At 33.3% G+C, this 144,179-nt stretch overlaps 5 protein-coding genes across 12 annotated transcripts; 3 read left to right on the top strand and 2 right to left on the bottom strand.

Annotated features, from left to right (window-relative positions):
- Nucleotides 1–1,029: 1,029 nt before the first annotated feature.
- On the bottom strand, nucleotides 1,030–6,838 carry LOC134270655 (splicing factor 3A subunit 2-like). The gene is made up of 3 exons (XM_062752892.1): nucleotides 6,828–6,838; nucleotides 6,332–6,434; nucleotides 1,030–1,644 (listed from the first exon to the last, which is right to left on the bottom strand). The coding sequence occupies exons 1-3, from the start codon at nucleotides 6,836–6,838 to the stop codon at nucleotides 1,030–1,032; spliced, it is 729 nt and encodes a 242-aa protein (XP_062608876.1).
- Nucleotides 6,839–27,167: 20,329 nt separating this feature from the next.
- LOC134270643 (uncharacterized) lies at nucleotides 27,168–31,641 on the top strand. The gene is made up of 9 exons (XM_062752883.1): nucleotides 27,168–27,253; nucleotides 27,511–27,540; nucleotides 27,877–28,007; nucleotides 28,098–28,257; nucleotides 28,783–28,913; nucleotides 30,250–30,400; nucleotides 30,953–31,083; nucleotides 31,173–31,321; nucleotides 31,534–31,641. Exons 1-8 carry the CDS (start codon nucleotides 27,199–27,201, stop codon nucleotides 31,308–31,310), a joined length of 927 nt encoding a protein of 308 aa, XP_062608867.1. The 5' UTR covers nucleotides 27,168–27,198; the 3' UTR covers nucleotides 31,311–31,321; nucleotides 31,534–31,641.
- A 5,729-nt stretch (nucleotides 31,642–37,370) lies between these two features.
- Nucleotides 37,371–58,180, bottom strand: LOC134270667 (uncharacterized). The gene is given in 17 exon segments (XM_062752902.1): nucleotides 37,371–38,134; nucleotides 38,249–38,367; nucleotides 39,424–39,568; nucleotides 39,867–39,997; nucleotides 40,267–40,448; nucleotides 40,679–40,788; nucleotides 41,411–41,549; nucleotides 41,776–41,833; nucleotides 44,028–44,177; nucleotides 44,257–44,472; nucleotides 45,156–45,329; nucleotides 45,666–45,768; nucleotides 47,537–47,643; nucleotides 53,561–53,739; nucleotides 55,325–55,370; nucleotides 55,373–55,486; nucleotides 58,054–58,180. Coding segments are annotated over 17 exon segments (2,736 nt in total). The 5' UTR covers nucleotides 58,124–58,180; the 3' UTR covers nucleotides 37,371–37,441.
- Nucleotides 58,181–68,387: 10,207 nt separating this feature from the next.
- LOC134270668 (plasma membrane calcium-transporting ATPase 2-like) lies at nucleotides 68,388–122,104 on the top strand. 8 transcript variants are annotated; one of them, XM_062752904.1, is made up of 25 exons: nucleotides 68,388–68,514; nucleotides 77,436–77,508; nucleotides 82,952–82,973; nucleotides 89,048–89,261; nucleotides 92,043–92,222; nucleotides 94,570–94,815; nucleotides 97,322–97,447; nucleotides 98,165–98,335; nucleotides 101,419–101,454; nucleotides 104,651–104,680; nucleotides 105,233–105,424; nucleotides 105,668–105,882; nucleotides 106,598–106,733; nucleotides 107,071–107,177; nucleotides 107,468–107,703; nucleotides 108,633–108,781; nucleotides 108,944–109,068; nucleotides 109,773–109,952; nucleotides 110,431–110,625; nucleotides 111,079–111,270; nucleotides 111,663–111,876; nucleotides 112,146–112,357; nucleotides 112,542–112,649; nucleotides 113,089–113,256; nucleotides 119,235–122,104. In XM_062752904.1, exons 4-25 carry the CDS (start codon nucleotides 89,078–89,080, stop codon nucleotides 119,460–119,462), a joined length of 3,630 nt encoding a protein of 1,209 aa, XP_062608888.1. In that variant the 5' UTR covers nucleotides 68,388–68,514; nucleotides 77,436–77,508; nucleotides 82,952–82,973; nucleotides 89,048–89,077; the 3' UTR covers nucleotides 119,463–122,104. The 8 variants fall into 8 exon arrangements, with proteins under 8 accessions (XP_062608888.1, XP_062608894.1, XP_062608891.1 ...); XM_062752910.1 differs by lacking the exon at nucleotides 119,235–122,104 and adding an exon at nucleotides 115,967–117,473; XM_062752906.1 differs by lacking the exon at nucleotides 68,388–68,514 and adding an exon at nucleotides 69,087–69,110.
- Nucleotides 122,105–137,441: 15,337 nt separating this feature from the next.
- On the top strand, nucleotides 137,442–140,429 carry LOC134270642 (probable pyruvate dehydrogenase E1 component subunit alpha, mitochondrial). The gene is made up of 4 exons (XM_062752882.1): nucleotides 137,442–137,691; nucleotides 137,900–138,036; nucleotides 139,782–139,890; nucleotides 140,003–140,429. The coding sequence occupies exons 1-4, from the start codon at nucleotides 137,473–137,475 to the stop codon at nucleotides 140,123–140,125; spliced, it is 588 nt and encodes a 195-aa protein (XP_062608866.1). The 5' UTR covers nucleotides 137,442–137,472; the 3' UTR covers nucleotides 140,126–140,429.
- Nucleotides 140,430–144,179: the final 3,750 nt, after the last annotated feature.

Below are 144,179 nucleotides of genomic sequence, written 5' to 3'. Positions count from 1 at the left end.
TCAAGGACATCTGTCGCTGCACCAGGAGCATCAATGACATCTGGCACCACATCAGAAACATCAGGGACATCTGGCACCACATCAAGAACATCAGGGACATCTGGCACAACATCCGAAACATCAAGGACATCTGGCACCACATCCAAAACATCAAGGACATCTGGCACCACAAAAGGAACATCAATGACATCTGGCACCACATTAGGAACATATGGCACCACACCAGGAACATCTAGCACAACACCAGGAACATCTGCCACCACATCAGGAAAATCTGCCACCACACCAGGAGCATCAGGAGCATCTGCCACCACACCAGGAGCATCAGGGATATCTGGCACCACACCAAAAACATCTGCCTCCACACTAGGAACAACTGCCACTACACCTGGAGCATCTGCCACACACCAGGAACATCTGTCACACACCAGGAACATCTGCCACTCACACCAGGAACATCTGCCACACACCAGGAACATCTGCCATCAGGGACATCTGGCACCACACCAAGAGCATCATGGACATCTGCCACCACACCAGGAACATCTGCCACCACACCAGGAGCATCATGGACACCTGGCACCACAAAAGGAACATCTGCCACCACACCAGGAACATCTGCCACTACACCAGGAACATCTGCCACCACACTAGGAACATCTGCCACAACATCAGGAACATCTGCCATCACACCAGGAGCATCTGGCACCACACCAGGAGCATCAGGGACATCTGGCACCACACCAGGAACATCTGCCACTACACCAGGAACATCTGCCACTATACCAGGAACATCTGCCACCACACCAGGAGCATCTGGCACCACACCAGGAACATCTGGCACCACACCAGGAGTATCAGGGACATCTGGCACCACACCAGGAACATCTGCCACTAGACCAGGAACATCTGGCACCACACCAGGAACATCTGCCACTACACCAGGAGCATCATGGACACCTGGCACCACAAAAGGAACATCTGCCAACACATCAGAAACATCTGCCATCACACCAGGAACATCTGCCATCACACCAGGAGCATCAGGGACATCTGGCACCACACCAGGATAATCTGGCACCACACCAGGAGCATCTGACACCACACCAGGAGCATCAGGAACATCTGGCACCACACCAGGAACATCAGGAACATCTGGCACCACACCACCACACTAGGAACATCTGCCTCTACACCAGGAGCATCTGCCACCACATCAGGAATATCTGCCATCACACCAGGAGCATCTGGCACCACACCAGGAGCAATAGGGACATCTGGCACCACACCAGGAACATCACAGACATCTGCCACTACACCAGGAACATCTGCCACCACATCAGGAACATCTGCCATCACACCAGGAGCATCTGGCATCACAGGAGCATCAGGGACATGTGGCACCACACCAGAAACATCTGCCACCACACCAGGAACATCTGCCACCACACTAGGAACATCTGCCACTACATCCGGAACATCTGATACCACATCAGGAATATCTGCCACCACATCAGGAGCATCAGGGACATCTGCCACTACACCAGGTACATCAAGATCAGCAGGTAGGGAGGGAGTCGCACAGGACTGAGGCAAAACAGTCCTCACAGGATCCTGTACATCAAACGTAGGCATCTCCTCATACTGAAATAATATTTATAAAACAGGCTTATTCATATTTTACTCATTAAAGTACATTACATATACATTTGTCCAAATAAACAAAAATGCTCATCATGAACAAACACTACAACAGCAAAAAAAATTAATATTATAATCAAATGAGTTTAAATTTATGTTTATCAGGAATTAAAATTTTCATGCGTATGAGAATTTTTCATTTTGATCAATTCATTTTCAATAACTGAATACCTGTAATATTGCCACATTTCAAAATTATTAAATTTTAAAGCGAAGACAACAAAGATAATGGTAGCAACTGTTCCTTTGCCTGGGGCACTCAGGACTTGAATCTACACTATTTCACCTGCGGAAGCTTTCATGTATAAATATGACCAATTATGGCTTAGCTGTTTTTAAGAAAAAAGACTATAAAAGATTTTTTCCTATATATTCCTATGTAAAACTCCTATGATCATCCATTATAGCCCCACCCTTTTACTAGGGGTCATAAACTTGAATCTACACTACTGGAGTTTTATTAAGAAACTTTTGCAATTGACAACTGACTTGTACAATTTCAACAGAGACAAACTCCATTTACTAAAATGTAAAAGTCAGCTGTCGAATGTTAAAGTAAGTCTCTTCATAAAACTCCACTTGAAGATGTATCCATACAAGTTCCATCTTTCCTATACATTTGTTCCTTTATAGAAAATGATTTTTAAAATCTCCAAGTAATTTTTCACTAAATCATAATTATCTTCCCTTAAAAGAGAATGGAGCCATCAATTGAATTTCCATCACCCAAGGATACTTAGGGCAAGTCTGGTTAAAATTGGTTCTTGAGGAAAGCTCTTTTAAGTTAATTATAAGCCTTCAGCTCAGATGAGCTAAAATAATAAGAGGAATGTAATCAAACCTTAAAGATATATATGCCGTATTAGAGTTTTATTTTTAAAGAATTAAATATATGTGGTGTCTCATCAAGTTATAAAAGTTATATACTTTCTGCAAATAAGACAATTCTACTCAATCACTTTTAAAAGTTATTAAATATTATTTTGTAAAAATTATTTTCTCTCCGAGTCGGATATTAAACCGCCTCTTATTGAAATATTCATGATCACATGGTCTCGCATGCTCACAGCAAACAATCTGAGGTCCAATCTCGTGAATGAGCTGAAAAGCATGATGGTCTACTGCGCTTTTACTACAAACACGTGGGTTAGGGAAATTTAGGATAAAATTTCAAATGACGGCTGGAAAGTCACGTTTACAATTTTTTGAAACGTGTTTGAGAAAAATAAGAAGAATAGGTAATAAGTGAGAATTCCCATGCTCACACTGACAAACAAAATCTTTTCTCTTTTTAAAAAGTACTTTGAAATATCACTAACAATGTCTCCACAAGTAAATAATTTTTAAGACTCAGTTTTTAAACTCGATATCCGTTAATTCTCCATGTAACTGGTTGAATTAATTGTTGCTAAGCTATTACTACACGTAGAAATTTAAAGTTTATGCATTTATAAAACGTAGGTAATCAGAGATTAATTACAGAGCTCACCTCAACGAAAGTTGTCTTTAAATAAGGCAAAGTCACATGATTAACAAACAAAAAGTATACATTCCAAAAATGAAAATATTTCTAAAAGCAATTTTGATCTGATACTTTGAAATAGACCTACATAAAAAATTTAAACAACTTCTTCTTCATGAAAATGTCATGAAAATCCAGCATCTGAAGCTAATTTGAGAGTTTTCATCCCTTGATGCACCATTTGTGCAAGTTTGGTTTATACAATGTTATATAAGCCTTATAGTTTTTAGTAATAGACCTGCAACTATATTTTTTACCTTGTCTATTATCTGAAAAATGTATGTCCAATTCAGCATCCAAAGCAAGTCTATTAGTGTGCATCCTTAGATGTATCATCCATGCAAGTTTGCTCATTATAGGGCTCATAGTTTATTGGAAATGAAACATGCATCAAAACTAACATTTTTCACTCATCCACAAAAAGTAGGTCAGATTCAGCATCCGAAGCAAGCCTGGAAGTATGCATCCTTAGATGTATCATCTATGCAAAATTGGTCATAAAAGAACTCATAGTTCCTTGGAAATGAAACCTGCACTAAAAATTTTTAACTAATCACTCAACAGGAAAATGTAGGTCAGATTCAGCATCCGAAGCAAGCCTGGTAGTATGCATCCTTAGATGTATCATCCATGCAAGTTTGGTCAACACAGGGCTTAAAGTTACTTGCAAATGAAACCTGCACCAACAACATTAACATGTTCGCTCAACTGGAAAATGTAGGTCAGATTCAGCATCCAAAGCAAGCCCAGTAGTATGCATCCTTAGATGTATCATCCATGCAAGTTGGGTCAACACAGGGCTTATAGTTACTTGGAAATGAAACCTGCACCAAAATTGTAACCTGTTCACTCAACTGGAAAATGTAGGTCAGATTCAGCATCTGAAGCAAGCCTGGTAGTATGCATCCTTAGATGTATCATCCATGCAAGTTTGGTCAACATAGGGCTTAAAGTTACTTGGAAATGAAACCCTCACAAAAAACTTTAACCTGTTCACTCAACTGGAAAATGTAGGTCAGATTCAGCATCTGAAACAAGCTCGGTAGTATGCATCCTTAGATGTATCATCCATGTAAGTTTGGTCAACATAGGGCTTATAGTTACTTGCAAATGAAACTTACACCAAAAACTTTAACCTGTTCACTCAACCGGAAAATGAAGGTCAGATTTAGCATCGGAAGCAAGCACGGTAGTATACATCTTTAGATGTATCATCCATGCAAGTTTGGTCAACATAAGGCTTATAGTTACTTGGAAATGAAACCCACACCAAAAATGTTAACCTGCTCCAAAAACATTAACCTGGTAATTCCTTTGCTGAAACTGCAGCATCTGAAACTTTGTCTGGTACAATTAAACACACTAAAACCATTTTCCATGCTTGTCTAATCAGTATAGGACACAGAAGTAATTAAAAAGAAAACTGCTTCAAAAAACTTAACCTTAACCTGTGGGTTTAAAGCTCCAGGGGAGGACCCAAAACGTTTACCTGAGTTTCATATTTTTTTTTAAATACGCCGAGGGTATCACATAAGCTCCCCCCAACTTCGTTGAGGTGAGCTAAAAAGACTTAAGTTTCACATTTTTTTTTTAAATTACCTCTATATTAATTGTGCATGTGAAAAATGTGTATTTTAAAAAAAATATATGTTTCGAAGATTGTACACATTGTAAACATTGTCATTTAGTTAGCACACCTCAGAGTTGGTTATGCTTTTGTACCTCATAAACAAAAAATACAAAAAATAATTTCCTCAATCTGAAAATAATTCACAAAAATGCTTTTCCCGCACACATGGTGCAGAAAATCCAGCATATAAGTAGGTCCTTTATAAATATGCATGAGAATATGTTTTTTTCCCGAAATGTACTTTGTTAATACCCCCCCCCCCCAATACATCGGCAATTAACTTACTTGTTGAAGTATTTGCCAAATTTGCATAAAGCTAAAATTTCTTGATAATCACAGATACACAAATCTTAATTAATTTGTGTATTTGAAAATCAAACACAGGTGTCAATTTACAGGAGCGTAAAAATCTTTCCAAAGTCATTAGTCATGCCGCATGAAACTTTGTTTTCACAAGTGTAGCAATTAGGGCTTCTACTTGTAACTTGTGAATTTCTTTAGGTAGAGGAAACTATGATTTTTACATAATTTGTTGGTTTATGATTTTTTTCATCACAAATTAATGCAAGGGAAATAGTAATTTGTTTTAATTGCATTAATTTTTGATAGCTCATTTTAGCGAAATAAAAATTATATGTGACATTTTTACAGTGTGCAAAAATGACTGTTTAACAGGTGGCCGTTTATTCCATTTATTTTATCAACTGATTAATATGGCCGTTGATTTCAGCCGCTCAAGTTTCTCAGTATTTTCTCATGTGCATTGATCCTAGAACGTGTATACAGCATACTGTATGTTTCAAACTTGTACACATTGTAAACTTGTCAAGTAACCTGAACACCTCAGAGTTGGTTAATTTTGTAATTTAAACAGTGTCACAAAAAATAGTTTTATCTGATCTTTATTTCCCGCGCACATGCGCAAAAGTGCATATACGTAGGTCCTTTATAAATATGCATGAGAATATTGTGTTTTTTCCCGACCAGTACTTTGTTAATACCGAATAATATTTCATCCAATTTGCAGGAATGCTTCATTTTTGATAGCTCTGCCTCATCATGCTTCAAAAATTTTTGTTTGGTTTCAGCTGTGCAAAAATACTGTTTAACAGAGCATACATATCTTTAAGCTAATATGGACCAGGTCACAAGTTTCAATCAGCATTTGGGTAAGAAGGCTAGGGATCAACAAACTAACTTACTTTTTTTAGAAATGGTATCTTAAGCACTTTAAAATTTGATCATTTTTTTATATCTTTAAATGGAGCTCTTCTTTTAAAGGAGATCAATATAGTCTGAAAATGGCTCCCCCCAGCCTAGCAAATTAAACAATGAAGCCCTGCACTTGAACCAGAACCCTTGACTCAATGGTTAATTTCACAAAATCTCACCGTAGTGCTTTTGAATTTCACATAATTCATGAAAATATAAACTATTTTTGTACACAGGGCACGAGCTGTGTTACTATTCATGTTTACCTCTGTCTCCTCATCCATTAGCCGCAGCTCCTCCTTGACCGCTTGTCCATAAGCTCTGAGTGCCTCCACTTGCTCACAAAGCAAACGAAAACTCTCATCAAACCTACAATCACAAGTCAAGGATCAAACTCTGTCATTGTTTTATTTCTTTTGTTGCTTGTGGACAAATTTGAAATAAGGGAATTTAATTGATAAAGATTAGTTTTTTTCGTAGTATATTTCTGTATACCGAGAAATTTTTGCCCCTTTCACCTATTCCTCAAATATTGGTGCAGCATGGCATGTGATAAACATGTTTTAAAAATTATAAAAAGTTTCAATAGTGGAAGGGAAAAAATGGATTCCTCTACACTTCATATTTTAAGTTTAATATTTGAACCAGATATGAAAAAAGTTAAAGAAAGTTGGATGGACATGAACACCATAACATGATAACTGCCCAGTTCTCACACAGTAAAATCATTTTTTGTATAAAGACAGGTATAGAATTATGTACCTGATACTCATCTTTCTGCTAAAAATTAACACATTTATGCTGAATTTCCATAAACTTTCAAAATATAATTTTCTAAATCATTCAAATTCTCAAAAAAAAAAAAAAAATACAAAAATTAACAAAGAAAAAGAACCCCACCTAACTGAACACTGAAACTTTTTTGTTAAAAAATATGAATCTCTTTAAAAAAGAAAATCAAGATTGTTTTCAATGGAGTAGTTTCAGTAGTTTGTACTTTCAAATTTAATGTCCCTCCCTCATCAAACCTAATTAATTAGTTTGTACTTACATTTATGGCCCCTCCCTCATCAAACCTAATTAATTAGTTTGTACTTACATTTATGGCCCCTCCCTCATCAAACCTAATCAATTAGTTTGTACTTACAATGGCCCCACCCTCATTAAACTAATCAATTAATTTGTACTTACAATGGTCCCTCCCTTATCAAAACTAATCAATTAGTTTGTACTTACAAAGGCCCCTCCCTCGTCAAACATAATCAATTAATTTGTACTTACAATGGCCCCTCCCTCATCAAACCTAATCAATTAATTTGTACTTACAATGGCCCCTCCCTCATCAAACCTAATCAATTAGTTTGTACTTACAATGGCCCCACCCTCATTAAACTAATCAATTAGTTTGTACTTACAATGGTCCCTCCCTTATCAAACCTAATCAATTAATTTGTACTTACAATGGCCCCTCCCTCATCAAACCTAATCAATTAGTTTGTACTTACAATGGCCCCACAAACCTAATCTCTTACAATGGTCCCTCCCTCTCAGCATCATCCATGGGCCTCGCTGGAACACTGAAAATGAAATGCACTTGACATTCAGTATCTCAAACACCAATATCTCAAATACAATGGATAGTGATTTTTAAGTCCCAATGCCTACTCCATAAGTAGTTTACCCTGAATATCTATACATAAAATATACTTGAACCTCAGTATCTCGAACATCCATGTCTCAATATCTTGGATATCTCAAATTTTTTCTCAGTCCAGTTGGGTTCAAGATAGCGAAGTTTGAGCATGTTGAGTGTAAAAATATATTCCTTATAAATCACTTTTGAAATAAACCTTGAAAAATGATATCATTTCATGGAACAATTTTTAATTCATGCATCTTTTAAAAACTATGACTCATGTGAGTTTTTTTTATAAATGGTCCTGTAAACTGTAGACTTAAAATGAAGACATTAATTAATCATTTGAGGTTTATAATAAAACGAGGCCAAAGGTCACAATGCTCACCTGAGTAACATTGGTTTTACACTATCCAAGGATGCTTCCACACAAGTCTCAGCGTTTCAAGTCCAGTGGTAATATTTCTTAAGAAGGAGTTTTTATCATTTTTACTATATATTTCAATGAAAAAAATCTTGGGATTCCTCATAGTGGCCCATACCTACCCCTGGGGTGAGTTTCTGTCCTGGTAGTTCTTAAGATTTTTAAATGACCCCATCCTATTTTTGTCTTTCTTGATTATTCCCCCCTAGGGGTTGGCCATTTACTTCAATAATTTACACTCCCCTTCACCCAAAATTACCTCTTCACCAAAGGATCATCTCCTTACTTCACAACTCTAATTAAATCAGACGCTCTTACCACTGTGCCTCTTGGGCAACATATATTTGATCGTAAAAAAAAAAACATGAACATAAATAGTATATACATGTATATTACTTACTCGAATTCCTCCCTCCATACGCAGTCAATCAAGATCGTCGTATCCACGTCGTCCATGGATGTGTCAGCCTCCATCGTCTCTGAGGAACAGCTGAAAGGGGAGTAAGACATGTTGAATGAACAGCTGAAAGGGGAGTAATGAATATTGATTAAACTGCTGAAAATCAGTTACAGTAATTGAAAAATAATCCTAACCCCAATATATCTTACAGCAACATCATATCTCAAACACCAATATTTTCTCAAAATATAAATATCTTTATTGCACATCGACATGGGGCTAATCTTGTAACAAACATCAAAAGTAAAGTATGTTTTAATAAAAATTTTTATTTGCCTACTGTATATCAACAACCTTTTTATAAATGGTCCTGTTTCGTACAGTAGACTTAAAATCATTAATTAAAAGAACAGTAATGCACAATTAAATACGAAAATTATCCAAATTAACTTTTAATTTTTATGCCTTTTTCTGAAAATTCATAAAATCCCCCACATTGTTAATGGCGCCATTTTGAAATACCTTGCTTTCATACAAGATTTATATATTATTTGTAAATCCAGTGGTTTATTATTTATTTTTTGTATTTAATGTGGTAAAAGGAGTTAAAACAAAAAAAAAATTTTTGAATTGTAATTCAATCATAAATATTTTATTATATTTTTAATGAACAACTGGGCTTTTGTAACCCACTTGCCTGAATTCGTCTCAAGTGTTTGCACTGCTAATGTTAACACATTTTTATCAAATCCACCATCTCTAAATTTTTAATTGCTTTGAATCCATTCCCTATTCACTTAATTACCGTTAATTATGAGTCACCAAGTAATATTGGGTCGGCCAGTTCAATTTGGGACTTATAGCTCTTCACCATAAGGATACATTTCCGGACTGTACAAATTTTTTCTAATGATTTTGTTTAAAAAGTGCATGGGACTAAAATTTTGATTAAAAAAAAAAATGAACATTAAGTACTGTATATACATGTATATTACTTACTCGAATTCCTCCCTCCATACACAGTCAATCAAGATCGACGTATCCACGTCGTCCATGGATGTGTCAGCCTCCATCGTCTCTGAGGAATAGCTGAAAGGGAGTAAGAAATGTTGAATGCACAGCTGAAAGGGGAGTAATGAATGTTGATTAAACTGCTGAAAATATGTACAGTGTTGAACTTTCATAATCCTAACCCCAATATATCATGCAGCAACAACATATCTCATACATCAATATCTCATACAACATCATATCTCAAACATAGGTAATCAAAGATTACGAAGCTCACCTCGACGAATGTTATCAGTTTAAGTAATGCAAATCTCACATCATATTTTCTTATATTTAGTATTCATCCCAACAACAATATTCTTGAAAGTTGTGTTTAGCCCCTTACATGGCATATACACATTTCTAAGCCTGTAGCATGAAAAATATGTATATGTATAGTGTTTACAAACAAATATTCATAACTGTTAATAATGCAGATATCAAGGTCTTCAAGTTCATTCGGATTGATCTGTTCCCAAAACTTTAACCAAGTCTCTTGTATGGAAAATAAAGGTCAGATCCAGCATCCGAAGCAAGTCTGATAGTGTCCATCCTTAGATGCATCATCCATGCAAGTTTGGTTTAGCTAGGGCTTATAGTTACTTGGGAATGATAATGTAGGTCAGATCCAGCATCCGAAGCAAGTCTGGTAGTGTCCATCCCTAGATACATCATCCATGCAAGTTTAGTTTAGCTAGGGCTTATAGTTACTTGGGAATGAAAATGTAGGTCAGATCCAGCATCCGAAGCAAGTCTGGTAGTGTCCATCCCTAGATACATCATCCATGCAAGTTTGGTCCAAATAGGGCTTATAGTTACTTGGGAATGAAAATGTAGGTCAGTTCCAGCATCCGAAGCAAATCTGGTAGTGTACATCCCTAGATGCATCATCCATGCAAGTTTGGTCCAAATAGGGCTTATAGTTCCTGTGGAATGGACCTGCTCCAAAAACTTTAACCTGGTCACTCATCTGGAAAATGTAGGTCAGATCCAGCATCTGAAGCAAGTTTGGTAGTGTACATCCCTAGATGCATCATCCATGCAAGTTTGGTCCGAGTAGGGCTTATACTTCCTTGGGAATGGACCTGCTCCAAAAACTTTAACCTGGTCAATCATCTGGAAAATTTAGGTCAGATCCAGCATCCGAAGCAAGTCTGGTAGTGTACATCCCTAGATGCATCACCCATGCAAATTTGGTCCCGGTAGGGCTTATAGTTCCTTGGAAATGGACCTGCTCCAAAAACTTTAACCTGCTCCAAAAACTTTAACCAGGTCACTCATCTAGAAAATGTAAGTCAGATCCAGCATCCGAAGCAAGTCTGGTAGTGTACATCCCTAGATGCATCATCCTTGCAAGTTTGGTTCAGGTAGGGTTTATAGTTACTTGGGAATGGACTTGCTCCTAAAACTTTAACCTGGGACGCCGACGCTTTTTATAGCATAAGCTCATCTCGACTTCGTCGAGGTGAGCTAAAAACCAATATCTCATACAACATCATACCTCAAACACCAATATTATCTCATACAGGATAAACTGATTGCACATCGAACCCGGGGCTATTTATTATAAATATTTTTATTATATGATTGAATAATTTCCATCTCTCTGATTGGCTGAGATCCAACTATGTTAGAAAAATATTACCTTGTATTGACCTGCACGTGACGTTCCAGGTCAATACAAGGATTTATTTCCTATACATTGATCTAAAAAAAGATTGGAAAATACCAAATTGATACAAATGGTTTTAGAAAGCTATTTAAATGACTATGATTTTTATTTTCATGTGAACAAAACAAAGCAAATATATATTTTAGGTGAGGGTGGTAAGAGGGGATGCAGGGACCCACTCCAACACATTTATACTCAACAACATTTTTTTTTACTTTTTGGCAGTCAGTTTTTCCTGATAATATGCGAATATATGTACTCCTTCCTTTCAAAATCTATCCTTTAAAAAAGACTGACATTATATATTTCTTTCATGGCAACTAAAATTGATTTTAAAAAAGAACATTTCAAATTGATATGACTGGTAAAGTTTATTCATATTTTAATTCTGCTTCTCTCTTGTATTTGGCTAGGACTTAATTAATAAAATGCAAACAAGTAATGATCATTTTATCAGTGAATCATATAATAAAACAATTATTGCTGGGTTTTTTTTTTTATCAATACAATGATTTAACCATCTTCGAAGTACAATATTCACCTCGCCCTTCGGGCTCGGTGAATATTGTACTCCTCAGATGGCTAAATCATTGTATTGACCTCATAAACCAGCAATAATTGTATATTATATTCACCAACATTGACAACAGCATAGCACTGTTAAGCTTTAAACTTCGAAGAAATCAAACAAAAAATAGATGTGCACAAATAGATACCTTTTTTTAAATGCTTAAAATTTATTTTGTAAAGCTATTTTATTACCAGATGACTTTGATATTTATAGAAAGCTACAACATTGTATACCCAACTCTGTATTGAATCTTAAATTAAGATAGGTTGCCTCATTAATAAAGTCATGTGACTTTTCATTAATTGTGGTAACTAATATTTATTACATGTAGAACTTTGAGTACTGAGTGTCCTTTGTTTATTATAAAAGAGGTAGTTCAGAATTGAATGCTATCACTGCATCAACTTTTTGTAGAATGAAAACATTAAAAAAAAAAAACATAATAGAATACACATGTAGATAGATCAATCTATTTTGACTAGCTAATATAAAGATAAATAATCAGTTAAAGATAAATAATCAGCTTATTTTGTCGCCCGCGTGGTGCAGTGGTTAGAGCGTCTGCTCTAGAGTCGCTAGGTGAAGAGGTCAATCCTTACGTCGCGGGTTCAAATCCCACTGTGGGACGTGGAGACCAGTTCTTCGGATGAGACTGAGTGTATACCGTGTTGCAGTAGGTGCTGACATGAAAAAGATCCCTCCCTGCTCAATAGATCAAAGAGGAAAGGACAAAATTTGCTGTTCTCCAACGGCAAGTGGTGGCATCTCCATATGAGTGAAAAATTCTCGAGAGGGGCGTTAAACAATATACAATCAATCTACATATTTAAGTGGGTTCAAACTTTTTGAGGTTTGAGGAAAAATATTGGTTTGTTGGGACTTGATTTTGTGGTGGGAAAATGTTTAGTAGTAATGCATATGAAATTTTACATTTCCTTGTGATCATAAATGTGTGTGTCTCTCCATACCTTGGAAACAACTAAAATTGAAAACCAACGAAAAGAAGTGCTTTCACTGTATGTATCACATCCACTGAATACCAGTGTTTTTTTCCATATTTCTTATTTATGAAGACCATTGCCATTAATCAGTGCATTCACGACATTAAGCAAGCCACTATAAGGGCTGTCACAGGTACCCGAAATGACCTGGAGCTGCGGAACAATTAATTCAGATCGGGTTCTTTTTTTTCCTGAATCCAGATCGGTTTTGATTTGTACAATAGAGAAGGTTTTATTATAAAAATGGTGTCTAAAATGAAAGGTTCATTAGAATATTAAACCTGTCATTAATATGTTGCTGTTTCTTGAAATTATATAAAAAAAAAAAAAAAATTGTGGAATATAATACAAATCATGAGTTTTTATTCTATCATATACCCAAACCAAAAAACCCGAAACCAACCTAAAAAAGGATATTAAGTGCACTAAAGCTATGAGAGTTGGGTCCCAGTGTTTTGCACAAAAAAAATCCTGAATTTCATGAAATCAATGTTTCATAGGTAATAAACAATGTCTTAAGAGCAGGTTTTGGTATATAATATTACATGAAAGTACTAAATAATGCCAAGTGAGACTAGAATTTGAGACGGGGGTCAAACTTTTACAGTTTTAAGTCACATTTCTATTGTTATTCATAATCATATGCATGCCATTTTTCAACGACATTGTTTAAACTGAGCCCCAACTTGGCCATTGGTGTCATTTGCAAAGAATGTGACTATTTTAATCTAAACTTATATACATATCCAAACGACAATGTTTGCCATGTTGCGGCTCGTATCTAATTTTTTGAAAAAGTCTCCACACTAACTCCAAGTTAGCCACTAAATTGACAGGTCCCCGAGTGTAGACAATTGATATTATATTCACAAGGTGACATTGCACGGTTCGATAGGCCAACGCTTTCATTGAACATTTCATTGTGTTTGTCAAATGAAGTTTCTATTCAGACAGTATAATCTAACTTCTAACTTCAAACTATGATTTTTGCGCAAATCTTAATATGGATTGAAGTTGGTATGTGTCTTATTTTACTTTGTATTTTTTTGTTAGGAGTGTTTTGAAAGAATTCTTGTATTGGTTATAAGTGAGATTTGTAAATTATAAGCTCATGTCGCCTCAGTATTATGGTCTGCAGGGCGATACATCAACCCCATCCCTAAACACTACAATCATTTATTATTTGTTCACCATGAAACTACACAATCTCTCTCTCCACATGATTTAAATTCATAGTGTAGAATCTGATTGCGAAAAAATCATATGTGCTATTGTTTATTACATTCCACATCCATGCAATTTAAATGTCTCCGCCTATTTGCGGGTATCTTAAATTCGATAGTGGTCTGTTCAAATTTCCGGAATTTAAGGCTTATACAAGTCATGTTCTTTTCAATGGCATTGTATGTAATTATTGAAATATGTATGACAAAAATTCAAGGCATAAATATCAAAAGCATATGCTTGCAAAATAATCATATTTTAATTTTATGATATATTGTAATGTAAAGATTAAAATGGGTAACCAAAAAGGTTCCAAATGACGTACTTAAGTGCACTTATTCTTTAGAACATACCGACCTGAACCAAAAAACTCTGGAACTGTGACAGCCCTACAAGCTATGTGCAAAAATTTCTTGAACAATTAATGGTTGTTCCATTAGTTATGCATACAACATATTCATCTACAGAAGCAGTGATCTATAATACAATATTTTATACATATTAATGATATTTTCAATTTTTTTTTTTCATAAAGATATTAAGGTGGAAAATCCCTCTGACAATTTAAGAGAGATAACTCTTTTGATAAGAGAGATAACTCTCTGCAGTCATTTATTCATGAAAGTCAGTGAATTGTCATCGATGCCAGAGTTTACAAATTTTATTTATTTTAGGACCATTATTATAGTCAACTAACTCAATCAAACCTGTTCTGTTGTACAGATGTTGATTTCTATATTTTTTAATTATTTATAATAGTTTACCTAAAACATTTATACTCAGTTTCTTCAAACGGTGTAAATTGAGAAATTTCTATCTCTTAATGTATAAGTCATTTACTTGTACAGAAATTTCAGATGCAGAATTGTTTATAACCATTTAATTATAATATTTTGTTTCAATAAAAAAATATTTTCAAGGACAATAATGGAATGATAACTCTTAAATTGTTTATGGATCTTAAAAATCTAATTTACCATATCAAATTTTCTTCACATCATGATTTGACATTATTCATTTCTGGAAAAGTAAGCAACGCTTCCTACTTCAAACAATTTTCCATTTGACAATTTAATGGATAGTTGTTGCTGAAAATTAATCTTTAAAAATTAAAGTCATGAAATTTAGAGCAGAGGGATATTGCCCCTTAATATCATTTAATTTCTGTAAAATATGCTGGACTCTGATTGGATATAAAATTGTTTTGATAACTGCTTCAATAAAATCTAGAGTTCGCTTGACTAAGCAGTCGGAAGTACTCTCAAGGCTGTCTTCACATGTATATATTTCCCGCTTCTAGATTACTTTTTGAAGGAATAGTTAAATAGTTTTACTTTAAAAGATATTTTCCTGAATTTCGAAACCTGCATGTCCATAGTTTCACTTTAAAAGATATTTTCCTGAATTTCGAAACCTGTCCGTTACATTCCTGACTTATTTCCTACTTTTGTTTCTTTTTTGAATTATCCCCCTTTGGTAAACAAACCAAATCGTCTGCATGACAACTATACAGTTATGGTACAATCTGATGATTAAAATCAGCTGTTCTGATATGCTACCTCTTACGAACAGATGTTCGTAAGTGGTAGCATATCAGAACAGCTGATTTTAATCAGATTGAGTTATGGTAAAGAATGAAAGAAATCAGCATACTTATGTTAAATGAATGTCTTTGAGATAACTGGTATGAACACTAAAACTTTGAAGAAATGTTTTTATGCTACTAAAGCTGTGAAATGCCTTTAATTCTTTAGAAACGAATGATCGAGAAAAACGATACCACACGAATGAGGATGGAATTCGTAAGCTTAATTTGAAACAGTCGGCAAAAGACCCTTTCAGATTTTACAGCATTGACAGGTTGTGATACGTCTTTATATGTTCAGAAATTCAGATGAAAACGAGCGCAAATGAAATCCAAAAATGTGACCTAGAACTGTTAGGTTATTTAAGTAGCTTCCCTTTACATTTATGAACTTACCAGGGAAAATACACCCATTGGGATATAGCAAAATATAATAACACAACAGGTATTAGTTTTTTTGTGTTAAAGAACTGTTAATTATTGATGTACGGAAGACCGTTGGTGCCATGTATGAAAAATATTTTATCTGGCGGCCACCACTTACTATATGGTGGCCGCCACATATATATCTGGCAGTCGCCACATATTTTATACGGGGGCTGCCAAATTGATGACATTTGGTCTTCAATCAAAGGAAAAAATATAATTATTACATACATTTCTTAAATAAACAATAAAATGTCCTTCTTTGTTAGTATTGGAATTAACCGTCAAAAGTTATGGCCAAGCTTAAAGTTTATTTTACTAAGTGGGTCAAACTCTAAGGTCGAGGTTGAAAATATTTATACCAACTGAAAGATCTTGTCACAATGAATACACATGTGAAGTATGAAAGCCCTAGCACCAACTGTTCTAAAGTGCATGGCCAAGGTTAATTTTTTTTTTTGGTTTAAGTGGCCGAGTAAAATTCCATGGTCAAGAGGTCAAATTTGGTGGTACCCAAAGAAAGAATATACTTGTCACAAGGAATACAAAACATGTGAAATATGAAAACTATAGCCCCACCCAGTCAATAGTTGTGGACAAGGCAAACAAGACAAACAGATAAACAGACAGACATACAGGGCAAAATTATATATTCCCGTATCTTCGATTATGGGGAAATAAAAACAATAAACTGTCCAAACTAATCTTTTTTTTGACTCCCTCCTCCCGGGTAGGGGCAGCTTTTCTTCACACATCCATCTCCTGACCTCCAACCCCCTCCCCCCGTGGATATGCATAATAATTTAAGCATTACATTTAAATCTGAAATATGTTTACTAGTTATTTAACTAAACTTTGATAAATGTAGGGTAAAGGCATGCATTGGATCATTGACATGACCATGCTGGCCTCATTGTAACAGCCAAACAGGAATATATTCGAGCATTTCTATTTTCTTACCCAAATCTCCTCGTCCGGTGCTGTGCAAAAATGTCGTCGCAAACCATCCTCGAAGAAATCAAGGAATACGTAGGAAATGAAAAAGAAATCTCTGTCAACTCTGAATATCGTGCTTCTATATCGCCAAGTGTAATCTGGAATGGATGAGTACCAGTTCACGTGGTCAAAATCTCGAGCTGGCTGTGGTCACTGGGGCGTGAAAGTGTGAATAGCAAGGGAGACTGGAGAAAGGGTGGTGGAAGCTTGAATTTCTCATTTTAGGGGAGTGGGGAAAACACATTTAAATAAAGCTCTGATTTTTTTCCCGTAGATCTAAGCACATTTGACAACATTCTGTATATTGGTACATGTAGACCATGCGCGGATCTTAAGGGTAGGCCGGTGGGTTGATAAGAGGGGAGGGGGTTTTACCCGCCCCTGAATTTTTTAGTTATTTTAATAATTATGCTAAAGTATTTTTAGGTAAAGCAACATTAGACCCCTAGAAAACACGAACCGCTCCTTCAAAATACAGATACGATAATTATGTGAAATGAAAATGTGAAATGAAAATTCACTGCATGGTATAGCATGACACGGATGGAGCTCATAGGCGTAGTCACAGGTTGGGCAGCGGTGGCACTAGCCCCCCCCCCCACTTTCAGATCGGGGGGGGGGGCAAGCTAGGGTATGTCTGCCCCCCCCATTTTTTAATGAAGAACAAAATCACAGTTATTTTGAAATATTAATATTAAACCTCATTTTATGGCATTTTTTTATGTTCAACAAATGAGTAAGCATGAATCTCTTGAAGAGTTGTATAATATATTATTAATGTAATATAGTAATTAAATCGTTAAGACCTGCCCCCCACTTTTTCCCCCAACATTATCTTTACTATAGGAAATGTTCATTGAAGGGATAGTTGCCCCCCCCCCCCCCCCCCCCCCCCCCCCACTTTTTGACCATAGTATAGTGATCTTGAAGAATTGTGGGAAAAAATTGGAATTGAAAATAACGTGCCTTTGAAAAAGTTGCCCCCCCCCCGAAATAGGGTTTTCGAGTTTGGGGAACTTTCAATCTTTTTTTTTTTTTTTTTGTTTTTTGTTGCTTGTCAAAGAATTTCTGAAGTTGAGCCCCCCCCCCCCCCCACTTTTAAGTTTGTGACTACGCCTCTGGAGCTTTAATTTCAAAGTCAAAGCCTACATATTGTACAAAATGTACATGTATTATGACCATCGGAAGCCATACCCCCACACCACTCCTGCCCCTCCCACCCCCGGAAATAGGTTTTTCATGTTTGGAAAATGACTTTACCTTTTTTTTGCTTGTCAAGAAATTTCTGGGTTGGATTTTTTTTTAACTGCATGGGGTGGACCCCCAGTACCCCCCCCCCCCTCCCCCCCCCACCCACTTGGAAAAAAAAAATTCTGGATCCGCGCTTGGTAGACAAGCATGAATTACAAGTACAATTTGGTCCTTTACCATATGAAATGAAAAGTTAAATAGACTGAAGTCAATTTCATTTTATTTGGAATATCAAAAGTTCGATCAGGGCTTGCCTGGGGTCCAGTTTTGACCAGCTGTTGATCTTTTGTAATCCATATTTAGTTTGCTTCTTGGTGTAAGGGAGATAATTCAAATAAATCCAAACCTGTTTTGCCTAAAATGAACATCTAGAATTTTTAGCTCACCTGAGCCGAAGGCTCAAGTGAGCTGTTCTGATCAAAATTTGTCCGTTGTCTGTCGTTGTCGTCGTTGTTGTCGTAAACTTTTTACATGTTCATCTTCTTCTCAAGAACCACTGGGCCAATTTCAACCACACTTGCACAAAGTATCCTTGGGTGAAGGGGATTCAAGTTTGTTTAAACGAAGGACCAAGCCATCTTCCAAGAGGAGATACATATGCATTAGGCAAAAATTAATGGCATCTTTTAACAAGCTAATTCAGAGAATTTGTGTCCCCCGCATAGGGAAAAAGTAAATCATGCGCAGTTCGGTGGGAGGGGGATCGAGTCGGATCTCCTTGACTGAATATGTAGAATCATTAAATGTATACATGTATATACTAGCTGTAGATTCCTTATTTTGCGCGAGTACTTTTTATCGTGAACTGGGTCTTCAACGTCAAATCGCGAGAATAATAATTCGCGAATGGAAGATTGATTAACGGAATTTACATAGATTTTAGCACCATAAAAATAAAAGCGAGTAATATTTTTTCGCGAGTGACGCTTCTCGCGTAATTACGCGGAAATTAAATCCTCGCGTATAAATAGGAATCTACAGTACTTAAGCAAATAAGATATGCCAATATGGAAATTATTGCAGCCCGGAGGATACGTATAAGTTTAAGTGTTGGTGTATGGGGATTGGGGTGGGAGTAGTTATTTAGAACTAAAAGTTTTCTAAACATTGAATAGATTGTTATTCAGAGTGTTCTTTCTGTTTATAAATTACGAGATTCATAATATATTTACTTTCATAAAGTAAATGTGTAAAAATATAATTGTTTTTCATATTTAATGTATAAAGTAGCTTATCATTTACTATCGAAAAAACGACAGGTCTCTTTTTTAGAACATCGAATTTTACTTCTCGCATAAAAACGCACTCTGCACAGTTCGTGTTTTATATTCTAAAATTGAAATTGAATACATTTTTGAATATAGGTAATGCATGTGTCTAACTTTAATTTATATTTTATGCAGCCAACATTTGATTGAGGAATTGATCAAGTTGAAAATGGTATCGTTTTTGTTTGATTTTTATCCAACTTTAAGTTTTCCAAATATTCGTGAGTATCGTCTACATCAATTAGACGCATGCCTTTTCACCCATATCGAAGCGGTTTGATAATCAACACTTTTGCACTGTTTACTTTATACATTTCCCGGGCGACAGTTGAAGGGGGGGGGGGGGGTTGGAGTGGCCAACTTTTTCAAAGCCAACTGTCTTTCACTTCCAATTTTTTCCCTACATTTCCTTGATATCACTATACTATGGTAAAAAGTGGGGGGGGGGGGGGGCAACCATCCTTTCAATGAACAATTACTATAGTAAAGTTACTGTTGGGGAATAAAGTGGGGGACCAGCCCCCCCCCCCCCCCCCGTTGCTACGTCCCTGTAAAATGAAGGTAATTGCGGGAGTTTAGCATTTAAATGTGACGTTTTACCGTCAAATTCATTTGGGACATATAGCTACATGTAGTGCATATATGTGAAACAGCAATTATTATTAAAATTTAAGACACCGCAAGTTTAATTTCTGTTTCGAGATCTTTTCCTTAATAACATGGCAACATTTTGTAGAATTTAAAATAATTTTTAACATTATAGGATTCTTTTTATATGGAATACTTATCACTCTGTAATGATGATTTTATGAGTTTGTGGAAGCCAGACCTCAATTTTTTTTCTTTTCACATGCAGCACACTATCATTTAGTAAAAAAAAGTTATTTAAAAAAAAAATGAATCGTCCGGGATTCGAACCCAGCACCTCTCACATGTGATGCGAATGACATACCACTAAACAACGGAACTGCTTTACGTTTCTAAGTTTACATGCTAGAAATGAAGTCACATACATATATATATTCACGTTCGAAGTCACATACATGTACATATTCACGTTCGATATTGTCTTAAACAATAAAATGCTTTCTTTGTTTGTTATTACTGGAATTAACGGAAGCAACTGTTTCAGAAAAAATACATAACCCGCGTAAATGACAAACCTTTTGAAAAGTGATCTATTGTTCCTATACCTACGCTCATCAGCGTGTCTGATGTAAAATAAGCTATGAAGAAATAAAAGTAAAATATCCTTAATTTTAACTCAAAATGACCAGTATTGCTATCATTCAAGTGTTTTTGTTATGTAATGTTATGTAATAGTTAGATCATATTAAGTAAAATTTTAGTGGTTAACGACGACAGACCTAAAAACACTTGAATGATAGAAATACTGGTCATGGGGTAAAGGTGGGACCATGATGGGCAATCAAAATCTCTACATAGACATATATAAGAAAAATCTTTATAACTTTTTTTTCTCAAGTATGGCGAAATTATATATGTATGCATTATCGATATAGTGACATTCTCCAGTAATGAAAAATGCAAATCCCTCTCCCTCGACAAGTAATTTAAACTTTTCAATACTGATCTGATTTGTGTTTCTAACTAACCCATGTGCTCAGATGAGCGATGTGACCCATGGACCTCTTGTAATGTTCTGTATTGCGTTATGTTTATTTATATCTTGTCCTATGTGGGACCATGATGGAAAATAAATTATGCTGGTATCTATATTATGCCCCCCTCCCAACAAAGCAGAAGACACATTCTCAAAAATATTAAAATAGAAAGCCTGTATACAACTGGCACGTACTATGAAGGTAAAAACTACGAGCCTTTAGGATGTACTTTGAAATAAACAAGATGTGCTTGTGCAACACTATTCGCCCGGCGGCAACAAAATTCGAAAATTATATTTTTAGCATATAGGTACATGTAACAGTCAAGGTCACAAGGTCATTGACCCTGGCGTCATTTGAAAGAACTTAATTAGTGGAGTATACATATCAAATATAAATTCTCTATCTCTCAATGTATAAAAGTTATGGCGAAGGTTCAAAAAGCTATATTTAGCAAATATGTCACAGTAAGAGTCACAAGGTCATATACCTTGGTGTCATTTGAAAGAGCTTAATTAGTGGAGTACGCATACCAAATTTTAGATATAAAGCCTCTATCCTTCATGGTTCAAAAGTTATGGCGAAAATTTAAGTTTACAGAAAAAAAATTGGCATATAGGTCACCGTCAAGGTCACAATGTCATTCATCTTAGTGTCATTTGAAAAGGTTTTATTAGTGGAGTATGCATACCAAACATGAAGTCTCTATGGTATAATAGTTGTGGCGAAGGATCAAAAAGCTATAAGTATTTAGCATATGGGTTACAGTCAAGGTCACAAGGTCATTGACCTTGGTGCTATTTGATAGAACTTAACTAGTGGAGAATGTATACCAAATATGTAGTCTCTATCTTTCATGGTTAAAAAGTTATGGCGAAGGTTAAAGTTTGCAGACAAACAGACAAACAAGACGTCAAAAACAATATGCGCCCCTGATCTATCGATCCAGGCGCATAAAAATAGGTAGGATTGCAGCATGTATTTGAATTATAATGTGGCTTAATATGGGTTTTCAATTTTTATGCAAAAGGAGTTTAAAAGGCAATACAATTAGAAAGTTTGTAAATACGAGGGTTTTTCAAAGATTCGTAGACAATCGCAATATATTCAAACTCTTCAGGAATCGATCATGATCAATGATTTTTTTTTTCAGAATATTGTAACCGATATGTACAATATTAATAAAATATATAAAATCGTGAACATAAAAACCAAATAAAATATGGTTTTATTCAATGTCCTGACGCTTTGCGGCACAGTGAGTAAAATTACAATTTTTTAACATCTAGATAGTTAAATGATATAATTATATAGACTTCTTATAATGGCGCTAAATATACCAGGGGGTATTGCCATTTATATGTTACCCTCAACGACAAAATGGCGTCATCATGTCAAATTTTAAAGTCGTTCGGACACTTTGTTTTAAAGAAACAGGTGTTTGTGAATGCTACATGTTTATCCAAATGACTAAATGAAATATTGACATTTCAACACAACATTTGGAGCAATGAGCTGCATGCTAATAAAGTTTGATTCAAGCTTGGGAAGACACCACAAGAGACTATTCAGATAATGGACATATCTGGAGACGCCCTTCATATATCCCGATCCGAGCGACAGTTTACAAGTGGCATCAAAGTTTTAGACAAGGAAGAGAATCCATATTAGATGTTAAAAAGGCCCGGAAATCCTAAGGAATTTGACGTTACTATCACCGAGCAAAATTAACATTTTTGAATTAAAATAACTTTTTAATATATTTTATACTAAATTCGGACATTTATCTGTGAAATTCTTTTTCTGTTTTTAATATTTGCTTATTTGTAGTAAATTGTGTCTTATTTATCTCATTCCCTTTGAAATAGGATTAAGACATTCCAATTGACACTCTGTGACTCTGTCAAAATAATTGTTGCTGGTTAGGTGTTAATGCCTCGGGATTTGTTAATCCTTTACCAATAACTTTATTTGTACAATTTCTTTATAATCTATTTCATGTCCATTTTATCTAAGAAACACACTTGTCCATCAATTAACTCAACTAGTGTCAAAAGTCAACTATTGTTTACTCTTGATCTTACAAATATCTATGTCCATTATAATATCTTCAGTCTGGAGGCCCGATTCTCTACCGGCCACATCCAACTCGATTAAGTCTCCTAAGATATTGTTAAAATTCATGTTTTGTTATTCACCATCGTCTTCAATAAATTTGGAAATATGATTTACCAGTTCTTGGACTTTATATTGGAAGACCATAAGGAATACGGCACCTTTACCCTTTACGTTTTATTACGGCCCCACAGCGCCACTACTTCGTTATACCCGCCAACATTCCTTCTCCCCCGTTTACCCTCTGAAACAGATTTAGTCCAGGAATCAGTTTTCATAACTAATAGCCAAAACTAACTGGTTATATTACCATTATCACCCCTACTAATGTTATTGTGATTTAAATTCAAGACACGTGGTTTAGGTTGACCCATTCAAAGGTTATAGGATGGAACTGGTTTTATAAATAAAATTGGCAGTAAACAGGAAATTGGTATAGTCTGTTTGAATACCGTATGTTTCTTTTGAAAAGATGAAGTGAAAAATGTTTTTTCAGACCTTTCTGAAAGACTTTCATGATTTTCAACAGAAATTGTTTGCTAAAAAGTTTATGGGAAAATAAAATATATCTTAACATAATTTACCATGCGAAAATTAGTTGCACACATGTTGACCGAATGTGTAATATCATCAACACTGACAAACCTTTGTTTGCCTTATATGGCTATTGTTATTAATATGCGCAATAAGCCTTAATAAGATTACCACGAGCAGCTGACCAATCGTTGAATTGCAACGTTTACGCCACATACATGTTTACATTTTCGAACACGTGGTTCAGGTCAATCTATGATCATGTCAGTGGAGTGCAAAATTAAAAAAAATGTTCTTATGAACAAAATACAAAGATTAGAAAGTAAGAAAGATGTCACGGGCGTTTTTAATCTTTTGTTAATTAGACAAAAAAAATATGTTTAATAAAATGTAAAATGTGTCAAGTTCAGAACACCAGCGCTTCAACAATGGTAAGGAAAACGAGCAGCATCTCTTATGCATTTAAATGGACAAAACAGTTTTTACATAACTATACTCGTGATCACGTGTTTTGGCCAGGGAATCCACCTGACAATTGTATTCACCGATAGTACAACAAAAGAATTAATCGCTTTCAATTGCAGCATGGCTTTGAGAAACCTAGACTTCCACTGTTTATTTAACAAATGAATTGTTTGTCATTGTGAACATGAAAATAATACAATTTTAAAACAAATGCTTTTCATTTACGCAATGGACGGAAAAACGGTCTTTGTGCCTTTCCGATTGCCATAAGATTTTCCTTTTTTCAAGCGTAAAATTCCTATAGTATTCGTAGTAACCCATAATGCAATTCTCATTCACCTGATTTGTCAGTTAAAGTCATATTGGTGTGCCTCATTTTCTAATCTGACGCCAAAAAATATAGTCCCGGTTCCCATGCAAGAATATTTGACCTAAAAGAAATTTTAATTCATGAATGCAGAAATTGTATCATAGCGAATACTTATTTAAGTTTGAATGAATTCAAAAGAGATCGATTGAAGTACATTTCTACAGATACTAGTATTATAGGGTGGTGAAAACTGAAACGCAACATAACTTTTCTGTTTACCATGTCTCCACGTGCAAGTCATTTCCTAGCCACATTTCCGTGAATAATTGTGTATCTCGCGGTAGTCTCGCTAACTCTCGCCAGAGCCACCGCCAGTGCTACTCTGAACTCATCGGGTTTTATAATGTGCAGCACACCGAAAAATAAAAGGTTCCGAACACATTAGTAGGGGTGATTATTGACGTCATATGCGACGCATTGAATGAAAATAGACAAATAACAATAAAGGACATATCAAAGCTAGTTTAATGCTCAAGTTCAACTGTTCATTCAGTTATTACAACGGATATTAAATTTTATCAGCAGACGCAATGAAGAAAAGAGTACCTGCATCTCAAATGTTTTTACGAAGATGGAAGATGGAAGGAGAATAATTTTTAAACTGGATCATTACGGTCAGTGAGACCTGGCTACATGTGTATTATTTTGACCCAGAAACAAAACAGCAGTTAAGTGTTGAAAAGGAAAGGATCCCCCCTTAAAAAACCCAAAGTTTCTAAATCAGCAATGAAACACATCTTTATTATGTTCATGGATGTTAAAGGCTTAATTCTTCGTCATGCAGTTCCAATTGGACAGACTGTGAATTCTGATTATTAATTATTATTATGAAATTCTTCATACGTAGAGCATGCTCTTGCATATCGAATTAACTGAGAAATATAAACCCCGCCTGCAGGTGATGAAAGTATATTGCTGCACAAGTAATCGAAGTTGAAGATTGAAAATTTAAAGACAGCACGTTTGTCATAAAGCCTGGTAGTTAGATTTCTATAAACGTCTTTTCCTTCTTAAATATATATCCAGGTATGAAACAGATGTGTCGGACTCTGTGGTACATGTAATCTTATAATTCAAGCTCACCGAGACATATCAATTATCATATCGACATAAGAATGGAAATATACTTTGATAATTGACAATACGTCGTCTGTATATCTAATTGTAGAGTTGAAAGCCACAACGAGTGTTTTCTTCTTTTTCACATTGAAGATTTTGGACAAAATCTACTTCATATAAATACAAAAATAAGTCTGCTAATAATGGGGTTCAATTTGTATCTATGGGAATTCCAATAGATTGTTGAAAGCCTTGGTCTACAAAAACCACATATTAATTGTCAATCAGAAACTCAAACATCTTTTTAATGTCAACTTCAGAGTACTTGAGTGTAAAGTCTTGTTTATAAAATTGAAAAGTAGTAAAATTATTTTATTGATTTTCGTAATATTTTGTGCTTTCAAATTTTCAATAGTTCTTTTGATATAATTAAGTATCAAAATCTGATTTACATCACGACTCCAATATATTGTTCAACAGAACTCCTAAAATGTCTCCTTTACTGCTGTAGAGAAAGAAACATGGTAGAACAGTAACTGGAACCCGTAATGTATCTTTATTTGTAAGAATATTTGATATGAAGTTTTTGAATCCAATATAGATTTGGTAATTTATATTCATGTATGTTTTTCGAAATAATAAGAATATTCTAAACTGATTTAGAATTTTGAACAAGTTAGGGAGCTATGGGAATAAGTATGAAAAACACTGGTAGAATAAAATCCCAATTTTAAAAAATGGAATAAAATAAGACAAAATGTGTAAATATCTACTTAGAAATTCATAATTATGAAAAAAGTTGCTTTTTTTTTGTTTTAATAAAAACATTTATTATTTGAATACAATTGATAGAAATTAATTACCAAGTGTCAAGCTATCAAAGTGAATAGTCAAATGTAATTTAATAGCGAACTTAATTTTTAACAATTTGATGTCATTGTAACTGTGACGTTTTGTATTCAATTTTGACAGCAATCGAGAGTATTGTGACTCGTCTGAAACAACGCTGTATGAAAAGGTATGCGCAAAACAATAAGATTTGGTGTCGTCAAAAAGAGATGAAATAAAGCTGTATCCGATTGTGTTTCGTACTTCCTTACACTTTGACTTGTACTACGATAGACAAAACAGTGTAAATATCCAAATCAATATCCTAATTAATTATATCATTTGTTTGAAAATAAATAATTTGTTTACCTTGTCTACAATCGCCAAACTAAATGGATTGTCATTTATTAAATGATGAAGTGTCAAACATAAGCATGATCAAAACATTATTTTTTTTTAAAAAGTATCCCTTAAGACATTTTTGAAATGCCACATATGTTACTCGGGTCATGATTCCTGTCGCATTCAAAGTCATTCGAATTCGATCGGCTGATTTTTGCTTTGGGCATTTCATGGGATGTTATAAAAACATCTAACGGACAAAGGAAAGGCACTGCAAACCTGAATTTGAAGATGGGCTGCCGTGTAACTTTCCTCATAATAATTTTGGTGTTCCTTTTCAAGAACTGTAAGTTTGAGTTTTTATTATTTTTTTTCGCTTTTGAAAATGAATATTTGTAAACCCCATAAAAGGATTTTTATTACATGGACACATACCTATTTTTGGAAACTCCTACAGTTTATAATTGGATGGGATGGATTGAAATATAGCATGTATATGTGTTGTATGAAATACCAGACCTGCACTTAAATTAAAACAAAAAAAAAATATCGAATGTAGATATCAATGAATTAAATATAACGAAAGATTTACTTTAATTTCAGCATGCATTACTGGTTCTAAAAGTGTATCAGGTTTGGAATAATATTTCAAATATTTAATGAAATAATGTTCTTAAAACCATTTTGAGCGTATTTTTGATCCTTTATTAGTTTTATCACAATATATGATATGTTCTTTTAGAAATACGTATTATAAATGATTAATTATTAAAGCACACTTCATTTTCTCTTTAAATTGGGACATATACAGTTGTGTAAATGTCTTGAAAGTAGATTTACCTTATTACTATGCACAAATTAGTTTTTTACAATCAAAGCAAGCGTCACAATTGTATGAATGAAACTCGAAGACACCTGTAAATAGCTAGACAAAAAAACACGCAGAAAATTATTTGTTTTTTCTCTTAGAATATATGGGTTGTTTCCAAGACCAGCAAGACCGTACTCTAACCGGAAAGTATACAACGACGACATCCATGACCATTGAAACCTGCAAGAATATTTGTACAAAAGAAAACAATCAGTTTTACGGTGTTCAGGTTCATCAATATATTCAGTTACTGTACTGATTTCTTAAGAATGTGATTGAATATGTTTTGCATATTTTAATCTTACATGCATTGTTTTAGTATTCCCACCAGTGTTTCTGTGGAGATTTTCTTTCAACTAATATCCCAAAGCCAGAGAGAGAATGCAACATGAAATGCAGTGGAAATAAGAACCAAATGTGCGGTGGACATTATAGAATGAACATCTACAGGAACCTAAACTATAATCAAGAGCATTTAAGTATGTACTCTTATTTAGGTGTCAAGAAAATTCAATTGTCCTAGTATCCACCGACAGACAATTTATTTTGTTGGATCAGAATTTATGACATCTAGTCAGATGGTCTTATTGCTAAGCTGGAAGACAGTCATATGCCCAGCAACAAGTATTCTCTGGAAATACATAACCCTATTTTTGGAATTACAATGTCTTATTTCTTACCATTTAACAAATTTGGTTATTCAGAAGCATTATAAATAAGGACGAGGAGAGTCGGATCAGAAATATTTCTTTACTTGCATATATTTGTACGGATGCGTTTCTCAAGTCAGTAGAAAAATTACTGTAGTAAAGTCAGTAGAAAAATCACACAAGTTTAAACGAATTTGCCCCTTTCTTCGGGTCTCAGGGGTTATAGTTTTGCTCGTTGAGCTACGAGGCATTATTTTCTGTTGCGGCATATAGTCATTATTTCATATTTAATAAACATATTTCCTTTTGATGTTTAAGTCATTTAAAAGAACGTGCATTTCTTTCTCATTTTAGTACACTTGGGATGCTACCAAGACCAGCCTACCCGAACCTTAGCCGGAAAGAAAACAAAATCGAAATCAATGACCATTGAAACCTGCAAGAATATTTGTACAAAGGAAAACACCAAATTCTACGGTGTCGAGGTTCGTCAATTTTTAAACGTTATAATATAGAGAATAATACATACCCTTTTCCAATTTGATCCTGTATCAGTCCGAATTTTTACCAGAGGGCCGAAGGCCCAGTGAATGTTTTGTGGAGGGCTGATACAGGATGTGATGTGGGAAGGGGGATGTTTTATTATATTTATTACATACTTAGTTATAAAATACAGCATGCATTAAGCTGAGAAGAAAATAAGTAAATAACCATGCATGGACCTCTTATATACATGTACATGGTCTATTGTCTCATACGATTTGGGTTTGTTTCTACTTCTATTTCAATGCACTCGATCCGTAATTTGAAAATAATCTATTACAATTACATGTATTTGTAAATTAAGATTAACCTTATTTTCAAAGAGTTAAAATTAAGAGAATATGAACCCACCAAAAATTATGTATGATCACAAGTACTGTTTTTGTGGTTTAATTTACTAAGGGTGTGATGTTGGCGTCACAATAGCCGTATTAGCCCTGCAGGGCTGATATATTTGCAGGGCTGATATAGGTTATCAGCCCCGCAAATCCATATCAGCCCTGCAGGGCTGATACAGCTATTGTGACGTCAGCCATATCGCATATGCAAAAAAACTGTATTTATTACTAAGTGTGTAATAAATAGAGAATAATACATACCCTTTTCCATATCACATCCTGTATCAAAAAAGTTGCTTTAGAGAGGACACCAATATCAGCCAGAGGGCCCAAGGCCCGAGGGCTGATATTGGTCGAAGGCTGATACAGGATGTGATGTGGAAAGGGGTATGTTTTATTATATTTATTACATACTTAGTTATAAAATACAGCATGCATTAAGCTGAGAAGAAAATAAGTAAATAACCATGCATGGACCTCTTATATACATGTACATGGTCTATTGTCTCATACGATTTGGGTTTGTTTCTACTTCTATTTCAATGCACTCGATCCGTAATTTGAAAATAATCTATTACAATTACATGTATTTGTAAATTAAGATTAACCTTATTTTCAAAGAGTTAAAATTAAGAGAATATGAACCCACCAAAAATTATGTATGATCACAAGTACTGTTTTTGTGGTTTAATTTACTAAGGGTGTGATGTTGGCGTCACAATAGCCGTATCAGCCCTGCAGGGCTGATATAGATTTGCAGGGCTGATATAGGTTATCAGCCCCGCAAATCCATATCAGCCCTGCAGGGCTGATACGGCTATTGTGACGTCAGCCATATCGCATATGCAAAAAACCTGTATTTATTACTAAGTGTGTAATAAACTAATTTATTAAGAAAATCATCGAATTTGACCTATAATTTTTACCTCATTTCTTGAAGTTTTCCAGTGAATGTTTCTGTGGAAGCATGCTTACAACAAATATTCTAAGACCAGACAGGGAATGCAACATGAAGTGTAATGGGAATAAGCAGCAAACATGTGGTGGAATTTATAGAATGAACATCTACCTTAACCCCGATTACAATAAAGGTTTGTATATGTATTAATTATACTCGGTCTCTATTTTTTCTCGGGCTTCGGGGAGCCACCCTGTTCTCTATTTTAAGGATTTATAGTTTGATTTACCTGACAGCAAAAAATGTTACAGTTTGGTTTATTGAACTGCAATATATTCAATTGACTATACAATGCGAAATAATATTTCTTACCATTCATCAGATTCTCCTAATAAAGTAGCACGCAATAGCGAATAATGCTATAAATGCAGAAATATTTCTTTATTTACGATATATCAATTTGAGTAAGATACCAAAAAAGTTGCGTTAGTCAGTAGGACAAAACTATCGAAACGATCACAAATTTCACCCAATCCCTAACAGTCAGGAAGTAGTTGTGCTCGTTGTTTTCTTCTTTTGCAGCAATGATAATCAATATCCAGTGCTTATTGGTTATGTTTTCCTTTAATTCAAATTTCTAAGAAACATTTTCATCGTCTTTAAAGAGGATTAACTTCCGATATGAAATAAAACTAGATGTGAATTGTATATAAACAACTCCAGCTGAATTATTCTCCTTTTTCAGCATATTTGGGTTGCTTCCAAGACCAGCCTAGGCGAACCCTAGCCGGAAAGTATGTAAAATCGACTTCTATGACCATTGAAGTCTGCAAGAATATCTGTACAAAGGAAAACAGCAAGTTCTATGGAGTCGAGGTCAATATTTCCTTTTTTTATTTAAAATTGTGTTGATTTGTTTAGAAAGTATTTGAATCTGACCTCTAATTATAGCTTATTTCTTGAAGTATTCCTATGAATGTTTCTGTGGAGATTCTCTCACAACAAATATTCGAAAGCCAGAAAGTGAATGCAACATGAAATGTAATGGAAACGGGAAGCAAATCTGTGGTGGAGTTTATAGAATGAACATCTATAGAACCTAGAATACATTAAGGTAAACAGCAAGAACACTGAAGAAGGTAATGCTTTCAGGGTGTTTTTTTTTTAGAAGAACGCGTATATATTTGTTTTTGGGTATATGCCTAAATTTCCCGTAAACGGAAAACAGACAAGTTTTCCGTAAATCTGGAATACACCTTAAATAATACCTCTGCGGATGTATTTTAAGGAAAAAAAATTAAATTGTTTTTGTTCTTTTACTTGCAGGTTCCAGCTTGACGTTTAAATAAGTTTGCGGATCATTTCAGTTATTTTCTTTCAGTGACATTATTTATACGACTTTTTACAAATAAAATGCATCAATAAAACAAGAAACTTTTATAATTGTCCACCTTTTATATATATATTTAAATAATTGATTTCAACATTCATTGGTAATATAATTAAAATCAGATTTTTCAAAAATATATCTATTTTATCAAAATAATGAAATGGATTACTATATTGCTTGTTTACGGGCGATAATTAGTTCGTTCTGCATTCTATTATGTAAATTGCGCTTTTTCATTATATTTGAATTCTAATTAATAAATTAAGAAAAACAAACAGGGAAATGCGTATTTTACAAATAACTTTCCGATAAAATCTTACAAAACGAAATTTACACGATTCTAAACGCACGATCTCGCACGATTAAAACCGCACACGATTGAGTCTGATACACGAACGATCTTGCACGTTACAAACGATCACTCACGATACACGAACGATTCTACACGATTGGTTTGTCAACAATAACGTAGCCACTGTATCAATTGTATAACTGTAACATAATATTAAAATAAATATAATGAACTTTTTTTTTTAAAAAGTATATATGATAAAGATCAGGCAAGTTTGTAGCGAATCTGGAATACATCTGAAATATCTTAGTGGTTATGTTTTAAGATAAAAAGTTTATTCTAATTGTGTTCTTGTTCTTTTACTTGAAGGTTTCGGCAAGAAGTTTGGATAAATTTGCGGATCATTTTAGTCGTCTCCTTTCAGTGACTTTATTTATATGATTTTGTACAAATTAAAGGCATGAATGAAAGAATAGCGAGGTGGAAAACTTAAACTTATACAGGGTGTCCCAAAACATATGTTACACTTTTAAACCGTTATAAAAATCTAATGCCTCAAGTTACATTAATGAAATTTAGAATGTATACCGGTATTAGAATTATTATAAATTTTTGGTCAAGCATACATTTTTTACAGTTACCTTATTAATCATCAATATTTTTCATAAGAATAACATAGGTCATTTTACAGCATGTTCCAAATTACGTCCCTTGGAATTAACATTGTTTGAACAAGATTTCTGAAGTTTTTTTTACCAAGTTTTTAATGTAACATTCTAACAGGTTAGCGGTTTTTTAACATTGAAATTGGGTTTCACCAATCACTAGAATTTAAGATTCTCTTTAACTACATTGTTTAAAAGGAAGTTGTGCTTCATCGTAAAACGATGCATCTGTTAAATTTTCAGAGTTTCTGATTAAAATCCAATGGTCCAACTCTAAATAACTTCTAATTTCTGTCTCTTTCAAATGCTTATCTTATGAGTAATCAGTTTTAAATCGAATTCGAGTATTGTATGAATGCTAGATTTACCAAAGGTGCTATCTTGTTCATGTAGGACACGTCTAAGGGATTTTTAAAAAAATAAAGTTTCAGTAGAGTAATAACTCAATTAATGGTATTAATGTTCTCTTTGGTACGGGCATTCCTTGGTCTTCCAGGACCAGAATTAAGTCATGTGTCAATTATGGTGCCTTTAACTTCAAACTTCCTCACAAATCTGTAAATTAGCATTCTGTTGGGCACTTTTAGGATGTTGTTTTCTCATGAATTTTAAGTAGCAGATTTACACCCATATAAAAAGTTTGACAATTTATATCAGCTGTTCACATGAAGGTTCCATATTAAAAATATGACGACGTCATTTGGACATCATAATTACCCGAAGTTATAACAGAATTTCATGAAAGTTTAGCAGATAAAATGTATGCTAATACACTGGATGTTGACGAAATATCTCTGTGAATGCTTGTGGTTTGATAAAGTTATAGATGATCAAAAGTGTAACATATGTTTTGGGACACCCTGTACGTGTACTTGTGCATAAACTTTGACGTACACGTACACGTTTTTTTTGTTTTTGTTTTTTTTTGTAATTTGTCTGCTTCCACGTTATATAATCAGAAATAATGGAACGCTCACTTTTAATGTTATTTTAATGTAAAAATGCATCTATTCAAATTAATGAAGTGGATTGAACAGCAGGCATAAATGCTAATCGTCGTTCATCCGTAGGGCAAGGCTAAGGCCAATTACAGGTACATTAAACATTCAGTAACATGTATAAGGAGTAGATTATCAATTGGTTCATATTAAGAATAAATTTTAGAATGAATTTTAAAAATGGCCGTATGTTGGAAAGGCTTCTCAAGTTTCGAAAAAAAATAAAAAGAAAAAGATGAACAAGATATTCATTCTGATTCATTTGATGACCAATCTGTATAACTTACAGAAATAGATGCATTGTCTAAATAGTCTTCACAGATGAAAACATGCTAACCATATAGAATCTGAAACAAATTTTGTACGGACCTCTTTACATGTAGTTGCATATTGCTTTAAATTTCGATTTTTTTTACAGAGTATGAATCTTAGGTTTTAAAAGGGGATGCTTAATCTTCGTAGGCACCTGATCTCAACCCTGGAATTTCAAGTGTTCAGTGTTTTATGCTTATTTTACAAAATTGTTTATGTGGATTTTTGAGATCGATCTCTGTCTGTTATCTTCTTCTCTTCATTTGACAAAAAAAATACACATACACAGAGTTCTTGTGTATGTATAATTTTATATGCCCATCTTGTTTTCAACGCTATACACAAGTATTTCAGTACACAAGGGACGTACTTTAACTCTGATTTCATTGTTGTTTTTTTAGACAGTTGCTTCTTCATAACCGTTTTTCATTAAAGAAACATATGGAGATAACGAACAGTATTCAAGATCAAAAATCCATAGAACAATACAAAATAGGAGCACAGCAAACACCGACCTCCAGCATATTAGAGGTGGGATCAGGTACTATAGGGGAGTAAGTATTCCCTGCCGACCGGTCACACCTGCCGTGTGCTCCTTGTCATGATCGGGAAATAAAGTGAAAATCCGTCGTCAATTCAGTATAACTGTATATAATGGACTAACAATTAGATAAAAACGTTGCATTTGATTGATATTTTTGTATGCTTACCAGGTCATTTTATCGACCATAGAACTTACGAAATGATGACTTTAAACGAGACTGTTGATCTTTTTGTTTCATCATTCTGTTTGCCAATAATTTACATTAGAAATTGTTCATACCAAGAGCATGCACTTGCGTACCGAATCAACTGAGATATACCGTACAAGTAAAAATTTTAGCGAGGATTTAATTTTGGCATTATTAGCGAGGGTTCTGAGATCGCTAAAATTAGATATCGCTAAAAATAAACTTTATTTAAATTGCAATAGCTTCTTTAGTGAGCATTTTAAAATCGCTAAAATTACTTCTCGCTAAAAAATTAACACCATATTTTCAGGAGAAATCGCTAAATTTGCGTCTCGCTAAAATTTCCACTTATACGGTATAAACTCTTATGCAGATGATGAAGGTATATTGCTGCATAAGTATAATCATTTTGAAAATAAAATAGGAGAAGCTAAAAATACAATATTTTACGTCCATTTTATTCATGAATACAAATAATATAAAGCTATATATGTTTCTTCTGCATATTAAAGACTTAAAAATAAACAAAAACAGTTTGTATTGGTATATTTAGTTAAGAAAAGTGTTAAATATTTCGGCAAATAAGGAAATTAATTATATTTATTCAGAAGAAAAAAAGAACAATTGATACAATTGCTTCATAATGAATAGAACGAGCTTTACTGTATTCAGTGTTTGATAATTGTTCGCTGATAAAGTAACCGAGGAAATTGTTTTTAAAAAATGTAACAAGGATTAATCACTTGTAAGTTGTTAACGAAAAAAATTCGCTCGGACACAGACGACAATTTGCTAGTAAAGGACATCAAATTTAGACAATTACCCGGTACTCAGGCCATTAAGCATCCAGGGTTTTTTAACATTCAAAGGCCAACCTCGACAGGAAGCCTTATATTTTAAGGGCCCCTACCTTTTACGCCTAGTACCAGGCACATAGCAATGGTACAGTTAATACTTCTGTTTACGCCTTGGTGTCATGTAAATTTTGTGTTTACAGCCAACCAGAAAATTCAAAACTTTTGAATAACAGAATCATACTTTAAAATATATATATTTTCTGTAATTAACCAGGAGTTTTGCATTTACTGTCACCCTGTAAATTCAAAATGAACAACATGATTGTATGTTTGACGTAGTGCATAGATCGAGAATCAAACCTCGATGCCCAATCACGAAGCAAAAGTCATACCATTCGGCCATCCTGACATGTATATAGATTTGAAGTGACGAAACAAATAAACACAGGATTAAAGAGTATGAGCAAGACAGTTTTTTTGGTTCCCTTGAATACTATTGATAGAAAATAGTAATTTTTAAGTTTTCTTTGATCTTGTAATAGATTTGTGTTTAATTTTCTTCGCATATCTCAGTTGTCGGTGGACGTGCATTAAGTTAGCCATATTGGACAGATCTCTACTTTACTTTGTGGCACTGTATGACCATGTTTCAGTAAATTCTAAAGTACTTTAAATCTTCTGTTCAGTCTGATACAATATTATATCGGTATCAGTTTAAACAGATACATATATAATGGCAAGGATTCATCGATTACAATGAATAACAACACCCAACCACAGTTATTCCGCATGTCCCAAAAACTTTGACTTTTACGACAACATTCCTTATTCCCAAAATCATTATGTTTTGACCATACTTGTAGTTTTAAGATAAAAATACATTGCGTGTTTTCGTTTATGTCAAATAAACTTTACTCTGATTAATTCTCTCTCTTTTTTTTTTTTTTTTGCTAAATATTATGTGGGAATAGGTGGAATTTTTGTGTAAACAAATAATTAACTATGTTCTTAAATTAAGGTTTTAAGTTGCTTTTTCTTGTAAGACCTTTTCATTATTTCAAAAATCCGAAATAAATCATATTTTCTCATAGATGTATTCATTATTTTCTGTCTTAAAATGTACAAAATACAGGTAAATCTAAACATCTATTGTTATTTGCAAGTGGGAATAGGTGGAATTGAGATTTTTAAAGAGTGGGAATAGCTGGAAGACACCGAGTAAACATGGATCTCAAAAACATTAGATCAGGTGTTATAAAGGAGTGATTATTTCCTGCAGACCAGTCACACTAGTCGTGTGCATATTGTCATGATCAAAGTATAATTTGAAAAGCTGGCGGCAATCGAGTAAATCTTTGCCTAGCAATTAGTATAAATACATCAATCACTATTTAAGGACCCTCTCTACAAGTGCAAATTTTTTTGGGACATTGAGAAAAATATGTCGTATAAAGGAGTTAATATTGAGCTTATTTATCCAATTTTCACTGTATGTTGCGTGGCATTTACCTCCGGGCAAACTGTTCAAAGACAACACAGTATCAGTGAAAAGAAATCACTATTAATTACTTCAGTAGAGAAAATACATGTAAATAACATGTTTAGTTAATTTATCTTTGCCTTTTAAAAGTTAAGAATACTTGAATTAATTACAAATTGAGTAATATATTGTAAATTTCTATTTTTTTTTACAATTTAGATCTAGGGGCAGATCACTCTAACTGCAGAAAAATACCTTAGAATCAGAACTCTTTAGTGTGCAGTGTAGAGAGGGTTCTTAAATTAATGATGGATTGTATTTTCTGACAAGCCTAATGTTTTGACCATAGAACTGGCGAAATGTTGACTATAAACGAGACTGTTGGTATTCCTGCTTCATCAACTTGTTTTTCAATAATTTACCTTGTTTTTGAAATTGTTTCATACATAGAGCATGCTTCTGCATGTTGAAAAAAATTGAAAAAATATAAACCCCATATTCATGTAAAAAAGATATATTTTTGCATAAGAAGAACAGACAACATAGACAATGCAAACACATTTCGTAATCTAAATGATCAACCCTTGAATCCAGTCATAAAATTTCCCAACATTTGTGTAATATCCGTAATGTTTTGGTCTGTCACATCCTACACCCCACGAGACCACGCCCACAAGAACCCACGGATGACTGTCAGACAAGTGCATACTTAAAGACCCACCACTGTCTCCGTAGCAAGCATCGCCAAAGAGCGCGCGGTCGTATCCCGCGCAAAACATGGAGTCAGTAAAGTTTCCGTTACCAATGTTTGCGTCCTCGCACTTTTCACGTTTGATCGTCGGAACGTACACATCATGGATTTGCTCTGGAGTTTCCTTAATGTTTTCATAGATCTGACCACACCCAATGACCCGGCCAACCCTTCTCCCAACTCGCTGAGTAAGAAAAATATCCTCAATGATATCTCTAGGTTTGAGACAAAGTGATTGTATTTTATCCGTGAAATTGACTGGATCATCCATTTCAACCAATGCAATGTCGTTGTCATATATTGCTCTCTGGGCAAAGTCAGGATGAGTTATAAATTGTTTGATGCTTCTCTTTGTTCCCCCTTCACCGTTACATTTGTTTGTTCCTATTATGAGATCTATATTAGCCTTTTCCAGAGGACGTTTGAATTCATTGGTGTAATGTGCAAAGCAGTGGGCAGCGGTTACCACCCACTTATTCGAGATGAGTGTTCCTCCACAAAAGGTTTTATCCTGCAAATTTAAATCGCTGACACGTTAAATATGTAATTCGTATAGAAAGTTTAAATAAAGATATTTGATTTTCTGTTTAACTAGCAAAGATATATAAAGAAAATCTTCAACTACCTCTACATTTTCTCTCAGAATGACATGCCATGCTGTTGTTTCTGTGGTGACGGCACTTCCGCTACTAATTCTAGTAGACATCTGTGGAACCGAAAAGGGCGCTGCTGGTGCTCCGCATTCTTATAAAGTCATATTGTATGTTAATTTGATATGGTAATAATGTTGAACTCCTTACATGTCTGAAAATCATTGCGTTATCGCGGAAGTGTACATCTCTAATTAGGTGCAAATATTTCTCAAATATTCTCAAAATTATCCATTTCTAAAAAACAATTTTCATCAGAAACAAAGCCCTATTATTGACATGGAGTAATATAAGGTTTTTGTTTAACGTCCCTCTCGAGATTTACTTTCTTTCATGAGGAGACGCCAACTCTTGCAAATTTTGATCTACTCTCGGCAGTCAGAGTCACTGAGCAGTGAGGCATCTTTTTCGTGGCAGCACCTTTTACGACAAGGGACCTCGATTTAAACGGTCTTATCCGAAGAATTGGTCTCCACGATCCACAGCTGGATTCGAACTCACCAGGTAAGGATCATCTCCTTAGATGGATTTCAGACGCTCATACCACTGCGCCACAAAGGCGACGGTTATATAGGGTTAATACATATCTATAGTTAATGTACAAGAACCAAGGACATTCTATATGATATATTGATCTATAAACATGGTTCATTAGGAATTTAAGTACATAAAATCGTCAATTATATGTGACTGACATGAATGAAAACACGGGCAATTGACACGTAATGGGCAAGTAAAGCAAAACTGAAGCCGATTTACATGATAAGACCATTAGCATCACGTGATAGAACGATGAAGAGGCTTCTTGGGATTCTTTGAATGGCATGAACTCAGCATTAAGTCTGTGTTTAATTCTTCTTGCAACTATATTAATCATGGTCATTGAAACCACATTTCTCAATAATCATTGTTGCACGAACAGTATTCTTGCAAATCATCCCGAGTCTTTGACATTAAGTTATTGGAAATAATTTGTCAAGGAAACTTTTATCTTCATCGTAATTAAATCATTGTGTGATTTACATTTTTGTATATTGCAAAGAAATTAAACGTAATCCTTTATAAAGAATATAATTCGTTTTTTTTTTTTTTTTTTTTTTTTTTTTTGGCTGTTGTAAAAGAAATCTTTTCATGGCTTGGAAATCTATACCTTCATGCCTATTTTCTGTATCCACTATAATTTTTGCATGTCTCTGAGCCGTACAGCCGCTTTCTCCTTCCGCCAAACAAGAATAATTCCCTGAATCGTCTGGTTTTACCGAGTCAATTTTCAGGTAAAATCCACCCGCTAACACCTTTGAAAATATATGGTATAGAGCATTATTGTTTGTTCCAAATTTAGATGTCAGTTTTCTTTTATATTCCCTCCAAAAATAAAAAGCTTAAAGCATTTTAAGTAACTCAATAAATTAAATTTGCTTTAGATAGAATAGTTTTCTTTTTTTGCTTGAAAATATGGCAAAATGCTGAAATTTAATTAAGAAGCGGCTAAAAAAGAAGATACGTGCATAAATAAAAAAAATGACAGAATTAAACATATATATTCACTCAGTTTTTTTTATTCTAATGCCCTTTACATAATACAATATTTACCGAGTAATGCGGGGCGGTAATTTGTCTGTTGTTCTTCATCCAGGTTATTTGCTTCGCAGCGGGAACGAAGCAGGAAAGTAGAGCCGTACTTCCGGTTTCAACAACGGTGTCTATTGGACCTGCCTCGACAGCTTATAATAAAGATTTTAAATTTTACCTAAATATTTTGTGATTTTAAAAATAAAACAAAAAGAAACAGAAAAAGAAAATACATAATTATAACAAAATCAAAAAATGAACGCGAATTACTCACGAAATTCAATGTTTCAAAACAATTAAACTTTCTAAAATCACTAATTTCAAGAAACATTGTAACCAGTATTTCAAAAGATTGAGCATTCATATTTTCAATGTCCTTCGAGGACCATTCTAATTATGTGAATGTAGTAAAAATCGTTACCAAGATAACACGATTCTTTAAGAGTCAATCGAAATTCCACTTCTACAAAGTCTGTGGCGGTGTTAACAATACACTTGTATGCCCCCTCCAGCTCCTCACTGAAGTTCTGAAGGTCCAGAATTCCCCCCGGAAGTAGAGTGACGTGATCATTATCTGACTGTAGAAGGAGACCCTCATAAAGCCTGCAAAACCAAATCAAAGGGGGAAAATCTTAATAATTGGTCCCGCTTCTTTAATATTTTTAATGGTGTATTCTGACTGTAAAGCACAGCAAAAGCACTCATAAGTAATGGTTAACAACGCCTTCAGACAAAAATAACTTTGTGATAAATGTAAATAAAAATGAAAGTATTCATTTCCCATTTTTAATAACTGAGGAAAGTCAAAAACATGTTGAAATAATACTATATACCATATATACTGTGCGTTGGGATCGCTCGATTTGCATTCAATGATTTCACGATTGCCACGAAACACTTCGTGATCTTTTGGAGACTTCAGCATAGTCAAACCAGTAGAATTCTGAAGGAGAAAAATATGTCAATATACATTTTTTAAACAAAGAATTAAAGTTTCTTCTTTGTTTTTCTTCCAGATCACGAGGTTTCTGTATTTGAACTATAATGATTGGAATCTTTTCAATTTTCTAATTAAAGTTTATTTCAAACTTTTATATAAAAAGAAACACATGGAGATATCGAACAATATTCAAGATAAAAAGTCCACAAAACAATACAGAATAGGAGCAGAGAAAACATGGACATCCAAAACATCAGAGGTGGGATCAGGTGCCAGGAGGAGTGAGCATTCCCTGCTGATCGCACACACCAGCTGTGTGCTCCTTGTCATGATCGGGTAATAAGGGAAAAATCCGTCGTCAATTCAGTGTATAATTAATGAAATAACAATTAGTATGAAAAACGTCAGTCAACATTTGACTCAATGATAAATTGGCTTTGCTGACAAGGTCATTTTATCGACCATAGAACTTACCAAATTATGACTTTAAAACGAATCTGCTGATATTCTTGTTTCGTCAACTTGTTTATCAATAAGTTACCTCGTTTTAGAAATTGTTCATACGTAAAGCTTGCTCTCACGTGTAAAAATGTTGATGCAATTCAGCATATATTTTATTTCTCACCTTGTTTATATCAACTTTAGTCCTACAAAACGGTCCATCGTAACCTTGGTGACAGAAACATTTGAAAGCTTCTTGGTTGTTTTGTACACAGTCTCCATGGTAACAAATATCTATGGAGCATTTCAACCCCACTGTGCATCTGTTTAAGAAAATTTCTGATTAGGTATACGTGTATTTTATACAAATCAAGTTCATCCCTTTGGTATTTAAATTTCCATTTCAATTTTGCATAATATTGGCTTAATATTTTACTCATCTTTTTAAAAATACCAAAAACCTTATCTATATATTATTTGAAAATACAGAATTTATATTAAAACAATAAATGGTATTGTCAGACCAATGGAAATGCTGGGATGATTTACATTTGTGTTCCAGCCTTGTTGACACATACGGTTCCAGAAGGACAAGGAGGGTAGCACACTACAAGAAAATCAAAGCTGGCATTTTATCATAGAAAGCTTTCTTCCGAAATGAATAAAATCAATATCTTGAGGAACTACATGTAAAAATCAAAGTACAATTATAATTTCGATACTTAAGCACTTAAACAATGATATATTTAAAAAATAAAATATGTTTCATACACTTAACCATGTCTTTTTTAAGTAAACAATACTTTTATATTATATTAAAGCATTTTATAGTGGAAAAGGATTGCCCTGTCTGAGAAATTTTCAAAAAGTTCATTAATTAAGCAGTAGTTAATTAACAAAGATTGCATTGAAGTATCCTTGGATGGGGAAAAGCGTTTTTTCAAAATAAAAATTCAAATAATTTGAATATCAATAAATTGTGGTGGAAAGATGCAGTGAAATATTAAAAACTGTGCCAGAATGATAATTGAAAACAATTCTTTTACCAGCTAGATTTTTTTTAATTGATTTTTTTTTATTAATTAAAAAAATGGCCGATAAGTTTTACATCAAAATATATAGGTCATGAATTAGGACACATCGCACTAAACATACTTATAGCAATAAATGGGAAGTATGCCTAAATAAACTGAGTATTCAATGCTTAAAATCATGACCCCCTGGGGTAGGGTGGAGCCAAAATGGCCGACCAAAGTTTTACATAGAAATATATAGGAAAATTCTTTTAACATCTTCTTCTCAAGAATGACAAAGCCATAATTCATCATGTTTATATGGAAGCATGCTCAAGTAGTGCAGATTCAAATTTGTTCAAATCATGACCCCCAGGGGTAGGGCGGGGGCAAAATGGCCGACCAAAGTCTTTAAAGATATATATAGGAAAATTCTTTAAAAATCATTTTCTATAAAATAGCAAATCTATGACTGGTCCTGGGACTACTTTTGGATTTAAACTTTACAATAAAAAGCCATTTTCTACTTTTTCCTACCCATAGTGCTCAGGTGAGCGATGTGGCCCATGGGCCTCTTGTATTTAGTGGAATCACTTGTCAGATAGTCAATTTAAAATATATTCAGTCATGTACATTTATATAGGATATAATTTTAGCGTGTTTTTTTTGTCAGAAAAAAAAACGCTACAAATTATATACCCATCACATATAAATAAGTGCATTACGAAAAGTACCATCCATTTCTTTCATATAAATGTCAAATTTCCATTATCCAAAATTGTTGTATAATGCATATATCGCATTACAAAGCCTGAATAGCGACCGTTATTGAGTAGTAGTCGTATAATAGAAAGGCATATGTGGGCTAAAATTACGCTCAATATTGCCTAGAATAGTTGACAAGTTGTGTTAATTGTATGTATACAAAATCCTCTGACGACCATCAACCTCAAAATAATATCATGAAAAATTATGCCCTCCAAGCTTCCATCTTTGGTCATATACATCTCATCTTTCGGAAAGGATAAGATACTATTAAACCTCTGTCTTCGTTTTGCATGTATGAAGAATTTATAATATTACCCAATCAATTTACATTCATACATGAAATACAGTTTCCAGAAGGAATGAGAGAATCTGATTTTTTTTAATTTACATATATATTAATCTTGATTACCGAATAAATCAAATTCTTTAACATTCAAAAGGTAAGGAAATTATAACGCTTCGGATGAGAATATAGGAACCGAGGTTCCTTGCCGCAGTAGATACTGGCACCAAAAAGATCTCTCATTGCTCAACGGTCGTAATTGCCGAGTACTGTAAAGGACAAAATTTGTTGCCCTCCGCCGGAAAATAGCGGCATTTCCATATAAGTGAAAAATTCTCGCGAAGGACGTTAAACAAGAAACAAACAAAAGAACACAAAACTTCGAGCAACAAATTATGTCTGCAGTGGACTTTTTCTTTTTAAGAAAAAAAAATCATTGCCTTATATTTTTGATGTCATTGAGATATTCATGCTCATCCATTCTACATGTAGTTCATGTGGATTTCCATTTATATTATACGTCTTTCAAAAAGTAAATAATATATGTATTCTAAAAAATAAACATGATTGGTAATTTTAAAGTAAGGTGAAATAAAATACTATTTGGCAATACATAATATGAAATGCAACTGTAAAAATTAACTACCGTAAAAGATATTGTTAGTCGTGTAGGTGAGCAAGAACCCAGAGATTATATGTATGCATTTCTACAACATAACCGACTCTACAGTTCATACCTCGTTTTGGAAGTAGGTCAAATGTCGCCTCGTATCCTCTCCAGCGTATCATAGAGTCAGATCGAAACTCTATTCGAATACTTCCCGTCGCTGATTCAAACGCATGTTTCTGTTCAGAAAACCCACACAGTTTTCCAATTTGCGTCGAATCTAAAATATTTGAAAGGAAATATCTTTTAATATTGTTTTTTATCCTTATTGAAATAGGAAGAGAGAGTGCTTCTGTTACCTGCATGTTCAGTCGCATATATTGTCAGTGAATCAAAGGAACAATTCTCAGATGCTTCCATCTCAAGAAAATTTACTGATACTCTAATCACGTGGTTAATGATAGGTGCCCGGATGATTGTTACACAGTGAGCATTATTTGGATAATCCTCTGGGTAGCCCGGACTTGACAGGGTACCATTTATCTCCGTTTCTATGGTTCTGTTGCAACTGTTGTCTATAAAATATAGAAAAATTACACTAAGAAGATTTTTTTCATTGGAAAGTTGAACTTATTTATTTCTTTCTTTGACTTATTTCTTTCCCATTGTTGTAGCTTAGAACTTAATTTTTTTAATTCATTTTTTATCGATTATGTATGACATTCAGTCATTACACAAAATATTTGTACAAGTGAAATAACCAGAAGTCTCTGTTGAGAATGTAGCTCTACTGGTCTGTACGTATAACAAAGGAAAACTAGCACTTGGATTTGAAACTTTGCAACAGGCTGCAATAAATAGAATTATGTAGAGAGTATCTAAGTGTTGTCTACATGTACTTATGTGTCAAGTTATATTGAAATCAGACCAAAACTGTAGGAGGAGTAGCGTTATAAAGGAATTTCACAGAAATTTCTACTTTTAGTAACCATGGAAACACAGTTCGTCGAAATGAATAATCCGATGCACTAAATTATGTATCTTTGTGTAGTCTACTTGTGATCCAAGTTATATTGAAATCAAACCAAAACTGTAGAAGGAGTAGCGTTTTGAAAAATTGTTTACAGACGGACAGCTAGACAGTGGGACGGACGACGGACACCTTACTATCGCATATTATTATTGATCTCTGACCAGTAGAGCTAAAAATGACATTCGAACTTGATGGTTAGGAATGTTTATAGATTAATTTTATTACCATTCAGAATTGGCTGATAGGGAAGATTCTTATCACGTGACTTGATATATATCTTGAAGCCCCGCCCCTCTTGATAGTAGTCTGAGGTGAAGACCAGGAGCAGCCAGTTGGACTCACTAAAGAAGGATGTGTTGTTCTTCTGTTTTCCACAAAGAGTTGTCATGGATTTATCATCTGATGAATGCAAGATTATTTTCTATTTTTTAAAATTAGTTGCTGGAATAAGAGATAATTCTTTTCAACGTGACAAGATGGCCACTTTAAAACTGTTTCATTTGTTTTAAAAATATGCATGCTAAAACAAAGCACTTTGGAACTTGAAAGACTGATTCTTTTTCTTATCAATAAGAAATACAATACAGCTTTTTCTGATCCAAATTTGGCTGGCATCTGTTGTCATATTCATTGGTATTTAACTTTTTAAATACTTTAGCCGAAAGTCTTTACGTAACATTTGAGAAATTTTAGACACTGATTGCTGATTTTGTACATGTTGAAAACAGAACTTGCGTGATGTTCTTCCCTCATAAACATCAAGTCGGTCAAACAGACAGGTTTCATCTGTCACATCAAGAAAAGACAACTCTATGTCAATCTTCGTGTCAGCTGGAAACTAGATTAAATGATTAAAACTATCTTATTAATTGTTTGAATCTTTCTTGCTTGTCTAACATTTAGAATAAGAACAGGATTCTATATATTGTTCTTAATCTGTATAATACGTCGTTAAATGATTTTTTTTTTAATGAAAATTAAAATAAGTAAGTCATCTAAAAAGTTAGTGTACTTATTTTAATTTTCAAATAAAAATCCATAAACGACAAATATATCACTTATATAGACAATTAACATTAAGGAAAATATACCAATAATTATCTAATTTTGTGGATATACATTATTATTTGAATAAAAAATTTTATTCTTTTTTTCAAAACACTTTTGAATGATATTTTTATGCAAGTTAACAGTTACATTTATTATACTTCTACTTTATTACACTTTATTAAATTAATACCATAAAACTATCTATTTCTCCGAGAAGGGACTATTTCCCCTTTCTAACATTCAGATAACTAAATAAATTGATTATCATTTTCAAGTTTCATTAAGGACTACTCCCTGAAAATCAGAGGTACTCCCTGGGACTACTCTCTCATGAATATCTTTTAATATTATCTTCTCTTAAGATTTTACAGTTTCCATTATGAGATTCCCATTGTATGTAGTTTATTTGAACAAGGAAATAAATGTAAAATTAAGCTTTCGAGTTCATATAAGATGTTTGAGACATACGTTCAATCGAAAAGTTATAACATTAATTCTTTAATAATTTTTACGGGTGTTGAATAATAACCTCCCTAAGTTATAATTCTGGTTATTTTAAATAAAACTGGACTTTATAGAGAGATTATGGGGTTTTTATTAGCTATTATGCGTTCTTAATGTTATATATCTTATCTATTTTTTCAACATACTTCTCATTTTCTTTTTTTTTTTAATTAAAATCCTTTAAGAGTTTCCTGTAAATTCATTGAATGATATTTGAATAGAACAAGCTAATTTTTCGTCGTACCTGTTACAAATTTATTTTTAAAAAGTTGTTGAAATCTGAATGCAAATATTTCCGTATAAAAATGAAGTCTTATTTTGGTGTCATATTACAAAAATTTCCTCTCTTTCGTCAACTAACTAGAAGAGCTTTAACGCGTGGTAGTTTCAATTTTTCTGTAACTTTAAAGATTTCACATTGATCAAAACCCATACCATAATCTTGTTTGAATCAAATAAAGACACAACAATGTTTGCTTTGATTTCAAACTTTTGCATTAGGATAAGACCTTTGTCAAATCGAAAGGATGGGGTTATCTTATTTCAACAAATAGAGGTATTAATTTACCATGTAAGTAAATAAATAGGACCACGAGTTATCCACCTATTAGAATAAAAGTTTAACCTTTTGATATCAATGGATAAACTGAAAGTAATACAACGTTGTTTATTTTGTGAATTTTGTATCTGTATATAATTTGCTTGTTGACGCAATGTCTTCAAGAATTCAGACGTTAAAATAAAGGTAAAAGATCACAAAAGATTTCAATAGTCTCGGTAAGGGTTAATTCTCCTGTGTCTCAGTTTGTCAATACAGTAAAGTAAAAATCCTGCTATACAGTTTTCTTTTTTTTTTGTAGTAAATGCTTTCAATGACAATCAATGAGAATGGTGAACAAATGATCCCTGACTCTGGCTTTCATTTCATTGTTTCTGGAGTGAACAATACGATGTGCATTGCTCCTTCAAGAATCAAAGGAATGTGCTTATATTTTAGTTTTATCAACATAACTTGACAAACAATAGCGCATGCTCCTTCAGTTATAACTGACCTTGACCCAGTAGAGACAGATTTGATTGGCTGGGTACGCGGAAGGATATCCCGGGGAAGTGATGTATCCATCATGTGTGATGATAGAATTACACTTGCTTGGGCTATCTAATAAAAGAAAGTATTTGTAACAAAATACATGGTTAACTAAAGAAAAATAAACTTTTTAAAAATAATCATGTTATAGAATACTTAGCTGCAGAATTATACCTCTTCAGTTGAGAAAATTCAGAGACAAACCAAATGCAATACAGATTTAAGCTTTGTAAAAACAAAATCTTCGATTTACAGGGACGATTTTTTTAAGCATTCTTCGAGTACTATATGCCTTTTCATCTAAAAACATGGCATCCGTTAACTAACCATACATTTTACTCATACACTAGATGCTCTATAAACTTGACTAACTCTCAACCGTCCCAAACAACAGGGCTCAACATGGACGTTTGAATGCATGTTTTTTTTTCCTTTGACGGTTGAAAAGTATAAATAAAGCAGTGGCGTAGCTAGCAAAATATCTACTGTATTCAAAAAGGCAAGGGGTCTGGGGGCCGCCTTGAGGCCCCCAGCGGGTCCAGGGCAAGGCCCTGGTGGGGATGGATTTTTAGGGTTTTATACATCAGAAAATTACCTTAAAAAGTTTAATTTTTACAATCATAGCTTTACCAAATATTTACAAAAAATTGCCAAGTTTTGATGATACACTTACAACTCCAAAATTCTTTTTTTTTTAAAAGCATTTCGTGTTATCCTGAAATAAGACAAAGCATTTTCAACAGTGGAAATCTTGCAATAAGTGTGTTTTCCGAAATCACAAACCTTGAATTTGTGAGGAGGATAAAATTGATATTTTCACAATTTTTTTTCCTAATGTATGCAGTGTGAAAGTAACAATCAGAATGCAAAGTACCACATGAAAGAACATCTCTGCTTTAATTTGATCAATTCTGAATGATAATTTTCATACTGAACATTCAAGACACACTGTTCTCACATTTTGTACCATAATAAGTGTTCTGTTATTTTCAAACATTTTTTTCCTTCTTGTAGCAACTTTACAATTACATTATCGCAAAACTGTTTTGAAATTTTCTGACGAAAGAGAAAGGCAGGAAGACCTTTATAGGCAGAAAATTCAATGTTCTACTTACATGTAGTAGTTGCTATAAAATTTGTTTTACAAGTTAAGATATCTTTAAATCATATTTACTATGAATTATATGAATTTATCTGAATTCTATATACCGCTTTATCCACAAACCAAAAAATATTCTCCATTTGTAACATGTTAAAAATTTAATTGGTTTGAAATAATAGTACACGTTTGCAGTTAATTATAAGGGGAATAAGAAAATAAAACGTATTAAATTATTTGGCTTATTTGCATTTACTTTGAATTGACACAACTTAACAATTAGCCCTTGAAATTCTAAAATGAATTTTTAAAACGATATGTACTCTGTATCAAAGATAGAAGCTTAATATATTACCGGTATTTTAATATATCTAGTACGTAGAGGTAAACAAATCGATGTTTTTTTTTTTATATAACCTATTTTAATTGAGTCTTGTATTGGACTTCTGACATGTTTTTCTTTTTTATTATTATTTCTTGTTAATTTTTTTTTTTTTGGTAAAAAATCTGTGTATTCATTTGCGTTTTTGCGTAAAGGGCGCTACGCCACTGTAAAGTCACAAGATTAGGAGGAAAATTTGGTAAACTGGTATGGATAAATAACGGATACCCATGTTTTTTTTATTTTTTGTTTTTTTGTTTTTTGTTTTTTTTTTTTTTTTTTTTTTTTTTTTTTTTTTTTTTTTGTTTTTTGTTTTTTTTTTTTGGCGGGGACGCATACAGTAAGAATACCCAAAGCGTACGGCAAATAAACGTCACCCTCAATTAAAGGATTTTACAATGCTTGAATCTGTACTTCTCATGTTTGTCTATCCGAATTTCCTCCCCAAGAGAGATCAAGTTCTGCAAATTCATGTAGGAAAGGACTAGAAAATATCATTGACTTTTTTGATAATTATACAATAAGGGCCGTTTTTCAAAACAACTTATGACTAAGACCAAAATCTCATTCTGCTAATACCTTTCTTATTTACCGGGGGTATATTAACTGAATAATTGTTTTTATCTTTTTGAAAGCTATATAGAAAGATATTTTATGCTTGCAATTTTTAACAGAATCCTTAATTTTGCATAAGTTTACAATCAACTGAAGTTTTTGGTCTTTGTCGTAAGTTCATTTATAAAACGTGTCTTAGGTTTCCTTCATCTTGATGAGCATATGTAAATATAAAATAAAATAAAATAAATTCAGTAATTAAGTAATGTGTATAGTTTATTTTTTTTCATGATCCCTATAAAACACTCAATGATTTTGTCAATCTTTTGTTTCGTTACATTTTTTTCACTGATCCTATACTTGCTTATTTGCTGTCTTTGAAGAATACATTAATTTTGTAGTTCAATGATCAATTCATATATGATCTTTGGTTTATGCAAAGGAATAATTACACATGTAAAACTAGTAAGTTACAGAAGTATTGACTTGTAGAAGAAAAAGCTTTGATAGGAATTTCTTGTTTAGACAAACTTTTCAATCGATGCTTTTAAGACGTACAATTTTTTCCGTTTTAGTGTTGTTGCTTAACTGGTTTCTGTGATCGTTATGAAATTACAAACAAGAAGGGTACTAATTAACTTCTGTAATCCTGAACTTTTAATTGAAATGAAGTAACGGCGATAACGAGTCGTATTCAAGCTTATAAGCTTAAAAGTTCATTTATACATTACACATTATGGGACAGAGCAAACAGGGACCTCTAAAATCATTGAAGGTTGGGATTAGGTGCCATAGAGAAAGAGTAAGCATTCCCTGTAGATGGTCATCCTTTGCATGATCAGAGAAGCTGTAGACAATTCATTGTGTAATTAATGGCTACACAATTGGTAAAAAAAATTCAGTCAGCATTTGTCCTAATGATGAACTGTATTTTCTGACAAGGATATATTGTATCAGAAATAGAACTTGCAAAATGAAGAGATAAAACGAGACTGTTGATGTTCTTGTTTCATCAACTTGTTTTATCAAAATTGATCGTACATGTACATAAAGAATGCTCTTGTGTATCGTCAACTAATTATAACAAACATAAACCCCATATGTATGCAATATGGATATATTGTTACATAAATAAAGAAAGTTGATTGAAAAGTTGAAACCATCAAGTTTGTGATAAAGCTTAATTTGTTTTTAGGTTACAATTAACGTCTTTTCCAAGTAAAATATCTAAATATGAAATAAATATGTCAGTCACTTTTGTATCATTTATTTCAAGTTCTTCTGGAAATATCGAGTCGAAATATGATTGGAAGTAACCACTTGTATTGTTAATTGACTCTATCAATCAATATATCTAAATGTTGAGTTGAAGGACAAGTGTTTCCTCCTTCTCGTGTAGAAAATTTCGAATAATTATGTAACTGCTTAAAATTGAAATGAGCTTGTTTAATTTAAATATAATCATATTTTTTCTTATTTTTCAACTGGCATTTATGTGAATGAGTCTTACATTTTGATTTCAATTTTTTTAAATTTAATTTTCAATTCCATAAATTTTAAAATATATTCAATTTTATGTCATAAATTGCTTATATCAATCACTTTCAATGGAGAATTCTACAACAGTTCTTCACAACTAAATCCTGAATGAACTCAAATAAAAAAAAATCCTGTAGTAAACTCCGCGTGATTAAAGATGTCATTCTTCGTCTATGTACAGAAGTAATAAGTTTTCTCCTGATGTCCGCCAAGGCTTCTGTTACATTAAATCGTGGTCCGATTCCTTATTTCTGTCAGTCAAAGAATCTTAGGATAAAAAATGCTTTTGTTTATTGCAACCACTGACGGGGTTCAACAGAAATATACCAGCAGGATTGAATTGGTTTGGACGCATTTGAATGACATGAAGTCCTACAAATTAGTTATACGAGTAAATGACTTCCAATATCGAAATTCAACAGCATTGAACAGATATAGAAATTTACCATGGTACACAATTCAATGCTATAATAGAGCCATGTTTCTGTAACCTGAAGTTCCTAATAAGAAGTGATTTTTATGCCACACCGTAATTAAGAGAATCGGGGGTATATAGTTTTTGGCTTGTCCGTCTGCCTAGCTTTTTGTCTGTTTCAGGTAATCTGTTTGTCCACGGGTCGTAAAACAACATACAACCAAACAATCAAATTCTTTTCGACCTGTAGAGTATACATAATCTATGCGAAATAGCGTTTTCTACTGTAAAGTGGAATTCTCTTTAGCTTCAAATGCATAATTGCTTGGACCCTGAGGTTAAACCGGATGCCATATTTTCCAAAAACAGAGTTTAAGACAACAATTCGCCTTATTCGAACTAGAATATGCTATTCGAATTAGAATATGCTATTCACTGGCTTTTCTCGCTTTAAAGTTTGCATATCGTATTTTTTATATTCATTGGATTCATTGGCGGATCCGAATTTCTCTCTTATATATATAGATTTATATATACAAATTAAACATTGATTCTATGGCACAAACATTTTAAAAAGTAGAAAGAACGTACAGTATATAATAGATAACTTAACAACTTGAATTAAAAGCTTCATTCAACGACTATAGTTCTAGCTTTTAAAAGACACAAGTCTTCAGTGGCATTAGTTTTGTGCACCAAGGCTCGCAAAATATTTTGATATACATGTACGACAATCCAAATACAGCTTGATAAAGGCCTATAGTAATGTTTTTTGTATGTGGGGGAGGGGGGCACGAACCTTACTACAGACTATTCACTAAACCTACAAATTTTCTCTAGAACATATGAATTTGCAGCCGTTATGGGTTACATGTATCAAAATAGCCCGATTTTTAAAAATTACATAATAATAGTCCAATCGTAAAATTGCATGAAAGCCTAGGTCACGAAAGTCATTAATTGTAGAAAATGTGAGACCATCACTATTCACTAAACCTAGAAATTTTCTCTCACTGAATTTCGGTAAGAAACACATGCAAATGGTCCACGTATTGCAGTCTTTTTTTAAGGACAGCAACTTGTTAAAAAGTATTAAATTTAATCATTATTGTTACATGTACATAGGGCCCATGACGGGTGTAAAACGGCCAACAGGGGATGTTGGAGAATTTTTTTACTCCTGTAGAGAGGTCACCATATACCGTAAAGGGCTTCAAATCTAATCTTTACTAGGCACTTTTTATCCACTTAACTTCATTGTCGAGATATAAAATTGTACTCAGACTATATTTATAGTACGATATTTGAATTACAAAGCATTTATTTCCCAACATGAGCTTTTTCTGCTATCTCTACAGACATATTTAAATTTAATTGGTTTTCTTCTATTGTATCCGTGCCTAAAATTAAAGAAATTAAGTTCGAGAATGACGCAAGTCCAATTCTCATATATAGAAATAATGTTCGGCATAAAGAGTGCATTGTATGTAGGGATTTTGTATATAAATTCTTAGGGGTAAAAAGAAAAGAAAAGTGTAAGATATTTTTGAACGGCAGTGTGGGAGACTGGCTTCCTCGATTTGAAATCATAATGGCTTTATTAAATTAAAAAATAACTACATGTATATTTTGATGAATTTGAAAAACTGAGTTTAAAAAGTCCTCAGAGTTTTTTGGGTGTGTGTCTAAGAGTAATGTTGAGTCGTTCTTTGTATCTCTTTTTATATATTGGAATATAATAAAAATCATAGATTGGATATCTGAGTTTTAATTTCTAGACCCGTTTGAAACATGTTTGAGTCCGCATTGTATTTCATGAAAGCTTGTTTTAATCGGACTTTTTAATCATTATATTTATAAGTCGTCAGATATTACATTTGAATTTCCATACGGTATATAATAATGGTTGACAGGTGAATAAGAAAATAAAGGTACATATAATTTTTGTCTAACAACTTATTTCAATTAATAGAATTTATCCACTTTATATGATTATTACCTGTAGGGACAGTTTTGAAAGACAACTGGAATCCCCAGTCCTGGAAGAATCCATCGGAAACAAAATATAGGAAAACCCTATTCGACTCAGTAATCAGTCTGAAAGGTTTATAACCACAAAACTTGCCAACAGAAGCAGAAATGTTCTCAGAACCGTCACGAATTTCCAGGTAGTCCCAGCTGAAAAAAAACAAAGTGTACTATAATTGGAAAAAAAAAATAAAAAACATGAAATAGGCCAATTTGAATCATTAGCATCTCATGCTCTTTTCGAGGATGCTCTATGAAATCATGATAATGTGTCATGGATAGGACAATATGACTGTCTACTATATGAATCGCTTGGGATTTCCAAAGAAGAAATGCAATTGATTATAGTCAACTTAAGATGTCAGATAACGTATAGATTTTGTAATAATTATAGCTTTTTTTTTTATTTCTTCCATTTATTTACTTGAATTGTCTCAAAAAATTGTAGCAAATTTATTGAATATGAGGATGATAACATGCAAAAAGCAAAAATAGGAAACTGAAACGAAATGTAGATATATCTTCAACATATACAAAGGGCCAAAAGCGCGACCATTTTTTTAATATGGACATGTAATTGAATAGAATTCACACTTCTAACCCCCAGAAATCCAGTTGGTCTCAGTGCCATTTTAGAAGAGGATAAGTTTTATGTTCCTATTCAAAATCAAATGTCCATAAAACAATACACAATAAAAAAATAAGAGCAGAGCAAACAAGGACCTTGAAACATCCGCGATGGGATCAGGTGCCATGGAAGAGTGAGCATCCTCTGCCGACCGGTTACACCCACCGTGTGCTCCTTGTCATGATATGAAAATAACAAAAAATCCGTCGTCAATTCAGGGTATAAATAATGGACTAACAGTTGGTATGAAAAACGTCAGTCAGCATTTGACTCAATGATAAATTGTATTTTCTGACAAGGTCATTGTATCGACCATAGAACTTACGAAATGATGACTTTCAACGAGACTGCTGATATTCTTGTTTCATCAACTTGCTTGTCTATAATTTACCTCGTTTAAGAAATTGTTCATACGTAGAGCATGCTCTTGCGTACCATATCAACTGAGATATATATACTCCGTATGCAGTTGATGAAGGTATATTGCTGCATAAGTAAGGGAAGTTGACGATAGTAAAGTTATCACGTTTATCATATAGCTTAGTTGTTAGATTACCATTAGTGTCTTTTTCAAGTAAAATATCCAAGTATGAAACAGAAGTGTCGGACTCTGTGGTATCTTTTATCTCAAGCTCATATATATGATATATCCTCTGATTATCAGGTATCTCCGAATCGAGAGTAAGTTTTATGTTCCTCGATCACAAAGTTATGGTCTGGTATTTATTTTTTTTTAACAAATTCAATGAAACTATTTTTTTTTTCAAATGCAAGAGCACCAATGTCTTAGTTTGATCATTATGGCTACAGGCAAATTGCTTCAAGGTCGGTGTGAAAATTTCTAGTGAAACGTTACTTCTGTACCAATTATGAATGTCAGATAATCCTAATCAAGTTTCATTACAGATTCTTCTCAAAAATACATATACAGTAAACCCGTTCTAATCGGGAAACCACTGGTTTAAAGATCGTATTAGACATCATTCCGGGATAGAAAATATTTAAAACATTAGAATTTATTGAAAGGGACTTAACATCGCAGTAGACGACATTTCGGAGTATACAACATGTGTACAATCCCACTGTATTTATTTCTTTATAACTCACGTGCAACCAATTTTGCAAGTCACCCATTCAGTGACAAGGTAAGTTCTTTAGCCGTTATTTCCCAGCGGCAATTTAAGAATGGCGCGTACAGCGTCCCGCTCTGTGGTGGCACCCTGATAATGCCTGTCGTTTCCTCCTCAAATATACCTCCACAAAAATCATCTAAAATAAAGCAAATTTGAAAAATTAATGTTGATTTGCTGTGGAATATAATATTTCGGGTTTTGAATGGGAGATTTTTATAATATTGTTATCCGTACTTTTGAGCACCCTGCTGGATTTGGTTTACCTGAACCTTTTCAGGTTATCTATTAGACCTCTCTAATTACCCAGATCGAGTGATTTATGTGGATTTTAATTATTTCAATTTATATTTTTTCAATCTTCAATATAGATTGATCTTTTTCCTAAATTTCTTCCCCCTTTTTTTAAATTATAAAATATGTTTATAGTTACATAATCAATTATATATCTTAGGTACGTTTTACAAAAAAAAATGTCTATAAGAAAGTTCTTGATATTTACTTCTCAGTCATTACTTCCTGTATTTTTATGCCCCCACGCCGTAATCGAATGTTCGTGGGTATACATGTATACTGAAAGGATTAAGAAACGCATATTAAACTTTTGAGATAAATTAAAACAATTATTTCAAATATGTTTTTCAGCATTTTTATCATACATTTTAATTCATCTTTAATCAACAAGTTACCAAAATTCTGTGCGAATTTGAGGGATAGTTTCTGAGATATTGATATCAATATGGTGACACCCCCCAAAAATAAAACTAAAAATTCTCATAATCTCCTTTTCGCATCAGTAACAAACTTGATTTTCCTGTGCATTGAGTTCACCAGAGCATTTATTTTTTCATAGCATTATTAGTCAACCCTTCCTATGATAGTCTTAATGGCTGAAATTAGCTGTATTATTCCAAAGTCAATAAATCCCCCCGCTCAATCGAATCTACAATATACAGAACCCAGCAGGTTTGATACTTGTGAATGTTTAAAAGAGTATCGACAAATATTAGCTACATTTTTTCAGTGTAAACATGCTAAAAAACATTGCGAAAACGACGCGTACGTGCGCGCTTGAAATAAAATCGATAAGCTGGCCAAGCTCGCGGCCCAAATTAGAGCGGAGAGTTTTAATAGTTTAGGGTGAAAAAAGTGATTGTTTGTCTGCTGTATAAATATCAGTTTCGGTGATAATGCCTTGACAATAACCGAGGTGGCGTGATGAAAAGCCCTATCTTGTTGTGACGTTGGTACGCGCCAACGTCACCGTCATGGTTGGTTGGAAACATTTTAAGTTCACTCTCTGACAACCAAAAAAAAAAAAACTTTTATTTTGTTGAAAAGTTGAAAACAATCTGTACATCAGCATGTTTTTGCCTTTTTATTCACTTATGCAATATTTAATTCAATTACTAAACCCACAGTAGATTGCGTAAGCCATACCACGATTGCAAGAAATTTATACTGACTGCAAATATGCAAAAACGATGACTATAGTTCTAATGCATAGTATGGTACTACAAAATTTTATTACAAAATTATCATCATTAACATGCACGTGTTTTTGATTTTTTATCATTTCCCCTACGTGATACCATACATTTCACGGTTGAGTAGTTTTGATTAGTGATTTTAGTGCAAATTAAGTAACCAAAATAAACATCTGACCAATTTTCATAATTCTCGGTCACATAGTCAGAAAATTTTCCAATATCATGTTCTTGTGCGTTTCTTTTTCCTTTCAGTATACTTTGTAGTTTTTGCCTTCATTATTTCTTTTTTTCTTTTGCAAGTGTTATAGATCAAAGTAGGCCTATTTATTTAAGTTTTCCCTAATAAATATTTTTCCACATTCGCTGTGATCATGAAGACGTGGACTTTTATATTTATTTATGTCGTTCGACGAAATCATGTACTTGTACTTTAGAAATTAAAAAATATCGAGATATAAATGAATTGCAGCTCTATTCATCATGTTTTTTTTTCTTTTTCTTAATATGTAAATTACATGAAGTACATGTATATATGTACAAGTGTTATATATACATTGTATGTGCAAATACACAGCCACGTGACATTTTTCAAATTCCATCTTAAAGTAAGGACTCTTCACATCACAGCTCTCAACTTTTTTTCATCCCCTAAGAAAACATATTATTATGAACTGCACCTTTCTCTTTATTGCTTTGATGCCATAAAGAAACTGTTTTAATTCAGGTGAATTAAAAAGAATAATTTTAGAATATCTATTTGTATCGCTTAGCTGTGTGTTTAATATGAGTCAAAATTTAAAAAAAAAGTGAAAAATAATAAAATGAAACACGATACAGCTCGGGCTTAAAAAGAAATGCTTTAGGTTTATACTTAATCTGCACTTCTTCTCATACTCAAAACCCTGCGACTTAAGACCAAATTCAATCCTTCATATAACTTTTTAATTTACATTATATCAAAAATTATTTTAAACTCTTAAAAAAGAATGTTGCAAGATATTATTACACAAAAAAATTAAAATAAAATTATTCATTTTGCTAAATTTTAGAATCATCTGAAGTTATTGGTTATAGTCGTAAGTTCTTTTGTAAAACGGGACCCTTATATATCCAGTTAACTTTTCGTTCTTTCCCGTGCCCTTTCGTAGCCTTAAATGACTCCATGCTTTTTACCTCTCTTTCCACATTAAATGCGGTAAGTAAGTGTTTACAATACCTTTAACTGTCACAGAATCCCCTGTTTTTGAGACAACCAGTATGAATAGTGTCCATATATAAGGGAACATATTTCTGACATATAAAGTTGTGCTCTATATGCAAAAGTACAAGTCAGACAGCGGAAACACTCCACAAGAGTGTGTAGAGTAACTGAACTTTGACATAAGTACTCACATTCTTTTAACTGGTGTAAGGTCCGTACAAAGAAAATTGGGGTGCTGGGGTGTTTGCTGAAAAACCATTGACAAACAGAACAAGTCATTACATATTGTAACTAAGAGGGCATAATTATATTATACTGAAAGCTATAAAGGAGAACCATCAGAAGAAAGATTATGTATAATTTTTGCTCTAAAGATGAAGTAGAAGACGAGTACCACTTTACATGTATATTACATTTGCCATAGCATTGTGTCATGTTGTAAATTTTGAATTTACCGGTGGCAGTAAATACAACAATTTTATAATTTAATGAAAGCATTCCTTGGAATTGTAACTTTCGTTTTAATTTTTCCTGGGCAGACCTAAAAAAAGATATATATCATATACAAGTATATAATGCATGCACATTCAATTTAAAAAAAAAGAAAAAAAACTTTGCGATGGGCCCGGAGTTTTGATATTTAATAATGTATTACATATATCTTTATAATAAATGATTTATTTTCTTTAATACATATTATATGCATGTACTTGCAAAATCATATAAATTGTCCTATGCAATCCCGTTAGAGAATCAGGGTGAAAATCGGTCATAATGCTTGAAATTCATTAAAATAAAATAAAACCGACTTCGTCTAATTATACAACTCATCACAGGGAAAAGGATGAAAAAGATGATTTCAAACCTTAAAATTATTTATCCGATGACTTGGCACAAAACATGCATTTCATTCAGTTAATTATAATTCATTTCATAATTCATGTTTTATCTTTACATGTACATCATTGTTCACCCTAGTCGATCATTAGACAACTTTTTTCTCTGCATGCAAAGAATATATTTTTAAAAAATGAAAATGTAAATATTTTGGCTTTCATAAAGTCTTGGAAAATATTATTACAATCAAAGATATTATAAGAGGAGGATCTAACTCTATCACAAACTATGAAGTGGTTTATCTCTGTCTGTCTCTCTCAAAGAAACATTTTGAAAAAAAATTGAAATGGATAAAGACGAACAACATATCAGATATCAGAATCTATACTATGCATATATATGTATTATTGAAGTTAATATAAATACATTGTACAAACAAAAAAATTGATCTGTGATGAATCGGAGCCAGAGGTCGGTGTTTGTTGTCCACATACTAAAAGCAACTTGTCAAAAACGATAAATGTGAATATAAACAAAACAATATTATTCGCCTTATGATTCAATCTTATTCTAATAAAATTTGTAACTTTTATTAATCAAATAAGTTGTATAGGGTCGGGTTCAATTCTAAATTTGGCGGGAAATAATTGACGTCAAAGTATCTACGGAGATTACGACCAAGTGATTTTAACCAATGAAATGTCTGTTTACAAACGTGTTCATGAGACTAGAGGAGGATACATCGTAATTTCGTTCCAGTGTAAGTGTTATCACCTGTAAAATTTCGGATAATTGCAATATTTTACGGTATGTTATAAAGGACTCTACCCGTTGGGAATTCACTGGTTGTATATGTTGCACCATCACTGTCATGTTGTGCATGAATGAAATATCTGAGCCGGGATTTCGTTCAAAATGGCGATGGCTGAAACTCCGCTTATGGGATTTGTAAATGATATGCGAGGAGCATTTGCTAGAGTGGGCTTTTTGCGTTTTTAAATTATGTGTTATTTAAGGACACAGAGAATCATTGAATATTTGAATAGAAATTAGCTGTAAGAAGGTAAATGTCAAGTGGACACTGTTAAAATTAGATCTGGTTACCGGTTGTCGCTCCTATCCGGTGATCTGTGAAGTATCCGGACGTCAAATATCGTAAACAATGTTTACGTCGACAGTCTATTTATTCTTTAAAATTTAGGGGGTGTGACATTACTTATATATTTTTATTTGTAACGACAGTTGAACAAAGACGGCTGATAAGATATTCCTTGATGATATTGGATAAAAAATATCTTTATTTAAAAAATTGGATAGGTACTTGATCATAGGAGTTTGTTTTCGCATCAGGTGTGTGGGATATAATAGTCTGTTTGGGATATAATATCCCAAATGGGCTATAAATTTACAGTGCAAAAAATGAAAAATTTAATTTTGGCTATAGATATCATTAATCCGCATTAGGACACTTAAAACAGAATAACTGTTGGTTGACAAGTTTTTCTGCAACCCTACAGCATGATCCCCAAGAAGTTATGTGAAATGCAATGGGCATACAAAAAACTTGTACACTTATTCCGTGTTATGTGTCCTTATGCGGGTTTATGATATTTATAGCCAAAATAAAAATTTTCATTTTCTGCAGTTTTTTATTATATCCATATAAGGACTGAATTTATAACAACTTGTTCAGTATATATCTGCTAAAACTTCTTTTTTTAATGTTCTTTTGCATGGTGTGAAATGAATGCATAGAAATATGAATATATGCATGCAATGGCAGTTTATCATGCTCACCTAAGTACTTTATTTATAATGACTTGTTCAGAAATAAAGATTTAATTCTTGAAAAGAAGTTGCATTTTGGAAATTTAAATTTATTTCAAGCAGAAAAAAATTGTAAGTTCACTGGAATTTGAATGTCAATGAGTTAATATTAAACATTGATATTCCAATATCTTTAAAGAATAAAGATCAATCTTTTTAAATCCTAATATGCAAGGAATCATTGTAATCTGGTATTACGTAACAGTGCAATTGATTGCATTGAAACACCTCATTTAACATGCCAAGTATTTTTTTATGCTTAATTTGTCATGTACATTATTTATGTGCTAGCCAAGAGGTGATCTTTCTTACACTTTTTTTCTGGTTTGTAATGAAGTCTTGGCTGTCTTGTTTTATCTTGCTGTAGGGGATAAGGAAAACACAGATTAGACTTGTTCATGTGGTTAAAAAGAGACTGAATTGTCTGATGTCAGAGAAAAATAATTGAGGTCTTCATTAATATGATATCTGTCAATATTGGATGTAGAACGTATAGATATCTATTCATTGGTCATTTAGTCTGTTGTATTTAGCATGTGTGAATAGGCAGAAATTGTCTTGAATGAATGTATTAATCCTATACATATGGTAAGAATCAGTAATTTTATAGATCAGAAGATATATTGGAAGTTAATTGAAAGATGATGTGCAAACAATATTAGCAACCAGCAAGCCTGAATATCAGTTTACAGGATGGTATTTAGTCCTTGTGTATATAGAAGTTTACAAAGGCCATTTTGATAACGAATTATTTGGTTCTATCGGTGTTTTCTTGTGGATTAATTAATATATTATTACAATCACAAAGGAAGAATCATTTTGATAGAGATTGGAGTCTACAACATGCCTTGAAACATGCTTTGTAATGCATAATTTGTAAATTGTTGATCTGTGATTTGAAGGATGAACAAAAATGAACATCCTAAGTTATATGAAGTGTTTGCCTATATATAACTACATGGTAAATATGTAACAATAGGGGGTATTCTCCAAACATTCTGCATGTCTAATTGAGCATACATGATCATGCATTGATACAGGAACTTGTATACTAGCAGTAGCTGACCTACATAAGATATTGTACATGTATTTTGCAGATTTATCAAGTTGGATACTTTAAATAGTAGATGTTTGTACTTTTTCATGAATTTGATCTATTCATTTTCAGGTTTTAAAGTTATCATTGGACATTCTTGTAACATAACAAGGTACGTAAAACGTATTACAAGTGTCCTAGTTAATTAATCTTAAATAGTTATTTTTAGAAGAAAATAAAGAAAAAGGGGCCATTTATTTAATTTATTAACCAGAAATATATTTGATGATATGTTGTATTTTCAACAAAACCCACCCAAAACATGTACTATGCATTAACCATGTTAACTGAACCTTATTTATTAATACTATCCAATCACACAATTTAGTTTACACATGTTGAATCATATGATCTGGCCCTATGTATTAATAGCACAACTATTCAGTCAAAAATAGCAATCATTCAGTGTTTCAGTAGCGATGTATTTAAATTCATTGAAGCGTGTGCCTCCCTCACTATAGACCTTGGACTAGAATGTAGATTATGTTTGTACAATCGGTCCGCGACTTTGTAAAGGGGTGGAGCTTTACCTCAGTTACCTGAAGCAGGTTATTTATGAAGGCGAATTTTAATATCTGTTTAAATAATTGTTTCTTTTATTATAATATTCTAGATCTCATTGTGAAAACTGAGAAGTTAGAATTTGATGTAATAACATCTTATTTTTTTAAATGCAATAAAAAACAGAAGAAGAAATCTTCAGAAACATTTACTGTCTAATATAGTCTGAAAAGGTATTTAAAGAATTTTTCTACTGGTGTCAGTGACCTACTTTTTAACTAAAACAGTATCCTTAAAAAGAGTATCCTCTAAAAAGTCGTATTACATATGAGCAATAAATAGCTGCGTGTACCCTTATCAATCTATTTTTGGTGTTAGGTGAATGACTGGAAAATTCCAGTGACAGGAAATTAAATATTTTGGCCCCTATTCTATGAGGTTCATCGATTATTTGACGATACTATTCATCGGCGGCTAGGGTATTTTTTAACACCCTGTCTCTCACTATTTGTAATCAAGCACTAATGAAACCTAGCTAGTGAAGAATATGGTGGAAACCAATATAGCTTTTGTTGGCATCCGTGGACAATATTCACAGTATGGTATAAATATATGACATACTTGGGTCTGATCGAGAGGGGAAAAAAAATAGTGATCAATACGTATATATTGCTGTTTGCCTTGAATAACACTTGCTGCGTCAGCTTTATTTCAACATTGTTGTCTCCTATTGCAAAATGTTTAATGACCGAAAAAAGGAAATTTAAGAATAGGACTGTTAGCACTTGCACAGTGAGTAAGTTGGACAGTAAAATGAAATAGATATGCAGGGACTGGGCAGATATATTTGTGAAGTTTGAAGTAAAAAATTGAATTAGTGGATCGTTCCCGTACATGCTAAGACCACCTGTTACAGTGAATGACTAAGAGTTTTTGCGGTAAGCTTAAGTTGTTCAGTTTTGTTCCCAAGTTGTTCAGTTTTTTCTAATTTGTTCAGTTTGTTAGGTTCAGAGGTTTGCCTTATTTCTTGGATAAACTTTTGCAGCAGTGATGTACAAATCCATATATATCAAAGACAACATTGCTCACCCCTCATATATGCAACATCTGGCAGTATATCTTTTTCTTTATTGAAAACATTGAAAATAATCAGAAGTAGGGCTGTCACGGTTCCGAAATTTTTCGGGTCGGGTCGGTTCTGATTTTTTGAGGTTCGGTTTCCGGTTTCTCGGGTCGGGTAGGTAATGGAAGAAAAGCTCATTATTTGTATTATTTTCAACAATAAAAAGAATATTCTCATTTAATTTTGGAAATAGCAACATTATAAGTAGTTTAAAGTAGCCTCCTGACTAGACAACAACTGTACCAAATTATTTAAATCACCTTTCAGGGTTTCAGATTGAAATAAGTAACTATAGGACATCTGGCATATTTACCAGAAAAGTTATAGGCCATTCTGTCCTAAACTTCCTAAAATTATAGGCCAATAGAAAAGTTAAACTAACTCAGATTTCTGTCAGACCGTTTACAAAATAGTCATTTTATTACATAAAATATTCAAACATGTATATTAATTTTCCTTTGAATAAGGTGGAAATATTATTTTGTTTCTTTTAAACAAAATTATTTATTGAAACAAAATGGTAATTGTTTTTTTTTTTTAATTCCATTCAATGGGTATTTAACTTATATTAGTCCCACCCTTCATTACATGTAAATGTTTTTATTTCTTGGGATTATAATTTTTAAAAATAGTGATCCAAAAATTAGACTTGTATCTCTGATGATATTTAATGTATAATTACGTTTAAAGATTACCTAGACTAGTTTTTTCCCTTAGTAAAACCTTGCAACATTGTCCGTTTCCTGATATTAGTCCGACCCAATATTCAATCATGGCGGCAAAAACAACAACATGACATGGATTCCTTCGATGTTTTAAACATTCATCACTACTTTATGCTTCTTGCAGTTGGGTTTGGAAATAAAATTATAGAGTATTTTGTCAAGATCTATTTATACCAAAATGTCATTGGCTGATTGAATCGGCAGTTGCACAATGGGATCTGAATGGAGGAAAAATTATACGACTGGCCTTTACATACAGAAGATTATCGGCCATTGTGTCTGTTCATAAACTTTCATTGGCAAATGGCCGACGCCAATCTGAAACCCTGCCTTTTTAATGACAATTTACTAACAAAACTCTCGACGCCATTTTATAGTAAAATCTTCTATTATACAAATTATTTTTCGGGTACCCGTGACAGCCCTAATCAGAAGAGATGGTTTATGTAACCAGATATAACTTTGTTTGATTCATAAAGGTTACTCTGGATATAGACAAAGAACAATTAGATTTTCAACCTCTAATCACCAAGGTTTGTGCAACTGAGCAAAACGTTGCTTCAGTAATGAGATACATTATCTTCTGTGTACGTACTACAGGCCACAGCAATGAGTTTGTGTTATGTTGTCATTTGAAGTACAGAATAATAGGCTCTTTGGTTTGTTTCAACATGCCTTTATTGATTTCCCATCAGTTGATTTCGTTATTGCTTTTTTTTTTTATTTTGATGTACAGTTGCCATAGTAAATTAAATGAGAATATATCCAATTTCTCTTCTCCAAGAAAATAGAAATGGCAGCCAGACATGGTTGTGGAATTGATTGAGAGGTTGAATGTAATTGAGGACCCTGGTTGGTTGGAGATTTGTTTGATGGTGGTATAGTTAATGAGTTAATCATCATCATCATGTGCAATGATTGCCCTTATAAGCTCATAAAATAGGGGGAAAAAAAGGAAAAGGGGAAGCATATACATATTTCTATTGGTTTAATATTCATGATGAAGATAAAAGAGTTGGTTTACCATATAACACGCAGATGAATGATGAATAGGTATAAATGTTGAATAGGTATTTTTAGTATGATGGATATAAAAGAGTTGGTTTACCATGTAACATAAATGAATGATGAATAGGTATAAATGTTGAATGGATATTTTGAGGTATAGATTACACACGTTGCAGTAAAAAGTTCTTTATATACTTTCTTGCAAGCTCAAAATAAGATTTAGGTCTTGGGATATTGTCAATGAATGTATTTAAAATAATTGTGTTTGCAGATGACATTGAGGAGCTTAAATCCAAATTATTTGAAATACTTTAATTATTTTTTTTAAGTTTGTGTGGTACAGCTAAAAGTATATCACTGTGTATGGCCTTTTGAAACGGGTAAAATGATGTGGATTAAGTATGCAGTGTACAGCACATTTTGAGACTGAAATCATGATTTGGATTCTTGTACATGTATAGCTCTTGCTGCACGGGGCTAACATTGTTGTGAGTCGTAAATGCTCACTGCTTTAGAAGTGTATACTTGGATCCCACAGTAGAATGTCTTTGCTTTGTACTTGTAAATAAATTTATTGCTGTATAATCAGGAGAGGTCAGATCTTCAAGATGGGTTGGGGGTAAGGTGCAGACTTTATTCTGAGAAAGATTCAGGAGAAGAAATAAACTTGGGAGAATGAATATAAACTCTTGAATGGACTAGAGGCCTCAATATAGAGCTGGTCTATGAAAAAAACTTTAATGTTTTTCTCATATTAGATTGATTTTTTGTGTGTGGGTGGAGATATGAGATAGGATAGCATTGGAGTTATTAAATTATCTGAAGATGCAATGATGAAATTGCATGATCACAAATGTATACATTTACACTCAATCACCATAAATAAAAGGAAGCCTGCATTATCTTGACCTATGACTTCTGTTATTGAATATAAAATCTATGTGTGCTAATGTATCTCTTATATGATCTGCATACTAGATGTATCATGTATATGTGGTATGAGGAAATGAGAAAGTGAAGTCTATTTGCAGTTCAGCAAAGATTATGTCCAACAAGCTCTCCTCCTCATCATGTGTTTGTAAAATCTATTTCAGTGCAAGGGACTTATTTCAATACAAGCGAACTAATTTCTCCATTTTTGTCCCTCCAGTTTGTGTCGATCAAATCTTTGGAAAATGCATTTCTACAGGACATGATCAGGCAATATAGAACAAGTTTCACACCAGTTGATATCCAAATCAGGCAGTAAGGGATTATTTACAAAAAGCCACTAACTAATGGAGCGCAATTCTAATTCCCTAATGTCCCAATCAAATTGCCTATCTCCAACAAAAATTTGCAAAAAGAGAAGTGTGCAAAACGCAGAATAAAAGTGTATTTGACTTAAAACAGGTCCCTAGGGACCGACGGAATAGCCTGCAGTAATTCTCTGGTGGTCCCATGCATGAACTCCGCAGAAGATTCCAAGTAGACAATGGCCTATCTGACATTATGAAAAACTGTGATGCAATCTAGCCCTGATGGAGTATCATTAATTTACTTAAAATCTAATCAATAGAATGGAAATGAGGCCAGTAACCTTGTTATTAGAATGTGCCCACATTGAAAAAAAGTTAATCAGACAGGGAAAGGCTGAAAGTTTAGACCGTGCCTATCATGTCTTTGGGTTGGTTCTATCTATTAGATTATTAGTGCATGCATGTATACTTACATACAACATGTACATGTATGCAATTTTGTTTTTGAAGAAACTGATTTTGAGGTCCACGTCTCTCACTGTATTGACCTAATACTGAATTTCAATTGGTCTGAGTACTTAAGAACCATGCAGTTGAGATTTACATGTATTTTCCTGTTTTTCCTTGCATTTCTTCATGCCTAAGATAGATCAGATATATATGTATACCATATCATATGTGTATCTCCTTGATCTTTGTTAGCGCTTCTTTCCAATGACCACTTTCCTATTGTGTACTCTAAAAGTTCGTGTGTTTGGTTCGGTGTATAGTAAATTGTTTATAGTTAGAACTCCAAGATGCATGTTTTGCTCATAACCTCCCTGTTAGAGTCTGAAGATGATGGCTATAACAAATTCTAGTAGAAAGTCCAGCGGAAACCCAAAAACTGCCGCAGATGACCTAGAAAAAAGGGGAAAAAAGTCTGGGTTTGCTTGGAATGCAATTAATATGTATATTGTGTAATATTCAAGTTGCATGAAATCATGTACATGTAGCCAAATATTGTTAATTCATGAAGTCAATCTCATTAAGCTTAAAAAACAATTGATTGAGATGTTAAAGGATTCAAGATTGAATGCCAGTTGGTTAAGTGCTTGTTCTGTGATCAGGTCATGGGTTCGAAACTGGGCCAAAACTGACCTATTGGCCAAATAGATAAAAATAGGTAGAAACTTCTTCACCAAAAGCTTTGAAGTGGAAGATCTTAAAAACCGAGGCCCCATGTCATGGTAGGCATTGCCAGAATAAAGAAACTTCACTGACCCTGAGTGACAAGTAAAGGTGTAACTTTTAAGCCCTTCCTGTATGTGTTGACACAATGAATAATATGAATAAAAATTTTCTAACAGGACATAAACCAACATACAAATAATCAATCAAAATGTTAAGTTCAAATATACATGAAGGAAGTAGATAGGACTTTGAATTCACTGCGACAGTCACATGTCTGTGGAATTCAACATGTTTTTCAGATACCAGTAAAAACTTTGCTTGTCTGTTTAACTGTACAGTTATATACATATTATATTACAATACTTTAATATAGGATAAGAAATGCTTCTATTTAGGTATTTGCATTATGTTTGTCTATGTGATTTACCATATGTTTTTAGTTTATTTTGAGCCATATGTGTTTAGAGTAAATAGGATTTACAGCCAGCCAAAACTCCAGTAAAAATCAACATATGGATTCTTGGTGGAGTTGAATGTACTATTGCGTCACCATCAATCCCCCTTATGTCTTTTCATTATTTGCCTCATTATTTTCGTTAAGACTATATATTTCCACCCACTGGTCATCATAATAATTGTCATGTGTTAAATTTGTTAGTTGTGTCAGTTTGTGAATCATATTGAATGTGTAATCATCTACTTGAAAGTCGTAACGTACTTATGGCCATGATGACAGTGCATTTAAAAAATGCAGTGGTAGCTAATATATCTTCTTATTTGCTGAACAAGTTAAAATTTTGTTTTTTGGTGGTCTTTTTCAGATTCCTGCAAATTCAGCCTTGTTGTCAACTTTGATTGAAAAAGCCAAGACAATAAAATCAAAGAATTGTTTAGATTGTATAGCAACACTGCCACAACTAGAAACATCAGATTTATTTATTACATGGGGTAAGTAACATAAATCATGAATATGCAAGAAATAATTAAATTAACATGATTAAAGAAAGAAAAATGGTACCTGCCTGGAAAAGTTAGTGATATACGTCTGCATGGAAAGTTGGACGTACGTCACTGTTAGATGATCTGTACAAGTGATTGGCAGTGCTTTCTTTTTATACTTACGTCTATAGTCTATATTAATAAGGACATGAATGAACGAAAGTCAGGAAGTAAATGAGATAGTTTGAGGTTCACTGTTAGTAGACAACTCTGGTTAACCAGCGCACTAACAGCTCTGACAAGCCATATACGTCTGAGAAAGTGAATTCATCCAGAAAAAAAAAAAGTTGTAAGTTGACAGTACGTTCCCCATATAAGGATTTTCTGTTTTTACGGCAAAAAAGGTCTGAAATAGTCATAGGGAATTAAAGGCTGCCTGCAACTCCCACCTCTCCCCCAGGGATTTGGCCATTCTTGGAGATTTTGGATGGATTTTTGACGTTTTAATTATCAGTTTATATCTCTTTGTGCAAGGTTGTGGATTGTTGGTGGTGATTTTTTTTTTTTGCTGTATGGGTGGAAAGTCTTGAGAGGCAACATATTGAGTAAGTCATTTTATTGTGAATGTTATTTTTTGTTACAATGCTTCTTTTTTTTTTCAGTTGAGGCAATTGATCAAGGAGGAGTTGACACAATTTTGATATATTTTTAAAATGTGCACTTGAATAGGCTGGATCAATTAAGTACTAAATATATATGAATTAATATAAATTTAAAATAGTGTTAATGATTTTTTTGTAACAAGAGCAGTTTCCAGTGTATGCTAGAATGCATAATTAGCAAAGCTTCAATTTACATCACATGTTAAAAGAAAACAAATGTGGGCATATTTATAATTCAGAATGCCACTGACTTAATTTGAAGTATTTTAAATGCTTATAATTTTGGTGACAACCAGAACATGGACTTGAACATAACCTTGTTTTTCAAGGGGAAGATTCTCAATGAGGACTTTATAAGTGTTAAATTACCCTCTATTGATTTTAACAATATATAGTCTCGCAAATACAGCAGAATTCTTCACAGTTCAAAAGAGAAATTATTTCACCTTAACCTTTGGTGGCAGTCGATAAAAATCAATAGAGCCCTTGACAAGGTATTTAGTTAGGCCTAATTATTCATATTCAGTGTGTATACAAATCTAAAAACATCTACGGTCCCTTGTGTACTTCATAAATCTAAAACGGCATTGTACGACTCATTTGTCAAGCTTTTATATAATTATTTGCAAAACCTCAAAGGTCTATGCTAAATAAATAGAGGGGAGATGAGCTTTCTTGCTGACGTAAGCAAGGTTAAACAGAAATTTGTTTTTGAAACTTGTTTCCGTTTTAGATGACTTAACCACAACTAAATAACTGTTGGTTTATTTAAATCTTTTGCTTGTTTAAGTAATGATTAATGCACATATCATTAGAGCAAATCTGTGTTTCTGCAATTATCTTGTACATCTTGCAGCACAAGGTGTCTCAATAAGCTGGTATAACGGTATATAGAGAGTGTAATATTGTGGCTGTTGTCTGCAATTGGGAAATCTTACAACAGCTAGAGTTGGTCTTCAAAGGCATTCAAGGATGTTTCATGAATTAAAAAAAAATTCCTTCCCTGGTAGTGTAGATTCTAAAATAGTCAACTCATGGTCTATAGAATGGATTTCTTTCAGTTCAAACAGATAAAGGCATTACTGAAAGTCAATTCTGTTGGACTGTTAGTTTTCAAATCTTGAAAGTATTGGGGTTGTTGTTTGAATAGAGTGGTATAATTGCAATTGCTAGAAAGAGTACCAAAGTGTTCCATATATCTGAGTGTTACAATTTGTCTTAGCTAGATCTGTGAGTGAAATCCATGAAAGTCTTGGGGGGGGGTGCATTCATTAATTGTCATTTTACAATAACATGTTCCCTGAAATTATCTATAAACATATGCAACACTTTTAGAGAATACGATAAAAGATTGCCAGAAGACTCTGTTCATAGATTGGAGTAACATTATCATGGCTTTCTCTATAATTTATGATCTCTCCACATGCACCAAATAATGTCCTAGCTGCAGGGTAGCTCTCCCCTAAAAATTAGAGACCATCCATCTCCCTAGCTAATTCTATTGGGCAGTCTTGCCAGAGGGTTTCCGATTCAGTAGTGAGTACAAATTAGAATGGACACGTTACTGTGTAAACTATTAGTTATTGATTGGCCGTCTCCACTGAGAGTGGCTAGAACCGCCATGTCTGACTGAGCCAGGGAAAATGTCAGAGGTGGAGAAGAGGGGACTCCGGTTTTTTTTTAATGTCGAGTCCCGATATTTACGGACCGCCCAATCAATACGCTGGCTTTTGTTGGTAATAACCGGTGGTGGTCGCAAATCTTAATTCAAGTCTCGTTTTTTTTTTTTCTTTGTGACCGTGTCTCGTTAGCATTAGAAAAGAAAAAGAGAAGTGTTTGAGGGATCTGTCTAGAATCATTATGTCGTGAAATGTTAAGACTGTGTGCAGTATAGATTTTTCTCTAGAGTTTCTCTTGTTTTCTGGTATGACAGATTAATTTATGTAAAGATGGTGATATGCAACCTCGGTGATTTATTTCCTGATTGTGACCAAATTGATTGGTGTTTTTGCAATATACACTGAGGGAGAGAGATAGGGAAGAGAGAGAGAGTCTATGGAGAAGAAATCAATTTACTGTGAGTTATTAGAGATAGCCCTGATAAATTTCCATATGACCTTTTCTCTCCTCTTCTAGGTCTTCCGACCCTTGTCAGAGGACAGTCAGGAATAAATATCAGAAAGTGTTTTCTATGTATGGCTTTTATTTATGATAGGTGTGATTATCAGATATGAAGGCTGGGCATTTTGATGTCCTTTCACCAAACAGTGATAATTTAAACATCATAAATCTTACTAATAAGAAACACTTAAATAGGTTCTGTCATAAAAATTTTATTTCTTTTATAGAGTTTTTAAATTGGAAACATTTTTGAATTCAGGGTACGTTGATTTTGAGTCTGTGATCGAAGATTTTTTTAACTTTTGTCTACTATTGGTTTTTAATTAAAAGAATTATATTTGCCTCCTAAGACAGTTGAAACATTGACATGAAAGTTGAAAACAAATGTCTGGTGTAGATAAAGTGTGCACTATCTAGAGTCTTGAAGGTGTAGGTATGATAGGTTGGTCATAACAAGTGTGCATATATCTAGCCTAGCTAAAGTCAGCTACTCTAGCTTCTACCATCCTAAATGTATTCAAAATTTTTATTGTTTCATTGTCCTGAGATATTTTTACTTATTGAAGGAAGATAAATCTTGTGTCCTCCTTCTTGCCATATAACTAATTAAGGCTTTCAACGGAGGGTATATTTGAGTTCAGAGAAGTATTCTTTGTATATTTTATTACCTTTTTGGTTGTTTTAATGTTGTTTCCTCATTTTTTCATGTAGATCAATTTGCGTAAGCAATGGAATTCTGGAGTTAAACAATTATTTAAAGTTATAAAACTTCATTAATGCCACCACTGAGTCTGTATTTGTTGCATTTCTTTGTCATGATCAGGACGATTAATTAGTCACCATCAAAGCCTTTTACTTCATCTTTAGTGTTACAGCATCACACCACTCGAAGTATCTTCCACATAATGGAACTCGGCTATTAAATTGATGAACGGTACAATTCACTCGGGTTGATAGTTCTTTTGATTTGGTTGACTGTTTTTTAGTGCCACAGATTAATAACTTATGAATAGGAAGAGGGGGTCTTAAATTGGAAGAGTTTGCGGGAATTTTGATTTAATGTGGCTACAAATGGATTTCTCAATTAAGTTCACTAGATCTCTATATAGTTTTTAATACACAGTTTGCGTTTTTCTGACTCGGGGAATATTGATGCTCCAGGCCCAGGATGAAGGTTGGAGGTGGAGAATATGGTGTAGGGATTTGAATCATTATTTTGCCATTTCTGAAATAAGAGGGGATTTACGTGCATTATTGAGTAGTCAGCTGCGCAAAAAGAAATGTAAAATTGCAAAAGAAATTAATTTCTGAAACGTAATATTATGGAAATTTTTTGCTTTAATTTGTTGGAAAATCAGAGAAAATTTTCTTGTAATTTTTTTGGATTATTTACCATGTTTACACTTTACACTAAATTAATTGAAACAAATTTTGTTTGAATATTAAATTTGATCGTGATAACGTGCACACAAGTTTAATAATTCATATTGTTGTGGCTTTATATCTTGATCAATTCGGTAGCTTTAAAGATCAGCATCATGATCAGTGAAAATATGTACAAACAATTTTTAGAAAAACTAATGATATACAGTTAATTTATGGTCATTTTCTGAATGTTAAATATGATTAAATGACAAGGCATTCCTGTCAATTGGCATTAAAGTTGATTGAAAATAAATTGATTTAGAAGAATAAAAGATGAATTAATGATGTTTTGTGAAATTTGTAATTTAGACGTTGTCTGATTAGTTTGTTATTTTAGAAAAGTAAGTAGTGGCTGTGTATATTGATTATATTCTGGTTAACCCCTTTCTTACGTATTACATGCACTAAAATGTGGTAGATATTTGGGTTTGGAGTTAACATGTATTTTGCATTGGGTTTCACAGCTTCACATACTGGTACTCAGTGTGTGTTTGTAAAGTACACGAGGATTAACATGGTTTTTCATCATTGAAGATTAGAAACCTTTATAGATAGATGGTATTGGGTCAAAGTCATAATTAAAAGCCATATGGATCAAAACACAGTTTTCCAAAGCAAGAAATTTTTATGGTCAGTTCTAAACCTATTTATTACACTTGAAACAAATGAAGTGGATTAGCACCCCACCCCCCTCCTTTTCCAAGAGCCAAAAATTATTTGGTGAAAATTATTGTGTACAATTTAAAAGTGGACTCTTAGTATACTGAGACATATTATAAAAGTTTCATCCTAACTGCATCACACTGAACTATGTAACAGTGACGTATGACGCACGTGTGACACATTAGAGCAAGTGTTAACATGGGAGAGATTAGTCACACTATAGTTGATGTATTAATTTATTCTCTGTAATCAATAGTCAATACCAGGATTACATCATATCATTGCCATTCCTCAGTGGCACCAGAAAGTCAAAAGTATGTCAATCTTGTGAGGTCATTTTAAATAGAGGTCAAGTTTCATTTTCTAGGTCAAAGGTCAAGGGGATGCATTGCTAACAAAGATGGCTATATAGTATGTCACATAGTTTTATCAATTTATACAATTGTCTTTTAAAAAGTTAATAAGTATTTATTATTTTGCATATGATTTTTCACGGCACTGTGAATCGGATAAGATCATACTGTATACAGGGTTATTTTCGCCCCGCTTTGTTTTCGCCCTTTCACATTTGCAAACAATTTTGCCCCGTTTTAAATTCGCCCATTCACAGTTTTGTTTAAGAAATTATACTGTATACTTTGAATTCGCCCCTTTTTAAATTCGCCCAATTGAGGCTAGGGCGAAAGGGGCGAAAATAAAACGGGGGTGAAAATTTCCCTGTATACAGTATTAAGATATATGAAAGCCTTGTACACGATAAACAGTGCCCTAGCTTCCATCCCCCTACCCCTCCATCCAACCCCCAAAAATGCTTGATAATAAAAATTATGTTTTTCAAGGATAAATCGGAATACCTTTCTTCCTGATAAGTTAATTAAAAATCTATACCTGACATTAAGCAGCATTTGTGCAATACCAGTTAAAACCAGAGAAAACGAGATTTATAATGAGAGAAAAGTCTTTATCCTGTTATTAATGGGGAAAGTTTCTGTGAAACGTAAATAAATCATCTTGAAAAAATGACCATAAATTATATTTATGTATACTTTCATTTTATTGTACAAGCATTATCATGATTATTTTGGCATGTCATTTGAGTGAAATAGGTTTACTTGTCATATTCCTTGCTCATATAAAATTGGTTTTAATGTCATTTCTCCTTGCACATAAGAAAATTGTTTTCTTACTCCTCTTTGCACAAAGCAATACTCATAATCTCAACTCTGATAGCACATGAAAATTATTGAGAGATATATTGTTTATACATAAAGTGAAGTTTATCTGGCCAATTGCTTGGGAGATCTATTAAAAGCATTGATTATTTGGCTGAGGGTTATTTTCATTCCGCCTTCCAATGGAGCCATTATTTGTATCAATTCCGAGTCGAGAAATCAATGTAAAGGAGAGAGGAGGCAGTATAGTTACAAATTAGTCATGTTTGATTGAGACATTTTACACAGAAGAAAAAAAATTGATAGAGGGCTTGCTTTAGTGAGTCACTATTTGATTTGCTGTGACGTAAAAACATTTTAAATACTGTCAGATTTTTCTTCATTTATGTATAGTCTCTCTTGAGTTTTTATGATTGAATTGCTTTTAGTCAGAACCACGGGATTAAACACATTAATTTCTATTGACTTTTAAAATCTTGTGAGTTTTGACACCATCTTTAAAGTAGCTAGATGAAAGAAATTGGGAGAAAAATGGTCCATATATATTTAAATGAAACCTGGATTCTGAGATAATTCTATGATCTTTATAGTTTGTATATATAGTTGAGATGTAACATAATTACTAAGTAAGTACTCAGTATTACATTCAATGAAGAATGCTAAATTGGACCATAAAACACACATGTATGAAAAACATTGAAACTCAATTTATAGCTTAATTCGTTAGGACCCTCCTGGTCCAGGTCCCAGAATTTAAAGTGTGAGAGCCCAGAGTCTGAGTACAATCCATCTTATTGCTAAGTAATACAGGTATGTAAAGTTTATAGCTATATAGCTATCACCTGTTCTTACAGTCTTGCATTGTAGCATTAGCTTTATGATGTAAAAAATAAAGCCTAGATTTCTAAATATTCCAATATAATATATACACCAGCGATAATGTCAATATTCAGGCTTATTTCACTATATCAGATATGAATTCTTTTTTTTCCCACAGCTGTGTGGACAGTTAATATACATACAGATGATAAATGAACAAAAAATACAAGATCTAACAAAAAGAGAGAAAAAATAACCAACGGTAACAGACATGAAAAAAGCATATTGTGTTGTCATGGTGATGGAGGATAAGTTTCGTACCTTTTCACCATTATGATATTAATGAGCGATTCTGTTGGTTTATTTATATAAAATGGGGGTTGGCTGCCAGATTCACGTAGGAATTAGCATGTGTGCTTGTTCTGGAAGTCTCATTACACATGTTACACACACACACACATACACATTTCTTTTGTAGTGCCAAGGATTCTCATGTGTACATATATGCCATCATTTAGGAGGTTTTCTTTTCTTTTTATTTTCATGCTTGTTCAGCAGGCACAGGGATGTTTTTTTCTTTTATTCCCACACGGAATTTAAAGCTGCATAGGATTTCTGTCTTATGAGGAAGTGAAAATGGATTATTAAATGATAGATTATTAAAGGTAAGGGAAACAGTGTCTTAAATTAGCCATTGAAGTTTTATACGCCTACTGACAGAAGGAAGCATAATAATTTATGTAGTATGATTATTTTAAGTAGTGTTAAATTATTATTAGAAATGTGTACTATATTACCCCTACTCCTCATCCCCAATTTCAAATGATTACCATCCCATTCATATATAATGGTCCATTTTCAATCTTTAAAAAAATAGTGAAATCACATATTGAATCAGATGTATTCTTGTCTACTTGCATGATGGAGAAATGCATGATTTTCAAATTTGAAACTGCTTGTAGTAAATGATATACTGTACATCAATTTCAGATGAATCCAACAGGTTGTGTGAATACTCAATCTCCTGTCCTATGATTGTATAGTAATTTAAAGTTTACCTTTGTATCAATTTTAAACTCAAGTTACTAGTAAATGTACACATTTTGTAGCAAAAGTATATTGACAAAAAGTTAATTTCACTGATGGATATTGAGCCTGCTATGTGAAGTTTTCTTTCAAATGTCCACACCTAAGTTTTCTTTCAATGTCCACTCCTAAGTTTTCTTTCAATATCCACTCCTCCTCTGTCCTTTGGATCCACCCCTACCTCTTTGCTTACTTGTCCAAAGTTAAACTGAGATGCAGACTACAGAGTGTAATGGTATAGAGGATGTAGAATGTGGTAATAAGAGAGTTCCTTCATTGATTATGTTGCATAATTGATGCTTATTCCTGGCGGGTCCCCGGAGCCTCTGTTTGGATTAACTTAGGTAAAAATCCCACACCTCATGGAATACCTGATTGTCTGTGTCAAGTCCTTTGTAAGAGATTCACCAAAAAGACTTGTTTTTTTGCATCCATCAGCGTTCATCATTGGGACTGCTTCACGGTTGATAGAATTGTATTGACTGATCACGGGGATGTTATATATAGAGGCGGTATAGAGGAGAGTGTGTGTGTGATTTTGTACAGATCGACTTTGTGTCTGGTGATTACGTTTTAATGATATGGTGATTATTCTTTGATGTGGGAGAATTTCTGACACGTGTCTGGTTATAGTTTGGAATTTGTGTGTCGGGACCTGGATACATTGCCAAAACCAAAAAAAAGATCAGTGGCAGTCTTGTGCATCTGCTGGGCAAGTCAAACGACCGCCAATACATCGGTTACAGATTGATTAAAATTGACACTAGTTTATTGATCAGGCCACCATATTACTGTGGAATACACAGTTTTACGCTAACGGAGAGAGAAAAGAAAGGGAGAGAAAATGTACAGTGGGCCTCAGTGGCAAAAGCTAAAGTGTGTGTATTGATTGAGAGGGGAGGGAGGAGAGAGAAGGACACTGCTTCAAGGTTACAATGTGTGCAGGCATTTCTCCGTGACCAATCTGTGCTTCTATTTATAGATAATGGTGGCCCCATGTGATGGATAGTGGATGCTGAGCGATAGAGAAAATCACAACAGATTTATTTATTTAGGTGAGTTGCTTTTATTTTTTATCCCCATTGATATTTCGGGGTTGATGTATTTAACATCCCCATGGTGAATCAGTTTTCCTCCGATATATTTTAAAAAAGAATTTACTTGGCCAGGAAACGGTAGCCTTGTGTGAAACAGGGGCTTTATAATGTTATTTCAGGCACTGGTAGGGGGTTCCTTTGATGAGGTTGGATGCTGAAAATGTCAGATTGTTTGATAAAAACTCCCCTGTTTTCTGTTGGAGAGCAGGATTGTAATTATATATTGTTCAGTAGTGAGGGGATTCTGCTATGGACTTAGCTTATATGCAGTGTTGCAAAACAAATGTTTTGAGCAGAGCCCACAGGTTTTGAAGGAACTGTGTATATATAAATATATACTTGCCTATAAGTCAGATTTTTGGGAGTTAATTAAATTTTGATCCAAAACTCTTTGTCCAGCGTATTGTGTGTTTGTTTCTGAAAGAGACAATAGTAATTTTGTAATAACATTGATGATAATGATAAACATTTTTAAACTTAATTGAAATGCAGGAAATAAAGACCTAAAGCTACCTACCACATGTGCTTACAGACTGAGATAATAAATGTGTATTTTTCAATTGTTAATTAAAGATCAAAGATTTTTGGAAAAAACACCCATTTTATAAGTGGAAAATGGCACCATTCTCCAAAAGAATCTGAAAAAATACAACTGATAAGAGAATTGACTTACAGGCTAGTATATATAGGTTATTTAAGGTTAGTGCCAGTTGATAGCCCGTTCAGTTAATCCGAATGTTTAATTAATGATAATCTCCTATGTAGTATATGTATGCATTTACCTGACATCCTTAAAAAATTTCGCTTGCACCAAGTAAAACAGATTATTTTTTTTAAGCGCAGTTCCTGTGTTTATATTCTTTTTCCCCTGGAGTCAAAGTTTATTATTGTGATAAAGTCAATAGTCATCATTACTGTTTGGTAAATATTTTCCATATCTAATTGAAATTTAGTCTGAGGACACATTAATTCAGTTCACATATTGGAAAACAGTTGGGAGTTGGGAAATTGATTTGACAAAACTTCGGGTTATTTATGTTTTCATCAGCATATTGGATAAAATTGGATAGTTTAGCTGCAAGGAGTATGGCAATTTATTGATTTCAATAAATCTCAATTTGTGCTGGTATTTTGTAAAGGACTTGTGTAACAGAGCACAGTTTTCTGCCCATCAATGTCTTGTGTTTCCCCAATAAAGCTGACAACTAGCAGCAACATTAAACATGGCTTATTCCACTATAAGACTCCAAACTACCTCTTTAGATGCAGAAAGCCTGAGAGGAACCAGAGGGCCCCTGTTAGAAATTTGTTGTGTAATGTTTATTCCCACTAAAAATTCTCATCTCGGGCTGGAAATTGGTTTTGACAAGAACACTGAAGTAAGCATGGCACCCCGGAAATCTTGTACACCTAGGGGGAAACTAAATAAACAAGGCCCTTTTCTAAACATTCCAGTATTAAAAAGCTCTTAGAGTTCAAGATTTCCTAAGAACATGAAAACATGGAGGCAGGAAGAAGCGGGGATTTCTTTACACCTGTTAGAATCTAATGTGAGATAGGAATTGTGCTCAATTGGATGATAAACACCTAATAAACACACATGTATGTGGGTCTATTTGCCCTGTTAAGTGCTGATGACCCAAGAAGCAGTTGCCTACCCCTGTTATCATTTGAATCTGAAAAGGTTAAGTTAAGCTTCCTCTTCAATTTGATTTTAACATTGACCAAGTGTTAGGTGCCAAAATGTAAATTTGTTAAATTATCGGTGAATATAATGTGAAACTGAAGTCTGGCAATTGACCTCCATGAAAGGTCGGTGGTAGATCAGTAAGACCCTCCCCCCTTCAAACACATACGCACACAATTTTTGCATTTTAAGTGCCTGCTACTGAGAAAATTCAACATGGAATTTGTTTTTAATGTTAATTTATTATCAAAATCTAATTTATTTGAAAATGTGTACCTTTGCCATAGACAAAGATATCAACATTTGAGGAATATATATGAGTCACATAAGTACAATCTTGACAATTAGGGTGATTTATATTCCACCTGTATTGGTAATCAATTGTGGACTGATGCGTTTAAACATCGAATTAACAATGGGTAATTAAAGTCAGGTATTGTGAATAACAAATTATTTATGTTGTTTAAGATAACAATGGTTATATATTTTGTTTTAATGAGGTGAATAAAAATTCCTTTGACCCTGTCTCCCCCGCAGATATTTCACCATGAATCATCTGGTCATAAATTTTATTTTATTGGGTTGAAATACCAGTTTTCAAATCTGAAAAAAAGTTGCTTGCCCTAATTGCAAATTTGCTGAATAAGTCTGTCAGCCAAGCTGAAGAAATGTTCATTTATTGTTTGGTCATATTTTTGTATACACTAAAACTTTTGTGTGCTTGAGGGAAAGAATATCCTTTTGTCTCCAATAATTTACTTTGAGAAGTATGATTGTGTCCTGTCTTCTAATATGATCTCCTAAAAATTAAATAAGAGCTAGGGAGGGAAAGTTAAAGCTGTGTGTATATAGGACCCTCACCTCACAATTAAAAGCTTATAACATGTATATGTATAATGAAATCCCCAAAATGGTTTCTTAAAGCTTTGAGAGGCCATACTAGCATATTGTAGTCCTAAAACAACTTACAAGCTAGATGTTACAAACACCAATAGTTATGGGCAAAGAAGAACTTGATGTGCTTACTATAGCATTGTGCTGATGGAACTGAAGGGAATCCAGTAGCTCTACATAGAACAGTAGATAGGCTTCTGTCAAAGCTAATGGGGATTCTGAGTGGGCCCGATGCCAAATCTACTATTAACTTGCACTGCTGCACCAGTGGAATTGACCTCATTGCCAACCAGAACTACAACTAATACTGAAAGATAGCACACAATGCTGGTTAACCCTAGTCATTGAGGACATTGTGCGAAGGAATGCAATGTACTCGGCAGATATGGGAGTGTTGGGGGGGGGGGGGCGGGTTGAGAAGGAAATGCAGAAAAGCAATAAATGAGGCCCAAAAAAAGTTGAAAAAAGTATGTCAAGCATGGTTGAAATTTTTTAGCTGACATGAAGATTTTGGCAAAGGTTGTATAAGTCCATCAGAGAAATGAAGTGTTTTGGTTATGTATGGAAATTTTTAAGAGGACAGGTGAATGTTTATCCATTATAAGTATCAATTTCAAAATTGTAGTGTGGAGACAGTGAGTCATCAGAGAGGTCAATATTGAAGATGTCAGAAGTCGATTGAGATGCAGAATCAGGGACTTGTGTAAATGACAAACCCTTGGCTTTAAATTGGGTCCTCATTTGAAATGAGACCCCATGTAGGCTGTTTTATTAGTCGGGAAAGGCCAAAGAAATATATAATTTTCAAGATGCACCTTGCAAGCCATTAAATCTGATTGCGCAATCTTATTACTGCTGGGCTGCATGCAGCTAACAAAATGTCAAGGTGTGCAAATAACTGCAAATAAAAAAAATCAGGAATTAAATGCAAGATATGATGATTATGTTCTTGACATTCTAGAATATTCTTGCCACAGTAAATCTGGTATTGTTAATGAACTAAGACAAGGTTTGAGCAGTGTTGTGTTGCCTCTGTGAATTCCTCCAGCGAGCAGAAGCCATCAGTATGTAATGTACTTGTTGTATCTGCTGTCCTCTGCCAAGTGTTTAGGATGCTTGAGTGAACTGGGGGCTCTCATCTGCTATCATTAAGTCATTCTTTCCCTATTTTTTTTGCCTCACTAAGAAGCTAATACACTGACTTCTAAAGGAAGATTTGGCAAAGGACAGATCAGAACCATGACAGTCAAATTCACTTTTTGTTTGTGATACTTCTTTCTTTTTGCCTCACACTAGGAAGATTTGGCAGAGGAAGGGTTTGAACCATGACAGAGGGATTCACTTGTGAAGTAATACAAAAAAGGCCTAGAAAAGAGTTACCTTGTCAGGTTGGATAAAAAATTTTGCTGCTGAAGACATTGTAATGGCTTATGCAGTGTCACAATATAGTAAATGTGTGTGAGGCAAAGTTATTGCTCAATTTTTTGTTCATTGGTTGTGGGATGGGAAAGTAAGGAGTATTACTGTTTAATCTTGTAGTATTTTTCTAGCTTTCAACATGTTCAAAATTAGACTTTAATCAATTCCCCATGGACCTTCTAAAAGTGTTGCATTGAAAGTTTGATATAGTCATGAAGGCTTGATAATCAGACATTGAAAATCAGCAGTTGATTGCATTTGTTATTGAATTGGGATAAAAAAAAAAATGTTAGATCAAATCATTAGACATTGGACACAAATTTATGGGGAGAGAGAATAGTTTTGCTCAAGAGATTGGTATATGTAGTTATTGCCCCTTAGTATTTTGAACTTGCTAACATTAAATTGATTTTATATTATTGTTGTTGTCTGACTTTGATGATATTCATTCTTTTTCATAAAATATGCATCATGGTGTATGTGTTTGAAATAAAATCATTGTAAATGGTACAGTAGGACAGAGACTCATTGTTTTAAGGTTCAACGGCCCCCCTGTTAAGAGAGATAACTCTAACAATGATAAATGACTAAATTTGTCAAGTTAAAGACTTTCTGTATCAGATTTTTCCTTCAAGGTTAGCTAAAATTGTTTGTATTTTGATTTAATGTAGATTTGAAAAATCATCAGCAAGCCTTAGAGCAAATTTTTTTTTTCGAGTGACAGAGGGACCACGAACCTTGAAATTGCTTTTGAATTATGATCTGCACAGAGCATGAAGATTCAGAACCAATAAATACACATTAAAACTAACTTATTAGGAAGACACTGTCAGAGACCTTGAACCCCACCCCCCCCAACCAGAGATTTTTAATCAGTAAAAGAAACTGGATTCTTAAAAAGAAATTCTCATTAATAAAAATTCCTAAAACAAAATTTCATACAACTAAGTTTTGCTGAAAGTTCTTATGCTAAAACAAGTGTGATATTAAACTATGAAAAATTTCAAGTTGCAGACAATTTTCTCGCTTATGTTATTATTTGCCAACAAAATTTAATTGCCAGAAACTGTCAAAAATTAAGTTTAGCTGAGAAGCTTTTAGGCATTAACACTTGTTCATAAGCTATGTGGCTGGAAAAAAAAATGGATCTCACACACCGTCCATGATAAATTGGTGTGACTAATTAACAAAAAAGCTGGGAAATATGAAACACTTGTTTATGGATGCTACAGTGGTGTAGTTCTGCAGGGAATCTTAAGCCTGAGGCCGTTGAGTTCAGCAACATGTAAAAAATTATTCTAGATAAGACTTAATGAATGTTCTTTGATCTCTGGAAGAATATTTGATTAGAAACAAATTGTTGTGAAGTATTAATGTGTTTCTCTTTTTCTTCTTTTACAGGTAATTGATGGATAGAGCACAGGTAGGCTATCTTTTGTTCAGGAATGCCAAGAACTCTTATTGATGTTTTCATGCTCTTTAAAACTATTGCCACCATCAGCAACTTACAAAATTTATCGAAGGAAAAATGATTACTCATTTATATAAGAAATCTAATTTATGGGGGGAAAAAGAGAGAATGACTTTGCTATAAATCTTAACTTTATCTGCATTGGTTGGAGTGTCCATTGTCTGAGAGTCTGGGTGTGATCTGTGCTCCTTCCTTGGTTTTCTTCTGACTAAAATATTAAATGTTGGTATTGCTTTGTAAGAAATAAATTTGAAAAGGTGCTGATGTGAAGAAGAAAATTGCTGCTGTCCATGAAAGTGCAAAGAAATTCAAGTACCGTATGGACAATACAATAGAATATTGCACTAATGTCATAGACTTACAGTTGCATACAACATCACAACAGAACATTCAAATGGTTGGTTAATTCTAACAAAAACTTTTATTTTCACATGTTTGTAATTTGTACATTACGTGACATATGATAACTCAGAAAACTCCAAACAAATTCATATTGGGAAATGCATTAAGCAGATCTTTGCACTTGCATGCAACCGTGTAGCATGGAGAGGGAAAAAATGAGGAATTCTCTGATTTATGCACGCTGGCAGCTACTTCAGATAATGCCAGACTTATGGCTTTTTCTTTTGACAACAATAATCTTGTAATTTAAACCCATGTTCAATAGAGAGAAATGTTTTTGTTTTTTTTTATTTTTTCCATGGAGGGAAGTGTCAAGGTCACAGATTCTGCTTGAAGAGATTGTAAACTTGGTTAAGAGTTGTATGTTGTTTGTCAACCTCTCTGCAATTGCTCTGCAAAAAGTTTGCATAATAATGTTACATTTTTAGGGTATACACTAAAAAACAGAGACACCGACATGTTTAGGTGTTTGAAAAAAGGTCTTGACAGGGGGTTTTCCTGGCTTGTTTTGGCCGGGTCTGTTTACCGGCCATGGAAAAAGGATGATCAAGCATTCAAGGACATTTTGGATTCTCAAGGCTTTTTTTTCACTTTAATACACATTGCTGAGATCAAGTGGATTGTATTTTATGGAGAGGAAGTAAATTTGAGTTCATTGTACATGACATTATTTAATAAGCTTGGCTATAGATCAAGATGTTTTTTGATTACACATTACTTTGGTGAGACACATGTTAGAATTGCAAGTTCAAGGTGTAAAATTTTTATGTACCCTCTGTACATGTGGTATAGGGAAATGAACTAAGTTTATTACTAAGACCTTCATGTCTAACTTGGTTTTTGGGAGTTTTTTATAGTTTGCGTCAACTTATAAATGGAATTTAATGGATGATAAGAATCAGTGTTAAAAGTACATGAAGGGGAGGGGAACACATTGAAAACAGATTGAGATCTGCTTATTGTTTCAGTGAAATTTTTGTGTAGGAGGGCTGGTGATCTGACACAGGATTGCTGAAGCTGCTGTGACTAATGTTAACTCCTTGATGAAGTTCTGATTATAAAGCAGGAAAGATTGGTGAAGGAGAAATGTTTACCTGTTGCTTGTGTGCATAATCAGGACCAACATCTACTGATCCAATATGATCAAAGGGAGGGAGCTTTTGTTATCTAGCAGTTAATTTAGGGTTCTTGTTGAAAGAGAGAATTGATATTGTGCAAGAATTTGTATATAATTAGATTTTTTTATCCCTATTGTAACAGTGTTCTGATGGAAGATTCTACTTGTCTGTCTCTTTCTAGTACAGGGAGGTCAAGCTAGCTCAAATGCCTTATATAACGGTATTTAGAGCTCTAAGGGGGACATCGCAGTGCCAATCCAATATATTTTTCCCAGAATAACTTGGGGCATTGATTTTCAAGTGATGTTTTATTACGTAAAGAAAAACTTTTTTGACATTTACTTAGTATTTGGTCGTTAGAGCATTTTTCTGGCATTAATAACCCTTCTATATTTGGATTCTGGACTCGGAGGCTTCATTTGCTGGGCCTTTTTTCTCATATTGATTTGTTCACTTAAGCAATCATATTTCTCATGGAAATGTATCCATAACATGCATTACAGTAAAAGATGGATAGACAAAACCCCCCCAGAAATTTTTGAACTTATAGGAAGGGCAGTAGTGTGGGGGCATATAGATAAGTAGAGAAGAATTCGGCGGGATAATATGCAGGTAACAATTGACATATATTTACATCATGAACTGGTAAATAAATGTTGTTATCATGCTTCTTCGTGTACTTCAAAAATAAGGATGATTTTAGGGTATACACATTCAAATGATAGGTAATTATTTTTCAGCGTTTTCTTCACAGTGTTATAAGATGCAATTATCTAAAATCATAGAAGTTTTAAATGTAGCTGAGTTTATGATTTCAGACCAAAATTATAGCTGTCAAAATCCAAACTTGAAATTATAGAAGGCTTACAAATCAAAACAAACATGAAGAAACAGCTAGGGTATGTTTGGTCAGTAGATGTATGTATTATTAATGCATCAAGATCTATATTTTGCTACAAGGGTTTTGAACTTGTTTGGACACTGAATTACCGTGATTGAATGACCTCTGTCACATTATAATAAGATGGTTGATTTTATGTCTGCATGTAACAGGCAGGCTGGAGTGTTAGATGATATGTATTTTCATCATTTATGTGGTTTCATCGGAGACATAAATAGGATTGTGTATTGATATTTGTGCTTTTTTTATTGCCTGGTGATTGTTGACTAGGATTCAAGACGATAAAACGGCTATCTTTCAATTGTCATTCTTCTCAAGGGTCATATCTGTGTGTATACATAGATTCATCATAATAGAGAGAGAGAGGTATGTAATATATAGGGTCCCTAAGATCAATGGGATACATACATGTAATGTGTATGTATGGTAGGTGTCTTACATGGTCATGTATTAGTGATTTCACTAGGGAATGTATATAGTGATGGATTAATTAACTCATTTGTGATGACAGATTGTAAGTTATTTTTCACAAGGTTGTGGTAAAAATTCTAGATAATGTAGTCGTGTCTTAATAACATTAATTAGCATTTCTTAAAAACTCTATGACTTGTTTCTTTTTAAAAAACTTGCCATGGATTGAGGGCTTGAGACACCTTTCATTGATTTACATTATGCTGTTTTTTCCACACTAAGGCGTCAAACTCGCTTGTTAAGCAATACAAGCTTATTGTTATGCAGAAAGAAAGGGAGAGAAAATTATATACAGTATAATTATACAATACATACATTTTTTAAGATACATAATTTACATATTTTCAGTAATATTTTTGCTCCACTTATTGTAGGACTTAAAAATTATGGTACACAAATGACCAACTATAAAATGAAAATAGTAAATACATGTAAAATAAAATATTTTATAAATGTTATATATAGTATAATTGATGATTAAGTCAAATGCTTACTGACATTTTTTCATACTTATTATTAGGCCATATTGTTACACACGGGTTATGACTGGTTGACAGGGGATGCTCAGTCCTCCATGGCACCTAATCCCCTATGTAATGTTTTAGAGATCTGTGTTTGCTGGACTCCTGACTTGTTGTGTTTAATTGACTTTTGAGCTTGTGTGAATACTGTTTTTATCTCAGAGTCCATGTATTACATTATGTTTAAATATAGGTATTTAAAAAGTTCATATACACGTGTAGTGATTTCCTACACAGAAATCTTTACATTTCCTGAGTATAGGGAGAGGTTTTGCTGGCTGATATGTAGGGATGTATGTTAGCTGTAGGTCTGTTTTACAGGGCAGTGGTTAATTGTATACAGGCACCTGTTGAGGAATTTTACACCAGTTGAACAGATTAAACAAAGATTTATGTAAATAAAGTTATATTTTTTGACATTTTTCAAGAAAATCATGACTGTCTGTGGGGCTAAACAGTAATTTTTCACAAATTATTTTTGAAGATCAATGGCTTTAGAATATTAAAAGACAAAGAGAAAAATCCTTTGCAGGTTAGGTGGAAAAATTTGGAAATGGTTTGTTGACGTCAGGTGAATTTCAGTTTTTTTAATGCCAGTTCATGATTTAAAATGCATCTGTGTACTTTTGTGTTAAATTTATTCTCGGAAACATTTACTGTAAATATACTTACATTAATTTTTTTCCCCTCCCCATTATGACGTGTGATGTAATATTGTTTTACTTTTTCCGCCCTATCTTCCATTTACAGTGACGTAAAATTGGCAAGGCAAAAAAAAAAAAGTGCATGCACTGTGAAAAAGATGTATATCTAATGTTCATTTTGAGCTGGTACAATTAAAATGTTTCTTATCGGAACATGTACATGTATTCTCATCTGGATGATGGACCCTGATTAATTGCTGCAATTAGTAGATACACATTAGTTTTTAAATTAGTGTGTGGTTGAATTTGCTATTTTGTCTACAGCAGTTGTGCATAATTTGTAATGGAGATCAGGAAACTTGCATTAATATTTACAAGTTAAGATGTTGATTCGTTGAACCTATCAAACAAGCAAAATGAATCAAATCAAGTGTAAAAAAATATTGTAAAATCGTACTGTACATTTGTATGGGAGCCAGAAACTGAAAAGAGTTTTTTAACAGGGACTGATGCACACTGAGTAACATATGAGTTATTTGGTAGCTAGAATAAGAAGCATATGTTTGTACAGTGTCGGGTTCTGAGTCTTGTTGTGTATTAGCATTCCTTTCCACTTTGTGACAAAAGGTATTGTAATATAAACTGTATGTTGGACAACAAACACTTACACAGACATAAAACGTTAGATATTCCTGTAAGGTGGGGACTTTCTGTATTATATGTTTCTACTTGAGAGGCTGTTGACCTAGTGTTAACTTTATTGTACTGAGAGAATTCTGTGTTTTGGGTTACATCTTCACTCTTCCTTATTATCTTGAAGTATTTGTGTTTGTATGGATTCCTGTGGTTTCTGAGGTAACAGGAGAGAGTTCCTATAGGTTTGGTCCATTTCAGCTTTAACAGTAATGATTATATAGTAAAGAGGTTCCATGTCATGGAATTCTGTATCAGATAGCCCCTTTCCACATTCCCTTCCTCCGATGCAGATGTAGTGTACTGCATGTCTGCATGGTCAGACTCCAAGGACCCAGTGTAGGAAAGGATCGAACATCTAGTAAGGGAAGATGGAGGGGGTCTGAAAATTTTCCAAGAATGATTGATACTGAATTTTGAAATTTAAGTGGGGTGGGGATGGTGATTAGCTTAAATCCACCACTGTAATGCAAAAATTTTGAGGAGCTAGCTTACTTGAAAGGGTGCACTCATGAAGCTGATGACGGAACTCTTGTCAGTTCATGTGTCGTTAGTCAGGTGAAATAGATATATAAGTTATTGTAAGTTCATCAATTCTCAAAAGATTGTGACATGTTTATACTTGCTCCTCATAGAATGATCTATAACTGTACACTGATGAATGCATCAGAGCGAGATGTAACATTGGAAAAGTGTTTAATGTCACCAAGTTTAATATTAGTGCTTACAGTGCATTAGTTAGACTGGCGTCACAAAGTTGTTTATGATCTATCTATGGGGAGAAATCAATTGATGAACTTGACTTCTGTATTGATGAATGGTGTAGGAGACAGTATTTTGAAGTTTTGACTTTTAAAACTTTTTGATCTATATTTGTTAAGTTCCACCAGTTGATCACTTCATCCAAGATTGAATCTCTGCATCTTCAAATAAATGGAAATTTGTGGGAATTGTGTTTCTATCTATTCATTACTCAGAAACTTGGAGATTTAAAAATAACACAGTGTACTGTAATGCTTAGTCTTACAATTTGTCCCTCACGTTCATGTTTCATTTAGTCCAATAAATGACAACTACGGTAGATTGATAATTGCTTTCTCTAATGCGAGTGATATTTTTTACAATGCATTATTACTTTAAGGTAATTAATTATGGATGAAAAATATTCGGTTTTATGATGTAACAAGTGCATTGATTGAGTATATATTGTCGCAGAAGAAGCCCAAATATCTGAGAGAAACCAATAGATTTAACAATGCATCCTTGTGTTTTTTAGGACGTGGGCACAGTGGGATAATTGACAATCATGTCGGAGGACCAGGTGGACGGATTGGGCATGTCCCGGCCCAGGGACGCCAACTATGGGCTGGACGTGATGGATCTCCGTAAAATCATGGAGCACCACAAACATGAAGGCTACGAGTACATACAGGAGAAGTACGGCGGAGTGTTGGAGCTATGTAAACAACTATACACCTCACCTAACGAAGGTAAAAGGATCAAAATGTGTCTGTCATTATGCAGTTACTGTATACAGGGAAATTTTTGCTCTCGTTTTGTTTCTGGTCCTTTTGCCCTCTTCATGATTGATAAATTTAAAACAGGGTAAATTCAAAAAAGACATCATAATTTTTCAAACAGAGCTATGACTGGGCAAATTTAAGGGGGCAAAAATTGTTTGCAAGTGCGAAAGGACTAAAATAACGCAAGGTGAAAATAACCGTTTATACAATATTGCCAGTCTCATATCAAGAGGTGAAATGCTGAGCATATCGTAATTCCCCCAAAGTCAGTGTTTCGATATGGAAATAACCTAAACCTTTGAAAAATCTTTCCATAATTTGAAATTTGGTAAATTAGTTGGTGTAAACATTGTTCTCGTCGATTATAAGGTCATGCTCACATGCTCACATCATCTTGCTGTTTGTCATAGACATAGCACAACCTAGTGGTAGAAATGATCAAGGAGTACATTATGTATACATTGGATATTAATTTACAAACCAGGATGGCCAAGCAAGTTCTCTGGAGGTTTTTCTGCTGGTATAAGGAATTTTCTCTTGTGTGTTAGTGATTTTGAAGCCTGTAGTACAAAGTACAAAACAATAACTCAAAACCAAAATTTTCTCAGTGTGTTTGGAAGCTAGCCTTAGTAGCAAAAATTTTTGAAAACAATACATAAAAAATTATAATTATAGTGTTGGTTGAATGCATTGGATCCCTGCCTTCTTTTCCATGCTTTGATATATTGATTGACCTCCACTTTGTGTATAGACATATGGCATGTTGGTTGTACAGCAAAACTCCTCAACGGCAAAATGTGTTGAAAAAACTAGACACTTTCTGGCAGGGCTCTGATGGGTTTAGTGTATCAAGGATGTAGAAATAAAATAATGTAGGAATATTTTCTCATCAAACATCTAGTAAAACCAAATTGTTTAGGTACCTATTGAGATGATAACCCCCCTGTCAGAAATGTGATGGACTGGAATTCCAAGATGCAGGAAGTTTCTCATGCATTGCCTTCCAAGTTAATGTACGTAATTTTTCTGAATTCCCCATTATAACCATACATGTAATATGACTGATATATTGTCAGCCTCTATTTTTTCTTCCAAGTCAAGGTAGTGATACAAACTAGTTCACTTCCTGGGATCCAAAGGAGTTTTCTTTGGCCATAGTCTATTCATGCTATATGATTTATTTCCCATGTGGGAATTCATAAGTTTTGATTATGAACCCAGAAAACCTGCAGAGAAAAAGAAAACTGGAAAATCAGAAGAAAAAAAAAATGACACCCTTTATAATCTCATGGTCACAGATTTAGTAAATCAGTTGAACAAAATATTTTATCCTAGTAAATGTTTTATACAATTAAGGCTCAATTGAGTTTAGCAGTCTTATATTTCAATTGATTTGTTAGTGATCTTTACTGTTTGTGTAAAACGTTCAAGTTTACTGGTAAAAATCAATTAAAATGGTTATTGCATTTAATATCAGAATTTGGCTTTCAATTTGATGCAGTCAAAATTTTGTTCCTTTCTATTAATTACAAAAACAAAAAGATGATGTACAAGTTTTAAACATTGCATTTAAATTAGATATTTGATATATGAAGAAGTGTCTTCCAGTATAAAATATTGATATTCTTTTCATTATCTAATGTCGTTTTATGGGAGTTTAGTCATAAAGAATCTAGCTATTAAAATGATGCAACCAGGCAAAAAACCCTAACTATCAATTTGTCACTCTAATGATTTGATGTTCACACCGATTGGAGAGAAAAAAGGAACGCTCTCCATCGGAATAATAAATCCCTGCTGGCTTGTGATGTATAAGTGAGTTGAGGAGTTTTTCTGGGGGATAGAGAGAGGTGCTCTGGTCAGGAAGTGTTTGGGGGGCTAGTGTCCTAATGATTGTTCAAGGTTCGTTATTAGCCATCGACTCTTCTTGCAAACCCAATTGTTCCTACCAAAGCTTGTCACAGTCGCTGCATTAATGAAACTTCCCTACCAGCCAAACACGCATTGATTATTTTTAATGAAAATTTTTTTGGGTCTGGATCAATGGCGTTCTTTTTTTCGTCATTACTTAATATACTTTTAATAAACACCTCAATCTGGTTTATTGGAAGGTGAGATGCAGAAAAGACTATATAGAACGATGATTAATATAAGGAGCTAGTAGGAGATTGGCACAGGTTGAAAAGAAATGTCTGCTCATTTACTTCCCTAATTCAGACAGCCAGGCAAGGGTTTACAGAAGTCCAGTGCTTTTAAATTTGATTGCGTCTTCTGTATGTGAAAGAATCTGTCAATCCATCAAGCCTATAATTAGAGCTCTAACCACTGAGAATCAGTATGCTGGTCACAACCAGAGAACTTGTTGTAGCCTAAGTAGAGAAGAGACTGGTAAAATTCTAATGAGTATCAGAGATTGTTTGATATAGAACGGCATTTATTTGGTTGAGACAAGGTCTTTGAGAAGCAGAACTGGTAAAATTCTTATGAGTATCACATTTCTTGATATAGAACATCAGTGTGTGTTTTAAAGACAATGTCCTTGAGAAGTAAAGGATGAAACATTTGAATCTATAAATTTTGATACAGATATTTCATTCACAATATAAATATATTAAGCCAAATAGAATGAAAGTCACTTCACTGCTATCATCAATTCATTATTTGCATGTTTAAATTACTGTGTGTTTCATTGCAAACCATTTGTGAAACTTTGAATATGAATAATATCTGTTAACTTTTTGCTTGTAGGTATTTCTGGATCCCCAGTAGACCTTGAGGACCGGCGGAAAACATTTGGGTCCAATGTGATTCCTCCCAAACCCCCCAAAACCTTCCTCCAACTGGTGTGGGAGGCCATCCAGGACGTCACCCTTATTGTTCTTATTGTAGCTGCTCTTATCTCATTAGGATTATCATTTTACCCCAGATGTGAGTGCATAATGAATCCTCTGATCAATTGATTGATTGATTGGCAGTGGCATTTCAGCTATAGATCAAAGTTGATACCAAAAAATTGAAAGGTTTGGTCTGCAAGAAGCGAATTTTGTTCATTATTGTTTGGGATTTGATCCTGGATATTGGCCAGGGTAGGTTAGTCGTTAGGACACCTGACTAGTGATAGAAGGGGTCCTGGGTTTGATTCCTTGTCTAGCCTTGAATTTTCTTCTTGCCTGTCACATATATCTGATGGTTCTAGTCCAATAGAACAAGTTATGATAGACCGTAAAACTAGTTACAAGGAAATCTGTGACCTTCAATGGGCCTTGAAAATGATTACCCTTTTTCAATTTTGTTTATCATAGGCTATTATAAATGAACTAGAAAAATTTATGATAGATAGCGGCACCAACAAAACACCAGAAGGAAGTTTTTTGGTTATTTTTCCCCAATATACTTCCAATGTATCGTTCATAGTCTTACTTTTAAAGTGTATAGGCATGTTTTGACAGAAAATATTTATTATGTATTGTAATCAGTCATAAATTTTTAAGGACACTTTTAGCCCCATGATAAACTAGTGGCAAAAACTGAAATCCATCACTAAGCTAGTTACTGAAGTATGACAAACAAAGTTATATACCATGTTAGGTCCAATCCTTGCATCTTGTCTTGTACTTAAGTTTACCATGTTTACAAGCATATAGAGTGCTGCAGTCAATAACTAAACTAATTTACCTAAACAGACAGAATTACGGCGGAAAAGATGTACGGCATTTGTTTTTTTTCCTGTTTATTGATTCGACGTAACAATCTCGTCAAATGAACTGAACCTGTGGATGCCACAGCAACAAGGACTTTAATAAGTCGGCAAAAGAGGAAGTGTTTTTTCTAATAACACGCAACACAGAAAACACTGAACCCAAAGTCCAATAAGTTTCCTATACTTTACGATTTATACCCACATTGATTTATTGCTGTTATATTCGTGTAGGATATTGCTGCTGGAAGTCTAAAATCTCATATTAACTTGCCCTTCAAGAAATAGGTATATAGAGGCAAATTAAGGTTTGCGTGATAGCTGATCTGAAACACAATCTTCTTGATTTTCTATAGAAATGTTTCTGTATTTAGCAACCACCTATATATATATATATATATATATGACTGGAGATTATATGCCAGTTAATTTTCTTGATAGAATAAATCTGAATTTATCACGTTCACTCTTCAAAGAGTCGATATAGCTTTTAGGATATGGTTTTCATATCCACAGTTGTGATGACAATTGTTTTTTGCCTGAATTTGATCAAGTCAAATGTAGATTTACATATTGTGAAATTACGTAAAATATGAAATAGCTTTTTCAAATGAGTTTAAAAGAATCTGGCCATGTTTTATGATTTGATTTGATTTTTTAAAGCCAAAAATTGAACTTGTGTGTGTTTTATCCCCTTGCCAAGTGAAGGCTCAGAAATAAAATTGTCTCGTTGGATAAGAATTCATATCTATCCACAATCCATGGAAGATCCTTTATGCACAGAGAAAGAGATGAAATTCATATCCCCCCCTATATATATCATATATATGAGCAATCCTGTCCATTCATCTTTAACCTTTTTAGTCTGTAATTTTATTCCAGTCTACATGGTATAGTTGCAAATCACAGGATCACAGTTTGTGACTATGAGTATTGATAAAGAGATATAAATTGCATCATGTTATTCCAGATGGGCATATCATATATCCCCAGTGATGCACTTCACTGTGATATATAGTCATAAATGTTGGTTTTTGCCACTTTATTTGGAAATGTGATTATTCAGTTCCATATTTACTGCCTCTAATTATTATATCTCTAAATTCAGTGAATTGCTGCTAAGTTGAATACAATTAAATATCTCAGATCATAATCATTTTAAAGTGGCATATTAAGAATTTTACCCAATAGGTCAAGTTAATGTAGCTATCTCCAGAAAGATAACATATGATGGAGTTTTAACAATTCTCAAGACAAATCATCTGTAGAAATTCAGAAGCTACTTGAATCTTGCATATTGTATAGGTTTACAAAAACAAAACTGCAATGCATTCGAAATTAATTTTTACTATTTGCAAGTAAATTTTGAAAGTATTTATATGTTTATTTATCAATTAAAATGTATTTCATATGTATTCTTACAATTTTTTTTAACAAAAGCAAAAGAAAATGCAGTGACATGTAAGGTGATATAATTATGAGGCTAACCTGGAATATAAATTTTTTGGGTTCTATTTTTAGCAGAGCAAGGTTGTGGCAATTCCTCGTGTGTAATTTTTTTTTGTGTTCTATTTTTAGCGGAGGGGGAGGGTAGTGATTCGTCGGAATCGGAGGCCGGATGGATCGAGGGTGTGGCCATTCTAGGAGCAGTGGTAGTGGTGGTCTTAGTGACAGCTTTTAACGATTATCAAAAAGAAAAACAATTCCGCGGACTTCAGAGTAAAATCGAGCACGAACATCAATTTTCTGTCATCCGAGGGGGACAGGACAAAAATATTCCAGTCGGAGAAATTGTGGTGGGAGATATAGCTCAAGTTAAATATGGTAAGCTATCACAAGGAAAGGCGGGCATATAATGCAAAGTATTTTTAGGCCCTGCCATGAAAATGGCAAGGGCATATAGTGTTTATCATGCCCGTCTATTATCCTTCCATCATTCCATTGTCCTTTCCATCATACAGTGTTTCTCTTATTGTCAAAAAACTGTTCAAAGAAATTTCTATAGAACCATATTAGTAAGAGCTATTCAACAGACAAATAGAAGTGAGGGAAGTCTTTCTGGATATTACGTGGAGTTGTTTGAGATTTACTCAAGAAATATTTTGTTTTGGTGGAACATTAATAAATATTTGTTTTGATTTCATTAGTGTACTGGGATCATAATGTTTCATCTCTTTTGTCCTCATATTTTTCTAAAGGATGTATTTGAATCAATTTGAAGAAACACTTCTGTACTGTGCATATTAGTGGGTATCCTGAAATTTAGCATTTTTTCTATAAACCTGAATTTTCTAAGCCAAAATGATGGATGCCAATACACAATTGCTTTAGAAAAGCTCAGGTTAACCAAAGAATTGAATTGAGAGTACTTAATAATTGCTGCACTTAATGCAATGAGGGGTTGTTGTGTCAGAATTAAAAGAAGCGAAGAGGAAGGTGTGACCCAGACTTAGTACATTTTAAGATGCGGGTAATTTTGGTTTTTACTAAAAGACTTGTAAAAGAGCTAAGGGGAAAGATGTTTTTTTTTTTTTAACTGAAGCATTTTTTTGGTTCATTTAAAGTTGTTCAATTAACTTCTTCAAAAACCTTTGAAAATAGACATTACAAAATCAAAAACTACAATTTTTTTATAAGAACTATTCATGAAAAAGGTTTTCTGAAATTATGCATATATAAACAGATTAAGTCATATAGGATCTATTCATACGTGTAATATTATTGGTGTAATGGAAGTTCTGCTATGCATACACATGCGGGACGTGTCATAGTCCTAATTTCAAAGCGTAACGAGAATGTCTTTGTGGACTTGAGTGAAGATGGTGATATTCAGTGTCGCTGTCAAATCAAGAAAGCTCTGCAAGCTGTCCAAGGCATTGCTCTTCATTCCGAAGTAATGGAACACACTTAAATCGTTGACTGCAATATAAACAGAGGCATTAGTCGGAAGTTCACTCTAAGTATAACACGAGGCATTACTAACAGGCTGAATGGGAATTTATTGATCCCGAAATCCCGCTCAATCCGAATTTGATTTTCCGTCCCATGGGATTAACTGTTGAAAACTACAACAGACTAATAAATAGACAAAGATGGCTTCTGTCACTTTTATGTAGGGTTTATCTACCAAAGAAGAAGGTTGGGGATTGATTTTAATGAATCAAACCTCGCTTTACATTCGCATTATTTGAGTCGAGTGCTTCTTAAAGAAAGCCTCTTTTTATTGTCTGCTGTAGTCTTTGTGTGGAAATGTCTATACAGCGTTATGTATCGATATTATGGCTGCATATTTTGTAAACGATATTCAAATCTGAGAATTTTGTCTTTCCAACTTGTAGGTATAATGTTTTTTATGCACTGAACACATGTACAGGGATTTAAATTCTGATTATTACACGATGAGAACATATAGGGACAATGACTAATAAGGTTGTTTTAAAAAGACAAACTGATAAAAAAAGAGAGAGGTCCATAGAGTTAGCTACATGGCTATATGAATATAACCTAAGGTTCTTTTTTTTGGCAGAATAAGCATGATAAGTGTATGCAATGAATAAATCATTTTCATATTTTCATGTAGGTAATTTTTTTTCCACATTTGATTAATTTATTGTATGTACTTATTCAAAAATATTTAACAGAAATTTTTCACAGCAATTTTAAAATTCAATATATATATATATAGACATATTCAAAAGCATTTCAAGAAATCTACACATTTTCTTTCCTCAGATTGAATAGATATAGTGATTCCAGATGTATGACCCTGTGGAAAAAGTACATTAACAGTTATGAACGAGAAACCTTGGAAATTTGCAAGACAGTTAATCATCTGTCATGCAGTTGAGAAATGATGCTGGATAATGGCAATAAATAATATAAAAAAATTTCCCTGAAGTTATTTCATTTAGATATCAATACAATATCTTATTTTTATCCATTCTAAACAGAAATGAATTGTTTTCCAAAGGTGACAAATTATGACAACCTGGAATTTATTTTCCACCAAAATGCATCGTAAGAACTGACAAATACTTGGAAATTAAAGTAATAGATGCATTATGTTGTGTGAGAAAATCCATATTTGTAATGCAATTTATTTGTCAGTGAGCGAAGCACTACCAAGTCCCATGTGATGTCTCCAGAAACTGCCTTATTTTATTACAAAAATTGCAAAATGACGGGTTTTAATTCCACACGTGGGCCGACAGCAGCCTTTTTGAATTGCTCATTGCGATGTTTATTGTTAATACTATTGCAGTGTTACGATCTTGTTTGATATTTTTCATTACTTCTGTTAAAATTTTTTTGTTTCTTTTTCTCTCTTCAGGTGATTTGTTGCCAGCTGATGGATTATTAATTCAGAGTAACGATTTGAAGGTCGACGAGAGTTCGTTAACGGGAGAGTCAGACCACGTGAAGAAAGGGGTCAAAACTGACCCCATGATGTTCTCAGGTGAATTGAATCTACGGAGAAAATAACATCAAAGATGAAATCTTGTGTGTTTCATCTATTGAAAAACAGTCATTTACCAAAAAATTTCTCTAGATTGAAAATAGAAATGATTTATCTAAATTTGTGCTAGAAGTTCATAGATTTTATTTTAGCTCACCTGAACAAAGGACTCGTGTGATCTTTTCTTCTGATCAATATGTGTTGTCTGTCTGTTATCTTTTTACATTTCGGATTTTTCTTCAAATCCAAGACCAATTTAATCTATATTGGCACAAAACATCTTATGGTTTTTCAAATGAACATGATGAAGAGCTACTTGTAGTTGCCCTTTTGATTGAAACATTGAAAAGAAACGGGGTGGATGTCTTTAAAAAAATTTTCTCAACTGAAACAAATGGTCCATCAAGGATGAAACAGAGATTGCATATTATTATAAACAAAGCCTTGATTGTTAATATCATGCCCTCCCTGGAGGTGGGTGGTGCCACAATAGGAGATCAAAGATTAACATAGGAATGAATATATATAAACCTCAAAAATATTCTCTTCAATTAATTTTTTTTAATGAAAAAAATAGGTAGGACGTACATTAAGGTATTGATGTTTAAGATGACTATATGTTACAACTGTGTAGGAAAAACAAAGCTATGCTATATGGAATGTTGACCCAAAACTTTTGGAGACATTTTTATGCATATATTTTACTCAATGTTACAGGTACTCATGTAATGGAAGGAAGTGGGAAGATGTTGGTGACGGCGGTTGGGGTCAACTCACAAACTGGAATCATTTTTGCCCTCCTTGGCGCCTCAAGTGAGGAAGGAGATAAAGACAAAAAGAAGGAGAAAAAAGATAAAAACAGGTTAAAAGGCGAAGAAGGAAACGGAGGTAGGTACCAAGACATTAAAACACATGGGTTTGCATTTTACTATGAATATTGTCCCATGTTGAATAATTTTTTTAAATCAATTTTTTGCAAGATTTCCGTAGTGTTATATTCCCCAATCTGTATATGTAGTGCTAGCATTAACAAATTCCAGTAGTTTTTGTGTGTGTTTGTGTCTGTTCTTGTGGAAGTCTGAATGTAATTGTCAAGCCAGTGTCTTAGTTTGTGTAGATGTGGTGCTTGAAGGTTTTTCAACCTAGCATTTAAGGTGGCTGACCCCATGTTGTATAAAAATTGTAAACTACAGAAATGTCTCGGGTAATTAATATGATTCAAAAAAGATATTAAATTAGGATTTATAATTTGTCATTAGTTCACTTTCTCCTTGGCAACACTACTATAAATCACGTTTATCTTGTTAATCTTGGTTATTTTCATCTGGAGTCATTATTGATGAGATATTTAAAGTAGGAGAAAGACATCTCTTGATTAGATGGCACGATTTGAAACATTTCTGTGTAGAAATTGAATTTCTTAGTGATTTTGTAGGTTAGATGACATTGCATTTTTTTCCCAAGTTATAAAACAAAATAATTCATCCTAGATTAAAAAAAAAATGTCAGTTTCAGCAGATAAAGGAACATAAACCTATGAGCACCAAAAGTTGTGTTAAAATGATGTCATATCACCTTAAATTCTAGGCTGCATGTGATTAGATCAGTGTATAGAAATATATATATGTAAAGCCCGGGAAGCAAATTGAGAGAGAGAAGGATTGCAAACCTTTTGTCTTATAATTAGTATGTTTGTCAATTTTCAAGCAAAACCATACTTTGTGCATTATGTGTTGTTTGTCACATGCTTGGTCAAAAATAAAAAAAAAAAAAGTTGATGCAACTGGCATGAGAGGTGGCATTTTTTTAAGTGCATTATGCAGGGTGTTTGTGGATGTGTTGAAAAAAAAAAGTTTTACTCATTGATGTGAATCAGATGCATGGTAGATTTCTAACATTTTTGCTGGATTGAAAACTAACACATCGCTTTATAGATTGAAAATATATACATTTCATGTCATTATAAACTTTAGCTGTAGACATTGAATGGGTTTTATCTAATGTGTCATAAAGGAATGATCTTTTCAAATTAAGTCCGTCCTTTCAAAAATCCCTTAATATTGGATATTCACATACCCTTTTTTTCACACAATTTTAGTTTCAGTAGCTGCCTAATTAAGAAATGAAATAGAAAAACAGCAGCAGAAATGTTTGAAACACAGTTTTCCTTTAAAATTTTTGATTTCCTTTAAAATTTTTGATTTCTTGTTAATTGAAAGTCTTGGTAATAGGGTATATTGTTTTATAAAGTATTTTGGGAATGAAAAAAACATTCTTAAGATTAAGTGGGTGCATTTTAAGATTTGTGGATTTGATTTTTTTTTTTTCACTTTGAACTACAACAGTAAAACATGTTTATAGCAGATATATTTATTATGAATGACTTCTTGATACTCCTGAAATTGGAAACAAACAGAATTGAGATGAGGGATCAAATTAGGTTTAAATGGGGAAGCCATTTTGGCTAGATACAGTTGAGCTGTATTCCTGTTTTACTGGGAATTTGTTTTATTCTAAAAACAGTTGCAGTCGTATCTTATAGAGGTAATGTAGCTCCAACCACACACCCTCCCAATTTTATTCTTGATTTTTTGGTCTCTCTCTGTCTTTCTACAGTCTGCACATTGTCTGCTGCTCTTCAGGTGTTGTGTTGTCTAGTAACCATAATAACAAAATCACATGACCTTATTCATTTGAATATTTTTTTAAAATTGGAAAAAAGGGGGAGATGTTGAGAGATTTTTGAAGGAAAAAATGAGTAAGGTCATGCAGCTGTAGTGTTTCTCATTGAAGAGAAAAATAGCATTCTGTCGTTTTTAACACTGAATCTTGCAAAGCAAATAATTTTACTCCTCTGTTGAAATGACATGAATAAAAGATTTGATGCCTTCAGAATCATGCAGTCACATGGTTAGACTATAAGCAAAAAAATCTTCAAATCATCCCTGCTTTATTTTCTATAGCAGTTTTGTAATATTCTAGACAGTGAAGTCTTACCATGCGATTTGATTGTTCCAAAGTTTTTTTTGTACTTTTTTTAATCCTGTAATGACCACCCATGTATGTATTTAATACTAGTATGTGGTACAGACACTGCTCCCCCCAATTGTCTTCTCCATCAAAAACAAACTAATTCCAGACACCAGTCATTAGTTGTTGTGGCATATGTAGCTGGGACAAAGATTTGTCGGAGAGCTTAACCCCACCCCCAAGAGAGCTTATAACCCCCCTTCCACCCATTTCTTCCCACTATACCATTTCCTGTTTTTAATCCATGGCTAACTTCATTATGGTGTTTACACTGGTTGTTTCTAACTAAATATATTTAAGAATTTAGGTAGCTTTTTAACCTTTTATCATTATTAAACTTTATTGCAATGTAAGTACCGGATGGTCACTTGACAAATCCCATGAAATCCAAAAAACCCAAAGAGCTTTATGGTAATTTAATTTTTGATCCCTTGCCATAAAACCATATTCACCACAGAAAGAGTCTGTAATTGGTTCAAATATGAATGGACAAATTTAAGAGTTGAGTTGAATGTTGTGTCATCATGTAGACTTGAAAAACACCATGCTCCTACACATTTATCACTAAGTAAATGTTCACATACAGTTGCAAGTTATATCTCTTGTTATATAAAACAAAAATTATTTTGATTGTAGAATTCAGCATGCCCACATCCTTCAAAGCTCTTTCCAAATTTACTTACTGCTATTTTCATGATCTCCAGTTTGATGTTTTATAGTGATATACTTTTGGAAAGTAAAGAATAATAATGAAGAATTAATATTCTTGGGGGTGGGGGGAGGGGGCTGGATGAGGGGTTACAACTTAGTGTCCCTTTAAGAGATGATGGTCCAGCTATTTGAGGGGGATGGTAGGGACTTTGGAGGGAGCATTGTCTGTGCCCTTTGTTTTGGTTATGAAATATTTTAAATAATTGAATGCTTCCTGCCTTGGCTTGCAGGCACACGTACGAATATGGCTGGCCAGAATACACCATGTAAGTCTTCATCATTTACCATTATGCTTCATATTCCTCATAAGTGCATTGCAAAATATTTATTTAATATTCAGTGGATTGCTGCAGTTTCAGTTTTGGGTTTGATTTTATATGTTTTTTTTTCGTGATGGTGATTATTAATATATGCACATTAAAACAAGATAATAGGCTTTCTGTTGTGTGTGTGTTTATAAAATAAACAAGTGCTATAGCTAATAGTCTTTAAATCAATTGAAAGTAATCAGGGTGTAAAATCGAAACTCGTAAAGAATTTTTAATTGCGGGAAGGGCTGGGTGGCAAATTTAAAATCTAAGTTAGGGGAAAAATTTAAATCCATGCAAAAATTGTTTTAAATGGAAATTTTACCTTTTATTGTTGTAAAGTGTAATTATCAGACACCTATAAATCACTTATGAGATGGTCACAAAATGTTTTACGATTTTGTCTTCACATGCTTCGTAAAATTCTGCTTATATACCTAGGAAACGAAAGTCAGGATTGAATAGGTTGATTTCAAATAAATATTTTATTGCAAGTTGAATTGCCAAGTATATAGCTATATTATCATACAGGAAAATCATGTATTCCAACGATCAGTGCTTTTCTATATGCCTTATATTAAATTGCACATAATTTTTAAACATTTTGGCTTGTGTGTATTTGGTATTTACTCCACTCATTTTGCTTTAAAATAAAAAAAAAATGCTTAAATTTTTAGTGTTTGGAGTGTACTTGTGTATATTATTTTGGCAATTGTAATCTCTATAATTTGCATACTATTAAAAAAGATATGTGTTAAACCTAATTTTTTTTTGCCTACATTAAAATATCTAAACATGTTTATATCAAAAGTTGAATAAAACTTAATTTTAATCAAAGCTTATTTGATTTTATATATATTCTTATCTATAACAGCTCTGATTTGATATTGTTTAATTGTGTGAATTTTGTAGCATACAGATATTATAAAAATGGCAAGTCTCAACAAACTAACAGGCTTATCATAATTAAAAATAAAATAAATGAATAAAGATTAATGTTTATAAGACTGAGTCCTGCCCAATCACTAACAGGAAAAAAACAGGCAGGCATGGCTATAGGCCTGTGAATAAGCTTTTCTGTGTTAAGGAAGTTCAGACCATCGCTGCGAGGAGGCTTGCAGGTCAGCACTGCGTTTTGCACTACAGAGAACTTTCAAGCTTTCACTTGATCAAGAGCCACATTAGAAAGTTTTTAAAGAAAATTTCATTTAATGTAAAGATTTTTATTTATATAATGGTGTAGTCTAAAAAAAGGACAGTCACTAGCTATAGAAGCATTAAACAGAAAGCATGTGAAAGCATGTAACTAAGAGGCTTTTAAGCAAGCAGATTGTTGATTGCCAGCATAAAAAGTAGTCAAAGCATTCACATATTCAACAGAATATGACGTACTGGTTTTGTAAGTTTTCAATTCAGTATGTGCATGAGCACTAGCAACTTCTAGCAAAGTGTTAAGCTTGAGTATAGTCACTGCAGCAGCCTAATACACTAGGTACATGCGGAATGAAAACATTATATGGAATTTATTCAGTAGCAAACTTCACAAATATAAAAACTGGAAAAAAAAAGAATTCTTGAACAAAGGCAATGCAAGGCGGAGCATCCCCTCACAAAGAGCATATCGATCCAGATGCAAATTACATCACTTCTGTTTTGTACCGCACTCCCTCACCCACAAACCAACACATACACAGACAAATGTGTGAATATAAGAATACTTCCCATTTCATTATCAAATATGTATGGATGAAAGAACATATAACATCTGAACTATAGACCTTGAAGCCTCCTTGAAGTCTCTCTTTATAATTACATGTAATTTAACTGACATAGTATTTTTCTGATTGGGCAAGGACTTACTGCTAAAAACTTCATTTGTAAGATGAAGTGGAAAAAACTACTTCTATTTTTAACAATTATTATTTAATTAATTAACATTACGATAATTAATTACTAAGTGAGTCACATTTTGTTCTTCCAAACAGTCTCTGCAGATAATATACATATCTTAAATTTCTGAGAAAAGTGCCTAAAATTTAAAGCTTCTACTTCTTAAGCTTCTGTATGGAAGAACATTTGGACAATAATTAATATACATATATGATTTTTACAGATCTATTGCTGTCGTATATAAAGACAATTACTTTACTCAAGAATTTATTTATCAAGAGTATCAATTGCAGGTGCTTTAGGGTTGTTTTATATATGTTCATTCATATTGTCATTTAGAATTATAAGCCCTCACTGAATACTGATCTTGGAGGTACATATAATAATGACAACATGTACATATAATCACATCATTGAAATTGCATGGAAATATATATGCCATGTGTAACCCGAAAAAATGTTCATATTAAGCATAAATATGGAGCATGTTTATAAGGAAACTGGACTGTTGTTTTAATTATGAAAGTTGGTGCAATTAGTGCATTGATGGTGCATGTTGATGCATCTGCATTGCCATGGAAACTTGCGCATTGAAATTATACTGCATGTCGGTGATGCTGTTCATGAAAATTTAGAGAAAAAAGAGAATATATGTTGCAAAAATGAATCACCAAATTGAGCAGAAAATATTTTGCTTCATTGGCATGAAGATAGTATTTAATTTCTTTTTTGTTTCCCTTCAAAAGGAATTATTTTCAAAGAATTGTCAAATATTTTAGGGGGAGAAATTTCATAGAACTTTTCGGAACCTGTGATTTCTGATTTTCATAAAACGCACTGCTTCAGGTAAAAAGTGGGAATGATAAGTAAAACTCATGCCAACTTCCTATTGCATTTACATTGGGTGGTAGATTTTTAACAGTATATGTCTATCTAATAAGCACAATACACAGCACTAAAGATTAAAAATAGTTTTAATTGATAAAGCACCTGCAGGTTTAAGTATGATAAATTTTCTTGATTGTCTTGTTAACATATATATTGCTTAAAATTTACTGCAACATGGTTATCTTGATTATATACAGTTTATTTAATGAACAGTAGCCTTTTCTTAGATATTGCCAAATGAAGGTACAATTCTTTGAGAAAAAAGCCTTGCCATATTATTATCATGTAAAAATATATTACATGTATGTATTCATATATTGAATGTCATTGATTTGATAATGTATTCATTTTTGTTATTCTTCTTTTCTTTACATAGTGCTTTCTAGTGATGCTGATACAAAAGTGGGTATGTGTATGTTACTTTTTTTCTTGGTTTCTTTTAATGCTCCACCATGGAACAAAGGCTGGTGTCCAGAAAACTTATAAATGTTTGAAGTTGAATTTCAAAAGCAAGATTTTAAAAAGGGCAAGTTGGGAAATTTTAAGACCAGAGTGGCTAACTAAAGATTAGTTCCATTCCAAATTTATTTGAGAAAGTGTAAAAAAAAAACTATAAAACTTTTAAGAGTAGCCTTGCTATTGTGAATTTGCTCCATTTTCAAAAGTTTTGTGAGATTCCTAAATTTTTGGCTTTTCTGAGCCAAAGGCTCAAAGAGCTAAATAAATGCTATAAGCCAAGTTTCATGACTGTTTCGGATGAAAGACACCACTTTGCAATCATGGACTCAGTGTTAAATCCATTGCTTGCTTAATGTCAATTATATAAACATTGTATCGTCAAATCATCATATCATAAGGCTTTAATCAGAGAAAAAAATTCATTCAAATGTTATCAGAAAGGAAAGAAAGTATTTCTGTTTCCAGAACAAATGTTGTGAAAGTTTTGTATAATTTGTAGATATTGATTCCATAACGCCTGTGATTACGGGAAACAATTCCCACAACAATGCGACAAACGCGAACAACAAGACAGCCAATCAGGGAGAGGAGGACGAGAAGGAACAGAAAGCCAAAGTGGAGACCGCCCGCAAGGAAAAGTCTGTCTTACAGGGCAAACTGACCAAGCTAGCCATTCAGATCGGATATGGAGGTACACAATAAGGCATTTATATAGTAAAATTTGTGTTGGCCTTAGTATGTATGTATAAATATTTGTAAATACAGAATTGTGAACTTTTACTGTATCAGTAGAAGAATAAAAGTTTATCAAGTATTTTGGATGTCAAGGATGTCAATTAATTTTAAACTTCTCCCTTTTATTAGATCTTTCTCCTTTTTTGTGTTTTAATGCTGTAAAGCAATGCTTTAAGGCCGTGTTTTCTGTGGATTTTAGGTACGGCGGTGGCTGTTTTGGTGGTGCTGATTCTGATCGTGAAGTTCTGCGTAATAGAGTTTGGGATTGAGGGCAAGAGTTGGGGAGCCGATGACACTGCCATCTATATAGAGACGTTCGTCTTCTACTTCATCATTGGTGTGACAGTGTTGGTGGTGGCCGTCCCCGAGGGTCTGCCACTGGCAGTCACACTGGCTCTGGCCTATTCTGTCAGGGTACGTTATATATATAGAATGGGGGATTTCCCATCCTATTTATATATATAATTTATATGTACAACATAAGATGTACCGTATAATCCCTATTAACCGCACCTGCCCCTATAAGCGCCCCCTTGGATCTTTTTCAATTGTCAGGAAATAAGGGCTCCCTGTACAGTGATTAAAATTAACTAGAATCGTGCCAAAAAATTGAAAGTGAACATGAAACTTGTCTATTATCCAATTTCTCAATGGAAAATGAATAATTTAGCATAATTTGGGTGGATTTTCTTCAGTGTAAGTAAAGTTAGACATTATTTCAGTGGTTCCTTTTATATATTTATTTTTCAAAAGATTTTTTTGAAGTTAAAATATGACATTAAATATTATAAAGAGAATACCAAAATAACTGCCCCCTTTTTGCAATTTTCTAAGCACCCGGGGCGGTTAATAGGGATTTTACGGTATGTGAATGTGAAAATGAGGTTCAGAAGAAATTTGAGTCTCCATTTTCTCAAAATGAATGATATCTAAAAGACCTGACCGTCCCATAATTATCAGATTATAAAATTCTGATATCTGAAAGAACTGGCAATGCCATAATTTTCAGATAATAAATTTTGATAATTTTTGGTAAACCAAAACATTTTGATATCTTAAAGATCTAACCCCCCCCCCCCTTTATTTTTTAATTTTTTTTAATCTTGGTAAACAAACTTTTAAATTGCAGAAAATGATGGACGACAACAATTTGGTACGACATTTAGATGCCTGTGAGACAATGGGTAATGCCACAGCCATCTGCTCGGACAAGACGGGAACCCTGACCACCAACAGAATGACTGTCGTCCAGTCCTACATTGGCAGTAAGTCAAATCAGTACTTATGTAGGGCTTAAAATTTCAATAAGGGGCCATAGAAGTGAATCATTGCTATTTCAGTGTTCAGTATTGGCTGCTTTAATTGAGAATTTCATGATTCTTGGTATTTAAGTGAACTTTTGGAAATAATTCTAAGACAGCCTCTTCAAATGTAAAATTTCACCTCCTCACTTTAAAATTATTAAAAGCAGGTATATGATCCTTGTGTTGATGCTTTTCCTTCTTTGTGGTGAAAGTAAAGGACACTTGGAAAATTAGACATTTCTGATTAAAGATTTCTTTTTAATGTGTATATCTTATAAAATGTATTGATGTATTACAGGAGCCCATCACAAGAGTACCCCTAACTTCAACTCCCTGGCCCCTCCCCTACAGGACCTCATTGTCAGAAGTATTGCCATCAACAGTGGTTACACCTCAAGGGTTCTTGTAAGTACAATCATTAATAAGTATGAAAACTCATCGTAGTTTGAGGAGTAGAGCTCTGAAGAATTCAATTTTTTATGTACTTTGTTCTGGGCTTGATGTAATCTGTAATCTTAGTGAAAATCTTAGGTTCATATTCTTTCGTTCAGGCATATAAAAATTTGTAAATATAAGTGAGAAATTTGAAATACAGTTTATCAAAAAACAATCATAAAAAAATATTTTTATTTATTTGAACAAACTTCCATCATGTTCATAAGTGAATGTGTAATTTTAATTGTAATTTTTTCTAGCCTGACAAAGATGGGGGACTCCCACAGCAGCTTGGAAACAAGACAGAGTGTGCCCTGCTGGGATTTATCCTTGACCTTGGTCAGCAGTACTATCCAATCAGAGAGGAGGTGCCAGAGGAAGCACTGTTTAAAGTCTACACCTTCAACTCTGTCCGCAAGTCCATGAGCACCGTCATAAACATGAAGTTTGGGTACAGGCTGTTCACGAAAGGGGCATCAGAAATTGTCTTGAAAAAGTAAGATGAAGGGAAATGGAGATAAATGATAATAATGTATATAAGTAACGAAGATTGAAATTGATATTACATATTTAAAATCATGTTGATTTTAAGGTACCTGATAATTAAACAGTAACTTTTTACTGTTGAAAGTAGAAAAGCTTTGCTTCTCAAACTGGTTATGTCAAATATTTAAAAAAATTTTTCTAACTTTCTAAAAGAAATAATTTGTCTACTGTATAGGGGATTAATTTCACGGGTTGTAATTTTCACGTTTTTCTCTCATCTGACACGATCGCGGTTTCTTGAATTCGCGGAATTTTGTATGTAATAAAAGTTACTTCCCTTGTTTCCATTTAATCCATACCATAGCACATGTGCAGTTATTTATAGTCCCTAAACGTTAAAGGACTTTCGAATATGCTAATACGATGAGTGCATATGCACCCGAGTAGTTCTACTTTTTTTCCTTCGACAGTTAGTTCGATATTTATTTGAATGATTTTTTTAAAACCAAAGTTTCGATAAAAACTACAATATTCATGAGAATGCAGATAACAAATACACGTGGTAACATTAGTTACGCACGGGTAATCAAAACCCATGACCGAGTGTTTTGATTGATGAAACATAGCGTTGGCTATTCAAACAGCTTTTGAACAAACACAAATTATTATCCGCCGATTTGAATTAAAGTAAAGCGTGATCATTAAAATTAATTGAATGACAGTACTACTCGCAATTACCGAAATGACCATGGACTGCACGTACACCTATATAAATCTATCGTAGTCTATTCTCATATTTCCAAATAAAACATGGAGATTATTGAAAATTATTCACTGTTTCTTGAATTCACGGATTTGTTAACACCGTGAATATAGCGAATATTAAAACCGCGAGTTATTTTCCCCCTATACAGTATTTTCAATTAATTATTTCTTTAGGTGTAACTACATTCTGGATTGTGATGGCAAGCCCAAACCCTTCACAATGGAGGACCAGGAGAAGGTTGTCAAGAATGTCATAGAACCCATGGCAGGGGACGGCCTCAGGACTATATGTGTGGCTTATAAAGATTACCATACAGATTCAAGTTAGTGTTACACTAATATCAGATTTGTATAAACTGATCAAAAATTAAATTATTAAATATGAAACAGAATTATTTTGTAATTGTAATAGCTTTCAGAAAAAATTAAGATATAAATAACATCTTTGTTTATTTACCCTCAGTGTTTTGTGTATCTATATTCAGGTACAAAGACAGAGGACAGTGAGGAGATTTTGAAGCCAGACCATGACTGGGAAGATGAGGATTCTGTTGTGAGAAATCTGACCTGTATACTGGTCGTTGGCATTCAGGACCCAGTCAGAGATGAGGTAGGTCTGTCATACTACTGATATACAGAGTCTGACCTGTATACTGGTCGTCGGCATTCAGGACCCTGTCAGAGATGAGGTAGGTCTGTCATACTACTGATATACAGAGTCTGACCTGTATACTGGTCATCCATATCCAGGACCCGGTCAGAGATGAGGTAGGTCTGTCATACTACTGATATACAGAGTCTGACCTGTATACTGGTCATCCATATCCAGGACATGGTCAGAGATGGGGTATGTCAGACGTACAACTAATGTAGAAGTCTGACTTGTATCCAGGCTCCAGGGTCATAAAACTTAAATGAGCTCACTTTTGATCTCAGTCTCACTTTTCCACTACTTATTCTTTTGTAAAAGTGAGACAGGGATCAAAAGTGAGCTCATCTAAGTTTCATGGACCCACAGCAAGGACCCAGTATGTGATGAGGTAGGTCTGGTGTATAACTGAAGCAGTGATCATTGAAACTTCTGTCAAATAAAAATTCTTAGCATAATGGATAGGTTGCTTTTAACATATGAGTGAAACACACTAACTTACACATTAAAAGGGTGCATGTGAAACAGCCCGAGATGATGTACATATAAGGCCTGTCATAATACTTGTGTATTGATCATGGAAACAAAACTATATTGGAGACTACAGTTTTATTTTAAAGGCACAAATTAAAATCATTCTGTAGTGATTTTATTGTTATTTTCAGGTGCCAGCTAGCATTAAACAGTGTCAGAGTGCTGGAATTACAGTAAGAATGGTTACAGGAGATAACGTTAACACAGCTCGATCCATTGCTACCAAATGCGGGATTCTGACCCCACACGATAATTTCCTTGTTCTGGACGGTAAAGAGTTCAACAAACGTATCAGAGATGCCAAAGGAGAGGTAAACTGTCTTATTTGCAAGCTAGTTAGTGATATGATACGTATCATGATACAGTATTTTGATACAATTTGTGTCATGATACAACAATTACAAACTATTTCAACAACTGGATAAAAATATGGAATATGGATTGATAAGAAAGTTTAAACTTTGTAAAGGATTATTGTACATGTATTAAGAAAATAAAAGATATTTTGAGAAATATATGTCTAAAGAGATTCTCTTGTCAGAGAATTTTCTTGAATTTAGAAACATTATTCTGAAGTAATAAAGCTACTTTAATTTGTAAGAAATACAATTTTAACTTCAGCTGATTCATAAATTAATACTTATATAAAGATTTCCTCCAAGCATTTATAATAGTTTTGAAACAATGATTAGGTGTATAGTTCCATTCAAAATCTGAAAATTTTCATTAAACATAGAATCCTCTGAAGTTGAGTTGGGCATATTTACATGTATCTGGTCTTTTTTTCAGGTGAGCCAGGAACTTCTAGATAAGGTTTGGCCGGACCTGAGAGTGTTGGCTAGGTCCTCTCCCCAGGACAAGTACACGCTAGTGAAAGGCATCATAGACAGCAAGAAGTCCAGCAGCCGCGAAGTGGTGGCCGTCACCGGGGACGGTACCAATGATGGCCCCGCCCTCAAAAAAGCTGATGTGGGATTTGCTATGGTAAGTTTCATGTGGGAAGAAAAGGGGATGAATGAGTGAATAAACTGGTTATGGAACAATATATTAACAACAGTTTATTCATATACAGTAAAATAAGTTTATAACAAACTGCCAGGGACTGACGATTTCGTTTTTAACATGTTTCAAAGCCACAGGAAATGAAAATCACTTCGTTGTACGTGCATTTTAAGCTTGTTTGCCATAAGCTATTTTTATTGTATTTTAGCTTTTTTTAAATAAAAATATTTTGTCTACAGGACAGGTCCATTACTACTCATAAGGAATTAAAAAAAAATTGTTTGGAAGATATAAAATGATAATTTATAAAGAAAGAGTATCCTTGTATAGATTTTAAAATCTTTGTAAGAACCACATTTTGGGTAATTTTTTTACACTTGGCTAAACTGACAACCACTTTAAGCAAACTACTGCATTGTATTTTTCATTTTTCAGGGTATCTCAGGAACAGATGTAGCAAAGGAGGCATCAGATATTATTCTGACAGATGACAATTTTACCAGCATTGTCAAAGCTGTCATGTGGGGCAGAAATGTCTACGACAGCATCGCTAAATTTTTACAATTCCAGCTCACTGTTAACTGTGTGGCTGTGATGGTGGCTTTCTTTGGAGCCTGTATTATCAATGTAAGTCTGGGGTGCAATGCTGTTAATGGAAAAGAGAAGGGACAGTGAAGGTGTAATGAGGGGGGGATAATTGAAAATTTCATTATATTCTATTAGTAAGGTTAAGCGAAAGTGCTTGTAGCAATTTGAAAAACAGTGTGATTGAATATATTCTTAACTGAATTAAGTAAAATGTAGTAAAATGCATGTTTGGTCTGTTTTGCAAGAAAATCAAATTTCAAGAAGAAATATTTCCCTCATGTTTGGAAATACAAAATCAAATACAAGAAAGGCATACAAATTGATAACATTACAGAGTTGGCTTGAATTTTTAACTTCAGCATATATTGTATGAATGTTCGTGATACTAAAATTATTTTGTATCTGTAAAATGACATTTTGTCCATTTCCAGGACAGTCCACTGAAGGCTATCCAGATGTTATGGGTCAATCTGATTATGGACACCCTGGCATCTCTAGCTTTGGCCACAGAGCTGCCCAGCCCAGAACTCCTCAAGAGAAAACCCTATGGCAGAACCAAAGCTCTCATATCCCGAACCATGACAAAAAATATTCTGGGACATTCTATTTATCAGCTTATTGTTGTATTTGTTCTATTATTTGCAGGTAGGTTTCTTTTCAGTCTGTATTTCATTTGATGATAGTTGACAATTTTAATATTTGAACAAATTTATATAATGCAATTTTTTGTTTATCATCCTATATAGTTTGATTACTGGTATTATATAAAAAATTGTATAAAAAAAATCTTAATTTATGGAAAAAAATATCCTTCGTATGTTAAGATAATACAAATACTTGTTTAGGTAATGTAAATCCATGTGTTTAGATAATACACATAGGACAAATATTAAATTTATCTTTTTCTTTTACAGGAAATAATTTGTTTGAAATTGATGATGGAAAATATGCGAAAATCCACGCCCCTCCATCACAGCACTTCACTATTATATTTAATACATTTGTTATGATGACATTATTTAATGAAATTAATGCTCGAAAAATTCATGGGCAGCGTAATATTTTGGAAGGATTAAGAAGAAATCCTGTATTTATAGGAATTTGGATTGGTACATTTGTAGCACAGGTGAGTTTATTTTGAAGAATTTCAAATTTAAATGCAATTTAAATTTTAAAATTTATATTTAAATCATCTGATCTTCCAACTAATATTGCTTCTTTCCGAAACTTACCAGATATGTCATTGATATATTTCTTAGATGAGGATTTGAAATGAAAGAAATTTAAATATCTGTTGAATTCTTTTTCAGATAATCTTAGTACAGTTTGGTGGCACTGTATTTTCCACTAAAGCACTTACATTAGACCAGTGGTTCTGGTGTGTGTTTTTAGGAGTAAGCACATTATTATGGGGACAGGTAAGTCTATTACACAAAATACAGTTGAACTCCGATATTTTGAATTTTTAAAGCTGAATATCTGATTTCCTTGAAGTATAAAGAATGTGTGCTGTATTTATGGCTTTAGTAGTTTAGTAGTGTACATTGGCTAAAACTTCTGTGAGCAGTCATTGGTAGCACAGAAAGAGAGATAACTAGGATGCTGCTGATTAGTTATTTGAAGTAGGAAAATTAAAATTGTTAAATTTGAGTATGAAAGTTCATATTTCATTTCAAGGAAATATGAATCCTGCTCTCATAAATAAATATGAATTTTTCTTTAAAAGGATGCCCATAATCTAACAACAGAATTTTTAGAAAAAGTGATATTAATATATGCAAATTTATTGTACAATCAGCATCATTGTTAACAAGAAAGTCTTAGGTTGGCTTTGAATACATTTCTTCTTTCCGACAGATAATTACAACTATTCCAACATCTGTCATACCAAAGAACATCTGCAGGAAGAGGAAGACGCCGGAGGTGGAGGATGAAGAAGAGGAGGAAGTGGAAGAGGTCGACGGGATGCCAGGACGCCGCGGACAGATCCTGTGGATCCGCGGTCTCGCTCGTCTCCAGACGCAGGTAAGGGCATGTCGCTGCCTGGTGTACTCTGTTGTACCACTAAACATATATACTCCATTGTTGTGCCAAACTATTTCCTAGAGAGAAAACTGACCATTTTCAAGCCAGGTCGTTACTAACTGTAGAATATTGCAGAGAATTGTGATACGATTGAGTTGATTTTTTTTGCAGGGTTGCAGTTGAATTATTTTTTGAGTTTTCTAGATTTTTTTTGGTTGGAATTTTACCTTGAGCATTGATGAAGCTTAAATTGAATTTCTTCCACAGTCCTACTAATTATATTAGTTTGATTTTTTTGTCTTTAAAGTAGATGCAGCATAAAATTATATTCAATTAAGTAGCATATGGAAGAAATCAGTTTTTGCAAGTGCATTGAAAGCATTTTTGATAGAAATATAGAATAGATAGATAATGTCACCACAGTTGGGCAGATTTTAATGTTTAGATAAAAGGCCAGCTATTAGAAGCACATAGCAACAAGTTTATCTTGAAGTTGATCAATTTATATATTTTCCCCTCTTCAAAGAACAGATCCAAATTTTATAATAATAATAATAAAGTTTCAATAAAAGAAATCTACATTGTTAGCAAAGATTTAAACTTCATAGAAGTGATGAACTTATCTTTTCAGGATTTGTTTCTTTACAAGTTAGACTTGTTGCCTGAAGCTTAGTTATGATCATAATTTGTAGACATTTTGTGAATATGTACTAGAGATATTATAGTTTGTCTATGCATTGACAGACATCATGAACTCATTAGTTGTGTCCCCTTTTTCAATCAGTTGTGTTAGTCCCAATCATTTTTGTTTGGATAGTGGGTGAGGTTTTTATTTCTGTTTTGGGAGAAAGTTAAGCCCCAGTGAGAGAGAGAGAACAATTGTTTTTGGTGTTGTACAGTTCCTCAGTGTTGACCTGTTTTTGTTACGTCCTGTATATCATAGCCATGGTCCAACCTTGATTTTTCTTTTGTTTTGGCCTTTATTTTCAACATCTCGAGCATGTTCATCAGTCTCTGTTACATTCCACCTGCCTCCAGGAACATTCAGGTTTCTTATCTATTCAATGTACAGCAGACTCCATTCCACCATGTTGACCTTGTATCAACTACAAAGCCTAAAGCAGCAGAGCCATATTTGGTTTCTTGTAGTTTTAGCAAGGTGTCTTAGTGAATGTGGCCCCGTTCATTGTTGTGGCTTTCCATTCAGTAGCAAATTTTTTTTTGTAAATTTGGAAAGACCATGACACAAGAAACAGTTTTGCAGATTAAATGTGAATCTCTTTTCATTGGCAGCTACGGGTAGTCCGAGCATTTAAAAGCACATTGGAGGACTTGGAGGAAAAACGTAGTGTGAACAGTTATCACAGTTTTCATAGCTTGCGAAGTTCTCGCTCGCACCAGGGCCCCCGACCCATGAGCGAGTCCGTGACCATTGCAAACCATCACGAACGAATCTGTCGCCGGTTAACTACGGCGTTTGAAAAACCATTTCCCAAAATGCCCGTGTCCCCGCCCGAGCCTGGATTTAGACTTAAGAGCCAGTCCTATGAAAATGTTCCTCTTGTCTCTAAACAGCCATCACCTCTGATGGCCCCCACCAACCCTAACCACAGGGAATCTTCCCCCAAGACTCTGAGTTATGCTGACGTTAATAGTATTACAGAAACTTCTATATGAGGAGGGTTTCCTTGCTAAATTTAAAGGAAAATAAACTATTCCATAGACATTTAAGACATCTGATGGTCTTCAGTCTGCTTGTAATTTGGGTATGCTGTGATGTTTTGCTTATAGATCAGTGATTTTTTAATACTGATTGTGTATGTTATTTTATGATATAGTTGAGATGTGCTTTCATGGAAAGAGACAGTTTTTACAATTGTAAAAATATATATATTCAGAAGAGACATTATTGAAATACGCTTCCTAGATTTTTTAGTAGCTAGTACTTTGTCATAAACTTGCCTGACACAGAGAGTCCCCTTTTTTACCAAGATGTATTTGTTCAAAGGTGTTAGATGTGTTTTTCTTCAAAGGTGTTGAAATGAGGAATGATAACGTGTTTTATAGGAATTTTGTTTTTTTTTCATGGAACAGAAAAACTTCACTAATGATATACGAGGTGTAGAGAAATGCATATCACATTTTCTTTTGCTTGATGGTGAAGAATTTTCTGTTTTATTGAGAGATCTAGAGATTTGGAAACTGGACTCTAATTCCTAAAACCAAAACATAATAAGTCCAGTTCCAAAGGGAAAACTGAGTTTTTTTTAAACTAAGTCAATTCTAAGTCTTTGAGACATATTTGTGAAAGGTCACAAAGTATGTATTCTAGTTTGTCTCATTGCAATTCTTGTGTGCAATTGTCCAAAAGCCCTGGCCTTGTATTGTCGTCCCAGATTCAGGTATATATATATATATGAAGACTGTTTTGTTGTATGATGTCTTGCGCTGTAGCTTCTAGTCCACACACTTAAGTTGTGCTAGAAATTTTAAGTTATTTTACAAAATAGTATGCCTCAACAATAAGACTCATGTACAGAAGATTAGCATTGGCTCACAAAAAAACTCAAAATATTCATGTCAAACTTTTTATGTAAGGAACTGAACTAACCATGAGTTGATATTGCTGAGATGTACTGTGCAGATTGTAGTTCATCCCGACTTCTTTTTATACCCGACCTGATTTGTTGTGTTCAATTTCTTTTTTCAGATTCGTGTAATTAATGCATTCCGTATGGGCGTAGATGCACGATATGACACTTCTAGCATAACATCAATGCACAGTTACCATTCTCTACAAAATCAAAAGCATAGAAAACCTGTGACCACCGCCTCAAGTCCGCTAGCTGTCGAGGGAGGGACCTCGGAATCACAGTTCTAAGCAATGCTGTTACTCAAGGGGCAAACGGCTTCTGTGCCGAATTAGACAATTAACTCTTAACTCATGGGAACAGTCTTTAATTTTTTTTGGTGTATGCTAAAACATTGAAGCTAAAAAAAGGATATATTTTTCCCCATTATTTTGAACATGGAAAGAACATTTTCAGCTTGAAATACTACTGTTCTGTATATGGAACACTGTAATTTTAATTGAACAAGTTATTGTATCATAATGTAAAGCAGCAAATGGTATCATTTTTGTGTGAAGGGAGAATGAAAAGTGGGAATCCATATTTTTTTATACTGGGTCTCTGTGCAGTGATCACATTAGTGTTGCATGTATTTCCCCCTAGCTTTGATTGGTCAGTTTGAATGTTAATGACTAGATCAGTTTTGATTGGTCAGTTTGAATGCACTGACTAGATCAACTTTGATTGGTCAGTTTGAATGTTATGACTAGATCAGCTTAGATTAATTGATCTGAATGTTATGACGAGATCATGCTTTAGTTTTTGTGATTTGTAGTCATTTCCTCTCATTTGTTTACTAAAAAATGCATTCTACTTATGAATTATATGTTCGATATGTATATATAGATAGCTGAAGGCATAACTGGAAAATGACCAATCCTCCTTTTCCATTATTGTCAGGTGATTTTATTTTATTTTTTTTTGTTCCTGTCAAAACCTTTTTGATTGTTCAGCATCCAGCATCAGATCAGAGACCCCCCCCATCCCCCCCCCACCCAACAGATTACATGTATTGACATACTTGACATTACTGAAATGATCATTAAACAGATATAGTGGATTTTAAAATATTGCTTATATCTGGGTTCATTTATTTATTAAGTGCTTATCAGTAATTGAATAGGATACTTAAATGTCCCATCAATTCTAGCAGATACTCCAAAACCGCCTTCTAACTTCTCCAAATGAAGCTGCATAAATTTGTTTAGATCAAGTGAAAATTTCATGCTTTTTTTTCAAAACAAATATTGGATAAAGAGAAACATTCCTTGCTTTATTACAGGTTTTAACATTTATATGAAAGTTTTTTTAATATGAATTTTATTTATTTTTGGTTGCCCTTTTCTTTATTACATATTGCAGTACAATGTTTAATGTTGATAATGCTCTTCTACAAATTGAAGGGACCAATACATCTTCCATTTGTATTGAATCATTCCCATGCAAAAAGTGTGGAAAAAGAGTTGGCATGGAAACTGATTTGTGAATTTGTAGGCATTAGACTGTGATGAGAAAATATAACTTTCTGTTCATTTATAATTTAACAAAACATATACTGTAAACCAACTTTTATTCGCGTGCAAGAAATTTTCGCGAGGTTCGCGAGAGCCTCGTCATCGCGAATATTTCTTGCAGCAAATTGGTCCTTACCGTCTCTTTTTCTATTAATTAAAAACGCTTTCAAAAGCTTTTCGTCGCGATTGTTTAAAATTGTGTATACTGTTTGTTTGGGAGGCTTTTCCATTGTTTAAAATTGTATGTTCTAGATATGCATTTTGATTGTCATTTATCATGATTGTGTATTTTTTGCTGATGTGTAGCTTAGGAATTAACAATGTTTACAGTTTACACAGAGAATTTCTTTCTTTTGTTTTAAAACATTTTCAGAAGAGAGGAATTTGTTCAAATACACATTTCACATTCCAAGTCTTATGAATTGATGTATCCATGTATTTAATTCCATTCAAACTTTCATTTCTTTGTAAATGTTTATTAGAATATGGCCCAGGTAAATTTTATTTCAGTACGATACTGTAAAATACAAAGATACAATATAGAAACATATTGATGAAAAAAAGGAAGAAATAGATGATTTTTTAATTTAAATGTATTTATTGATAATTAAATGCTTTTGACATATCTTCAGATACATATATCATAATTTTTTTTTAATCAATATTATCATGCATATAAGAAATTTCTGTTGCTTTACAAATAACAGTTAAGATTTGTTCTTCTTTTATTTGAAATATATTTTTCATAATGAAAAAAAAATCTAGTTTTATTTCCACACAATAGCACAAAATTTCATTTAGAAGAGTGTATTATTTGATATTTTGATACATGTGTACCTGAGAGAGAGAGAGAGAGAGTGAGAAGGAGAGAGAGAATTTTGCAGGTGTCCATGTAATATATCAGACCATATTGTGGATATTTCAGAATATTGTTTATTTCCTAACTTGAATTGCATATGTCCATAGACCTTTGTCACTGGGATGTAAGAGTTAACATTGTGTTTGTTTATAAAACAACCACATGTAAAATGTATATTTCTTTGTATTCCTTGCTGTGTTAAATAGCTGTGTATACATTCCTCAACATAGATAATTTAAAATATTTGTTTATGGGTTTTATTACAATAGAGAAATAAAAATTTAAATGTATGATAATTTGTCTGTATTTCTTTTATGTTGAATTGTGAGAGTTGCCCCTCTTTTTTGAACAAATAGACTAAATCCTTAATTCTACATGAAATATTGCCCTAAGAATCTGTAAGTACTTTTATCACTGTATAATAATATTTCACCCCTTATCACACTGCACGTTTTCATATAGATGCATTTTATGAATTTTTAGAACAAAGTTGGTCACATTTACACCTTCATAATGTAATCAGTTTGAACTCAATGTTGATGGGCACACGGATTGAAACTGAAAAGAATTTGCAGTTTTTGTAATCATGAATGTGAAACTAAAGCTTCAAACCATTGACTGGAAGTGATGTAGTCTTGCAGAATGTATGGAATGTTTGTCAACATGAGCATGACAACACTGCAGTTTTCCAACTTGTAGCATGTGTACTTTCATTTTGCATGTTCTTTAAGGTGCATGTTTACCCTACTTTCGTTTACAATTGCCTAATATGTAGCTTGATTTTAATCATTTAAAAATTATATATCTGTCATTTTCTTAAAATCATATCCTGAAAAGCAAAGAAAATACACTGAAAGGGAGTATTTTTATATCAAATGTAACTTTCAAGTGTAATGATAGTTGAAATTCATAGTGGAAAAAAATTCAAAGTACACACATGCAGCTGTAACGCCTTGTCTTTACTTTCTCTTTCAGATCCGTGTTGTTAATGCTTTCCAAATGGACTTTGACACTTCCCAGCTAGACAGCTACGATAAGAGGAGTCGGCCTTCAGTAATTAGTCTTCAATCATTACAATCGGCACAACACAGGTCCGCCATCTCTAAAAAACCCAATCTGGCAAGTTCGCCGGAAATTGATGAGGGCAACAATCGCTCCCCTTTATTTGGAAGACAAGACAGTATCCCATATGCAGATGAATAAACTCATAGAAAATACTGAATTTAGGTTTTATGTAATTTACTCTTTTGGTAAAAAAAATTCCATAGACTCGAGTCATTCTTGAAAAAAAAAATCAGATGTTTCTATATTTTATATAACCCCCCTTTTTTTTCATGCAAACCAACATTCGCAAACTTGCTCTCGCATGTTTATTATTCTCCTAATGAGTTTCTTGATTTTTAAATATATATAGTGCTATTTTTAGAATATATATATAAGACTAAATTGAACATATTTATTTTTGTCTTGGACGCACACAAAAGAAACAGATGAAGCTATACCCAGAAATACATCTATATTTAATTCTTGAACATTTTCTTAAGATAATTGCACATAATAGAAACAGTAAGACTTTTCTGCATGAAAACTGGATGCTGTTAAAATATTCATTCTCATAATTTATGAGCGTGTATGCATAATGACATTACATTTTACGTATGTAATAGCATGCTGCAATATCGGAAACATATTCAGTTGCAAAAACTGTAATCAATATTTCTCCCTTTCTCAAAATAATACATCCATAACACAATAAAACGGTCAAGCTAATGCTGAAACTATATTCTGTCCCGTAATATTATTTAAATTAAATTGTTCGTTTAAAAATAGTGGACTTAAACACGAAATTGATTATTATCATATAATATTTATATTTTGTAAGAATTAGTTTGTGAGGCAGCTACAGTATGTAGAATGTAAATTTTCGGATAACGATTACTTTGAGTTCCTACACTATACTACGACTACAGTTGTATTGCCAACCCTATTATCTGATGAATTGCCGTAATCTAGAATTCTCTCACGTTTATTGTAGACTTCATAAAAAGTCCAGACCTTTCAGGAAAGAAGTTCCAGAATCAACCGGAACCGGAAGTACGGCATGATAACGAGACTATTAAAATGTCTGCTTTACATGGGTTTAACTTTTGATATTTCGGCGACTTTTACAGAAGGACAGACTTTGCGCGCCACTTATATATATATATCCCATAAGCCACTTGTAGCATAGTGTCATATGGCATGTCACCTTGAAGGCATGATGGTTCTCTTCACTAACCTCTGTGTATTGGTGTATATGTTACAATCACCTAACATTGTTCTACAACGGCGAAAAGTGATGGGATTTCGCTTATGTGTTTAATTCTCTCTATATATATATCCAATATCAGACACTGGCATGCATGTACAATGTCATTTTAATCTTGCAGTGATTTGTTTAGATAGTACTCATTGTGAACACCATTTATTCATAGGGTTATTGTTGCATTTGTTTTTATTTTTGGACACAAATATCACGTTTCCACGTTGTTATAAGTTATGCATATTGCATACTAAATGCTGTTCATGTTGTCAACAAATGAAAAGATCATGATGTATAATTTATGTGGTATATTATATTTTGTTCCATTTTCATGATCACGAGAATATGTTCAAACTGCTAGATAAATATTTTTTATTCAAGAGCAGATTTATTGTAGGCTTTTTTATGTTCACTGCAAAAACGTGATTTCTAATTCTTCAGTTAGAAAGATAATATCCCACACTCTGTCGTTGTTGTTCTGTAATTATAAAATTTTTTAAAATTGGTAAAATCATACCTTTTTGTTAACCATATTTTCAAAATCCTGCATTTTGATTATTTCTGCCTGAAAACACTAGAAAAAACGAAAAGAAAAAAGCACAGAAAAAAAATACTATTAGTCAAAAACATTGTGATATACATGTATATATATATAGAAAAATAGCCTGAAATAAACGCCTCTCTACTTTCATATTTGAATTGTGTCAAAACTGATACCATGTCCTAGAAATGGTATGGTAGTTGATTGTATATATATTTACATGTATATATACTTGTCTACGAGGAATGTTAGGAATTTCACCTTCTCTGTCTGTCGAGGTATTCAGTCTTGTACACGTGTTTCATATCCTATTCCATTAAGTTTTGATTTTGTGTGTAGATTAAGCATGTTGCTAACGTGTGACGCTGGTTCATGTTGAAAACGAGGCTGCTGCCCTGCTGCTTTTATACGAGAATCCTATACCCGATCAAAAATTTTGATCCTTTATCCAGATTTTTGAGCAATCCGCCTACAGAATAGATACCTACACATAAAGTTAATTCATTTTAAAAAAAACACAGGCTAATTTCTTCCATCAATGAAAAATAAATAAAAGGTTCTTTTTTTTGCATACGTGGTCCGTATTATAACAATTACCTGAATATGTAGTAAAAGTAAAACAAGAAAACGATGGTTGCATTTAATTATATATCTAATGTGAATTTCTATGATGACAATGTAGAAGAGAGGGAAGAAAGATTTCTCCCCCACAAAGAATTGTTAGAATGTGTTAGTGTTTTGAATCTCTGCTTTTTGCGTCACGTCTTGACAAAGACGGTAGTGTTAACAGGTGACGCCTTAATGCTTGTTAAACTGTTTGTAAGAGTGGAATGCGATTTGAAGAGTACATATATAAAAGTTTTGTACAAGGTTTTGTGATGCAAGAAAATATGGTTTATATAATTTATTGTGTTTTTAATCCAAAAAGTGTGTTGTATTAGAAACATGTTGAAATAAAGAAATAACCTTTATACAAAACTAAAATAAATTGTTCTTGGTTAATTTGCCTTTCTGTTTGACATAATTTTAAACGTCAAATATCATTTTCATTTTGTTTTTGGATATGGTAGCTGGATTGCGTATTCAAGCCAGTTTTGAAAATGGCAAAGATCGAGTGACTTATCAATATTCACCCCAGTGAAAAAGATATACGATTGACGAAAAGGCGAAGAACCAAGTCAAGTGTTGACAAAAAAGAAAGAAGTTCTGAGGTTCTTTGATATATAGCAAACATGATGTGTGTGTGTGTGTGTGAGTGTGTGTGTGTGTGTGTGTGTGTGTGTGTGTGTGAAACAACGATGTCCATGTATGGAAGCTAAATTGAGAAAGTGAAAGTCTTTCATATGCAAGTCATACGTTATGGATTAAAGATGTTGATTCTCTAAGTTCAAGACTTGGGTCTTAAAAAGAAATGTACCTGTAATATATGACGTCAAAAGCACCCACCGTTATGGAGATGGTTTTTTTTTTTTTTCAAAAGTAAGTGAAACATCTGTTTCAAATGGTCAAAATAAATGGTACACAAGGGAAGGATGACAAAATATACTCATGAAATATGAATCCTTAGTAAAAATCTCTTAAATGTTATGGACAAGGTCAAAGTTTTTTTCATAAAAACATGTAAATGAAGGTCAAGGACAAAGGTCAAAACTGTTGGTATAGATCTTGAGTAAGGATTTCTTCACAATAAATACTCAAGTGAAATTTTAAAACCATATCTATGGCAAGCCCTTCAAATTTTTATTCGTGAAATAAAAATTTCTTTCAGTAAGAGAGATATTTCTTCAGCTTATAGAAATATTTCTTTAACTAAACGAGATATCTCTTTGACTAATGGAGATATCTTTATACCTAAGAGAGATATCTCTTTAAACAAAAGAGATACATCTTTTTATAAGAGAGATTTCTCTAACTTGGAGAGATATCTTTATAAGCTAGAAAGATATCTCTTTAAGCGAGAGAGATACATGCATCTCTTAATGTTAGAGAAATATATCTTCAACAAGGTTAAAAGAGATATCTTTCTTAGTTACAGAGATATCTCTTTAGATTTTCAAAAAGATATATCTTTCTAAGCTGAAGAGACATCTCCTTTAATGAAAGTGATATCTCTTTTCCAGTGATCTTTAAAATAAAATGATTATTCTCCCCTTTCACACGAAAGCGAGACAGGAAGTAATTATAAAGTTCCCAAGAATAATTTCGCGGTTATGAGAAGAAAGACTGAGTACGTCATACCCAGAATAATATATGTACTATGTTGACAAAAATGCTATAATAAATGCCTTTTTTGAAACAACAAATAATAATGGCACCTTCATTGAGAAACATACTGAAAGTTTAATATTCAGGAAAATGATAGTTAGCATAAAATCTCAAATGCAATGGACCGAATTTTCTCAACTTATGAAATAATCAACTATTACTAATTTGAAATCTAGATAACTCTGAATTACCTGTCATTTTAATAAAACTATAATGTAGAATACGTCGAATTTTAAAATATTTTAATGTACTTCTTTACAATAAAGAGATATCTCTCTTTGCTTGAGAGATATCTCTTTTGGACACTTTTGAAAGATATCTCGTTCACTTCGAGAGATATCTCTTAAGATAAACTAAGAAAGATATCTCTTTTACTTTGAGAGATATCTCTTTAACTTGGAAAGATATCTCTCAATGTCAAAAAGATATCTCTTTCACCAAGAGATATCTCTCTAGGTGAAAGAGATATCTCTTCAACGTTCAGAGATATCTCTTTTCTCGAAATAACTATCTCTCAAAGAGAAAGAGATGTCCGTTTAAGTGGAGAGAAATCTCTCTTAGAAAAAGAGGCTTATCACTAAACATGTAAGTGAATGATATCGGAAATATCTCTTTCTCAGAGAGATATCTCTTTAAAATGAGCGATATTTCTTTAATTTGGGAGATATCTCTAGTCTTTAAGCGAGATATCTATCCAAAATGAGAAACATCACTGTAAATTCAAGATAAATGTTATTTTCAGAATAAATAGCAAAAGGACTTTCCATACAATTTTCAAAATAAGTGTGGCAAACACCTAGTCACTGTCACGGTAGCTAAGTAGGTAGAGCACTTGTTCTGTGATCAGAAGGTCGTGGGTTCTATAACCCCGGCTGAGACTGACCTACATACAAGTCGATTAAAAAGGTAGCAACTGTTTCTTCCCAAATACCCTGCACTTTGAAGCGAAAGTTGCAGGTCTTTCAGAGGAGACCTTAAACACCTAAGCCCTGTGTCACGACAGGCGTTGGCAAGACAATTGATTCCTAAATGCTCAATGGCTTTGACAGCTGAGTACAGGTCTAATTTTGAAGCCCTTCACCATGCAGTATATGCTGACGTCGTGAAAAAATCTCGAAATAGACCTAAAACAATATACATAAAATCAATTAATTTATCCCCAAAGTGACAAAAACGGCGAAATCACATTTTCTGTTGTTTTCTTTAGTGTAGTTAAAACATAGAAAAAGAACTCTTGAGGATATCATTGCTTTGGCTGTGTTACATTTGAAAATGTACTTTTTTTCAGAAAACCTGAATTATGAGAATCTTTTCATTCAAGTTTACAATTTACATGTAGTTTAAATGAAATGTGTAAAGGAGGAGTGAGACTTACATTTGTAAAAATCAATGAACAAAAAATGTTTGCCTAAAAGTAACGTCAACAGGATGGCATGGTTATCGGTCGGTGAAAGAGGAAATGTTACATTCCGTTTATCTAAATATTTTTAAAGAGTATTTGTATACGCATGATCGAATGAAATTCTAAGGCAACTGTCAATGTATATATATATGCTTACATTTATAAAATTATAAGGAAAAGGTCCAATTATTATAATGGATTTTAGCTGTAACGTGACATTGCATTTGAATCAGCTAGCCTTTTTGTGTATAATTTTTTATTTTGATAAATTACGAATGTTGAGGAAAGAGACGCCCTTTGAAAAAATCTAATTAATAATGAATTGGGTCAAAGTGTCATCTTTATTGTTTCTTTAAGTACATCAAAATAATGTATTATACGAGCATCGATCTATGCATATGTCATGCGGTGCTATAAAACTTGATTCATTTTTCTGCGATGTTTTCATGACAAATATCATTTCGCATTCATTTCAAATCATAAACAAATCTTTAATTAAAATATGACGTCATTAACAAAACGTGATATATTCTTATATATTGAATTGGTTTCTTCCTATATCATTTACACTACAGAATATTCCGTCTTCAGAATACCCCCCCACCCTTTTTTTTTTGCAGGATGTGCAGACCGGTTTTTTAGGACGAGAATTTTTAAACCGAGGTTCCTATAGAAGTAGGTGCAGACACGCATTTTCTTAAAAGCCGTAAATGCCAAGTGCACCTTTGAAATTTGAAGCCTTTTACCGGCAACTGTATACTACAGAATGTATTAGGCGTCTTAATGAGAGTAAAACTTCTTAAATGGAGTTTATAAACAAACATTTGTTTGTACAAGTACGTGACCAGTTGACAGAGAGGATATATACTAGATACCTAGGCACCATCTAGCCATGGGTTTTTGATTCGACACTTTCGAGAATATTTACTCATATTGAAAGACCACCCATTGCAGGTGGAGAGCTGCGAATTTTATACCTAAATAGATTCTACTCGGTATCTAAGGACATAAGAGTAAGTCTGATAGAGTTCTTTTTCGTGCTAACACCTCCTGCGACGCGGAACCTCGGTTTAATTTATAAGTAAGGTCTTAAATCCCGAAGGACCGTTCTCCATGTCCCATTATTACCTAACCTACTATATAAATTGTATTTAGGCATTTTGAACTGCATGTTTCCTGATTCATTTTAATGTTTTTTGCATCCCATGCAACAGTCAAAACTGTTAGATTTGAACCCGCGACGTTAGGATCAACACCTTACTTCACGACTCTAGAGCAGACGCCACTGAAGATCAACTCCTCATTCTTAATGATGACTTTAGAGCAAACGCTCTTAAACCACTGTGTCACGTGGGCGATCGAGTTTAGCTTCAGTCACTTTTGAATCTGAGGCTACTCAAGAGATCGGAAAGATTGATTGACTGTTTGTTATTAAATTTTTTTTAATTTCATTTGAGAATTTATAAGTTATATATAGACATCACTATAAATTAGGGATTGAGTTTGAATTAATCAAGAAAATGCAGTTTATCCGAAAGACCCGCAAATATTATAACAGAAGCACTTGTTTGTTAAGTTCTATATATAATATAACCACCAAAATCTTCATACAGTATTGGGGTCTCATTTGTTCTTTAATTTAGAAAACCAATTTTATTAATTTCTATCAGATATTTATCGACGAATTCAAGACCATGGGACATTATTTGGTAGATGATTTACTAGTATTCTTTTTTCTACTGAAATGTTTAAAATGTTGATGTCTGACACACATTGAAATTAAAGATTTTCAGCCACGTTTCTACAAATATTTGGAAAGAATATGTAAGTGACAAACAAGAATTTGCATTAATTTTCTTTTGTAAATGAGAGGAAGAGGAACGTGAGTGGGGAAACTTCTTTAACACGTGCAAGATATATAATACGGAAATATAATGGTTTATTTTGATAAGTCGAAGGCCTCCTATACTTCATAAATTATAAACTTCGGATTTTATAGTTCTTATGACATAACTTTTCGATCTTCCCTTGAATGATGTATTTTAGGAGAGAACACCTTTTGAGAAAATTTAAAGAACAAATATTTGGGTCATCCATTAAAACCTATTGGGGCGTTATACCTTATATCTTCATGTAATTACCTTTCAGCTCTCTTCCGTTTCAAATCAATTAAACTCTTGTGATGCTTTTAATTAACTTTCAATGTCATTGATGTCTTTAATGTTCAAAATTAAAGCATATTGATTTAAGATGTTATATGAATTGAGGAAATTAAGTTCATTTTCTTTCCATTGTTTGTACAAATGGTGTTCAAGGGCAAATGACTTTAATTTGGCTGATCGTCCACAATAAATGATTATATGTGAAAAACAAACAAACAAAAAATTTTTAAGATTCTGCATAAAACATCCAACAGAATAAAAACTGAACGCCTTCTAAATTTATCTACTTTAATAAGTAACAATTTATCATCATAGATTATATCTTAAACATCTCAAATAGTTAAAAGCATATTTTAATCAGTTTTTATGAGTTGAACAACAAGAGGCCCAGGGGCCACAGCGCTCACCTGAGAACATCGGCTAGAAAAAAAAACACATATCAGATCAGAACTGAAAGTTTACTGAGGTTGGAGGGGGAGGCTTGAATTTTAACCCCCCAGGGGGTCATAATTTGAACAAACTAGAATCTACACTACCTCAGGATGATTCCATATAAATATAACTAATCATGGCTTTGAAGTACAGGGTGTTTCATAATATTTGTTACATTTTTGAATCTAGTTATTTTTATTACGTATCTTTCTTCCATTGCAAACTATATATGATTTTGAACATCAAATCCTGCATTTTTGTTCCATGTGAAAAAGTCAATGAAAATTTTATTCTTACTATGATTAATTGTGCTATAAACGCAGATATCATAATTTCAATATTTTTCGAAATGGACTTAATTTATCCAATCAGTACTGAATTGTAAAGCGGTGTTTTTCAATTCATGTAACCAATATTCATTCAGAAGTAGATGAAATAAATCAACAAAATACATTTTCCAAAAGGGTGGAAGCTTTCTAGAATGCTAATCAGATGGATAGTAAAAAAGTTAAAAGACAGGGACAGGAAATATATTATAAATGACGCAGTATTCCAGAAAGCCTAAAGACTTTAAAAGATTCGGAGATTTATTTTGTGAAGTGGAGACTCCTTAGTGTAGCAAACTTCTGCGAAAAGTGTCAAAAATTTCAGAAATTGATGCTTTCAATATCGGCCTTTTCAGAATATATACATTTAATCTGATTTGAAGGTATCAGCATACCAATTTTTGTAACAATCAAAGCTCATTAATGTGTTTGACATCTGCATTCGACAATAGCAATCTTTGGGCTCTTTTCAAAAGGGGTTCTTAAGGAACAGGGTCTACAATCCTAGACCACAAATACTGGATGAGCTAAAAAAGAACAGATCTTTAAATGAGTAGAGTCTAAACAAAAATATTTGACAAGGTTATACTCTATACAAATTTCAAAAAGCAACTTTCATTTGTTGTTGAAATAATGGAAATCATGTAGAACATGTAATGTGAGCTTTTGACGTCGTGAAATCAACGTAGCAAAAACTGACGCAAGTTGGAAAATCGCTAATTTTCATTAATATGTAAGATTTTGTTCAGTGTTTAATATTTTAGTTGGTAATTATACTTAATGAATCTTATGGATACATACATCAATTTGATAAAAAGACATCAGTATCTTTTTCTTGTGTTTGTCAAATTGAAGATTCAAAATGTAACATATATTATGAAACACCCTGTACTTAAAAAGAAGATTTTAAAACGTTTCCCTATATATTCCTATATAAAACTTTTTTGGCCCCACCCTACCCCCGGGCGTCATGATTTAAACAAACTTGAATCTACACTACCTGAGGATGATTCCACACGAGTTTCATCTTTCCTGGCCCAGTGGTTCTTGAAAAGAAGACTTTTAAAGATTTTTTTCTATATATTCCTTTGTAAAACTTTTAACGACCATTATGGCCCCACCCTAGCCCCGGGGGTCACGATTCGAACAATCTTGAATCTACACTACCTGAGGATGCTTCCACATGAGTTTTATCTTTTCTGTCTCAATGTTTCTTGAGAAGAAGATTTTTAAAGATTTTTCCTATATATATATTCCTATGTAAAACTTTGATCGGCCATTTTGGCCCCATCCTAGCCCCGGGGGTCATGATTTGAACAAACTTGAATCTATACTACCTGAGAATGATTCCATATGAGTTTCATCTTTCCTGGTCCAGAGGTTCTTGAGAAGATTTTTAAAGATTTTTCCTACGTATTCCTATGTAAAACTTTGGTCGACCATTTTGGCCCCACCTTAGCCCCGGGGGTCATTTATTAATAGAACAAACTTGAATCTACACTACCTGAGGATGCTTTCACATGAGTTTCATCACTCTTGGCCCAGTGGTTCTTGAGAAGAAGATTTTTAAAGATTTATTGAATCTACACTACCTGAGGATGCTTCCACATGAGTTTCATCTCTCTTGGCTCAGTGGGTCTTGAGAAGAAGATTTTTTAAAAATGCCATTAATTTTTCACTAATTCATAAGTATCTCCCCTTGGAAGCGGGTATGACCCTTCATTTTAAAAAACTTGAATCCCCTTCACCTAAGGATACTTTGTGGCATGTTTAGTTGAAATTGGCCCAGTGGTTCAGAAGATGAAAATGTGAAAAGTTCTGTACAACGACGACGACAGACAACGTACAAATTTTGATCAGAAAAGCTCACTTGAGCCTTCGGCTCAGGTGAGCTAATAAATGAATAAAAATATATATTCTTATATTGTTTCGAAAATGTACATTCCTTAATATCTTAAGCTGTTTTGCGTGAATGTTGAAGGTGATAAAAGCGAGCAGTAATCGTTCTCAAAAAATCTATAAACTATACAAAGGACAAGGTAGGGTAATCACTGGATCGGGCCCCTAATTTTATGTAAAAATCAGAACACAGTAACAACTGTGACAGTTTGTAGTTAAGAACAAAATTGACGCTTATTTTAAAACCAGCACTAATTTTGATTTAAAGCATACACGGAGGCTACAAGAGGGTGCAGTACATGTAATAGGACGTTTTCCCGAATTTCCTCAATTTTGGAGGAATTCTATCAAATTTGATATACTTTCACTTCGGGAAACATAAAGCATAACCTTCTCTATCTGAGATTTTTAAACACAAGATGCATTTGAAACTTCTGTATGGAATAAATAAATTTGGTAGATAGACAAGCTTGTGCTCTATGTTTTCTGAAAGGAAACTTACTGCAGAATTGATTAAAATTTGTATAGTGGTTTTCAATTTATAGACTGTTGCATCATTCTACAAGACACCTCAAACTAAGGGCCAAAAAGGGGTCTTATCTTATCTTGTCATTTCTGAAGAGGGCATAAAACACAGAATCCTTGAAATTCCAAAAGGTGGGATTAGGTGCCTAGAAGGAGTAAGTATCCCTGTCATACTGATAAAGTAGATGGTACATTCAATAGTCAAATTCAAAAAAGGCCTAACAATTGTTTGGAAACACGTCGACAAAAATAAATTAGATTCAATGATATAGACTGTGTTTGTTCATTGCTAGCAAAGTCATTTTAACAACCACTGAATTTATAAAATTCCAACTTTAAACGGGGTTGTTGAAATACCTGTTACATCATCATTATGATATCCCCCTGATTTTAAATTTCTTTTTTTCAATATGTTTCAGACTTTAATAATTCATATTGATGTAGATCTAATTCTTGCGACATTTATGTGTTCGAACAAAGATAATAAAGTGTACAGTTAAAACTTTCTGATATGTTATCCCTTACTTATTCATTCATCTGAAACATTGTTGCTATATAAGTCAAGGGCACCATAACGTAGGAGGAAAATAAAAAAAATGAATGTTCACAGGAAATCATTCCAAAAGGTATGCTTCTGACTTTATTTATTTTTAATGTTTCATATTTAACAAGTATGATATGATTAAAAAATTTACTTGTAGCAAGTTTGTTAACAAGTGTTTCATGTTTGGTCATAATTTAATTTAATTTCTTTTTTTTTTTTTAAATAAACAAGAATAGAGAATCAAAAATGAAATTATAAATTTTTACAGTACATGCACATGGGTTGTTCCAAAAATCATATACAGTCTTCATAACTTTGTAAAAAAAATTACCACTGTTAGGTCAGACTACAAAGGATATATACATTTGGACCTATGTTGATGATAAATTATGCAAATAATAAATTTCTTAAAATTGACATTTTCCATGATGTTAAAATATTCTATTTTGCAACCATAATTATTATTACGAGGGGTGATCAAAAAGTTCGCGAACTAATTGAATAACTTCCAAAAAAGAAATGATATAGGGTTTAAGTGTTAAAAATGTTTCAAAGTAGTCCTCTCCGATTTTAATGCGCATCTGCAACATTCTGCCCATGCGCGGATCACGTGATATAGGCGGTCACGTGACATGCTCCTTAGCGTTCTGTCACAGAAGCTGACAATTTTTTTTCCATCTTTTATATTTCTTACCATGCAGGTTATTTTTTTCAACAAAAACAGTCTACTTGTCAGAAATGGCCTACTCTCTGAAATAGTATGGGTGAATAATGATATTCTTTTGCAGAATGAGCATGGTGACCATAAAAAACCCAAGTTCTCTGTCTTTTGAGCGTCGTTTATTTCATTTGGATAAAGTATGGGTGCCTTCACTTTATCATATCTGATATGTAAACGATATTTTAGGGATTTGATAATTATATTATTGTAAAGATATTCATGTATTTTTCTAACTGTAAGTTGGCGATCATTCATATCAAATTGCTTTACAAAGGATACGTCTCCCAGTTTGCTTTTACTGGGCAACAGAACAAACATCATTTTTAAACATCTCCTTTCCTTTACTTAAACAATCAATCCAATTAATGACGAAACTTCAGGCAAGTCTTTTGTCTTCATAAACCGTACACAAATTATTATAAACTTGTACAAATGAATTTCCAAGATATAAGTTTAACTTTACAGCTGTTCGTTTCTAGAATACGACTGAGTCAACCATTTTTTGTCACAAGTGATCTACCGTATGACGTCATTTTCACATTGTGACGTCACAAACACAAGCAAAAACGTTGCGTTACATATGTTATTTATAGAACATTTGTATGGCTTTATGTGTACCAAATTTCATTCTGATCTGAATTGTGGTTTTGTAAATACGTGTAGAGATAGTTCGCGAACTTTTTGATCACCCCTCGTATATACACAGTCTCGTTTCAAAATATTTGATTTAATTTCGTTGGTATCATCAGTACTTATTAATAACAATTTTTGTGGCACTATCGTTTATCAAATGTCCATTAAAATATGATTTTGTTAATGCAATGTAATGACGACAAGACGATTTGTCGGTACACATTTGAAATCTGGGATAAATTCAATGCTAGCACAATCTAAAATTGAATTAGACAAGATTACAGCTAATGTGTGACAACAAATTCATCAAATTTTATACCTTTATTTAAATTCGATCAGAAAACAAAGCTGCATAATAAATTATAATTTTCATGTCGAGAACATTGGAAAGATCCCGTGAGCGGTGACGCAATTTGATTTGAATTTTCTGTAAATGGCGTCAATGCATATGGATGGAATAAAATGTTTGATTTAATTTTTATTTATCTCCCCTTTAGACTCAGAAGTTTTTTAACAATATAATATTAGTACAGTAGTTATAAATAGCATAAGGAATTCATGGCATTTTTATATCAGAACCGGAAATAGCTAGGTATAAGAAGTATAATTTTTTTACTCATATAGAGTGGTCACTATACATCTGAGAAGACTTCAGAGTTAGGCATTTACTCAGCTCTCTTGATCAGAGCAACTGAGCAGTGAGAAATCTTTATCCAATCTTGATTGATTGAAGTTGAAAATTTTAAACAACTTACCTTAAACTACAATCGCCCTGTCCAATATAGACTTCTGACAATACATTAATATTTTGTGAAATGTTCTTTATGGTTTTAACTGTAATGATTTCATCATTTATGTTGCAGATCTCTTTGCAATGTTTTTCAAGTCAAGGTTTTGTCTCAAAGGCTGTTTTTGACATAGAGGTAACAAGTTACACTTGACCTTTAGATCAATAAAGTATATGTAACTATCTAAATTTTAATCACATTGTTGAAAGTGAGCAAGAAAAAAAATCAAAATCTAATGAAAGCTTTTAGATTTTTAAATAAAATAAATATCAGCAAAAAATTTTTTCTGATTAAAATGTTTGAATTTTTCTTATCATATACCTCCTTTAAGAGTGAATAAACATTTAAGAATATTCTTGATCTGATCTAGTGTGTTTCTTTTTTCTTCAGCCTTGTCAGCTACATAGACTAGACACTGGGCCGTCAACTAGATGTTCTCTCACGAGGAAGGATGCCCTTAATTATTTTAAGAGCATGACGGGAATGAGAGAGATAGGGAACGCAGCAGAGAAATTGTTTCATCAAAATTATATTCGGGGACTTCTTCATTTGTGCCCAGGAATGGTAAAACATTTCCTCTTTTATGATACCTTGAAATAACTTGCAAGAACTTGTTTCCGATCCCTTTGATTTAATTCAATAAAATATGTTAAAAACAAATATATAGAGATCAAGCTCAAACGATCTTTAAGGTAGGGTTCTTCTCACACAAAATTGTTTTCCTTGTCTTTGAAAATTAAGGAAATTTTCGAAGAATCAAGAAGACAATATTACTAAGTGATGGTTTCAGTTAGACTAGTTATGACCATTCTATATTTGTGTCAAGGTCACGTCAAGTTAATTACCTTTTCCCTAGTCATTAAGAATGAAAAAAATACTGCATACAATCATGCGATAGGGTTCTCTTTTCTAAATATTAAATGTTTCTCTTTTTGCACAAAAAGATGTTACCATATAAGGCCTATTAGATGATATTACCAAATTGACACAATATAGTTTAACAAAAATGGATTTTGGCTAATCCGAATTTTCAATTTTTTCTTAATTTTTTCAGGATATATTAATTAATTTTATATTTTAAATTTCCTTATTTTCACATATATATGGTAAACAAGATGTGTTTGTGAAACACTATGTGCCCGGCGGCAACAAAGTTAAAAAAACATATTTTTAACATACAGGTCACAGTCAAGGTCAAAAGGTCATTGATCTTGGTGTCATTTTAAAGAACTTGATTAGTGAAGTATGCATACCAAATATAAAGTCTCTATCTCTCACGGTTCAAAAGTTATGTTGAAAAGTCAAAAAAGCTATTTTAAGCATATAGAACACAGTCAAGGTCACAAGGTCATTGACCTTAAGGTCATGCAAAGGGGCTTAATTAGTGGAGTATACCTGCCAAATATTAAGTCTCTATCTTTCTTCGTTCAATAGTTATGGCGAAGGTTAAAGTTTGCCGACAAAAAACTAAATTAAACGTATAGGTCACAAGGACATTGAAAATGGTGTCATTTAAAAGATCCTAATCAGTGGTGTATGCATAGTTAATTAATATGAAGTCTTTATCTTTTATGGTTCAAAAGTTATGGCGAAGGTTAAAGTTTGCAGAAAAAAAAACTATTTTTAGCATAAAGGTCACAGTCAAAGTCACAAGGTCATTGACCTTGAAGTCGTTTGAAAGAGTTTAATTAGTGGAGTATGCATACCAAATATGAAGTCTCAACCGTTCATGGTTCAAAAGTTATGGCGAAGGTTAAAGTTTGCAGACAAACAGACAAGCAGATAAACAGACAGACAGACAGACAGCTAGACAGACAGGACAAAAACAATATACGCCTCGGATCTTTCGATTCGGGCGCATAAAAAGTCATATGAAGATACAAAATAATACGAAAATAAAAAACTCCGTTTACTATATTAATTTTAAGTTGTTCAATTGTGATGAGAAAAAAAAAAACAAATATGATCGTTAAAATATCTTACATCTAAATATAGAAGAGATACAAGCAAATAAACATTGAATATTTCATCTAGTCAGAAACCAGAGAAGAGATTGGATCAGGTGCTATGAAGGAGTGACACTCTGAAGTCTTATATAAGAAGTTGCTATGTTGTTTTATTTCATTTCATTATACGCCTTAGAAAATTCCCAATTAAAAAAAAAAACATTGACTTATCTTTCATTTGCCCGTCAGCCTTAATTTAAAGTACATGTAACTTGGTCCCATTCGTTTTAATTTTGGCATTGATACTTCTCAGGAAAAACGTGAAGGCAAGTAAGGAATGTTTGCACATTGATGAAATTGTTATTGTTGTTTGACTAGTTTCTCAGAATTCATAAAAAATGTAAAACCACAGCCAGAATATGCTGACATATTACCATAAGGATACAGTCCTGCATTTTAATGCAATAAATTTCAAAATTGTGTTTACCCTAATGTCCTTTTGTGGCCTTTTACGCGGCAGGGAGACTTAATTTAAATATATACAATTAAACCTAAAGACCCTTCGGTTACACGGACATAAAATTAAAAATCGAAAAGTACAGCACAATATACAAGTATTAACTGTATCTAAAGTTTTTTTTTCTTTCCTGCAACAGGAAGCTGTTCGCACTGGAGTGGTAGGGGCAATAACAGAAGAGGACGTTTTGGTTGGCAATTACCGCACCCACGGCTGGGCTTACGCTAGGGGAGGTTCGATAGAGGGGATTCTTGGTGAATTTTTAGGTAAAAAAAGCTATCAAGGAAAATTCAATCTTACAATGATTGGTTGTTTGCTGTTTTACCTCTCATTCTAACAGTTTTTTTCATTTACAAAGAGACGTCACCTTACGTGTCATTTTAACAGGTAAAATTTGAATCATACGTGAAGAAAGTTGTTTATATTTTAATCGTGTAATTGGTAGCATCTTACTTATGGTTTTTTTTTCGATAGGGAAGTCAACTGGTTACTGTAAGGGAAAGGCTGGATCTCAACACCTTTACTTGTACAATATGCTTGGAGGGAACGCAATAGTCGGATCTTCGGTATTTCATTCTTTACGATGAATAATGTGTTTTGAATACTATTTACATCGTTGTTTTCTTTTGATGTAAAATTGATCGCATGTTTTCTTTTCAAATAACAACTCTTGACTTAATTAAAGCAAATCAGATTTATGTACGATTACTTAAATTTTGCTCAGACAGCTTTTGAATTGTAGTTAACTGCAACACCTCAAAAATTATTTTAAAAAGTTACTAACTAATTCTAAATAAAAAGAAATATATACTGAATTTTGAAAAAAAATACTATGAATACTCTGATGTGATAAAGGTGCATCTGTTTGAATGCGTTGTACTCTTATTTTTTTTACATCCTGCAAAGTAGTCGCTATTGCTTTGAAAAAAATCTGACTACTGTAAAATCAAATAAAATCATGGGGGATTTTTATTTTTTAATTTTTTAGGAGGATTGAGGAATTAAATAAATGTTGGTTCATGGGGATTTGATTTCTTGGTTAGAAAATTTTCAGTAGTAATACATATAAAAGTTTCTTTTCGCGGAAGTCATTAATTTGTGTGTCTCTCCATACATAAAAAAAATAAATTAAACCTCTCCGAGATCTAGTACGAGGGGTGATCAAAAAGTTCGCGAACTAATTGAATAACTTCCAAAAAAGAAATGATAAAGGGTTTTTGGAGTTGAAAATATTTCAAAGTAGTCCTCCCCAAATTTAATGCATATCTGCAACCATTCTGCTTAGGCGCGGATCACGTTATATAGGCGGTCACGTGACATGCTCCTTAGCGTTCTGTCACAGAAGCTTAAAATTGTGTCCGACTCTAATATTTCTTACCATGCAGGTGATTTTTTCCAACAAAAACAGTCAGAAATGGTCTAATCTCGGCAATAGTATGGATGGATAATATTCTTTTGCAGAATGAGAATGGTGACCATCAAAACCCAAGTCCTCTGTCTTTTGAGCGTCGTATATTTCATGTAGATAAAGTATGGGTGCCTTTACTTCATCATATCTGATATGTTTAAAGTCTAAAGTAAACGATATTTTAGGAATTTGATAATTTTATTATTGATAAGATATTCATCTTTTTTTCTAACTGTCAGTTGGCGATCATTCATATCAAATTGCTTTACAAAGGATACGTCTCCCAGTTTGCTTTTACTGGCCATGGGCAACAGAACAAACATCATTTTTAAACATCTCCTTCCCTTTACTTAAACAATCAATCCAATTAATTTCAAAACTTCAAGCAAGTCTTTTGTCTTCATAAACCGGACATTAATTATTATAAACTTCTACAAATGAATTTCCAAGATATAAGTTTAACTTTACAGCTGTTCGTTTCGAATACGAATGAGTCAACCATTTTTTGTCACAAGTGATCTACCTTATGACGTCATTTTCACATTGTGACGTCACAAACACGGGAAAAACGTTCCGTTACATATACTATTTATAGAACATGTGTATGACTTTTTGTGTGCCAAATTTCATTCTGATCTGTATTGTAGTTTTGTAAATATAGAGATAGTTCGCGAACTTTTTGAATGATAACATTTGAAAAAGTGAAAAAGAAATTTTTAAAAAATTCAAATGGATTTCATTTTATGTAATTTGTGTAATGATTCTTCAAAAGGTACCCCTGGGAACTGGCGTTGGTTTTGCAATGAAATATGAAAAGAAACCTAACGTGTCTATTTCTATCTACGGAGATGGTGGAGCCAACCAAGGCCAAATATTTGAAGCCTTTAACATGGCCAAACTTTGGAACCTTCCTTGTATATACCATTGTGACAACAATGGTTACGGTTATTCAACAAAGGCAGAGAGGTCCACAGCCATGACAGATTTATACAAAAGAGGAGATTTCATTCCAGGAATAAGAGTAAAAATTCTAAGTAATTTAAAGATTTATTTATACAAACATGTACATGTAAGTTGATTAAATATGACAAATAAATAGATCTTTTGATTTCATGCAATGTATATTTCTGTCTTATGTAGAAAAAAAATGTGCTTCAAATATTGTTATACATCTAAGAAGAAGAAAAAAACGGCTTGACTTGATAAAAGTTTACACTGTTTATGCATAGGTTGATGGTATGGACATTTTGGCTGTTCGAGAAGCCTTTATTTTTGCCAAAAACTATGCCTTAGAACATGGCCCAATTCTAGTAGAAACAATGTCATATCGATACTCCGGACATAATGCAAAAGACGAAGGGACCAGGTAGTTTATCTTTACTTATTTATCTATCTCTATAATGTTCTTCTTAGAATTTCTTATAAGAGATGACTGAAAAATCCGTGAAGATAAAAACGTTTCGTATAAAGATAAAACACTGTGTTTTAACAGTAAAATTATTTACAATTTTGTTAATTGATGCCACTTTTCCCTGATGTCATTATTAAATTGTTTCTAGGCAAACTTTCTGACCTTTTCAAACCACTATAAACCACAAACTCTAAAAGATACTTACTTGACATTTTCAATATTAAGTGATGTGACCTTTAACAAAAATACAGCAAGTAATCTCCTTGGAATGGTCTGATATACGTTTCTGCTATACGGGACAGTTAGATAGGACCAAATGTTCAAAACCTCAGCGAGGAAATCAACTTTGGATTTAATTGCTGGCAGTAATTTTTCAGCCGAATTTTGTGACCTATTGCTATCTGTTTTCGTCCATTGTCGTGCGTTAGCATTTGAACATTTACAGCTTCTTCTCTGCAACCGCTAAACCAATTTGAACTAATTTTGGCATAAAGCATCTATGGGTAAAGGAAAACAAAAATTGTGAATCTTATGGTCCCTGCTCCCCTTGGGACTGAGGGGTGGGCCATAACCACTAAGATTAATGCAATCTTTACAAATCTTCTTCTTTACTCCTGGACATCAAGCAGTCGAACTCTTGGAATGATTGTAATCAGCATTGAGTCCTATATAAAAATTGTAAAATTCATAGCCCCAAGATCAGGGTTCTAGTGCTAGAACAGGGCTAAATAGATTATATAGTGAAAATGCATTATTTATTTGAAAATCTTCTCTGGTCCTGGGCATTTAAAAAAAGAACCAAGTACATAATTATGTTGAATAAGACTGCTTCTTCCAAAATTGTGGATTCATGGCCCCAGGGTTTGGGGTTCTGGTGTAAGGGTGGGGCTCTATTGATTATATAGTGAATATACATTAATTCTTTAAAAAATCTTCTTCTCTGCTCCTGGGTATTAATATTAATAAATGTTTGTAACCCTCTCATTAATCAGACTCTTCCTACCTTTATTAGAGCTTTTTTCCATTCAGAGACCATATCCTTCCCCATTATCATATATCTTCACAAACCGAAAATTGCAGATTTATTCACAGAAATTATGTCCGCCAAATCACTTTGTTTTTCGCCTCGTAGTTACAATCTAAATCCAGTTTTCTTAGCTCATCTGACATTTCTTGTCGTCTGCTCTCCATCATTTACAACGAAAACACTAAAGAGTTCAAACAGGGGAAGCAACTGAAAATTGGGTGCAAGGGGAAATCATCGTTCATATAATTTTTACCCAACGAAATTGTATGTTAAATATGTGCTAATTTAGAATTACATCTCAAAACCAAAGAGAATAAAAACAAACAACAAAACTTCGGGAAAAAGTTGCATCAGTATTTGCATGTCACTGTAGTTGCAATTTGCTAAAAAATGTCTTTCTTGTGAAAATGTCCTTTTCATTCAGTTGCTTTAATTTTTCTAATCTTTTCTAAAGGTATTAATATAATTTGTATTTTGAGCTTAAGCAGAAATTGATAATAATGGGGACATATGAGTGATGCATAATTAAAATCAAAGATGTTTTTTTTATATTTTAAATCTAGTCGCCTCCACGCTTATTGTTGGTTATAATCAAAGATATTCCTTTTTTTATATCTATATTGATGGAGAATGTTTAATTCCATAAATTACTTTTATCTACAATTTGATATAGTTACAGATCCAAAGACGAGATTAACCTGTTTCAACAAAGAAAGGACCCCATTAAAAATTTCATGAATAGGATTGTGAACAAAAATTTGGCAGATGAAGAAGAATTAAAGGTACAATTTAGACATGCTCTAATCCCTTTTATTTAGATATCTAATAAAGGAATATATATGGTCTATTTTTAACATTTATGGATATAGTTTTTTTTTCTTTTTCGTCGTATAGCTAATTCATCGAGCAATCAAAGAAGAAGTTCAATTAACAGTAAAGAAGGTCAAGGGCAAAAATGAACTCCCACTAACCCATCTTTACGAGGATGTTTACAAGACTCTAAATTATCATTTATAATATATGAGTCCGACTTTTTTTAAAGATATGTTTTTAAGCAGTCGCTCAAGATAAAAATTTATTTTATACAATGTAGTGTGGAATCATCAATGTTCTTGGGGAGCCGATGTTCGTGGATTTCTTAGGTCACCCTTATCCACGAATTTACATCCTTCCGAACATTTATTTGTCAGCACAAGGTATTTATATATTGAATCCTCTGTATATATATATGTTACCCACGAAATCATGTCTCCACGAACCAACAAAATTTTGCTTACTAACGAACATTAACCCCTACGAATTATAATGATACACCAGTATTTCTCACTTTATAATTACAATTGCCATGTATATGGGATAAAAGCCATGCGACTTTATAAATTACATATGTTTGACAGCATCGATCAGCAACTCCTCCTTCCTTAAAAAAACACAACTTTTTACCTTACTTTAGATGACTACTTCACTATATAACTATTGTTTCAAAAAATACATATATCGTCAGTTTTAGCTTCTCTAAAAATCTAAATCTGAGAGTGGTCAGCTTTTTATTTGCTATTAGCAATCATGCAAAAAGCAATGCAGGGATAGTAATACTGCGAAATAATCCAACATTCAGTAAGAAATACAAATTTTCAACCCCGTAAAGCTAAAATGGATATTAATAAAGTTTAAATTATTAAAAATAATCAATTGTTGACTTTTTTAGTACGTGATTTCAAACAATCCATTTAAAAGGGACAGTCTACATCATCCAGTTTGGAATACCGACCCATCTGTATTTTCACAGTACTTAAAATTTCACTTTTAGTGGTAACGGTATTTTAAAGATTTAAAGTACATTGTAATGAGTTCATGAACGAGTATAGTTGCTAATTATTAAACCCCTGCCTCTCTTAATTCAAAGCACATAAGCTGAATTTTACACTCTGCAGTATATTTTGCAAAGTAGATCAAAAATCAAGGTCACGTAGACTGTAACGCTGGTATTTTTTTAGAAAATGTTTGATGGCAAACAGTGGACATGCTAAATAGCGTAAACTTACATCTCTAATGTTAAAAAGAAGTTGTTTATTGGCCCTGTCAATTTTTTTCAAAAAATAGGTCAAGGTCGAGTTTAAGGATAGCTAGGTCGGTAACCATGGTAAAATAAAAAAAAGCGACAGTGCCAAGTAATAAATACGCAAACTATCAAATCCATATCTCATACAGTTCTCGAGATTGAGGGTGTGACAGACGGGCAGACAAACAGACGGCGTGTAAAGTGATCCCTAAGTGCCCCTCTGCTCTGCAGGAGGTATATGTATGGAAAAAGGGGTTTTAATGTAAAAAAGCATATACAATTAACTCAAGTTCCCAAAAATTATGAAAATTAAAGGAAATTCGCTTTAATGAATATCTATTTACTAAGTAGTTAACTTATCTCAGTTTCTTGGTACAATCTGAATGACACTTTGTCGTATCATTTTAAAAATAAACATGATATTAGTAATTTCAGTTAAGTGTGAAGTTTTGCATTACGTCACGATCTTTTCCGACTGATGCATCCAGCGTAAACAATTCAGGCTCCCGCTGTGTGATTGGTCAACTCAAATTATCAACATTGACACGGAAATAGACAGTGGCACGAGCAACCAATCAGGGATTAGAAGAAACTACCAGTCGTAAAGCTTGTGGTTAGGAGGCGTGTACTATTTACCTTAAGTGCAGCTGTCATCATATGTTGTGACGTAATGCAAATCTTCACACTTAACTGAAATTACAAATAAATGATTTTGAATAAAAATCATGGTTGTTATGTTCAATGTCTTGCAACACCACATACTCACATAAACATGAGCAGCGCAAATTACATATAATATTTTAATAATTCATAACTCTGGTTACATTAGTATTTTTAAAGAGGGGCAATGGCTCTTGTCCTATTTTGATTTTTATTGAAATCTAAGGAACTAAAAGAAATGCCCTTGACCTTACCCTGCTTCTAAAATTGAATGGTTAAATTTAATCTTACTGAAACCGTCACTTAGTTATGTTGTTTTCTGAAAACTGTGAACATTTCATTAATTTTTATATACTGTAAGTAATTTTTACATACTGTAAGTATGAGAAGAATCCCTCCTTAAATGTAGAATTACAAAATTAATGTTGGGAAAGTCAACTAAAAAGTTGAAATGTCAAGCATTAAGTAGCCCAAGGCGCACAGTGGTTGTACCACATTCGCTCTAGATAAGCGGAGCTAGAGGTTTATTCTTACGTGACGGTTCGAATCCCAATGAACAAACCGTTTAAACTTATTCATAATGCACCTAGTTTTCTGTTAGGATGGAAAAACGATGTAGCTAAATAACCTAAAATTCGAAAAGTAGGTCGTAAAATACTAGGTAACACTTAAAAAAGGAAGAAAGGATATTCGATCTTGAGACTCTAAAGGACTCTTACATATATATTGTACATATATCATTTACAAGTGAGCTTAAACAACTTAATCGTATGATGCTAAGTCTATTGCGAGGCGATGAGCTTTAACTTGTAATTAATTTCAATGCTTCATCTTTTATCTAATTTTCACCATTGTAATCCATTAATATATCGATACGCCCTTGCTAATATTAAAGCTCTCTGTCTTCTCATGTCTTCTGATACAATATTTCATATTGTAAGAATATGAAAATCTCTGCAACGACATGCATGGCAGGATTGTGCAAATAGTGAAGAAAGAAATTTTTTTGGAAAAATTGGAATAAATGGGTATTAATACGAAATGATATATCAATTAAGTCTAACCAAAAAATTGTTAATTTTTCTTTAAATGCACTAAGAAGTCGTACCGTAGGAAAAACCAGTCGTTTATCTGTGAATAACCTGATTGATATCAGTGGTCATAATGCATCAATATATTTTTTTCTTACGATTATCTTGACTTTCATTGCTCACAATGGACCTAGCCTTTCTTGAACTTCATTCTTCAATATTTTAAAGCTCCATTTCATAATTTAACAGGAAATTCATCGGGACGAAATGAAGTCCTGAGACTCATTTCGAAATACTTTCAACTTACTCTATGTGGATGGAATAAAAATCTTCATAATGACCTTAAAATCAAAAAGTACGTCATAAAATACTCAGGAGACCCTTAACAAAGGAAGAAACGGTTTTCAATCTTGATACTCCAAAGGACTCTTAAATATATATTTTACATAATTATATCATTTACGTGTGATCTTGAACAACTTAATTGTATGATGCTTAGTCTATAGCGAGACAAAGAGCTTGACATTGTAATTAACGAGGTTCGCTCCTAAGTTTTTCAGCAGATTTTTGTCTTGACCTCTATCTAAAAAAATCTACACAATGTTTTAGTTCTTAGTTCTTACAATGGATTTGGATTCTATAATGCTAATTGTAAAAGTTATATTCAATGAAGACCCCGTGATTACGTTCCATACCGAAAACATTTAGTGAGGAACTATATTTGGTGGCGGAAGGTTTTTTTTAAGAAGAAAAAGATCGTTTTTTGTCTTTAGAAGTATTCAGTATTGCTCAGTTTGGATTCCTATTTTTAAACGCAGGGTGCACACAGGGTAATTTTGCGCAGTTAAATATTCTGATCCCAAACTATATATCAACTGTCATGAATTCAGTCATCATATTTGATAAATATATCAAATACATCATGAAAGTCCTCGAAAAAATAGCCCAATTTAAGCTTAAAATTAGCACCATCTTAGTAATATCTAAAAATCAATATCTCAAACTGATAGTTTTCATTTTATTTTCTGATTATATCAGATGATTTTAACCACTCTGCTTAAATTCAGATAAAAGTCATTACTTTCAAATGATTATTTTTTTGTTTGCTTTTTAAATTTTGAACACTTGAAAAATAACATTTTTTGAGTGCAGAAAGGTCAAATAATTGACTATGCGGAGCAATGTGAAACTATTTTTGCTGTCACAATTTTTAATGTGACTATTTAAGATTAAAAAAAGACTGTGTTTGTCCAATTATTCATTTGGATAAAAAAAATACTAAAGGAAAAAAAAATTGAAAAATTGATATATACTGAAA

Source organism: Saccostrea cucullata, unplaced genomic scaffold (assembly GCF_032062105.1).
Source record: "Saccostrea cucullata isolate Sc308-1 unplaced genomic scaffold, CSIRO_AGI_Scuc_v1 ctg468, whole genome shotgun sequence".
Classification (NCBI taxonomy): Eukaryota; Metazoa; Mollusca; class Bivalvia; order Ostreida; family Ostreidae; genus Saccostrea; species Saccostrea cuccullata.
This window is presented reverse-complemented; position numbering and strand designations above follow the sequence as displayed.

Bases quoted from the DNA above. Each gene is read 5' to 3' on its own strand.
- LOC134270655 (XM_062752892.1), bottom strand. The intron at 1,645-6,331 runs GTAAACATGAAT...ATATTATTTCAG, and splicing joins TAATGGATGAGGAGACAGAG to TATGAGGAGATGCCTACGTT.
- LOC134270643 (XM_062752883.1), top strand. From the start codon at position 27,199: ATGGGCTGCCGTGTAACTTTCCTCATAATAATTTTGGTGTTCCTTTTC. The intron at 28,258-28,782 runs GTATGTACTCTT...TTCTCATTTTAG, and splicing joins CTATAATCAAGAGCATTTAA to TACACTTGGGATGCTACCAA. The intron at 28,914-30,249 runs GTTCGTCAATTT...CATTTCTTGAAG, and splicing joins CCAAATTCTACGGTGTCGAG to TTTTCCAGTGAATGTTTCTG.
- LOC134270668 (XM_062752907.1), top strand. From the start codon at position 89,078: ATGTCGGAGGACCAGGTGGACGGATTGGGCATGTCCCGGCCCAGGGAC. The intron at 92,223-94,569 runs GTGAGTGCATAA...TTCTATTTTTAG, and splicing joins ATTATCATTTTACCCCAGAT to CGGAGGGGGAGGGTAGTGAT. The intron at 111,877-112,145 runs GTAGGTTTCTTT...TTTCTTTTACAG, and splicing joins ATTTGTTCTATTATTTGCAG to GAAATAATTTGTTTGAAATT.
- LOC134270642 (XM_062752882.1), top strand. From the start codon at position 137,473: ATGAAATATGAAAAGAAACCTAACGTGTCTATTTCTATCTACGGAGAT. The intron at 138,037-139,781 runs GTAGTTTATCTT...AATTTGATATAG, and splicing joins GCAAAAGACGAAGGGACCAG to TTACAGATCCAAAGACGAGA. The intron at 139,891-140,002 runs GTACAATTTAGA...TTCGTCGTATAG, and splicing joins CAGATGAAGAAGAATTAAAG to CTAATTCATCGAGCAATCAA.